The sequence below is a fragment of the Passer montanus genome, unplaced genomic scaffold, assembly GCF_014805655.1.
Source record: "Passer montanus isolate IOZ18808 unplaced genomic scaffold, ASM1480565v1 scaffold7, whole genome shotgun sequence".
Lineage (NCBI taxonomy): Eukaryota > Metazoa > Chordata > Aves > Passeriformes > Passeridae > Passer > Passer montanus.
In genome coordinates, this window is record NW_024372147.1 from 12,501,081 (window position 1) to 12,629,205 (window position 128,125).

General features: G+C 41.5%; 7 protein-coding genes across 33 annotated transcripts; 3 read left to right on the forward strand and 4 right to left on the reverse strand.

Annotated features, from left to right (window-relative positions):
* Nucleotides 1-478: 478 nt before the first annotated feature.
* Nucleotides 479-11,550, forward strand: AK3 (adenylate kinase 3). Of its 4 annotated transcripts, XM_039729688.1 has the most exons (7): nt 479-495; nt 929-1,035; nt 1,099-1,292; nt 5,476-5,595; nt 8,354-8,526; nt 10,191-10,309; nt 11,222-11,550. In XM_039729688.1, the coding sequence occupies exons 3-7, from the start codon at nt 1,145-1,147 to the stop codon at nt 11,343-11,345; spliced, it is 684 nt and encodes a 227-aa protein (XP_039585622.1). In that variant the 5' UTR covers nt 479-495; nt 929-1,035; nt 1,099-1,144; the 3' UTR covers nt 11,346-11,550. The 4 variants fall into 4 exon arrangements, with proteins under 4 accessions (XP_039585622.1, XP_039585618.1, XP_039585619.1 ...); XM_039729684.1 differs by lacking the exon at nt 479-495 and having other exon boundaries at nt 970-987; nt 1,051-1,292; XM_039729685.1 differs by lacking the exons at nt 479-495; nt 929-1,035 and adding an exon at nt 2,728-2,870 and having other exon boundaries at nt 1,192-1,292.
* A 2,745-nt stretch (nt 11,551-14,295) lies between these two features.
* On the reverse strand, nt 14,296-21,724 carry CDC37L1 (cell division cycle 37 like 1). The gene is made up of 6 exons (XM_039730012.1): nt 21,456-21,724; nt 20,229-20,510; nt 17,743-17,886; nt 17,335-17,457; nt 16,295-16,450; nt 14,296-15,345 (listed from the first exon to the last, which is right to left on the reverse strand). The coding sequence occupies exons 1-6, from the start codon at nt 21,570-21,572 to the stop codon at nt 15,244-15,246; spliced, it is 924 nt and encodes a 307-aa protein (XP_039585946.1). The 5' UTR covers nt 21,573-21,724; the 3' UTR covers nt 14,296-15,243.
* Nucleotides 21,725-31,920: 10,196 nt separating this feature from the next.
* Nucleotides 31,921-44,499, reverse strand: LOC120512011 (vespryn-like). 4 transcript variants are annotated; one of them, XM_039729828.1, is made up of 6 exons: nt 34,925-35,056; nt 34,164-34,262; nt 33,707-33,847; nt 33,115-33,269; nt 32,780-32,889; nt 31,921-32,323 (listed from the first exon to the last, which is right to left on the reverse strand). In XM_039729828.1, the coding sequence occupies exons 1-6, from the start codon at nt 34,992-34,994 to the stop codon at nt 32,155-32,157; spliced, it is 744 nt and encodes a 247-aa protein (XP_039585762.1). In that variant the 5' UTR covers nt 34,995-35,056; the 3' UTR covers nt 31,921-32,154. The 4 variants fall into 4 exon arrangements, with proteins under 4 accessions (XP_039585762.1, XP_039585765.1, XP_039585764.1 ...); XM_039729831.1 differs by lacking the exons at nt 31,921-32,323; nt 32,780-32,889; nt 33,115-33,269; nt 33,707-33,847; nt 34,925-35,056 and adding exons at nt 41,420-41,793; nt 42,118-42,220; nt 43,216-43,514; nt 44,362-44,499 and having other exon boundaries at nt 33,862-34,262; XM_039729830.1 differs by lacking the exons at nt 31,921-32,323; nt 32,780-32,889; nt 33,115-33,269; ... (1 more) ...; nt 34,164-34,262; nt 34,925-35,056 and adding exons at nt 38,543-38,740; nt 41,420-41,793; nt 42,118-42,220; nt 43,216-43,514; nt 44,362-44,499.
* LOC120512012 (C-type lectin domain family 2 member B-like) lies at nt 34,963-41,211 on the forward strand. Of its 4 annotated transcripts, XM_039729832.1 has the most exons (7): nt 36,397-36,522; nt 36,697-36,739; nt 37,395-37,489; nt 38,438-38,563; nt 39,223-39,395; nt 39,743-39,849; nt 40,296-41,211. In XM_039729832.1, exons 3-7 carry the CDS (start codon nt 37,432-37,434, stop codon nt 40,507-40,509), a joined length of 678 nt encoding a protein of 225 aa, XP_039585766.1. In that variant the 5' UTR covers nt 36,397-36,522; nt 36,697-36,739; nt 37,395-37,431; the 3' UTR covers nt 40,510-41,211. The 4 variants fall into 4 exon arrangements, with proteins under 4 accessions (XP_039585769.1, XP_039585766.1, XP_039585767.1 ...); XM_039729835.1 differs by lacking the exons at nt 36,397-36,522; nt 36,697-36,739; nt 37,395-37,489 and adding exons at nt 34,963-35,095; nt 35,530-35,574; XM_039729833.1 differs by lacking the exons at nt 36,397-36,522; nt 36,697-36,739 and having other exon boundaries at nt 37,354-37,489; nt 38,438-38,536.
* On the forward strand, nt 43,523-74,777 carry LOC120512010. Of its 15 annotated transcripts, XR_005629907.1 has the most exons (9): nt 44,448-44,821; nt 45,390-45,505; nt 47,444-47,681; nt 48,086-48,140; nt 48,411-48,506; nt 48,590-48,926; nt 66,365-66,449; nt 72,449-72,613; nt 72,754-74,777. XR_005629907.1 is itself a non-coding variant. In XM_039729820.1 (8 exons), exons 1-7 carry the CDS (start codon nt 44,475-44,477, stop codon nt 48,910-48,912), a joined length of 1,080 nt encoding a protein of 359 aa, XP_039585754.1. In that variant the 5' UTR covers nt 44,448-44,474; the 3' UTR covers nt 48,913-48,926; nt 66,365-66,386. The 15 variants fall into 15 exon arrangements, 11 of the variants coding, with proteins under 11 accessions (XP_039585755.1, XP_039585760.1, XP_039585754.1 ...); XR_005629906.1 differs by having other exon boundaries at nt 72,449-74,777; XM_039729820.1 differs by lacking the exons at nt 72,449-72,613; nt 72,754-74,777 and having other exon boundaries at nt 48,590-48,808; nt 48,904-48,926; nt 66,365-66,386.
* Nucleotides 53,382-63,492, reverse strand: LOC120512008 (glutamine-rich protein 2-like). Of its 4 annotated transcripts, XM_039729815.1 has the most exons (16): nt 60,294-63,492; nt 59,884-59,988; nt 59,557-59,661; nt 58,863-59,156; nt 58,654-58,745; nt 58,384-58,492; nt 58,060-58,227; nt 57,677-57,799; nt 57,415-57,477; nt 56,910-57,074; nt 56,632-56,750; nt 55,922-55,987; nt 55,517-55,618; nt 54,984-55,080; nt 54,718-54,811; nt 53,399-54,373 (listed from the first exon to the last, which is right to left on the reverse strand). In XM_039729815.1, exons 1-16 carry the CDS (start codon nt 60,636-60,638, stop codon nt 54,324-54,326), a joined length of 2,097 nt encoding a protein of 698 aa, XP_039585749.1. In that variant the 5' UTR covers nt 60,639-63,492; the 3' UTR covers nt 53,399-54,323. The 4 variants fall into 4 exon arrangements, 3 of the variants coding, with proteins under 3 accessions (XP_039585749.1, XP_039585748.1, XP_039585747.1); XR_005629904.1 differs by having other exon boundaries at nt 53,382-54,373; nt 54,718-55,080; XM_039729814.1 differs by having other exon boundaries at nt 53,402-54,811.
* On the reverse strand, nt 63,638-111,484 carry SLC1A1 (solute carrier family 1 member 1). Its single transcript, XM_039729816.1, has 12 exons — nt 111,310-111,484; nt 97,687-97,827; nt 83,682-83,774; nt 81,978-82,092; nt 80,138-80,180; nt 78,366-78,473; nt 76,844-77,028; nt 74,785-74,892; nt 69,938-70,060; nt 69,217-69,411; nt 68,584-68,718; nt 63,638-65,778 (listed from the first exon to the last, which is right to left on the reverse strand). Exons 1-12 carry the CDS (start codon nt 111,398-111,400, stop codon nt 65,532-65,534), a joined length of 1,584 nt encoding a protein of 527 aa, XP_039585750.1. The 5' UTR covers nt 111,401-111,484; the 3' UTR covers nt 63,638-65,531.
* Nucleotides 111,485-128,125: the final 16,641 nt, after the last annotated feature.

Genomic DNA, 128,125 nt, shown 5'->3' on the forward strand with positions numbered 1-128,125 from the left:
TTGAAGTTTTGACTCTAGCTCTGCTTTCTGCTCACTTTTTCACTGTGACCTTTCTGGTACAGTGATTGAGATCTATCAGCATCTCCAGAACCTTTATCAGGAAGGCTCACTTGTCCTCTGTGGACATGACTGTGAACAATCAGAAAATGGGACAATCTAATGTTTTGGCCACAATATTGTGTTCTGATGTAGCTGAGGAGGACCAAAGCATATATGTGGGAAAGGACATCTTGGTGTTTGGAGGAACATTTCTCAGAACAAGGACAACCTGCAGTTGTTCACAGTCAAGTACCATAAACAAAACTCAGGCACAGTTCATTAAAAACGCAACTTCCTGCTGTTAGACAGTGGGAGCTTATTTGTGAGAGACCAGCAAGGGCAAGGCATGGGGGTGAAGGAGCACAGCAAGGTCAGCCACAGCCTCAGGGCATCTGGGCAGGGCAGTGACAGCAATGGGACGTGTCAGCAGCCAAGCAGTCATCAGGTGACAGCCAGGTAAGGAGCCACGTCCCAGCTCAGTGTGGGAAACCCTCATGATAATTCAGGGAAGTGGTGGAGTCACCATTTCTGGGGATATTTAAAAGGTGGGCTTGTGTTAATTTGGGGCATGGTTTAGGGACGGACTGGCACAGCTGGATTACTTGTTGGGCTCGGTGACTCTTGAGGTCTCTTCCAGACCAAACGACTCTTTGATTCTGTGTCTGAGAGGGGCAGGGGCTGACGGCTTAGGGAGCAGCCAAAATGCGCCTCCTGGGGTGCGGGGAAGCTGGTCATGGCCGGTTTGAACAGTGATGCCTAAATGCGGTCTGATGCGACGTTCTAAGATGCAATTTGCTTCATTTATATTTTTATTATCGTTATTAATTTTTCCCTCCCTCCCCCCGCGCACTTACGTAAAGGATCTTTCCTTCCTGCCCCTGATTGACAGCCGGAGAAGCCGCCGCTGCTGCTCCCGGGAGGACCGGCCCGGGCTCGCGGCGGTGCGAGGCGGCGCTCCCGGGAAGGAAGGCGGCGCTCCCGGGAAGCAAGGCGGCGCTCCCGGGAAGCAAGGCGGCGCTCCCGGGAAGCAAGGCGGCGCTCCCGGGAAGCAAGGCGGCGCTCCCGGCGCTCCCGGCGCGCCCGCGGCCGGAGCAGCGCGGGCAGCATGGGGGTGCCGCCGCTGCTGCGCGCCGTCATCATGGGCCCGCCGGGCTCCGGGAAAGGCACCGTCTCCGCTCGGATCATCAAGCACTTCGGCGTGAAGCACCTCTCCAGCGGCGACCTGCTGAGGGACAACATGCAGAGGAAGACAGGTGGGCATGGGGGACGCGTGCGCGGCTGCGACGACCCCTCCTGCTGCCCCTGTGCCGCGGGATCGGTCCCCACGCAGCCCTGCGGGAGCTCCCGCGTGACACAGCTCCGCTCCGGGAAGGGACACGCGCTCACAGCCCACATTCCTGCCCCCAGCCCCGCTCCTTCCCTGCCAGAAGCGGGGGCGCTCCGTTAATGGGGTCTCTGCTCCCCAGCCCTACTCCGTGTGCCCCCCCGCGCAGGCAGAGGCTGGGTGACTTCACACAGCGCTTCTGGAGGCCAGAGGCCACCGAAGTGGGCCTCGTCATCTGCAGCCGTGGGTCCTCCATACGCTGTCACTTGCCAGCCTCTTCATGAAGGTTATCCTGTTTTCGTTGTGTTGTTACAGCTCACTGCTTCCTTGTCTTGGGTGGTTTTTGTAAGCACCCGGTAGTTTTTGTACGTGTTTCTAATCGTTCTGATAGTTTCTCATGGTTTCTCCAGCTGGAAGCATCTTAAAAGAGAAAAATATTCACGTCTTTTAACAGGCAGGGCAAGAGGAGGGGTTTTGGGCAATCAGACTTTTTTGGATATTCATTTGATGGCTAGGAGTACCTAGAATTGTTAACAGCTATTCCAAAATTACACCTAGTCCTGAGCTAGCAGGCATAACATAGCGGTGCTTTAAAAAAAAGCAATGTGCAAAATTTTCAAAATGCATAGATTTTAAAATTATTATTGTCTTATGAGTTCATATCATGCTTAGGTTTCAGCATGGTCTGTGTTTACATACAGTGATGCTTATACTAGGTAAATATACAAATTATTCTTGCTGAACAGTTCTAGCTTGGCCTCTGGCCTCAGTTGAGATACCACAGTCCCTCTCTCTGGTGGATTTCTGCAATGATGGAAGGTTCCCTCCTGACTTACACATCTGCTTTTCTATATGGTGGGGTGAAAAACCATGTAAGAACCATCTCAGGCTGCACGGGATGAAGTGAGAGTATTATTATTTCCAACAACATCAAGCTGTAGAATATTCCATTCACTTGTAAGTATCACTGTAGTATTATGCCTAGGTAACCGAGCATAATAGTTTTGGAATACTCATAAGCATGTTTGAAGGTGAAGCAGTTGCGATGTGATTCCCACATCTTCACACAGATTTTGTTTACTTGGTGAGGATAATGACTTCGGTACAGTGACTGACTTTACTATAGTTGATATTGTAGATACTGTAAGTTAAGAATTTGCTACGCTGCCTGCGTAGACAGACCTGATCATATTCATGCTATTTCTATTTAGTTGCACAATCATGCTTTCATTTACAGAGGGTCACAAAACTGTTCTGTTATGAACTTTCAGTGTAAGATGTGGTGGGTAGCCATTCCAAGAAAATGGAGGAAATGTTATTTTACCAAGTGTTTTGAGGTTTACAATGTTTACTAAATACTTTAGGTTTTGTGCAAGACCATAGAGCACCAGAATCGTGCAAAAGGTTGTGTGAGAAGAGGAAATTCCAAGTGGAAATGTCATATTGCTTGAATTGAGGTGGGAACCTGAAGTGATGGAGAGAGAAGTGATTATGCAAAGAATTCTAGGTAGGTTGGACTGAAGAATGACTGTGAAGGACAGCAAACATTAAATGGAAGTTTAGCAGGCACATAAAAATCCAGAATATAAGGAAAGAAGTCAGTGGACAGCTTAAGAGGTTAAGTTTGCTCTAAATTAGCTACAGCGGAATTTACCAGAATCTGCTACAGAGTTTCTCATTCACTAGTAAACCCAGATGGAACTCTACTGCAATTTCATTGAAAGTCAGTCACTAGTTTCAGAAATGGTTCCCATAGGGCTGAGATGAAGTGTGAGGTAGGAGGACTAGGTAGTACACTGAAAATAGGAGAAGAACTGAGAGGCAACTCAGACAGCCTAGACAAATTCAGTCAAGGCAAAGATCTATGAGTTTTGATGACAATTGAAGAATCATGCAATTTCCAGTTCCTTGGGAAATGAGTAACGCTAAGATGGGCAGTTAAAGCCCTTAGAAAATTAGATATAGCTAACAGTAGTTATATGGTGCAAATTTTCTATTTGCTGTCTTGTGAAAATGGACATGGTTGAAAAGTCCTGTTGAAGATGAGTGTCATCATTCTGCAGTTATTATCATGTTCTTCTGGACAGTGGAGAGTCTGTGACCACCTCTCTAATGCTAAGGTAATTACTGTCTGGTTATGGCTAGAGCTTGATTGCTGTAATGTGGTTGGAATGTGCTGACGATCCTTTGTAAAACCATGGAGCATGGATACCTGTCATCACCTACAAAGGAAAGAAACCTTTGTTACCTGTAATTCTGAAATCCAGGTGGTCTCAGACCCAACCTGAAAAAACCCAGAACTAAATAAAACCTACAAAACCCCACGAAATCCCACTCCCAACAGCAGGAGTGGGAAAAAAAAAACAAACCTCTGAGCTAGTGTATCAACTTTCTGTCCTAATATATGACTATTTGGGTATGGTTCTGCCTATTTTTTCCCCTCTGTAACAGTGACTTTCTAAATTACCTGAGTTCTGTAGAGGGGGGCATAAGGCAGCATTTTTCAAGTTCTGTTGGTCTAATTATAGCTTGCCATATTATAAACCTTTCTGGGCCCAAAAACTCATGAATCTTTCCAAAGTAAGTTAGAATTGTTCCCTGTGAACCTTGTCTTGCAAATATTTTTAGATCATTGTAGCCAGAGCAATGCTGCAACATAAATCAGTAGCAGAGCCAAGCATCAAATACACGTTGAACTACGTAGACATGATTTATTCCTTCTCCCAACCTACTTTTTCAGGGTGCATAGTTCAAAGCACACTAGAATAATAAAAAAAGATCTGAAGGAGGGAGGTAGGGAAAAAAACAGTCTCTTGTACCCAGAGAGACAGTCACCTTCTTTCTAGTTTGTGATGTGCTGGAGGACTCAGGCACCACAGTCTGACTCTTTTCCATACAGTGAGCATGTTTTGAAGTCTGGCCAAGGTGCACAGTGCCTATTTCTAAATGGTCTTTGTACTTTTCAAAGCCTGACTACAGATGTGAACAGGCAGGAAGGGGAAATTGTTCTTTTATTACAATGGTTTTTTCTCATCACCAAAGCTACTATTTGCATTATTTGAGGGCATGTACTGCTTTTCAGTTGCCTCATCTGAAGGGCCTCTGTCCTGTTGCACATTATCATGCACTGAGTGAAGGGACTGGCATTTGTCACTGCTTTCTGCTGAAAGTGGTCATATCTGTGTGGGTATGTCAGTCCATCCCATTCTCTCTTTAGTTTTCTGTACTAGATCTTAACTGGTTGCAAGTAAAGGCTTCTGCAGACTCACAGTAAAACCAGTCTAGCTGCAATTCTGGGTTACTTAACATAACTGGGTAATTGTTTTATAAATGAAAGATATGGAAACTTTGTTCCCAGGATGGAACCCAGGCAACTGAATTTCTTCGTGGCTATACCTATGATTTGGGTGAACTACAGCATGCTACTGCCTGCTATGTAGGAGCATAGTGTCATAGCTGCAACAACAATGCATGGATGGAATTTTAGTGAGCCAGTGGAATACATGACTGGTACTAGTGGTTAGTCAGTTCCATGGGAAAATACTAGTGTCTGTGTACTCCCATAAATAGTGTACAATATCTATAAACCCTCTTGCAACTCTAGTAATCATAAAAATACATACCTGGCAAGCGTGTCCCACTGTAGACTGCCACAGGCATTTATGTTTGTAATGAAGCCTAAGTGTAGTTAATAACTAGCCACTAAGCTAAGAAAATAAACTTTTTTTTTTTTTCAGGAAATCTGAGTGCTGATATCTTAATAAATTTGCATCCTTTCTATTTCTTATTTTGAAGACTCTTATCTAATGGCCTGTCCTCATTTTAGTTTTTGGAACTTCATATTTCAAATACGTACTAGTAACTTTATTCAAAGGGTGTGAGGATAGAAGTGTGTTTTGCCCTACACGTGGATCTAATTAATCTGATACATATTTGTATGGTCAGATCCTAGTTGATCATGTGGATATTTTTTAATTTTGGCAAGCACGGTGTCTGTCTTGTTTACAACTTTTCTTCATCATCCCAATCAAAACTATTTTTTTGCAGGCTTGTGGGCTTTTTCTCATTTGCTGGAGGTCAGAGATAGTGTAATGCAACTTTCACTTTTGCAGAAGTGGGAATCCTTGCCAAGTCCTACATTGACCAAGGGCAGCTTATTCCAGATCACATCATGACACAACTAATGCTGAATGAGATAAAAGGTCTAGACCAGTACAACTGGCTATTGGATGGTAAGTTATCATGTTGGATATAACTACATATGGAGAGAAAATCTGCTCTGGAAAACTTGGGACTGCCGTGGTTGCTGGTAGGCAGCTTGTTGTGAAACTTTCAGCAGATAGTCTGCCCCAGTTTCTTTGGCTGACAAATGCTTTGGGTGTACCCTGCCTTTAGAACATTACAGGGATACTTAATTCATGTTAAAAAGGGAGTTCAACACTCCAGAAAAATTCAAAAACTGGCAATTCTGATATTTTTAATGATAATTCATATGGTATATCCCCATTAAAACAGGCAGTGAGAAGTTTACTTTTTAAAGTATTTTCTTATTAAAGTTATTGGGGTATGGAAAACTTTTGAAGGATGAGGCTGTGGAATTATTTAAATAGCAAGGTAGAAATGTGATACAGTAACAAGGTAAGTGTGGAAAAGTACTGCAGCAGTGTGGAGTGTAATCAAAAGTATTGCTCAATTGCCCTAAGAGGTCTCCTTCATTTGCTGTTTGGTTCTGTTCTCCAGAGTGAACTGTTTTGCAGTTCTGCTGGGTAAGCGTATTGCTTCAGCATTCTTGCTAGAGAGAAAATGCATTTCCTGCTGTCTTCATGAACTGGATGACTCTTGTTATTCCTGCCCATGGGAGTACAGTTGGATGCCCAGCACAGAAATAGTATCTAGGCTAGATGCATGTTTTTTCAGACTCTAGTCACAACCTGTCTCAATAGATAAAACAAAAAAAGTTATTGGTGTGGCTATTTGGAGGGAGTGAAAAATCCACAGTGGCCTCTGTCCCTGAGCACTTTATTATATTTATATAGTTGTTCCTATGTACAGTGATATGTTCTGATGGCTTTAGTCACAGTTGGGTTCCTTCCTGAGAGAGAGGCTTTATTCCCACAGTGAACAGTACAATGAAACCTAAACCATAAAGCAAATAATGGCAGATATTGTTGGTTTTTTTTTTTTTTTTTTTCCTTTAGTTTCAGGTCCCAGTCTTGTAGGTCTGGATGTGTAGCAGTACAGCTGTGCCCACTGGCAGCTCTCAGCAGAATTATGTCAAGACCATAAGAGAATAAATCAATTTCTGCTGCATGTTAATGGGCTGCTGCCTTTAAACTTTTGCAGCAGAAATTTTGTCTGTATCAGCATTTGTAATGAGACCCACTGAATTACACTAGGGATAGGTCTGGCATAATGGGCTTCACAAGAACAACACTGTTCTGTTGAAGTATATTAACCCAAAATCTTAAGTTTGGTAACTGCAATGCAGAACAAATAGATGGGGTCAGTTAGCTCAAACCAGAGTTGCTGAACCACTTGTACGTTCACTTAGCCAAACACCCATCTACTGCTTTACAATAGGTTGGTGGCTTCTAGTCATAGCAGATGTAGCAGTCTGAGTTATATCTCTCTGTGGGTATAATCCAGAGCATTTTCTCTGTGTTCCTGGACTCTTTCTAATTCATCACCTCTTGCAGATCCTTTTCTGTATAGAGAGAACACTATGTAGAAAATGTGAGTTCAAATTCAATGAAATGCTTTTCTAAAGGCAGCTCGATTTGTTGAGGAATTTTCTCATTACTCAGTCCCAAGCAAACTCACTTTTCAGCTCCATAATGTAGAAACATGGTGGCTGCTAATAGTAAGAAAGAACAGCAATTCCTGAACAGTATTCAACAGCAGTGTTGAACACCTAGCTCTTACTCTGCTCTTAACATTAAAAAGCACTTTCATGAGATAATGTGAATGTGTGAGAAATAGGATGAGGGCAGCTCATGACTGTGATGCAAGCCGGGTGCAGGAGACTTAATGCACAAGCAAAGACTTGGTCTGAGTTAATCAACTCTGTCTTTTTGTAATGTTTTTCCTTACTCACGCAAAGGACAGATCAACATTATGCAAGAATTTCTTAAGTTTGTGCCTATTGGCACTTGCCTTTATGAAGAAGTTTACTTGTACAGTATGATGCAAGCTACTGAAGAAAATGAGACTATTCTAGAGCTTTCTGAGGAAAGGAACTGTTCCAGTGAATATAGGCAGCAATTTGACCACTGAAGGTCTTGTGCTTAATTTTTTATTTCAAATTCTTTGTGGAGACGTTTGCTTTCTTGTTCTTTGTTCCCAGTGCACCCATTCTAAGTTCCACTAAACATCTAATAGTTTAAGGCATAGAATAGGGAGCCACAGAGTTCACGGGGCAAAATGCAGCATCTTTGAAGAGACAGGTTCCTGATGAGCCTGAGTGTTCTCACAGTTAACACATCTGAGGGCAGTTTGATACACTAAAACTTATAGAAACTGTCTAAATCCTGTAATGCCTCTGGTAAACAGATTTGGCTTACTGCAACTGAATAAAACAGGTTTTTAATGGCCATCACCTTAAGCCAGATTTACACAGCAGTGAAAGTAAGATATATCACAAATGTTTCTAGGTTGTTCTGAGGGAAACTTTTCATTGGAGCTTTTATTATTCCAAATGCATATACAGTGCTTTTATTCAGTGTAGTGATATGTGGTGTACAAATGAATATAGGGTATTTTTGCAATTAGTTGAAATGAAGAAATAAAAGCTGGAAGGCTTTAAAGTTAAAATGCCATGACACACTGAAAAATATTGGACAATCTGATGTCTCTTCCATCTTTATAGAACATGACAATGCTTTTTGTGGTATTTTTTGCTGTGTAACAATTATTTTCTTTAATGACTCAATCCAGGTAATCTTCGCTACAACTCTGCTTTCAGAATTTTATCAAGTTGTTTCCTTTAAAAAGGTTTTCCCAGAACAGTTGCTCAGGCAGAAGCCCTCGATAAAGAATGTCACATAGACACTGTAATCAACCTAGACGTGCCATTTGAGACCATAAAGTGTCGGCTTACAGCACGCTGGATCCACCCTGCCAGTGGCAGAGTCTACAATCTTGAATTCAGTCCTCCCAAAGTGCAGGTAAGCAATCAGCATTGGTGTTGGCACTAAATAAGTACTGCACTGCATTTACTAGCTGCAGTAAAATATTGTTTGCATAATGTGTTTCAAAACACAGCAGCTCAGAACAAAAATGCTCATCTCATTTCTTGGGAGCACAGAATCTTTCTGGTAACACCATGCTGGTATGAGGGTATGTTAGTGACCTGGTAGAACCTCAAGCTGTCGGACAATGTATTTGTCTCTGCAGAGCAGAACATCATGGTGTTTTGTAAGTGCTTGTTAAAGCTGTTCACTGATCTGGAATACTGTCTGCCTTGTGCACTGGCACACAATCTAGGCATGGTCTTAGCCTGTTTACAGCCTGTGCAGTCCAAAATGTAGATTTCTTTTCCTTCCTCCAGAGGAGTCATGCCTTATATAGAGGAAAGACCAAGCCACTAGTCAGAGGAATCCACTTAATGCTTTCCCGGTGTTTATATTTAACCATGTAGGGTGTTTTCAAGGGAAGAGCTGCTGTACTGCAAAACTGGATGTAGAAACCTTCAAGTCAGGGAAGCTTTTCAACAGACTAATTTTCAACAGATTTTTATGACTTGAGATATCCTAGATATAGAGCTTGAAAGAGTGTATGTTGTTACCTTAAAATTTTTTCAAGAACAATTTGCTTTAGTGCAACTCAGATAAAACTATTTCATCCTTAACTCTAAATAGCTTAGCTGTTGTGGCATCACAACAGCCTTGAAGCTCTATTAATTTACATCAGAAGCACAGCAGGCCCTGTAGTTTTTGTATTTCAGTGTTGCAGGAAAAGAGGCCAGCTTGAAATACCAGGTAAGCAATGGAAGTGAGCAACTGAAAATATTGCCTTTGTTTTGTTTAAAACAAGGTGTTTAAAATCATGGTTATTTTCAGTTGCTGGAGAGCACAGGCAAGATGGAACAGAGAATTCTCAGACTTACCAGAGTAGGCTTTAGCTGCCAGAGCTTTGCTATTTAGGATCTGTCTTACCTTTCACTAATTAACAGACTTACCACAACACAGTGGACTGCAATACTTAAATTGAAAACATTGAGTAGAGGTAAACAGGGGAAATACAGTTGTCTCTATTATCTTAATAGACCTGCAAAATGCTTACTTACTTGGTAGAAACAAAAGTTCACACATTAGGTCCCTACCTCTGTAGGGAAAGCTTCAGCTGACTCTTCTGCCATTTTTTTGTACTGCTGTTGTTAAATGATAACTCTTCCATTTTGCAATTTAAAATCAAAGGGCCATTAACTCCGTTGCTCATTTTATTACTGTCAAATGAAGGTCCACTTGGTCTCTTATTTCCTGTTATGCAGGAATCTATTACCAACAGTATTGTTTGCCTTCGCAGGTGAAGGTTTTGTCTTCATATTCACCATATTCTATGAATGTTCCAGAAGACAAATTAGTCAAGTTACTATGATCTAATATTCATTGGCAATACTGAGAAAATATTTTTAACTGACAGACTCTTTTACTGGAAAGTCAACAACTTACATTCCAGACAAGAACACAGGCAGCATCCTCTCTTTAAAAGCAGAAATCTACACCCTGATTAAGGGGAAATTGATCATAATTTAAATAGAAAATTATATAAAGCATGCTTAAAGAGAAGTCAGAAGTATACTCTGGTATTTGCTTTTAACCATGATTAGGGCATTGATGACATCACTGGTGAGCCGCTTGTTCAGCGTGATGATGACAAGCCAGAGACTGTGAGCAAGAGGCTTCAGGCTTATGATGCACAAACAAAACCTGTTCTAGAATATTATCGGTAAGTAGTAAAATCTGTTCTTCGACATTCCAAAATCTGAGTGTGCATCAGCATAGTGAGGAACAGATCTCTCCGCTACAGAATACCACAACAGTGAGTTGGTGGGAGTAGCTGTGTAGCTTTCAGCAGAATGGGTATGACTTTCCAGGGTTGCATGGGACCTTCTGGAACCTGTGTAGTAAAATAACCTGTCACTGCAGCCGGCCACATTTAGCTTCATAAAGAATACTGTGCATTATTCAATACATCATAGTACTGTTATGAGCAACAACAGCTCTGCTGGGTGGAGGTAACAGTTCCTTTTTTTGCAAGAATTTACAATATTTTTTTTCTGGATGTATAAGCAGAAACTCTTCTAATAAGTGCAAGGGGTCAAGAAGCGATACACAAATACAGAAACTGTTAATGAGGATTTAAAGGTGGCTGTTCTAAGAACAGGACTGTGACTGGACCCATCTAGCAAGACTCTTTAGGAAAAAGTAGTTAATTCAGAATTGTCATTTGCATTGTGGAGTGGAAATAAATTACTAGTTCTTTTAAGAGTCAAAATTATACACAATGATTCTTTTCATGTAAAGCTGCAAGTATCATAGTGCCAATATATAGATATGTAGTAGGTCACCATGTAGAGCTCTAGTTTTACCTTGTTAGATTCTGAAAGAAATCAGATTCTGAGAACATCAATGATTGTCCTTTCTGTATGTCCATATTCACCAACATTCATTGTACTTTTCCAGGACTGTTGAGCAGAAATCAATGTCAAGCCTGCATTTCCAATGCTACAGCTTTCTTGGTGTTACATCACATGTGTATTTTCACACTCCTGCCGGGGTAACCTTCAAGTGAGGTGGAGATTTTGGAACAGTTAAACAATTTGACATTCTGTAATGCTTTCTTCTTTTTCTCCCTTAGGAAAAAAGGGTTATTGAAATCCTTTTCTGGAACAGAAACGAATAAGATCTGGCCACATATCTATGCTTTCCTTCAAACCAAGTTGCCAGATGTGAGCCAGAAAGATGCTGCCAACCCCAGGTGAATATAGATCAAACTTCTGCTCATCTGTCATAGCTCACTCCTGATTACATAAGATTCTGCAATCAAGGATTTGTCCAAGTAGTCTACCAGACTTATCAAATTAAGTCTAATGCTTAATTTTGTTGCCTGTGGTTACCACTTCAATGCTGTATTTTTTATATTAAATATACCTAATTTTAAAAATACAGTAACTGTCTTTAACAAAAGCCAGTACTCTTGTGTCTCTTATTTGGAACACATTTGCAATATTGACTGATGAAGGAAATACATTTCAGAGTACAGCTTAATTAGAAAGCACATTGACTGATTTACTCAGTAAATGAAGCAATGACAAGAACATGCAACCACACTCCCTGAACGTGTGCCTAGCTGGAGCTAGCCAGAAGCTGTGAACAATGACTGCTGGTCTGCAAATAGCCATTTCAGACCAGAGCTCTTGTGTATGGAAACTGATCTTATGGAAAGGTTAGCTTCTTGTTTGCTTACACAGATGTGACTTGATTTCGCTCACCATAAATTACACTTAGTACCGGGCAAATTATCTAAGCAAGTATTATATTTCTGCCCTCAGAGCAACTATTTTGCAGGCATGGGAGTTTCAATGATGTGTAACACATTTGGTAAAGCCTCTGTCTTTGTGGGACCCTGCAAGACTTTATCAGTAAAAAGATAGTAGGTACTGAACAGATTGTGTAATCTGGTAAACCTGTAACTAGATGATCTTGACCAGTGAATGTCTTTTCTACTATCTTTGAAAACAAGTGCTCACTGATGCCAGTGGTCAAAATATTAACCGTGGCATATTACTGTAGCAATTTTTATTGTAGCAACTGGTTTTCATGAGGTTTTTGTCTCTGACCAGCTCTTGTGTTAATTCACTAGATGACTGGAAATACAAACTTCCACAGTCCACACTTTTTAACAGTCCAGGGATGGCAGACACTGCTATTTCTCAGTGACTCCTCCCAGCCCTTTTTTAATGTTCAGAGTGGAAGTTTCAAGAGTCAGCAAAATCTGAGGAACAAACTTTGTATAGGTAATGTCTGAAGTAGCTGTGTCCTAGTAATGCAGGTTCCAATCTCGTTTAGCAGTGACTGTAAACAGCTACAGAGCTGGGGTGTTGACACATCTTGGACTGCATCTGCATATCCAATTTTAGCTTTATGAGTCTTGAGAGTCTAAATTTGAGCCTAAAAAGAGATAGTCGTTGTAGAATTTGTGAAGTTTCTGCCTTACTATAAATGAACAATATAAGCAGCATCTCCCACTACAATCAGTTTTCCTTTCATTTAAAGAAAGCTTGTTAAGAAGGATGACCATTTATACTGTCTTCTTGAGGAAATGTCTACATATTACAGCAAGAAACTCTGATTAGCTGCTTGTATTCTTACATTTTGATTTCAATAAAAAACAGCCAATTTTTTTTTTCACCAGGATACATAAATTTCAGTGAACCAGGAGGAGGGGGAAGGAATCTCCTCATTACTTGACACTTATTTCTGCACCATCCAGTTTTACCCCCTTAGAAACTTAAAAAATAACTTCCGCTGTGTAATAGGTTGTTAGATCAATGGCTCCACTGCTAAGGGTAGCAAGTCACTGTGCTACATTGCCCTTACTACCCTTGCATATAACATTCAGTTAAAAAACAACCTGAAGTTACTTGTTTTCCTTTAAGTTTCCCTTAATATTTAACTAATTATTAAGGAGGAGGCAGTGTTTACTTACCGTTTCCTGGAGTATCTGTCAAATTGCAGTAGATGCAGTAGAAATTTGTATTTTTATCTCAAATTTGCATGTGGGACAGAACTGCTCCTTGGTCTTTTACCTTCAGTCTGTTTGCAAAAGACTAGAGAGCAGAAGTCATATGGAAAGCTATCTCTATGAGTGTATCTGCTATTACATTGCAGATTATGCTGTTGCATAACACTCTGCAGGATACTCTATACAGAATATACTCAGTATATTCTTCAGACTTAGACTTTTGCATATCTTGGCTGTAGGCAAAACTGAAAATTACTGGATTCTATTTCACAGAATCACAGAATCATTAAAGTTGGAAAAGATTTCCAAGATCATTGAGTGTAACCTCCAACTGTCACTACCCTGCCAAATAACTCATAGCACTAGGTGTCATTTCTTAAATACTTCCACAGATGGTGACTCCAGCACTTCCATGGGCAGTCCATTCCAATGCTTGACAATCCTTTCAGTGAAGGAAGTCCTCCTGATGTTCAACCCAAACCGCCCTGGGCACAGCTTGAGGCCATTTCATCTTGTCCTGTTTCTTCTTAGCTGGGAGAAGAGGCCAAACCCCACTTCCTCTTCTCCAGCCTGAACAGGGCCAACTCAATCAGCTGCTCCTCACAGGACTTGTGCTCCAGACTCTTCACCAACTCCACTGCCCCTCTCTGGACATGCTCCATGTCCTTCTGGAGTAAAGGGCCCAAAACTGAACACAGGATCTGAAGTGCAGCCTCACCCATGCTGAGTATACTGGGACAATCCCTGCCCTGCTCACCACACTGTCGCTGGTACAGGCCAGGCTGCCACTGGCCTTCTTGTCCACCTGGGCTCACAGTCAGTCACTGTCAGCAGCAGCCCCAGGTCCTTTTCCTGTGGGTAAAAGTGGCTTTGCAGCCACTCTGCCTCAGCCCGTGGCATTGCCAGTGGCTATTCTGCATGAACTAAAAACTGGAGGTAGGCTATGACCACTGAACTTCTGAAATCAATATGCCTTCCAAACCTACATAAAAACAGAACAATTCAGTAATGGATGAAGAATATGTATGGATACCATTACCTGAGGCATATGCTGTCTTTGCTAGTCTTCCAATTACAGTACACATTTTTATAGACAGACCTGCTGTAATAGCAGCAAGTTAGAAAAGCACAGTAGAGTTTTGGAGTGCAAGGTTCTTTTTAGAAAATGTCTTTGGATTTCCAGCTTCTTAAACAAGAGGTTTTTAATGCTTTTCCACTTAATGTTTGAGTTGACAATGTCAGAAACCCGCTTTGGTTGAGTAGCATATAAAGTAACTTTCAAACAATGTATGACACCTCATCCTAGATGACTTATAACAAAGCTTTTTGTTTAAACTGAGGTCTTAGCCTAAGCCTTGTATAAATTCCCTTCCTCAATTACTTTAACCATAACAAGACTTGGTTTTAAAAAAATAATCTGAAGTTAGCCTGATGAACAAGAAGAGAATCAGACTCCCAGAAATCATACAAACCAGCACTCATTTGTAGACAAGTGTTGCTTATGTTTTAGGATTAAACCAAGTTATGTTTAATGAAAGTACAATATAACATTTAGATCCCCTTAGTAGAGGTAGAAAGCCAGTGTTTTAATCTAATCCATTCAGATCAGAAATACTGATACCAGATACTGATTTATTGCTATTAGTGATAACCAAATTTGAGAGCTTATACTGTCAGCAAAGTAGCATGAATACAGTTGCAATCTCCAATATTCAGAGTAAAACATATCCACATCTGTAGTAAGACAATAGCAGATTCTACCATGAATCTGCTGCTTCTTGTAAACATTGTATTTGTGCAGATGTTTAATTTCTAAAGTCATGAAAGGCAAGGTTAGTAGCAGAAAACACATCCAGTTTCACATTCGGCAATATAAGAACCCTGCTCTTCAAGGACAACTAAAAACCTAGCAGCACATTTCAAACAATATTACTTTTTTTTTCTTAATTACCCACCCTTCAAAGTCCCTCCCCCCCAAATCAAACAAAACCAACAAAAATCCAACACGAAAAATAAAGTGCAGTACCCAGAAAAATAAGTGTCAAGAAAATAGCCATGTTTGCTTCTTTGGGAAAAAAAAAAAAAAAAAAAAAAAAAAAGAAAAAAAAGAGTACTTTGCCTCAGTCTTAGAAGCACTATAATGTGTCCATCATTTTGGATTCTTCTTCATCTCTTTGTATCACAGAGTTGAAACTGCAGTCATCTGTGTTTATGGAACCTTGTAGATCTCCTGTGTTCTGCAACAGATGAAAAATTAACAGTTTAATGCTCTGTAATTGTATAGATGGAAGGAGAAACAGAGAGAGAGAAACAAAGACTGTTTGCATTGGCCATCTCATGATGAGACAAATTTACAATAGAAAGGAAGTAAGGTCTGAAAACATCATCAACCAGTATTATGTCACTGTGTCAAGAATTTTTAAAATTTGCTAGCTTGTATTTGGTATTAATATTTCTAGCACCTAACTGCACATTTATATAAAATTCAGCTGTTTGATCTACCTCTGAGAGGTACTTTAATCAATTTTTTTTCAAACAAGTACTTTCAATTGTGACTCCTTTCCTAATACATAATTTTTGACAATCTTTTAAGTTATTTCTTCATTCTAAAATGTGGCCATAACTGGAACTGCAAAAAACACCTAATTATACCCTTTTATCACTAAGGGAGACTTTCCTTAGACTTGACTTCTCTTGCCCAGAGAAGCTGCAGGGTCCCTGGCAGTGTTCAAGGCCAGACTGGATGGGGCTGTCTGGCCTATGTGAGGTGTCCCTGCCATGGCAGGGAGTTTGGAACTAGATGATCTTTAGGCTCTGCTCCAACTCAAACCATTCTATGATTCTTGTAACTTACTTGACTGATCCCACGATTTTACACTGCTTGTGGTGATGACTGGGAATACAGCTCTACGATCTGATCAGTTTTATCATGCAGTGTTTATTTTAGGCATGAAAATGTAAAGGCAATGAACAAATGTATACTTTTGACCTTATGCTGATACTGTGAATTCCAGCAAGTAAAAATAAAGCCCATAAATGCCTTGTGTATTAATAACACTACATGATATATCCCAAGCATTAGCAATTCAAGAAATAATCCTCTTTATATCTCAGAAAGGTACAACTTCTCTAGGTAGGATCTAGTCCTGCTTCAGTTAAATTAAATTTTGGAAATAATAAACCTACCTGTAAAAAAGATGTCCACTCTCCCACACAACCAGGATTGACATTGAGATCATGGAGTAACATAGTTTGGAAGCCATGTGACTGTGACCAGATTCTCACTCTTGTCTTGAATGCCTCAAGTTCATTTTTAAAGGCCTCAAAGTAGCCTTCTCCTGTCTGCAAAGAGAAAAATTAAGTATTTGTTCTGTAGCCACATATACTTTTGAATTGTAAGCTTACACAGTGCTGAAAGAAATCCATGCAGTAATGACCTTTTGGGGAATAACAACTATGAACAACTCAGGAATAATGTTAGTCAATTTAAAATTACGTTTCACGCAGATTTCTTTTTAAGACAATCTGTAGCATTTATATGCCTAAGTAGCTGATTTATCTGAGAACATGTAAACTAAATCCAGTTTTAGCCTGCAAGTTATTCCAACTCAGAAGGTATCCTTACAACAGGTGCTTGTTGTAGCCCTTTGGTCAAAAGTAAAGCACAAACTAACTCACATTTTAACTACTCTTGTTTAGGCAATATTAAGATCTATTAAGAGTTTTGAACAACTGAACACAGTCTACAGCAAATCACAGTTTCAGTTTTCCCACCTTTTTCCTGCAAAGCTCTGCATTGTCCTATTTCAATCATGAGAAAGGGACACTATTTATATAGCTGCCTCACTATAAGCGGCAGATGAAATGGAAAAGTTTTGACAATATATAACTACACTTTGAAAACATTTATTAGCCAATAGTCAGACCAGTTTAAAACTGGTGTTTGCTGTTGTTATTTAGTTATTACTTTTCTGTAACACACCTGCTCTGCCCCTGCTGCATCTTGCTTTCCAACTACAACAAGCAAAATCCACTAAGCTTTCATTTGCAGAACCAGAATTATAATAAAGTGTTCTGTCTAGAAAATAATTGCTATCAAAACACTTTCCCATAAGCCTACATCAATCAAAAAACTATGTTTAGCCTCACATGGTTGGGAAGAAATCCTCTTTAAAACACTTCCATCGTATCAAGAGTTTCTCACATTATTACCCAAGCTGACTTACTTTGGCTTTTTGGAAAAAGAGACGAAAACATCCTCTTGGATCCACATTGCAGCTTCTGGCAATTTCTATAATAAACTGCATTACAACTGCTTGATGTGCTACTTGCTCCATCAGAGCTCTTTTCTGAAAAAAAAAGAAAAAAGAAGTTGAAGTTTTGATTTAAAGAAATTTCCTGAGATTTCTAAAATTCAGCAGAATTTCCTCTTGTTCCAATTCCTAAGCAGATGTGAAGTGATGCTTACAGAAGCAAGAGGACTCACAATTAGCTATATCTAGACATAAATGTGACAATGCACTATCAATAAAGTAGAAAGGGCTGGAAGAACAGTTAAACAGCTAATGAAGTTGGTCACCTTTCTACTGCAAATCGGACAATGTGTGCTTCCAAAGATTTAAACATCTTCATACCTGTTCAGCTTCTAGATGAAAACACCACAACATGAGATACCTAGATGTTTCTTCACATACAAGGTATGGGTGATCAGACAAAAACCTTTGACTATCATCCCATCTGCTCAGCATGCCTAATAAGAGAAACACAGTTAAGATATTCTAAACAGATAAATGCTTTAATGCAACAAGGAAGTTACCTGCATTGACAGCAAGTATACATAACTTGGCAATTGACTAGCCTCAGAATAATAGCATGCAGCTAAATTTGGGGGTTTTATTTATACATCTAACCAATGCTGAAAGAGCATTACTAGAAGACATAATTAGTCTTTGAAGATAGTAAAAGTAGATTATAACAGTCATGCACTTCTAGTAATGCTGATAATTTATTTTTAATAATTAGCTAACAAAGTGATGTATGTATCTGTTAGTTACAACACCAAATAGTTTAGAAGGTTTATGGACAGAGATTTATATTAAGTGATTCTAACACAAATCCTCTAAATGTTTGCATAAAAAATGCAAAGAACAGAACCTGTAATCTGTCAAAAATTAAAGTGCTTCTAATATATAGTTTGCTAGATTTTTAGATAATTCAAATTACTTATACAAACAGCTTGACGTCAAAACACAAACCCACACCAGTAATGGAAAGTTAATCAGAACTTTGAATGGTGGTATCATGGCAGTACCTTCAGGTAACAAGCTGAATGTAAAAATCAGAACTCAATACTCATAGCACTTCTAAAGTCATCCTTCAAGTATCTCTGACAGTCATTATTGGCAACGGGTACCAGATGTACAGCTTCACCCGTCCATCAGCACATATTATAACTGGGCTAAAGACAATTCAATGATAATGACCTGAGCTAATCTTAATTGTAGCAAACAAATGCTGAAAGAGAGAAAGCAACTGGTTGTATTTCTTTTTACTGTTTTCAAGTTATTCTGTGTAAGTTCTTCATTGCTTTGAAGCCAGAGGAGGATCCATGCAATATAGCAAAGTCCACACTGCCCCTTGGCAGCAGCTAGCATGGAACAAGTGACTTCAGAAGGCATTAATGTACTGTGGCTTTCTACAGTGGACTTATGTCCACTTATCAAAAATTAAAATACTAACATGGCTTTGAACTTAGGAAATATAAAAAAAATTACCTTCTGTAATAAGGTTGCTTCTTTAACAGTCTAATTTGAATTTAGACAAAGAGTAATTTTGCCCAACTCTCAGCTAGGAAGCCTACAACATAGCCTCTTCTTTTTTTACCTGCTGAAATGCACAGCAGAAGAGATGTTTTCTAATTCCAATATCATTACACTGAACAGTTAAGATACTTAAGAGAACCTGTGCCTATTACAGCTATTTGCATACTCTTGACAGTGTTGTGCCATAACTCGATACTTGAAACATTTGCTAAGGCTAACAGGGCTCAAGGCCCTTTCTTTCAAACAGCTTTAAACCCCTCAGAAGCCAAAAAAATTAGTAAAAACAACTTTGTAAGAACAACTGAATTCTGCCAATCTAGTCTTATTCTTGATTGTTCCAGAATTCCAAATATGGCTATACTATACTACAGCATGAAACCAGCCTGAATGGCAATTCAGAGAACCATAAAAATTTTAGATTACGGTACAAATCAGCTTTGTGCTCAATCAGGTTTAACAATTTTGACAGGGCTATAGCGACACCTAGAGGATAACTAAGTGTAGTTTTAAACACACAATTCTGAGCATACATACTCTTGGTGTAGGTGTTAAAAAACATGTCAATTTAAGCAGCCATAACGCTTATACATTAACAGGTGACAGAAAATCATTTAATAAAACATTTAACTTAAGCTCCTTTAAAAAAAGGAGATAGCCATGGATTACCCATGCATTTTTATATACATGACTTATGTGTCCAGGAATGTCCCTGCCTTTTCCCACTGGTGTGGAATACCCCTGGAGTCCTGATAAAATAGAACTGAACAGTCTGTCATTTAGGTCTTTTTTTAGGTAATTTATTAGCATTCATTATGTACAAGAAGGAGCAAACCAACACAAATTCTGCAGGAACCACAAGATGTTGGAAAAAACTGGACTAGGCTGCTCCAAGACCAGTCCAATCTGACTGACCTCTGCTGCTTCTAGGGATTGGGTATCTACAGCTTCCCTAGGCAACCTGTTCCAGTGTCTTGATACCCTAATAATAAAAACATCTTCCTTACATCCAGTCTAAACCTACGCTGTCACCTCGTCATAAGTCACTGATAAGGCCACAGAATTGGTCTGGCTGGACCTGCCCTTGGTGCAGCTGTGCTGAATGTCCCAAATCACCTCCCTGTCCTACCTGAGCACAGCTCCTAGAAAGGTCTATTCCATGACCTTCCCAGGCACAGAGGTGAGTGACATATTGTGGTTTTGTGCTGTACAAGACACAGAAGACACTCAGAGACTGGTAACAACCGGAATGAACAAAAGAGGCTAGCACTTGCTTCCATGCACAATGATGTAGGTCATACCTTATTAAAAACTTCTTTACTAACAGGATCTGTGTTCCATAGATTCTGTCGTTCCCTCTGGTTTAGTGCTTCTTCTTTTCTTCTCCACTCTTCCTCTCTCCATCTCAACTCAGCAGCTTCAGTCCTTGCTTGAGCAGACTCCTGATCACAGGATTCTGAATTATGCAGTGCTAAACTACCAAATTTTTGCTGGGCTTCTGCTAGGTTCCATGTGCATTCTACAGAGTGCTTCACAAACTCTCTTTCTTTTTGGCAGGCTAATTCAATCCCTTGGCTGTATGTCTGTGAAGAAAATCAGACATGCTATTTATGGAGAGAAAATTGTTGATTTACAGTTTCTATAGAAGCAGACTAGCCTAAATCCCACAGCTAATAATAATGTACCTGGAAGGCACCTTAGATATGCAGCATTACAATAGCAGAAGTGATGAAGCATGGCAATGTACAGCTATGTCTTCTACAAAGAGATTTCCAATTCAAGTCACTTTATTAAGTGTATTTGCAAAATCATGGATCACTTGCTATTAGTAATAGTCTCTAGATTGTAAAAATACTTTTGAGACAGCTGAAATCCCTCTGGCTATCTTAATCCCTCTGGAACATTAGCAGCAGTCAAGTGTGAGAATACTCTGAATATACACTTCTGATAAGAAAGTATTTGGCTTATGTTGTCAGATCACAACAGTAAAGTAACTGCTGCTGCCTGCATTTCAGTATTAGTACCTAAACAAATGGCCAACATCTTCTCTTGAACTGACACAGGAAGTGGTATTTAAGTTATAAAGCGGCCAAGGCCCAGCACAAACACATGGTCCTTTAGAACAAATCTGTTGAGGATGTCACCACTCACAGCTGGGAGAGAAAAGGGACATCTTAAGCAACGCTATTTATATTATTTCCAGGTGTGTGCTCAGAATTCACACTCAGTAATATGACAAGCCTTTCCCACCAGGAGGGAAGAAAAATGCATCCATTTGCATTAGTTCCTCAGCCTTCCACTGCCACGTTATGAAATCTGCAGTGCTGATAGCCTCTGGCAGGGGCACACGAAGGACAATTTGCGAAAGACTATCTCAAAGAAACTTTAACGCAAGTAAACCAAACTTATTGTCCCAACTTTGTTTGAGAATTACAGCATTTTTATTTCCGCAGTAACAAGAAGAAAATTCCACCGTTGGAAAAGTAATGTAATGGCAGCTGCTTTCGGGACCACACCGAATTCCTTACAACGCGTTTATAAATCGCCTCCTCGCCCTGGCAAACAGAGAGAGAAGCACACCGCCTCCCCGTCTGCTCCTTGGGCACGGGGACGCTGGGATAACTCCAAGCCAGCTCCTTCCGCATCGCCTGCCCGCGCTGGCGCTCTCACCCGGGGCGGCCCGCCAGACCCCACCGGTGCCCGCGGGCCCCCAGAGCCCCGCCGGGCGCTCCCGTCCCGACACGGTGACGCCGCTCCCGCCGCCCCTCCGCGGGCCGCGCCCCCCGGCGCCGACCCACACCGCGCCACAAAGAAAGCCTGTTTTGGGTGTCCGCCCCGGCTCCTCCCCTGAGCCGGCCCTGCCGGGGCCCGGGCCTGCGTCCGGCCTCCTGCCTGCCCTCGGCGCTGTCTCTGGGCCTGCCTCTGCCCCTGTCCTGTGCCTTTCCCTGACCCTGCCTTTTCCGTGCCGCTGGAAGGCCGCTCACGTTCCTGCAGGCTGCCGCACGGCGCCGGCGAACTACCACGTGTCTGTGTCTGTGTGTCTGTGTCTGTGTGTCTGTGTCTGTGTGTCTGTGTGTTTGTGTGTCTATACGGTCCTTCAGGCCCTAGAGCTCCTGCGGTGCTGCCTAGGGTGTTTTAATAGCTTGGCTCTCGTCTGGGAATAATGAGGCTATACCTTTGAGATAGCACCCGTGTAAAGACTGAAATGTGCCCTCGTTGTAGCCCTGCTTTCTTAGCCACGGATTGGCTATTTAGCTCCAAACAGGAGGTGCTGGCTGATTCTTTGCAGGTTGCAGATGTAAAGTCTGCAAGAAAAGTACGCCAGGAAAACTTTAGGTTACATGGAAAGGTAGGTGACCTGTTGCTGTGTGTTGTTTATATAAGAAAGGGATTACTGCTGTGGCCAAAGGGATAATACTAGTATGTTGGTCCCAACAGTTCTCATCAGATAGAAGAGAAAAAAAAAAGTTTTTTAAGTAAATAATTTTCTTGTAATCAAATGTTTATGTGTAATGCTAAGGCCTATGAAATTTAGTCCCTGTTACGCGGGATGATAAAAGTCAAAAATACAGAATGAGAGAACTCCCAATGATAGCTCTTAACCTGGCATTTTGATTGCCAGTAATAAAGGGCAGTGAGTCCATTCTGAGATAGGGTCCTGCAGACTTGGACAGGTGCATGTGGCCTAAGACTAGACCAAGGAGTTTCATGTGGAAGTACCCTTTTCTTAAGGTTATGTTTCCTGGTGTGTTTCTCGCCGAGAAACCAAATTATATCTCAGTTTGTGCATCTTGGATCAACACAAAAAGGCAAAATGAATGCCTTCCTCCTGTTACTTCTCTCTTGTCTCATAAAGTGTGCTTTGAAAAGGTGTCTTTGGTTTGTTGTATGTCTTGGGATAGAAACTGATGTCTCAAGTCTGGTATAAGATGTAATTCAGGTGTAATCTTATTTCTCTTTACAAGTGATAAGTTATTCTTGTTTCACATGTATCTCAGCATGATAAGATGCATTATTAGGCCCATTACTCAAACAGAACTTCACATTTCTTTAAGATTTTATGATCTGGAACTTTGACGTAAGTGGTAATGAGAGGTCATCTCCCACATGGACAGTTCTTACCTAGTATCAGTAATAGTCTATATGAGGGTAATTGAAGTTATTTTGATTCAGATATGATTAATCTGGGATGAATATGACGCCCTAATTATAATATGACTATCATCTGTTAAGATTTCTGTCTGTATAGAAGACATGTGATGTAAATGAAGATCTAAATGAATGATGGACAAGTTACATTTCACTCAAACACCTGGAGCTGATGATAAGAGGAGTATCAGTGTTTTTCCTGTACCTTACTGTATGTTAATGTATGTTGTATTTGAAAACTGCTTTTTTAAAAATGGTGTAAGACAGCATGCCTGTCGACTGACAAGCAAGCCCATGCTGAAGCCATTTGCAAAACAGGTATGCAAGAAGTTTAGAACAGTATATTTCTTATCTATTTGATCCAAAGTCTTCTTGCTTGTTTTTCAAATTACTCTTACTACCTGTGTGTTTCTCTAAAATTGTTTACATCTGGCTTGCAAGAGGCTTTTCTTTGAGTAGCATGATGGCTCTTTCCGCTCTGGTTGTCCTTGACACAAGGAAAACTACACTTGGAAACTAAAGTATTATTCTCATTAAGGCTTTTTCCCTGTCCCAAGGCAAATCCTTTCCGCTCTGGTTGTCCTTGACACAAGTGGAAAACTACACATGGAAACTAAAGTATTATTCTCATTAAGGCTTTTTCCCTGTCCCGAGGCAAATGCAACTCTGAACATGACTCTTTGATCTCTATGTAATAAAACCCCACAAATATGTTATGACCAGAAGTGGAAAATATAACCCACTTCCAAAGAGTAATTTCTTATATGTTTACTTAATGCTAAGTAATTCACATGAAGTAGGTCTTGTTAGTAGGTCTTGTTAAAGTTCATCTTTTGTCTTACTACACATTAGGGATTTTTTGTGCCTGTGACCTTCATTAGTAGGTGTTGACAAACAGTGAAGTAGCACATTTTCCTGGAGAAAACATGGTTTAGGTCAGCCCTCTTTAAAAAAGACTATTGCTAAAATATTGTCTGAAAACACTGCTGTCTTTTGAAGGATGTTGATGCCTTCAAAAAAAAAAAAAGAGTAGTAAATATTAATAAAACAAGAGGAATGCAGCTGAATGCATCCTCTCTAAAATTTGAAGGATGCTGATGCCTTCAAAAAAAAAAGAGTAGCAAATATTAATAAAACAAGAGGAATGCAGCTGAATGCATCCTCTCTAAATAGGTAGAATGTCTGACATTTATGCCCAAATAAAATCAGTGGTGAAATTCTAATTTACTTCAAAGGGGTCAGAATTTTACTCCAAGGTGTGCAAAGAGTATTTGAATAAGATGTGATTCTTTGTAGCAAAATAGACCAGAGCTAAAGGCAGACAAATGCATTTGAATTTGTTTCTTAAAAGGTATTTCACAGGTGATATCTTAACTGATTTTGTTTCTATAAGATATTCAATCATGCTTTACATAGTACGCAGAAACGTAAAGGAAAGCTTCCTTATATTTTCTCATTTGCCCCTAATCTCTGTGGAAAATTACTGTCCTTTAAGGTGTTTAGGGTTACAGCTTTTAATCTTTTAATTTGGGATGTGTCCTATAGGATTGGCCAAGAATTCAAGTGTTTTTCAAACATATATTTCCTAATTGTACTTGTGGGTCTTCTGGTTTACAGTTCAAAGAATTGCACTCAGTGTACTGTAAACCAGACTGTTCTGAAGTTGATGCCTATATGAATGAATATGAAATTTCAGCTTTGTTTTTTCCAAAACATTGCATAACTTTAAAAATGTAAATCACATCCCAAAGTACATAGTAATATATAATAATAGCTAAGTTATTTGCTCATGGTGGCTTGGCAAAAAAATACAAGAATTATTTTGAATAGGTATTAAATTGTTCCTGTGAATGCTGGTTTGTTTAATGAGTGTTATAATTAATTTATTTGCTTCTTACTGTTTTCCTAAAGATGTTTGAAGGTGCTTTAGATCCTGCTGCAGAAAGCAAAATACAGAAAGTATGATATTTGAATAGGTGATAATTAAAATTGAAAAAGTAGATCCATGTATTCACATAATGAGTCTGTTTCTCTGACTGTCTTACCAAAGTACATGACCTGGTACATGCTGGTCCCCCTTTATGTTGCACTTATTTGAATGTCAGCCTTTATAAGCAAGCTCCCCTCAAATCAATTACAGGATTTTTCCATTCTTATGACAGGCTGTGTTCTGACACCTAGTGTGACACATGAGGCTAACCTGACACTGCTTTTTATTTTTCTATCAGAAATTTTGCATTTTGAAGTCTGTGACAAATCATGCCACATTTAATGGTTCAGGAGTCTTTTAAAAGCCAAAATCTATTGCTTGTAGGGGGTGTGGGAGAGAAAAAAAAATTATTTATAACAATGGCCAGTCTACATTCCATCTACATTGTGTTTTGCCATTGCTAGTAAACTTTCAACAGTCAGTCATACCTACAGAAGCACATGTTTTGTTAAAATATTTTCATCCCTTAGCTTTAAATCACTTGGAATTCCTTAATCTTATTTATAACAATGGCCAGTCTACATTCCGTCTACATTCTGTTTTGCCATTGCTAATAAACTTTCAACAGTCAGTCATACCTACAAAAGCACGTTTTGTTAAAATATTTTCATCCCTTAGCTTTAAATCACTTGGAATTCCTTAATCTTAAAAGGGTTTCAGGTTTTTGTCCTTCTGGAGCAAGCCATTCCTGTAAAATCAACTGAAGCTCAAGCAGAAGCCACTGACTGTCCCATTGCCCTGATGGATTGCAAATCCATCAGGTGTCAATCACAGAGACTGACTGTCCTGATATTACTTTTATGTGTGTATCTATTCTAGTAATAATGATAATAATATTAGAACAAATACTTAAGGAACCAAAGTAGAAAGTAGCTCTAGCATCTATCTCCTTGATCATCTATAATTTATCCACTCTTCTCATTCCTTTGCTGTTCTTCCTCCATTCCTTTCTGTATGGGCAGCTTTTGATTACAGTCTCCATCTCTATTTGTAAACAATAGGTCTAACATAGCCCCTCCCCTGGTGGGTTTGCCCACCAGTTGTGACAAAAAGTTATCCTCCACACATTCTAAAAACCTTCTAGGTTTTAGAATTATAGAAAAATACTTAAGGAACCAAAGTAGAAAGTAGCTCTAGCATCTATCTCCTTGATCATCTATAATTTATCCACTCTTCTCATTCCTTTGCTGTTCTTCCTCCATTCCTTTCTGTATGGGCAGCTTTTGATTACAGTCCCAGCTGTATCGAGTGTTTCAGCCACCCTGCTATAGTTTATTTTTCATCTCTCACTTAATGTAATAAAATTTGAATTAACTCATCTTGTAATTGAATTAACTCATCAGGTAATAAGCAAGTAAATATTTTTCCATAGGCAAGTAAATATTTTTCCATGTGCTAATTGATTTGATACTGTAAAGGATATTAGTATCAGGATACTGAGGATACTAGTGTTATGTCATGCCCCCTAGCTTTCTCTCCCTTATAAATTTAAGGACCTCGTCCACTGGTATTTCTTTCTACTCCATAATTTCTTGTATATTGTGGGTACGCACTTGAGTAGAAAAACAATTATTTTCTGATTTGAATAATTTGAATAATTTTAATTATTTGTTAGGATCAGTCAGGATGCTTTAGTTTCTTCATCCTATTTTGTTTCTGATAGCAGTCTAGTTTTCTGGTTACATTCAACCAGAACACAAAAATGTAAAGTTCATCTTGTTAGATAGTCATCTTCAGGCTTCATATTGTGTGTTCTTGTAAGATGGGAAAAAGGCAAATGGACACAGGGTGGCAGATGAGTGCTGTTGTTGAGGTCAGTGATTGTAGAGCATTCATGTATGTTCTAAAACTGCAGTTCTAAAACTGCAAATTTACTTGCAATTTTAGTAAATTGGTTATTTTTCTGTTACAGCAAATTAAAAATATACTCTATGTTCCCCATGTAACAAATATTTCTTGTACAGTTGATATTTATTTTTCAAGATATTTTGCTTCAGATAGTCATCTTTTCCTTTCCTTTTTGCTTTATGCTTTGAAGAGTTGCTGATATATTAAAGGGTAATTTGTGATATTATTTCTTGTTCAAAAACTCAGTGATACTGGAGAAGGATGCAAAAACTAAATTGAGATAATCTATGTTATCTCTATATAAAAGCCTAAACAAGGGAGAAAAAAGTGGGTGATCTGGCTTAGTACAGAGAGTGCTCATTTTCTTGTATGATTACTTTCATGCAAACTTTGTGGGTATCATGCTGTCAGGTAACTAGGTGTAGTGTATAAAGCTTGTTTGTCCCCTGGGCATAGTATATTTTTTCTATGTGTCAGGACAGAAAAGACTGATCAGTAATATCTCTAAAAGGGATGAGACTCTTTTAAGTAATGCCAAAGGTTTAATAATATCATCAGCATATTCTGGCCCTTTAGAATATCAGTTCTTTATTCTGCATAGTACTGACATATCCTTAATCTATCAAATGTCAGCTGTTTTCATTCTTGTTGTTTGGCTCTGCAAAAATAGGCAGCTTTGAGATTTGGCTTACTTATTGTACTGTGGGGTATACTATCTTCTTTCAACTTTTTAAATTTAAAAGATATTGACAAAAGCAAAGTGTATTCCTCACAAGAGGAACCAGTGCCTACCTATGTCCTTGGTACAGCAGAAATCAGACCTCATATGGCAAATTTAGTATTGCCTTCTTTTCGGAGTATCAAAAGGTCACAAAAGTTTTTCTTGGTTGTTGTAAAGCTGGGATCCATTAGAAAGGCATAAAAGCAGTGTGACTGAAAAAGATGAAACTTTAAATACGATCAAACATGGTAGTCTCATTATTGACTTCTACTGAAAATTGTCAGCCTTGTAGCATGGTTTGCAGGGCTTGTTTTTCCTCTGATTAGAAGTGAACATGTCCCCACTTCTCTAAAGATACGGAACCTGTCCAAGTGAAGGCAGCAGCAGCTTTTATAACAGAATATCCCTTGTGGCCATCTTAGTGTCACACCTCAGGAAGGCAAAATCCCTGCTATAGTTTCTAAGCCAGGTACTTGACAGTGTGTCATATAGCTTGCCTCCTGTGCTGGGAACTTAGAAAGTATATTCTTTCTCAAGAGGGCTGTATGGAGCAGCACTGATCTCCTTCATGGTAGAAGATCTAATAACAAAACATGTTTATCTATATACCTTCATCCAATAATGGTGTGAAAGGTCCAGTCACATAAAAGATTTTCGAGATTTTTTGTACCAGTGGCCTTTGGGGATGTCAGATTTCTGTCCATTTTCTTTGTCTCATGTACATGCCTTGTTTTTTTCACTTTGCCTGTTCTCACTCTTTTCTTGAGGGTCTTTTATTTTTGTATTTTTGTAAGGCTTCCCACGGCCTATTCTTTCTAGGGTTCGTTGTTTCCAGAAGGAGCAACAGCAGCCTAGAATAATTATATTTTCATACTTCTGGTACATTATGGATTAGATTATGCAAAAGAAGCAATGAAACTGATTTGTTTTATAAATATATCGAGTGTTACATTATTTAATAAAATAATATTTTATTAATATTATATTTATTATTATTAACATTATGTATTTCAGCATACAGTGGCTTTGAACAGGGAGGATCATCTTTCCTGTGGACTCAGTTTTGCACTAATTCATTCAGAAGGTTCTTGTGCTTACTCTACAAACTAGTAATGGCATTATTTCACATCACAAAATCAGATATTATGTATAAATTGCAAGTATATAAATACTAGACTTAAAAAAAATCTAACTGTTAATGAAGTTCTGTCTAATATAGGAACACTTTCCATACGTTTGGAATAGAAATTTAGAAATACATGCTCAGGTTAACTAAACGTTACATTGTACAATTCTTTAACTTGGTCCTTAAGAACCTGATGAAGACAAAGAAGGTGGTGACATTTTCGCAAAGGAGCAGGTGATTTGGGGGTACCCTCAAACTAGCTTAGATCCAGAGGGAGAAATGGTAGCATCACCTCATTTCTGTGGCTGGGTCTGGGCCAGCCAGGTGCTGCACTAAGATTACTGATATGTCATCGTATTTCCTTCCAGATGTGCCTTATTTCTTTCCTTCTTTATCACTACTGGTTATTATCAAGGGAATAGCACCAAAAATAGAGTACTGCATGCAGACAACTATTGGAGAGCTTCCACTTCAGTACAGTAGGAGAAATTACGTAAGCATTTACGGTAAGGATAAAGCTCTGGTTACGATTTTTACAACCTATTACAGAGTCTATATGAGTCTACTTTTACTATTGCATTTGTATCATAGACAAATTTCTGGTGAAAATCAGGTTAATGAGTTAGGAGTATATAGGAAAGGAAAAGATATTCCTGAATATCAAATTCAGAAGATACATTTAGATACATTAAAAATATTTTTTCTTTTTAAACTTCTCATTTTATTTTAGACATAAACTAGTCTGTACGTTGCCTAAGTCCTGGTCTTGTATTCCTCAGTATGCATATTTTACCAACCCTATATTTAAGAGTCATGTGTATTTTAAGTGCTCCACAATATGTTGAGTTACATTCTTTAAATCCAGCCATGGAGAATAATGAAATCCTTCAGCTTGAGATGGATTGCTGGAAACCACTTAGTTGAAGCCCCCCTTAAAGCAGGTGCAGTTAGAGTAAACTGCTTGAGGCCTTGTGTGATTGAGTTTTGAATATTTCCAAGGACAGAGAATTCATAGGCACTCTGGGCTGACCACCGCGGTAAAAAAAAATTTTCCCTCCATCTAATTAAAAGTTACACCATTTATTCTTGCCCTTTCACAAAGTATCTCTGGAAAAAAAAGCCTGTCTTAATCTTCCCTTTATCCTCACATTAGATAGTCATAGACAACCACCCAATCTCAGAATGACAGAATTGTTTCTATTGGAAAACATTTCATGAAACCAACCCCCCTGCTCACACAGGGTTAGCTAGAACTTGTTTCTCAAGATCATGCCCATTTGCTCATTGAATGTCTTATAACCTCTCTGGGCAACTTTGACCAGCCTCACAGTAGAACAGTGGTTTTTTGCGTTCAGATGGAATTCCATGGTTTTCAATTTGTGCCCATTGCCTCTTGTCTCTGAGCACAACTGAAAAGAGCCTGGCATTGTACGTTTTGTTCCAACCCCTCAGGTATTTAAGCATGTGGGTAAGACACCCCCAAGCCTCTCTTCTCCAGGCTGAGTAGTCTTAGCTTTTTCAGGCTTTCCTCATATGGAAGATGTTCCAGTCCCCTAGTCATCTTTGTAGTCCTTCACTGTCCAGTAAGTCCATCTAGTTCTTGGGGAGCTCATAGCTGGACACAGTGCTGCATGTGTGGCTTTAGTGATGAGTAGAGACAAAAGACCACCTTCCCTCCACACTGGTTTCAATTTCCTCCCTAATATGACTAGAAGGCTGTTGCCTGCCTTCGCCATCAGCTTGCATCACTGTCTCATGGTCAGCTTGTTGTTCACCAAAACCCTCAAATCCTTTTCCGCAGGGCTGTTCTTTAGTCAGCCAGGCCACAACATGTAACAGTGCTATCTGTTTTTTCTCCCCAGCTGTTCTGTGAGTCTGTTAGGGGAGCCAGAGTCACAAGTCTTACTGAAGTTGAGGTAAACAACTTCTACTGTTCTCCCATCATCCATCAAAACAGTTACATCATCCACCTTGTGGAAAGTTATCGGGTTGGTCAAGCATGGCTTCCTCTTCCTAAATCCATATTGACTGTTCCTGATTACCATGTTGTGCTTCGCCTGTTTGGAAAAATGGCTTCTAGGATTAGTTGTTCCTTTAACTTCCCAGAGATTGTGGTGAAGCTGCTCTGCCTGTAGTGCCCTTGATGTTTCATGTTGCCATTCTTGAAGAAAGAGGTAATACTTTCTTTCCTCCACTCTTCAGGAATCTTTCCCAGTTATCACGACATTTCAGAGGTAATAAAGAGTGGACTTGCAGTGGCATCATGCAGCTCCCACAGCACTTGTGGGTCCAACCTCTTATGCTCCATGAGCTTATATATGTACAGTTTGTTTAAGCTCTCTTTCTTTTGTGGAAGGCTACGCATGTTCCAAGCTTTCCTCTGTTTTCTGGGGCTTGGGATTCCTCAAGGTCAGTTTTACTAGAAAGCATGGAGGCAAAGAAGGTATTGAATATCTCAGACTTTACCATATTCTTTCTTATTGGCACCTCTACCCCATCCAGGAAGAGTTTACATTTTCCCTAGCTGTCCTTTTATTCCTTTTGCTATTTGCTACAACTACACATAGAATTCTCTTTTGTTCCCCTTCATGTGCAGAAATGTTGCTGGATTCATCTCCAGGCTGGCCCTGGGTTCCTGGTGCTATCACAACAGCTCTGTACTCCTTCTTCATAATCTGTCCCAGCTTTCACTCCTGTGTGTTAGGAGCAGCATACTTGTTCCAGTCTCCAGCTGCCTTTCATTTCCTACTTGATGTGATGGAGCTTTTTGATCTTGTAGGAGGTGATTCTTGAATATCAACCAAATATCACAGAATCCCACTTCCTCTTCCCCTCCCTCCAAATTGGGAGTTGAAGAAAACGTCTCCAAAACAACAGCAACAGCTAAGCCCAAAACAACGACAAAAACAACAATAGCAACAGAAAAAACAACTCAGAAGAAAAATAAACCCCTCCAGATCCTCAAAACTTGAGCAAAACCCAGTTGCCTGCATCAGTGTGGTGACACTCAGCTGTGCCTGGAGAGATGCATACAGGTAATATCTGTCACTCACAAAAGCTTTTTTGAGTTGAAATTTGCAATGTTTATATATGAATTTTGCATGATGATCAGCATCACCTGTGCTCTTGCCTGTGTTATTTCAATAAATTGAAGCAAACCAGTTTGATAAGCTTTTATTGATGCCACAGCTCTTTCAACACTGTGCCTGAGGCACAAGCCTTTCTGATCCTCGAGCTCAGGGGTTCATCTGTGCCCCAAAATTGGTCTTAATCCTCATGGTAAGAGGATTTGCAAACCCTGAAATCTCCTGCACAGCTGTAACTGTGGGCTATTTCACCCCAGATATTGGCAGCAAGTGTCTTGTGGGATGAGCATTTTAGGATGTGTGTTTATCAGATGGAGGCATCCCTTTTCTCTCCATCTTCTGCTGTCACAGAGCAGAGCAGGAAAGGCTTTTTTTTGCACACCCACTTGTGTTCAGCATCACATCTATTAACTTCAAATTCCTTGGCTCTCAGTGTCCCACACCCTTCATCCATCTCGTGCAGAGAGGTGCCAAGCCTGTAAAACAAAAGTTGTTTTGCTGAAGAGGAGGAAACTCTCCAAATCTTGCAGATAGCACAGGTGTGGCGGGGTTGTTCTGCCCTTTTCCTGCACCCTTTCGCCATGCACACATCATTTCTTGCTGGAGGGTGACCAAATTTGAGGAGAGTTGCTGTACCTGCAGTAAGATCTGCATGTGTGGAGCATGCTCCACACATGCTCTTACTGCTGTACCTGCAGTAGGAGCATGTGTGGAGCATGAAAAGCCATGTTATTGCATGGGTCTGGTGGGAGCTGAGGGGTTACTGTGCTCTGGTGCACTTCCCCAACCTTTGTTCTATGGAACTTTGCAGTGGGGGGAATATGAGACTCTTGCTTAAACTCCAACATCTTGGAGAGATAGGTCAGGGCATGAACTGGGTCTGAAATGGAACAAAGCTGCTGTTTACACCAACTGACTGTGAATACACTCACATTTTGGGGTTGAAAGGTGTGTTGTCTACCCATCTCCACACCTTCTGATGTGACCTTAATCCAATCCACACTGGTGGTGGGCTCTTGCCTGTAACAGTCTTGATGTGCTCCTGGAAAATCAGAAGTGATCAGTTGCTCCCAAAATCTCTCTCTGGAAGGTTTCATGGTAATCAAATTCACAGAGTAAACCTGGCTCCCAAATTCATGAGACATTAATTTCCCCCATACTTTGAATTCTTCCCCAAACCCTCCTGTTGATAGGAATTTTTTTCTTCCCTTCCCACCTAAAAATCAGGACTTCTTTGTCCTTTTTAAGCCGCCTTCTCCCTATTTACCTTTTCTTTCTTGTCCTGGAGCACCACCAGCTGGGAGTCCTGGTTCTCACAGCTTTTCATGCCTTGAGTCCAGTTTCCCAATTCCTCAGAAAGCCAGTAGCATCTTTCCCCATGGAGCTGCCAGTCCTGGGGACATAGCTTGCAGCCAGCATAGGCTGACGAGGAGAAAAAGCCATGAGACACTCTGAAGGGTTGTGAGGTTATTCCCCAGCCACCAGCTGAAGGTACTGAGGGATTCCCCATCCCACACCCCAGCTCATTCCCCATTGCTGAGTTTTTTACATCAATGTGGTTTTATCAGCCACTGGAGAGAAGGAAGGTTACTGAGGCTGGATGACCAAAAGGACATTATTGGCCGGTGGAGGTGGAGGAAGAGGGGCAAGGAACTTGCTCCCTAGCGCTGATGCTGCTCCTCCATGGAGGAGGGATCAGCAAAAATTGGATTCCTCCTTGCAAGACTCCTCTTTGCCAAATAACTGTTGTGATTGCACAATTCTAAGGGTCTAAGGGTCTCTCTCCTTCTAGTAGAAGACCCCCCGCAAAGGTCTCACCTAAACATCTCCCAACAGAGTCAGATAGGAAGGGGGATTACCTGTGGGGCTGTCCCCTCGGGGCTTGCAGAAATACCGCACCAGGGATGAAAACATGCACTGCTCCATCTGGTTCCTTCCCTGGATCCCACTGTCCAGCTGCAGTACGCTTGTCACCACTGGTTGTGGGGAGCCCTGAAAGACTTGGAGCAGTAATCTGGGGTGAGAAGCTGCAGCCATTTGGGGATAAAAACCACAAACCCCACAAAACTGGGTTTAATTTTCTTATACAGTTGCTTAAGCCAGCCTGAAAAACATGGCATGTATTCTTCACCCTTGTTTGATAGCTATGGGTATAATCCATGTTTACTCAGAATGGGCTTATTCTTGATGGGTGATGTTTTATCTCTACAGGACCACCTTTCCCCCTCCAAAGACTGAAATGCTGAAATAAACCCCAGTTTCCCCTCCCTGGCTGCTCACTGGAGTGTGAGATGCAGATAAGAGCTGGTTACTCACCCCGCACACTCAGCACCACCACCAGGACCAGCAGGATGAGTTGCCCCAGCCCCCCTGCTATGAGAAGGAGCCTGTGCCACCATGGACAGAAGGCAGGTGCTGAAAGAGGACACATTTGCTTTAAAAATGAAAGATGAAAAAACTGAGGGTTTGGAGGAAAAAAAAAAGCCCCTCTGTCAAGCTGGTGAGTTTGAGCAGAAGTTGAGCAGAAGTTTGCAGCTTCTTTGCTTCCTCCAAAGAAGTAAATCACCACTAATGTGGTCTAGGGTGAGGGTGGTTTCTCAGGTGGAGGAGGGGCTGCAGAAACCTCAGGAGCATCCTTGGGCACCCAATTATGGATCTTGGGGGATGGGAAACCATCTGAAATTGGCTTAATTTAGAGCTCCTGGTACAGCTGGGAGTTGGTGAGACAAAGGTCATTCCACTCTAATCTCCACCAGGATTCCAGACAGGATATCAGCAGCTTTCCTTCACATCCAGGTGTGTTGGCTCATGTTGGGTGTCTTGGCACCCATTTTGCCTCCAGGTGAAAGTCTCGGAAGCAAAATGGCTTCCAGATATCTGTCACCCTCTCCCATCCCTTCCTTTCTCTTATTCCTGCTATTTTCAAGCCAGGATCCTACCTTAGAAGACATTTAACCCACAACAATGTTCTCCATGATCTTGGAAATCTCAACATGGAGATGAAGAAGCAAGCAAACCTAAAAGTAAACAACCCAAAAATCTTGAAACAAGCATTTTCTCCCCCAAATAGGACTTACCACGATGCTTCTCAGCAGAAGAACCATCCCCAAGATGCCTTAAATCTGCATAAACTATTTCCCCAGCCATGGTTGCTGAGAAGGTCCCAGGAACAGCCCAAAAGTGACACCGTCCTTGGACAACCCCTTGCCTTGTGAACTACTCACATCTGCATCTGGCTCCAGGAAATGGTATTGGCTGGGGCTTTAATCTGCTTTTTAGTTTGTACATATGTACATACATACACATGTATGTATGTATTCTACACCCTACCCTTGTAAATGGAAGGTGGTGAGGGAATGGGTGTCCTGCATCCAGGAAGAGGTGGCACACCTGGAGGTGTAGAAACATCTGTGAGTTTGGTGGTTGTGCTAAACATCTGTGAAAGCAGAATTAATAAATAATAATTTCAAAAAGCCTTTAAATAAGGTTTTTGACTGTGAGGTTGAAACATGTTGGGAGGTGGATCAGTGTGACCACAGGCAGGTGGGGAGGAGACAGATGACATTTGGTGTTTCTTCCCCAAAATATGGGCTGGGAATGACTTGAAATGCCTTTTGCTCCATGTGACTTATTCTGCTGGTTTTGACACAATATTTGGTCTCTGTTTTTTCCTGGGGCAAAGAGATCCAATGTGGTCAAGGGTTGTCCACCACCTGCCAAGGAAGAGGTAAGAATCTGCATTTCCTGCTGGCTGCTAATGAAATTTATTTTATTACTTTATTTTATTTTGACTTTTTCACCTGCAAACCCATCCTCCCACTCCCGATGTACATCTAGACCTATGTTTCCTCCAGGTTTGAGACTCTTTGACTACTGCATGGAACAACCACCAATTTCCAGCTTACAGTAATCTTTTTCCCTCCCTTTTCTTAGGGTTTTTTGGTGTTAATCCCAGGTTTTAGTCAGTGCTACAATATGCCAATGCAACACCTTTTTACAGAGGCAAAAACTGTTTTTTTTCCTCAGACACAAAAAAACCCCCAAGTAAAATGCAGAAATTTGCCCCAATACCTATCAGCAGCCAGAAATAGGGTAAATAAGAGGATAAATCCAAAGGCCCCAGTAGGAAAAGCACTGTGTTATTTTATTTTGAAGTTATTTTAAAATTTTTAGTTAAAGTAAAAAATACTTTTATTTCAAATTTGTGCTTATGTACTTTTAATTTTTATATTTTTATTGTCTCATGTTTATTTTTAGTTTCTTTCCCCCCCACAGCCTTTTCTTTGTCACAGAAAGTTTCTGTGGTGAGCTGCTATCAGCCAGCCTTCCTGCCCTCTGCAAAGGCAGCTGCTGCAGTGGCGTGTGACCAGTGATTACAAAAAACCCCTAAAAAATACAAAAGAAATTACGTCTTAGGGTAAAACGTGCAGCTGGGTAGCTTAATTGCAAGAACACTTACTTTTTTATATTTTTATAGTAAAAACCCTTATAAAATGGGCTGAAGGGAACTGTACTTCTCCCTTGTAGAATCCCTGAAGGCTGTTCTGGGGTGCCCTGACGTCATGGAACAGAGTGATCTCCAGCAGTGTTTCCTCCAACTGCACACTAAAAAAAGCATTTTTAGACAATCCATCTCCCTAGCTGAGAAAAAATTCCGGAAATGCTGGAAAAGAAGGTGAAGTGTAGAGATGGAGGGGAGCCCCTGGTTCTGTGGGTGGGCAGGTGGCCCTGGGCAGGCAGCCCCTTCCTCATTGCCCTTGAGTAGGCACAGGAAAATCCCTAAGTATACAATAAAATAAACCAAAACAACATTATTTTAAAAATACTTTGTTTTTCTTCACAAGAGCAGGTTGTGCCTCAGCATTGGGCTTGTTCTCACAGAGCAGACACAGGTGACAGGGTTTGGGATGGGCCTGGGGGCTGAGGGGGGTGGTCTTCAATTTTGACTGGAAAAGAGAATTTCAATTGCAGGGAGAAGTTTTTAATTGCAGGAGAAAATTTTAATTGAGGAGATTTTAATAGGGGAAGATTATTTTAAATGGGGGGAGAAAGCTTTAATTTAGGGGAGAAAACCCTTAATTTTGGAGAGAAAATATTAACTGAAAAGAAAATATTAATTGAGGGGAGAAGGTGTTAATTGGGGGAAAAACTTTAATGGGGAGAAAAGTTTACAGGGAGGAAAATTTAATTACAGCAGAAAATTTTAACTGCAGGGAGAATATGTTACCTGAGGAGACTTTAATTTTTAAGATTTTAATTAGCAGAGAAAACTAATTTGGGATGAAAATGTGATTGTGGGGAGAAAACTTGACTTACAGGCAGAAAATCTCAACTGAGGGGAGAAGAGTATAATAAGGCAGATAAAACTAACTGGGGGGAGAGGAAATTTTAATTGCAGGGACCGGATTTTAATTGTGTGGGAAAACATCAGGTGGGGAGAAAAGTTTAAATACGGTGCTGGGAGAAAATTCTAAATTGTGAGAAAATTTTAATTGAGCATTAGAGAGCCTTTGTGACACCTCTGATAGATGAAACTTTGCTTGACAGGTGAAGCAAGAGCACATATAGAGGTGGAACCCCAAAAATGGAGGAAATGAGAGTTTATTCTGGATTTTTGGGCATGGAAAGGAACAAGCGGGCAGGTAACTGTAAGGCAATGGACTGTAGAATCATTGGGTTTGGGTTTTATTCTGAGACTTCTGTAATTTGAAAACTAAACCCAGCCGCAGTAAGGTTGTAGGGGGAAAAAAGCTTTTTCTGGCACTTCCCTTGAGGGAAATTTTTTGTCACTCAGCAGGTAGAATTTTTGCTCTAAACAGACGAATTTCAGACATGATGCTGAATTATAAATTATTCTAATTTAGCATTAGCCTTTCCTGAGGCTCTTGAGGAACTGATTATTTTAGACATATTTTTGCCCCGACAAATATTCAATTTTTTTGTTGATTTTTCATTTGTTGATTTATTTTTTTAATATAACACTTAAAAAAAAATTATTTTTATATTTGGCATATTTGGCTTTTGACTTACTTTATAATATTTTTTCCAGGAAGAAGAGGGGAGAGGAGGGTTTTTCACATTTGGTTCATATGATGGGAATAAAGAAGGAAAATCTTAAACAAAAAATGGGGGAAGTCCTACTGAATGAAAACACGAATATTTTTGTATAAAAGCCCTGGAAAGAGAATTTTCTTTGGACATGGTGAAGGGAAATTGTATATTCTGGATCACAAGATACAGAAATGGAGGCACCAGGACCCAAGGTGTCTTAGTTTAGGTGCAGAAAAAAACTCCATTGAACTTTAAGAATGAGGTAAATCCTAGAAATTAAAGCAAATTTTTAATTATGGTACATTTAATGAGTTTGTGTCTGGAGCTGGGAAGGAAACTGTTCCCCAAAGAGCTCCCATAAATACAAAACAGCTAATTTTGTTCCACGTGAAGAAGAATATTCGGTATTTCTCACCCAAAGTGATACCTAGTCCACTGGCATTGGCACGAGACCAACCCTTGATGATCTTGGCATGGCCTGTAGCGTGTTGCTGCCCTGGGAGCCCTCTCAGAGGCACTGAAGGTCTGTTCTCCTGCAGGTCACAGCATGGAGATGAAGCCTGAGGCACGTGTCACCTGCCAGGTGATGCTGGCAGTGCTTTTCACAGCTCTGTTCATCACAGCCATCGCTTTTGCAGGTGAATGTCGAAGTTTTAGTCTCACAGGTAACGTCTCTGAGATATTTTGGGTTGTTGTGTTTGTGACAGATTTATTTCCATGTTCCTTTGGAAGACAAAGCCCACCCAAGCTGCTGTTCTTTCTGGGAGAAGAACATTTCAGAGCAGTCTTTGTACAGAACAAATCCATCCCCATGGTGTGGGAGCTGATGTCATTGAGAAACCCTTAGAAAATCAACAGGAAGAGTAATTTCAGGAGTACAGTCACACAGAAATACTGTTTTCAGAGAAGAAGAGGCCTGGAGATGTTGGCATGAGTCCCACCTAGTCAAGAAGTCTGCAGGAATAAGAGGACTTTTTCCTTGTAATTTTCACTACTTTTGCATTAATGACAGAGAGCAACACCCAAGGGCATGTTTAGGGCTACTCTGAAACTCCTCTTTAAAATGTGGGGGTTTTTAAGTCTACCACCCTGTTTCCATCTTTGAAGGTGCAGCACCTGTATTTCTTGTCTAACATCACCAGCTGGGCCATGATTTGAGCTTATTTTCTTACAGGATCTCTCCTAGTATCTTAATTTTTCTCTTTGCCTACAGTTGAAGCAGGTGCGAGACTTTTGGAAGCCCTGGGGTGGAGGATGATCTTCCCACCCCAGAGAGGCAAGGGGAAAGTGCTGCTCATTAATGTTGTTCTATTTTTAATGACAGTGCAAGCTTTTCAGCCTCATGCCCAGCCCTGCTTTCAGTGCCCCTTTGACTGGATCAGGTACAGAGGAAAATGCTACTATTTTTCTGAGGTTGAGGGGAACTGGACATCCAGCCAGGACAACTGCTCAGCACTTGGTGCTTCCTTGGCCATACTGGACAGCGTGGAGGACTTGGTAAGGAGACATGAGGACCTGCTCGGCATGGGGGAAAAACCCAAAAGAACTGCATTTGAAACCTTTTGGTTTCTCTGACTGATCTTCCAGGATCTTTTTTGAAGATCTGGGGTGAGAAGTTGGGGATAAAGCCTTGAGGATATGTCATCACAGGTGTCTTCAAATTCCTCACCAAAGCAAAGCGCTGCAAAGACTGTAGGAACAAACCCCTGTTTCTAGATGACACTTTTTGGTAGCAGATTGAAATGTTCAAGCCCCAAAGAAGCCCTAAATCAGCATAAGCAACTGGTAAAATTGACAGTTTTGGTTGGAAGAAGGTAAAAATCTTTCCTTTTCCCCTCTTTCAGAGTTTTGTGATGAGATACAAAGGCATCTCAGAGCATTGGATTGGCCTTTTCCGGGAGCATGAGCAGCAGCCATGGCAATGGGTGAACCACTCAGCTCTATCTCACCTGTGAGTCCATGTTTTTCATTATTATGTTGTTGGTTGGTGTTTCCTCAGCCACAAAATGTGCTTTTCTTCTTATATTTGAGGTACATCCAGAGGTAGCAATGGGACAATGTTTGGGAAGGGCAACATTGCATCTCAAACTGGTATTTGTTTTCCCCTTTGATGGGAGTGGTGCATTTGGTGAGAAAATCCTAAGTTTTCAGTTTTTATTTTAAGTTTGTTTCTCTCTTGCAAAGCTTTGGGTTTCATATTAGAAATAGATCAGCATCAGTGTTGGCATATTGATACTGAATTACTTCTATTCCTGTAAAAGGAATATGTATAGATATTTTGGCATGTTGGTGCCCATGAGAATGCCTGAGAACTGAAGCTGAGAGGAGTGTATGTGTGGCTTTTCTCCTTTTTCCTGCCACTCCATCTGAAATGGGTTATGTCCTCTGTACTTCCAGGTTTTGGATCCGTGGTGGTGGGCTCTGTGCATACCTGGATGACAGTGGGCTCAGCTCCTCCCACTGCAGCACTGAGAGGAGCTGGATTTGTAATAAACATGAGCTGCAGAGCTCAGGCAGAGGCAACAGGATGAGACGGCCTCCAAACCTCTGTGTCAGCTCCTTGAGTGCTGCAGGGAGGCCTTCTCACTCCCAGATATCTGGTGCACCATAGAGACATGAAAGAAAATCTCAAAAAGATTTTAAAATCCCTGGGTAAGGGGTTATTGGGGTTTCCAGGGGCCAACAAGATGTTTCTGGGACAAGGCAGCCTTTAGGGATCCACATGAGATAGTTCTTGAGAATCCAGGGGGGTGGGGGGTGGAGGGGCAGGGCAGCTCTGGGGCTCTTTTTGGGGTTGGGGCAACTTGGTGATGGCCCAAATGCAGATGCCTTCTACTTAAATAAAATAAAAGAAATTTATTCTATCCTGAACATATTTACATGATAAGTACTTGGAAATGCATCTCAAGCATGGGGAACAGCAGAGGAAAAGAGTGGGGGCAGTGGATGTAAGCACATCCTTGTGATAACTAAATCAGTTTTAATATGAGGAATAGCTGCTGGTATTAATACAAAGTCTGGAAAAATCAAGATTTTTAATTTGTGCTGGAAGTCCAGCCAGTCATAAGCACTGAGGTCAGCAAAAGGAACCTCCAGAGGAAGCTGTATTTGGGAGAAAAAAAAAGTTTTTAGCTCAAAACAAGCTCAGGGAAGTCAAGCTCCTAACAAGCTTTGCATAATTTAACAACTTGAGATGAGCCATGCTGAGCATAGACCCAAAATCCCCTGGGCATAACCCAAAACAGAGACATCTAAGATGAAGGAAGGACCATGAACTGAGTTAGAAATTACTCCAAGACTTGGAAAATAAGAGTTGAGGAGCATCAACCAGCATTTCCAACCACTGTGATGCAACCAGCTTTCAGGAGGATCCTTTCAGGGCATCAGCCCTTGGGGGACAGTTTAATGGTTGAGAGGAGCACGCAAAAATAGGGGAAGACCCTCTCCCCACTGAAGGAGGCCACAGGAAAAGTGAAGATGCGTTGGCGCCTGCTGACAGCGTAGAAAGAGACCTGTCCCACCTCGTAGTCCAGGTAGACCCCAATCTCCCCATTGAGGATTGGGACAGAGGTGTTGGATGGAGCTGTGAGGGCAACGCAGAGGTCATCATACTTCTGCAAGCCCCAAATTTCAGTGTTGGGCTTGAAGAGGACCCGGCCTTTCCTCTGAACTGACTCACGGGCCACCCCCACAGCCCAGAAGCGCCCATTGGCCTCCACCTCCCAGTAGTGACGGCCCGAGGTGAAGCCCTCGCTGCCCAGCATGCACGGGTCTGTGTCGAACCGGCCTGGGCCCGCAGGCCACTGGCAGCGAGGTCTACCCCAGGTGGCTTCTTTGAGGTCCTCGGAGAGGATCACCTCTGGACCCACTGTGGCTGGATCCAGGGTTACATCCACTGAAAAGCAAAACAGAGAATGGATCAGAAGCCAAATTTAAGCCTAGAGAATACACACCCCCAAAATGCCTTCACTGGTGACTTTTCAAAGGCAAAGAGAGAGGAAAGGTGAGTTGGAGATGTAAGTGTGAAGAGGTGGAAGTTGGAGATGGAGATATATATCCAGTTGAGGCTGGAGATGGAAGAACGAAGAGATGGAAGTGGAAGACAGAGGCCCTAGGGAGACAGAAGGTGGAGCTGGAGAATCTCCAACCCCATTGAACATCTCAGCCCAGAAAACACAAGAAACGGGTACTTTGCTCCTTTCTAGCCACCTCTGATTACCTTCAAACTGTTTGGCGGTGTGGTAGTCCAGGGCAAGGTCCCACGTGCATGGCCGTGGTTTGAGGAAGAAAGCCATTGCACCCTCAGAGTCCTCTCTTCCTGACTGGAGGCACAGAACAAGGAAAGAAAGGATAAAATCCAATTATTATCCTCCAAACAGTCATATCTCAGCTTCTGCCCCTTTCTGTGTAAAAAATATGTTTAACCATCACATTTAATCAAAGTACTTCAAGCAAATAGCATTCTTCAACATTGCTTGGTTCATTCAGGAGGTGGGTTAAATCAATTAATTCCCTAATTACTATGAAGGGAACATGAGTAGCACATTGGCTGAACCCATCTCCATTGTAGATATACCCCCAAACCTCCATTCCTCGTGCTGGCTGAAGGCTGAATCTATCCATCTTAAATCCATCTCTGCCTCCACCATTCTTCAATAAAATCTGACAAAGTTTATTTGAGTGAGGAAAGTCCCTAAAACTGAGATAAGCCACATTCACCTCTGACATCCAGAGAAATCTTGTGAGGGGGGAAGAAGTTTGCTATTGACCTTGGAGAAAATGTGTATGGGAGAGATAAGAGTTGGCACCAAATGGCTTCAAATTCAGCCTCTGGAAGTCAGTGTGGGGTTTTGCATGCAAACAAGGGATTGCCCATGGGCATGAGTAATAAAGCCCCAAAATTACTGAATAAACCATGCTGTGACAGTTGAAAGCAAACAGGTTGCTTCTTTTCCATGTGTTTTCCTCAGCAAACCTGCATATACGGGGATTAAAGCAGCAGGGTGATGAGTAAAAGTGAGAAAAAGGTGAGAAAATCACCCAAATAGAGATAAAATCAAGAGCCATGCTGTTTCTCACCCAAATTCCCTGTCTAGATTGTTACAGGTAGAACAGAAGTAAATAATCATCATGACCCTCCATAGCAAAATACCTTTGAATCCAAAACAGAGATCCTGAGACCAAAGCAAGGGTAAATCACTTCCCTTCTTGAGTTCATGGGATGGGGCTCAAAATCCCCTTCCCCCCACCCCCCTCCCAAGACATCAGGGTGATGTAACCCCCATATCAGCACTGGGATTTTCCCCCTTACTCAGACCTTCTTGGTGTTTTCCTTGCTGTCGCTGGTACTGTTTTGGGGTTCCTCCAGATGGTTTTCTTCCACTGGCTGCTTCTCCACTGCGTTTTTTTCCTCTTGGGATTTTTTTCTTCCTCTCTGGCACAGGCTCAGCCAAAGCTCAGTCTTGTCTCAGCCTCTGCCAGCTTTTATCAGACAAGAAGGGAGGAGCCCTCCAATCTCTCGCCTGCAGATGGGACCATGACGTGCTTGGATACCTGCACTATCTGATTGCCCTTTTTTCCCCCATTTCAGGGCCATTTGTTTTCTCAGCACAGGCACTGGGGAGGGAAGGGAGGAAAATTAAAGCACTGCAAAAAGAAACCCTGTTATTGCATAGCACCACAAGGTAGAAAGCAGTTAAATTTTGCCCCCCTAGCTCCCCAAATCTGACTCCAGCTCCTTACACATGATGGAGGTGAACAACACAAAGCTGGGAGCAGCTTCCAGGTGAGGAATGTGACAGCAGTGCCTGGAAATAAGACAACCTTGTGGATATAAAATTTGTTTAAAGACTACTTGTGGGTGATGGCATTTTCTTTTCCAACTGGGGCAGCCTGTGCCGGGAACTGAGCACAGGAACACCCAGGGGTGGTTGAAAGCCAGGCAGCTTCACCCTGTGCCACAGCCAACCTGTAGCACTCTCTTCTCCTTGCAAGGAGGGCAGCAGGGCCACAGCAACCACAAAAAACCTCTGTGCTGACACTGGCCAGGGCTTCTTCTCTTGGTGTTCAAGAGACAAAATCCCCTCAGGAGGCAATGGGTGAGCTGCCATAGGCTGTGGTCATAAAGACTTCTGGAGGACTGGATAAGACCTGTGAGGTGAGATCATCTTCCTACGACCTATCAGGTCTTCCCCCTCTCCCTCCCTGTGAGAAAAAGGTGCAAAGTAAAAATATTTTAATTTCTTATGGGAAAGCAGAGCTCCAGTGCCTGCTTCTAGTAGTGGGAAAAACATAAAGTGAGTTGATCCCTGCTTTCCAGGGAAGGCAGTGAGAGGGCTTTTTTAGGGGAATTATTTGCTTTCCTTCCCCCAATAATGTAAAGCTGATTGCCTCACTTGTGCGTTGTTTTGTTGTTGTTGGGCTTTTTGTGTGTGTGTGTATTTAGAAGAAAATCCAGTCTCACCTGCAATCCCTAAGGGAGGTGTTGGCAGAGTTTCTGGACTGGAGACTGAGTGAAGAGAAGAGACACCACAACTACGTGGCACAGGGTGTCCCCTCTGTTCTTCAGCAGTCTGAATGAATCTTTGGGTATTAATTGTTCCCCAAGCCCCTCTTGAAGAAACACGTGGGATCGTATCCAAGAGGCATCCTGGCACCCTGCCAAGCCCTGCATCCAGATGGAGTGGTTGGTGCAGATCCTGGGCAGGTTTGGCAAGCACCACCTCCATGTGCAATTGCTTATTATCCACACTTTTAAATCAATGTCATGGTGCAGCTCATTTTCATCCTGGACTGAGTCATAAAGGGACATTTATTAACATGGAATTAGCACTCCCCTCTGCTTCTCAGGGCCGGGATTGGTTTTGGACAGAATATAAAGGGGAATGGCAACACGGCAAAGAAAAGGAGAACCATTTGGTGAAGTACGTAATTACCCTGCAGTTGCTAATTAGCTGCATCCCCAGCCCTCCCAGTGTTACAGCCACCCTGGCTACAGCAGAAGCACTTTTCCCCTTTAACTCAAAAGGGGAAAATTCAGGTCTGGGGGTTGCATATGTATTTCTTGTCTCCTGCAGGAGATGAGTGAAGCTGAGTGGCGCCGCATCGAGGCTGAGTTCGAGCGGCTGCTGGCTGCTGGCAGAGCAGGGGCGCACCGTGCTGCGGCGGCTGCTGCGCTGGGTGACACCTTCGCAGCTACCGCGCTGAAAACTCATTGCGGGTGGCCCAGGGGGTTGCACAGCTCCACAGACTTATTGGGCAGCTGGAGGCCAGGTGCTTGCCCCAGATGAGTGCCATTCTTACCCAAAAGCTGTCCCCAAAGCACAGCCTGTGCTCCCTTTTTTTCTCCCTTTTTCCTTTTAGGATGTTGGGAGCATCAAAAGCAAGTATGTAGCAACTGGTTGCTTCACATCCTTACCACTCCAGCTGCGGAGAGGTTCTTGGCTGCTACATCCATCACATAACACCTGTCCCTGTAATTTCTTTTCCCAGCTTGAGTGAAATGGGGCTCCACCTCCCCTCGGGGCTCCCCAAGGAGCTGAAGAAGAGCCTGAGCTCCTGCTGCCACCAAAGCGATGTTCTATGGGAGGCCCTGGAGAAGTTAAGAGGTATTTGGGTAAAAATCGGATATTTTAGTAGAATTCAGAGGTATTTCAGGAGAATTTGGAGGCTTTGGGGAGGAATCCAGAGGTATTTGGGATAATTCAGATATTCAGATATTCATATGTATTCAGATAATTCAGATATTCGCCTATATTGGGGGGAGGAATTCAGAGTTATTTTGGGAGGAATTAATTTTGGGATAATTTAGTTATCTGGGGAAAAGTCAGAGGCATTTCAGGAGGAAGAGGAGCTTGTCCAGAGGAAGAACAGCAGCAGGCTCTGCAACTACTCACTCCCCACCTTCTTCCCTTCTCCCAGATGTGGATCCCCCCATGGGTCTCCCCACAGCAATGATGACGTTGGAGACTGTCACAACTCCTCTCCCACAGCTTTTGGCAGAGAGAAAAAGTGTGCTGTGGGATGAGGAGGAGGAGAAGGATGAGGCCAGAGAGCCCTGCTGAGGCCAGGAGCTGGCTAGTAGCTGTCAGGGGGTCATTGCCAGGAGATGCAGGGTGTGGACACAGTAGATGGACTCTGCAAGATGCCACCTGTGCATCCTCATCCTAGGTGCTGCCCATACTCCTAGGGAGACAAACGGTTTTATGATAAGCTCCTCTCCCAGCTGTTTTAATAAGTAACCAGTCTTGTGTTGCTGCTCACCATGTAGGTCATGAAGCTGCTCAGTTTTGGGGCAGAGCGGATTTTACAACTGTCTGGGAACATCGAACTTCTTTTATTGTTTTAACTACCTTATTCATAGCTATAATTCCTGATTAGTATTTTAAACATTATATGTTTTTTTATTATTTTTATAGCTCTATGATAAAATTCGCAACTATATTTAAACGTATATATGTCTTCTATTAAAATGAGATATAGATTATTGAAACTCCGTTAACGTTATTATAGTTAAAATACACACAACGGTGGGTTTTTATTTCACTTTAACCCTCCCTCTCCAAGCTGGTATGCACATGAGCTCCAGGGAACTCTGCTCTCGTACCAGATTCCTGCTTTAATCCTTGTCTCCTGGAGCCCCCTTCTGGCCTCGCTCTGCTTCCCCGGTGCAGCCGGAGGGGTGAGGATTCGCCTAGTAAATAATTTGTCCCTCCTCCTGCCGGCATTCCCTTCTGTCCGTGAGTCCCCGCTGGCGCTGGCCCGAGGGGCTGTTCCCTGACTGAGGCGGTGGGAATGTCGGACCCGCCCGGGATGCCTTTGCTTCCAAGCGTCCCGGCCCGCTGCCGCCTCCAGGAACAGCCCGGCCGCGCCTCCTCCGGTGCGCGCCTCCCCGTGTGCAGCCGCGGCTGCGGGAGACGCCATCAGACACCTCCCGGAGGAAACCACCTGCGCTGCCTGCTTGGGTTTCTTCCAAGACCCTGTCACGATCCTGAGCTGCGGACACAATTTCTGCCGGCGCTGCCTGTCGCGGTGCGCGGCGGGCGGCGCTCCGTGCCCGCAGGGCCGGGTGCCGTTCCCGCACGGTGGCGGTGCCTCAGGTTTTAGCTTTTATATTTTTTTAATTTTTTTTTTCGGTTCTGTACTGCTTTAGTGTGTAGTTCTGAGCTTCATATTAAGGGACAGTAAACTCTCTTCACAGAGTAGGTGGACAAAACTATTCCTTCTCTAGCTGGGGAGCAAGGACAGCCAATCCAAATCTCAGACCCAAGAGCATGAACAAGGGTGGACCAAAGCAAGGAAAACAAGAAGGGTTGGACTTCCAAACCTAAAGCTATAATTGGACAATTAACTCAAATATACTAATGAACCAGAACTTTAAAGAGTGAGACATCTCATGATTGGTTGTCCATTTTGTGACTATTTTGGGTTCATCTTGGATGTAGCCTTGGCTGGGCTCTTGTGCTGCCCAAGGTGTATCCATTGAGTGCTTTTAATACCTACTTTGATACTTTTTAATACCTACTTTATTCTTTAACTCCATCTAGCCTCTGTTCTAGGTCAGCCTTCACCAGGCATCAGTGGCTTCCGTCCCAACCAGCAGCTGTCCAGTGTGGTGGCAGCTGTGCAGGAGCTGGCCCCGCTGCCAGTGCAGGATCTGTGCCACAGGCACCATCGTCTCCTCACTGTCTTTGTCACCACGATGGAGTTCTTGTCTGCGCTGCTTGCAGCAAGCATCGAGCCCACCCCACTGTGCTGCTCCAAGAGTCCGCTCGCTGCTACAGGGTGAGCGGATCCCAGTCTCCGACACACCCTGCCTGAATGATGCTAATTTCCCTTAAAACTCAGCCCCCAGAATATTTATTTTGAGCAGAGGCAAGGCTTTTCCCTGTCTTTCTAGGGCGAAAAAAGCAATGCAAGCATTTAGAAGCCAAAAGTGAGCTGAAATGCTGCAATTTGGTGAGGGTTAAGTATGAAACAGTGTAACAGGCGGTAGTTTTGGGACCAAAACTAAATATTGGAGATTTCAAGCTCTTGCTGTCACCTGGCACCTGTGCTGTGGAGGGTTCTTATTCTGCTTCTGGGCATGGAGGGGAAATGGGGATCCCCAAAGGAGGTTTGGACCTGGCTGTGGGTGCAAGGGAAGGGTGATCAGAATTTTTAAAGATCTGATAGCACCTTTTTTACAGGAGACCTTGGAGAGATGGGATATCCCAGCCTGTCTGCGAGACCTGTAGTGCCCAGGTATGACTGTGTATTTACATAACTGTATGGATAAGGTGAGGGTGTGCATGCAGCATAACTATGAAGTTAATTATAACATGGATATGCATGTACATATCTGCTTCAGTGCAGCTACAGAGGAGGGTGAGGATGGGGCCATCTGCGCTGGCCATATCCCTGGTACTTCAGGGGTTCCAGCCCCATCTCCTTCTTTTCTTCCCTTCTCTAGGAGTAGAAGGGAAGAAAAGAAGGAGATGGGGCTGGAACCCTTCCCTTCCTTTTTCCCTGTAGAAGCTGTTTGAAGCTTCCCTAAAAACCCTGCAAGAGGAGGACAAGCCACATGCTGGGCTGACTGAGGCAGCAAAGGAGACAAGACAGGAGATGCTGGTGGGTGGTGCTGCCATCTGGGTGCACCATGGGGGCCACACTACTTCATTCCCCCTCTGGCATCCTCCTCCTTCATCCCCCAGACTCGAGTCAGTGCTGACAAGCAGAAGCTGCGGGTGATGCTGAAGGGGCTCCACTGGGTGCTGAGTGACCAGGAATCACAGTTTCTTTCCCAGTTCCATTGCCCGTGCTGGAGGTTGCAGGAACAGCAACATGGTCAAGGTGCTGAGATGTCATGGATCCAGCAAGGCCATGCAGGGCTCCAGGCCAAGTGCCAGCAACCAGATGGCAACGTGCTATGGGTGAGACAAAACTTGGCCCCAGAATCTGCTCCTCGCCTTTTTGGCTTTTATTCACATGAAAGCATCCCTAAGCATCTTTCTTCCTTCCTCTCCAGGATGTCTGAACCACCTTGAACAGGTATTGGAGCCAAAAAACATCGTCAGGAGCACCAGTTTTGGCCCCAAGCCCTCCATTTTTCAGATCTTCTTCTCCCCCTGTGTTCTTTTCCTCTGGGATTTTTGCTTTGGAGCTGGAAGAGGTTGATGGTTAATCCAAAACTTGGTGATGATAGGGGAATCTTCCATTGTATCTTGGTGGAGTGAGAGCCTTGCCCATGGAAGTAAAGATGTCCCAGTGGTTTTCTAGCAATGGGGAAAGGAAATTTGGTATTAAACACCCAATTTACTCCCCTCGAGGTGCACATTCCTCGAGAGAGGAATGTACAGCCATCACTGCTGTTGATGTCAGAGCTGGAAACAGCTTGAGGATTTCACTGGAAAAACCAACATGCTGGCAGAGGCAGTGACACAATTTAAAGGCGCCTGGAGGGTAAAAATTGGCAAAAAAGGTTATTTATTAAGCAAAAATGGGAAGGCAGATTTGGCTGGAAAGTGAAAGCATCACAGATGCTCATTTATTTCAGAGAAAATCGGGGATTTATTTGTGACTAGCCTTAAGTGATAGAAGACTGAAGGTGGGAGGTGCAGAATGCTATTGATGCTTAATTAGCACCCAAATTAGGATGCTAATTATTGTGGAGAGAGGTGATGCCCCAGGTGAATGAGGTTGTGTCTCCCACCTCAGGTCATCTTGCCTTCTCTGTGCAGCAGAGTTTGTATGGGGAAGGCCCAGGGCCAGATCTAGAGGTAAAAATCTTTGGAGTCATCTTCTATTTCCAGACATCTTGGAGTGCTCTCTGGGGGAAGAGAGAGGTAAGGTATCTTGCTTCAGGAACTTACTGAGCCCCCATTTGGGTTCAGTGCCTGGAACTGATGCTCTGGTGCAATTTTGGAGGTGATATTCCAATGCATAGAGGCTCATGAACATCCCTCTCCCTGCCAGCAGCCGTAACCCTGGATCCAGCCACAGCTCACCCCCAAATCCTGGTGTCATTAGATGGCTGGACTGCAGGCCACTGGGAATCACCCCCAGCTCCTCTGCCCTCAGAAAGGGAGTCTCTCTGCGGTGTTTTGGGTCAGCAGGACTTTGTGGGGGACTGTCCTTGCTGGGCCATGAAGGTTTGTCCCGGTCCTGACTGGGCACTGGGAATGGCTTGGGAATTGGTGTCCCATAAGGGCTGCTTCGGTCTCAGCCTGGAAGGGGCTTGGGTTTGGGCTGTGAGGCAGTGCTGGGGCAGCTGCAGGCTCTCACCTGGCCCAGCCCCATGTCTCTGCCCCACAACCACACGGTGCCTTGCATCGAGATGGCTGTGGATTACGCTGGCAGGTGGGTGGCTTTCCGTGATGGTGATAGATTGAAGTCTTTGCCTTTCCTCCACCCACTTTTGCAGGTGAATGACTCTGGCCACTGCTCCTACTGGACGAGGAGCCAGCTTTGCCCTCTGTCCCTGAGTTCCCCAAAAATCTACTATGAACCTCCCAAATGCAAACACTTCCACCACCCCAGCAAACACTCCACTCAACAACAAACAGCCCCACACCCCCCAGCCCCATTTAATTTTCCTTATAACATCTAATTTAACAATCATATTTCACTCTTTTGCTTCTCAGTAAGAGAACACAGGTATTTTTGGTTCCTCAGCTGTTTTCCAGTGGAAGCATGGACCACAAAAACAGGGAGAATGTCCCTAAAAAATTTTTGAAAACTCACCTTGAGGAAGAAAATGGGCTTTGCTGGTGCTGCTAGATGTCTCATAATAAGGTTTTGCAAGTGGAAACTTTTCTACTTTGTAGAGAATTTAGGAGAAGTGGGTTAAAACCATGTTTCACGGCTCCCAGGATCACTCAGGATTGGGCCTTTTCAGGGCTTTGTATTCATTGCCAGGATGTGAGCAGGGAGAGAAGCCACAGAGAGAATTTCATCCCCCATTTCACAAGTGAATAGAAAAGGAACAAAACTGAATGAACCGGTATCTTGAAGCAGCAGAAGGTTGTTGTTAGGGTTCAACCATGTGATAAAGTGCTGTTATCAGCAAGCCCAGACATGACTGGGCAGGTCTCTGCCTCTTGCAGTCCCAGTCCTCTGCTGCCAGAATTGCCTCCCCATCCACATGCACTCTTCACCTTGGTCTGAGGAAGAGGAGGAGTTACCAGGAAAGGCAGCAACTTCTATCTTCGGGACCCTAATTTTAGACAAGGGCCCTGACAAAACACAGGTCACAGCTGAACCCACATTACAGCCCTGCTCAGCTGTATAATTAGTTTTTTCCCTGTTTGACTCGTGGTGAGGTTGGTCTTTCCTTGAAAGACAAGGTCCAGTGGTGTGTAAAGCAAAGCACTTCTTTGCAGCATCCTGCTCCAACAGATGAGCTTCCAACACTCCATCCACTTTTCATCTAAAAAGCTTTATGGATATTTAATTTGCAACTCCATGCAAAAAACAAACAACAAAAACCCCTACCTTTTTGTGTAACTCATCAGCCCCACAGCTGGCTCTCCAGCATTGGGGTGGCAAGGAAATCAGCCTCTTCTTCCTCAAGGACAGTTCAACAGTGTCCTGTCAGTGGCTGGGAGGGCAGACGGTTGGGTGTGGAGGGTGCACAGCCCCTAGTCCTTGAGCAGTGCCAGCAGATGCACCTTGCAGCCCTCCCACATGGACCCTTGGACCCCAAAACCCCCCTGAGTGACAGGCACACCTCATAACAGCGCATGAAAGAGGCTGTGGGGAGTAGCTGAAGGGATTTTTTTCCACCCAAGGGTGGAAGTTTTTTCTACCCAGGGGCTGAAGTTTTTTCCCACAAAGCTGGGGCTCAGGGTACATTTGTGGGGGTTTGGGGCTTGAGGATGAGCATTCCCAGAGGGGAGTTTTAGCCATTGCCTCCTGCTTCTCCCCATGCTGTCCCTTTTCCACTGACACCTCAGGATCAGACCGAGTGGGAACTGTGCATCCAAGGGAAGTGCAGCAGGCATGGAGGGGCAAACCTGAGTGAGGACTGCAGCCCTCCAGGGTGCTAATCTTCTCCTACTCCTCACTGAGGTCCATTGTAAGTGGAAAGAGGTGGATTTTGGGGATGGGTTTACAACTGTTCAACTTTTTATCAACTGTTAATAATTTGTTGGTGTTGGTAGGTGCTTTAAAAAACGGAGATCAAAAGGCACTTTTTAAAATCAGCAGCTTGTTACATCCAGAAGGCAGAAAATACAGCTCCAGTGCAAACTAGGGCTGTGTCTGTGTTTTTAATCATCTGGTTTTGGGTACGTTTGCTCCCCAAGGGAGCAGTGGGAGATGGGGATTTTCCACCTTGAAACAATGCCCACAGGGAAGAAATCCCCAAATTAGGGAGGAACTTGTTAAAGAAATGGTGACCTCTGCACTGCTGCCTTGAGGAGAATGTGCTCCCCAACCCCTTTGTTTTTCTTGGGGGTTGATAGACCCTCCAATCCCTTTGTTTTTGAGAAGACTGCCCCCTTTTAAGAGAAAATAAGACTTGTTTTCAGCACTAGCAGTGGACATGGGGAAGAAACAGCTCCAAAAATATCCCTAAACCCTTCCAGAATTAACCTATATGCTGCTTGGAGGGAGCGGAGGCTTAAGTTTTTCATGTGTCACCACTTTGCCCAGTTCCCCGCTCCAGGGGCCTTTTCCCCTCTTCCTACCCAGTTTGTTGGGATAAAATGTCATAATTTCATTTAATTTTTTTCCATTTTGTAATTTCTCCTGCTCTGAGAAGAGGCTTTTTCTCCCCAGAATGAAGCAAAGCAGGATGTTTCTTCCTCCAAGTCCCGTCATTGCTCAAAATCCCCTCCAAAAAGCCACATCTGAAGGTTTATTTAAGCTAAAAGGAGCCTTTTAAAACAGAGGATGAAACACTATAGTGCATTATAGGGCCTCAGCAGCACAAATAGAGCTGATAGCTGGGTTAAGCAAAAGAGATCTGAATTTTGGGTTAGTTTTTAGTTTTTGCCTTCTATTCTGTAAAATAGTCACTCTGTATGGACCCATGCTTTAGACCCGAATTTCCCACATGGAGGAATTTCCCCCTGGAGCTATGGTCCCCCTGGAGCTATGGTGAATTTCCCACATGGAGGAATTTCCCCCATGGAGGAATTTCCCCCTGGAGCTATGGTGAGCCAGCTGTGCTTTGCTGCTCACCCAAATCCTCCACACAAAAACTCACCAAACTCCAAAAAAAAAGTATGAGCTCAGTGATTTACTGTGTCACTCATAACCTGGGACGGGTGTCTTAAACAAGGTGGTTTTGAGCCACACTGCAGTGCTGCCCCAGGTGGGACCCTCCAGGGAATGGGGACAGCCAGAGGTGAGGATATTCAGGGAGAAATTGATCTGTGAGAACAAAGACATCTAGGATGGGTGGTTGAGGACTTGGGGGGAAAGGGACCTCTGGGGCTGGCTGGGGATCCAGGGAGGTCGGGGGGCTCTGAGGCACGCAGATGACATACAGTATTGCAGGTCAGGGGTGGGTGATGTACCCATGTTGAGGTGGGCCCGTAGCCAGCTCCATGACCCTCTGCTCCCCCTGCACACTTTTGCTGCACACTCTGGGGCCACAGTTCACCACTCTCATGTCTGTACTCAACAGTCAGCCCAGGGGAAGAATGAACCTTCTTTATACTGGCACTTTTGTTTGACCAGCAGGTGACTGGCCATAAAATAATGGTGCCAAGAAGCAGGAGGACACTGATAGCTCAAAGCAGGTCCAAGCCCATTGTGATAATAGGATAATGCTGTGAATGCAGTGTCCTGGGAGGAGAGTCAGGAAGGCGCACTCTGGTTTCCAGGCCCCGAGGAGGTGCTCCAGCTCACTCCTCACCCAGAGTGTAAATCATGGATGATGGTGATGATGATATTAAACCCTGCCCTGAGCCTGATGCGGGAGAGGGAGCAGTGCTGCTCGGGCTCATCTCAAGCTCCCCCTAGATGTGTGGTGCTGCTGCAGCCTCGCCAAAGCTCAGTTCAGGGGCACCAGCAGCATGGGTGGGGGGACAACCCAGGGACTACACCTTTTGCACCTCCACAGCCCATGGGTTGGGGCAACCCCAGCCCCTCTGCCTGGCTCAGGGACACCTCCCATATACCCACATGACCCAGTCTAGGGCCTCACCCCAAGCTCTGCTGCTCCTGTCCCCACCAAAACTTCGCCCTTCCCTGTGGCACCTGTCCAGCTTTAGGGCGGCAGCTCTGAAGCGAGGGGATAGTTTTGAAATCAGTCTTGCTTAGAATACCTCAAACACAGCAGGTTAAAATTTTTTTATTAACTTGAAAAGAAATCCCTTTGGGCAGCTGTCCCGGTCTTTTCTTCATGCAGGACTCCAAACATCCAGTCAAAGCTAGCTGCCTGGCTGCTGGTTCCATCCAGGGGGACTGGATTTGCAGCAAATGCTGCAGTGCCCGGGATCAGTGTTTGAGGTCTGAAGCTGGCTGGTGCTCTACTAAGGTGGTGGGGCCTGGGCATGAAGGACAGAGCTAAGCTCCCTGAAGCCCAAGGGCATCTGCATGGCCAAAGACCCTCAGGGACAGGGTATTGGCCCCTGCCTTCCAACACATGGGCTGTTTTCCCACACTGGCCAGGGCCATCCCCATGCTGCACTCTGTCTTGAACACACCCGAGGACCAGTTGTCCCATCTGCCAGTCACCCCCCTCCATCCTGCTTCCACCCCTCCTCAGCCTGCCCCAGACCCCAGACCCTCCCTGCACCTGCCCAGGTGTGCAGACAGAGCTCTGCTCACCCATCACCAGCAAAGAGCTGGTGCTCTCTCCCCCTAGCACTGGTGTCCTGACAGGCCATACCCAGCTTATCCTGTGCCCTCTTTGCCACTTCAGGCCCGTGCTCCTGACCTTGATCCACGCAGTCATCTGTGCCCAGCAGCTCAGTCACGCCAGGCTGGAAAGGAGAGAATGCCTGGCTGCAATGTGGGGCTCAATTCAGCACTCCCAAGCAACACTCCCCACCCATCTCTCCTTGAGAAAACTGAGGTAGGGTGGCTTTCAGAGATGCTCTGCATCTCTATCCCAGCCTTGTTCCTCCCTGACGTTCTTCCCTTCACAATGCTTACCTTTTTGGAGAGGTGTAGTTCACCCTTGAGCAGTGCATTAGATGTGTCCCGACCCTTGCAGCTCTGTGACTTGAGGAACTTGCTATTGACCAGCTTCCTGAGGGATGGGGCATGGAGATGCTCATTGTCCAGCACTGTGGTACCCTGGGCTTCATCCCACTGTGCCAGAGACGGGGGCAGAGTGTGCTCCCTACTGACACATGTCCCTGCTGACTCCTCTACAACTGCTGCAGGAAACCCATGCCTGTCCCACTCTGCTGAGTCCCCGCCAGGCCTGAGGTCAGGCTGTGACCAGATACAACCGACAATATGTGGCTTCAGTGCCACTGAGACCAGGGCTTGAGCGGGGCAGGAGGGGCTTTAAAAGCCCAGACACCTGGGACAAGTACAGCTCACCCTCTGTGGGCCCCTCTGCTCCCCTACCCTACCCTGCCCAGGCCCCCTGGCCCCCTCTGCCCCCCATTCAGGACAGAGATCTTCCTTGCCAAGTCAGGACTATCCCGGCATGCCAGATGGGTCCCCATGTCCCCTACCTGTGACCATGCTGTTGTGCTTGCTCCTCGGTGGTGATGGTAGGGGGGTGTGCAGCGTGGCTGCCGGGCAGCGGTGGAAAGAGCGGCAGTGCGTCAATGTGCCTGGGGAGGGCAGGGGCCGTGGGTGGGTGACAAGGGACAAGTGAGCCACCCCAGCTTGGGGCAGCGCACCAAAACCTATAGGCTTGTACCCCACAGCACCCCTCTGCCTGCTGCCCTCAGGGAGGTGTTTGTGGAGGGAACACTCCACATCTGAAAGACTTCAGAGGGAGCTCAGCAGAGTCAGACCCTCCAGACCCCTCAGGAGAGTCTAACCCCTGTGCCTGAGACAGCAGGGCACCACCAGCAGCCATCCCCTGTCCCACCCAGGCAGCCCCCAATATACCGGGGCAGGGTGCTACTCACGCGCCAGGCACCTGCACGTTGAGCTGCCGGTCGCAGGACAGGCACTTGAATGGGACCAGCAGCTGCCTAAGGGAGAAAGGGCTGGGTGAGCTTCTGACAGGGCTGCAGTGCACACAGCCAGCAGCTCACAGGCAGCAACAGGTGCCAGGCGCATTGCTGCAGGGAGCCTCCATGTTCGCAGGGGGAGTTGTGGCTGGTTTTCTTCCCACCCAAGGGGACAAGGAGATAAGCTTGCCTTGGCAGCACTGGAACTGCTGAACTGTGGCTGTGGCCCATAGCTGCCCAGAGCAGGCAGGGATATGAGGGGAAGGGTTCAGGCACCCACAGCGCTATCCAAACAAGCCCTTGCCCCAGTGTCATCGCCTTGTCAGTGCTCACAACTCCCCTGCATCTTGCCAAGGTGGGCAGATCATGACTGAGGCTTGTGGCACCATGTGTTGCACCCTTGCCCAGGCAAACAACCTTCTGTTCTCCATCCTTGAACCTCTGCACCCACACCCAGTTCTGGTTTGGAAAACTCCATTTTGCAGATTCCCATTCTTGTGCCTCCTTTGATGTAGGGAACCTGATACTGATGGGTGAAGAAGGTGTAGCTGCTTTGTCAGCATTCCTGGAGTTTGTTTGCTACATTTTTCTGATGCCAGGGTACCACACAGGAAAGAATGAGGCCAGTGCTGTTGCCAAAGCCAGTACCATCCCACTGCACTCACTGCTTAATTCCAGCAGCGTCATCAATCTCTACTGTCAACTCATCCTTGAGATCCTTAATGATCTTTGCCCACGTATCCTCTAGCTGCTTCTGGAAAGGCCCAAGCTCCAGGCGATCCAGCTGTGGACAGATGCACACCCTTAACCAGGTGCTCCAGGCTGGAACATGGTAGTCCACAGGGAAAAGCCAGCAGAGTGGGGAGCCTCAGAGGGAGGCTGCCTTGGGCTGCAAAGCCCCCAGGGAGCCAGTTTTGTACCGTGAGCATAAGGCACCCCTCACCTTGGAGTCCAGGGCATCACTGAACTGCTGCTGGGCCTCCTGCCAGCGCTGCTCCTGACCCATCACCCGTCTCAGCAACTCCCGCATCCTCTCCTCCACACGCTCCATGCTTTCATCAAAATGGGCACAACTGACTTTGCTGCCCAGGGCAGCTTTGTCCACTTTCTAGCAGGGAGGAAAGACAGGAGAGCGGTGGAGACAGGGCAGAGGTACAAGAGGCAGGGCCAGCATGTGTTGGGGATAGAGGCAGAAATGTTCCTGGGGGGCCATCCTGCCCTTTTCAGGGCTGTGTGGCCTGCTTACCCCATCACCCCCATGGGGTCAAAGGGACTTAAAGAGGGAGACAGAGGGACCTGGCAAGGGTTCTGCAGCCAGTCTGGAAGTACTCACACCCTCCCCCTTCCCCATCCAGGCCAGTTTTGCCACTGCACGCCCAGAGGGCAGAGGGCATTTGCCACCCTGCCCCAGATCCCTTGGGCTGAAGATGGACCTCTCAAGACCATACCAGCAGCAGCAGGTCCTCCTTGTCTGCTTTCTTCTCGAGACCCTCCAGGGACCGGAACAGAGCCTACAAATACAGAAAGCATCTCATGACACCACAGCAGGGTCAGAGCTGTGTTCTGGCCAGCCAATGCTCTTTGGGAAAGGCCATTTGAACCAACAAAGGGCTTGCAAGCAGGTGGGCAGGGGATCAGACCTCTGTGTGATCAGACCATCCTTGGTGTGCCTGGGGGATACTTTGACCCTGTGGGGGTCCAGCCACCAACCTCGATATCTTTCTGATGCTGGCGATGGTCATCCCGGAGGCTCCCCGTGACATAGCCCAGCTGCTCGCAGTCCCCTTCCACCCGCACAACGGTGGCCTGGATGCTCTTTAGCAGCTCCTCATCCTGCTCCAGGGAGAAAGATGACAAGATGATGTCATGCAAGGAGTATCTGCCTGCCCTCAAGGACAGATCTGGGTTACTTGGCCATGAGCACTCAGTGCCAGCTGGACATTTGTATCAAGGCTTTAATTTCCTGCCATACTGCCAACCCGTCCAAGCCAACCTGGGGGGTTAGCAAGGGGCTGCTCTACATTACAGTGAGCACAGACAGAGGCTCCTGATACAGCCTCCCAAGCCCCAGCTCCTTGTTGCCAGTTTCCCACCTGGGTCTTCTCTGGCAGTGACCTCTGCAGCTGCTGTGGCACCAGGGAGTCCACCTGATGCTGGAGCCTTTCACAGCGGTGTAGGAGCTTCCTCACAAGCTTGTTGTCCAAGCGTGACTCTCCCTGCTGCTGCCTTGCAGTTCCCATCACTGCCCTCAACTCATTCAGCTGCAGAAAGGGGAGAAGGAATAGATCTTGAGACAGAATGGATGCAGCCATCTGGTGCCCAGATGGCCCTGACCAGGCAGGGAATGTGGCCAGGAACCCCACAAGGAGCAGCCTGCCATGCAAGACAACAGTTGGAGTGCTGCCTCCAAACCTCACCTGCTCCTGAAGCTGGTCAGCTGTGACCAGCTGCTTCAGTGTGGCCTTGGTAATATTCTGCTCCTCTCTCAGCTCCTTCTGCTCCTGCTTAATCTCCAGCAGCGCAGGCCTAGCCAACAAGATGAGGAAACAGGCAGGCTGAGCCTCCACAAGGCCACCTGGAAGGTGAGCTTTGCTCCCCAAACCCGATGCTCCTGGATTGCCACCCCCCATACCTCCCAGCTCCCCTGCAGCCCCATAGGATACAAAATCCTCTTCCCATCCTCTTACTCCAGCTGCAGGGGGATCTCGTTGGTGCCATCCACTTTGCGCTCGGCTACCGTCACACCCAGCTTTCCAAGGGTATCCTGCAGCTGTCTGATCTGGGAAGGGTGGTAGTGGCAGAGTCAGGGCATGGACCCCATGATCTTTGCTTGCCTCCTCTCTACCAACTCTCCCTGGCATCCTTGCAGCCCCCTTAGGGACTGCTATTGGCTTACCTTCTCCTTCTCACCCTGCAGGTCTTGGACCAGGTTCTGCAGGGAGGACATCTGGCCCTGGAGCTCAGACAGGTCTCTGAGGATGCTCTCCATAGCTGGAAGGCCTGCTTGGAAACCAGGCTGTGTCCCAGTGGTGCCACTTTGGGCACTGGGGGTCCCTGTCTGCATCCCAGGGGTGGTGCTCTGGGTACCAGGGCTCTGCCCTAGCTTGTCCATGTCCGAGGTGTGGGGCTTGGCAGGGGCAGGCTGGTCGTGGAGGACCAGTGGCTGGCCAGCAGCATCCTGGAGGCTCCTCTGGAGTGGAGTGAGAAGATGGATTGCAGTCAGAACCCAGGAGCATCCACAAGTGATCTTGCATCCAAGCCAGAGAGACTCTTGGTGGGATGTGGCTGCCAAGCACTGGTAGATCTTTACCTTCTTTCCTTCCCCATTTTCCCTTTTTTCAGGGCTGCTTAGTTCAAAGGGCCTCAGCAACCCTGTGGCTGAGGCAGGCAGTGACATCTACTACCACACTGATCTGCAGGCAGAGGTGGGGGCCTCCTAGTGGGCAAGGCTGAGTTTCTATGCTTCCCTCACAGGACATCCTTCCCACTCTTCCATCCCAGTGACCTTCACAGTGAGTGACACCCACGGACACAGGGCAAGGTCTTGAGAGGCAGGGAGGCCCAATTCCATCCCAAAGGCAACAGCTCACCTGGCCAAGTGCTTCCTGGATCATCCGGATGCCTTTTCCCATGCGGGACTGTGTGGCTTTCATCTCATTGATCTCCTTACAGAGATCCTTGCAGAGATCCGTGGTCTAGAAGAGGAGGATAGGGGGGATGAACCTCAGGGGAGGGTCCCTGGGGACCTGCAGGACCTTTGCCTGCACCATGGTCTGTGGAGCACAGCCAGATAGCTGGGCACTGTGGGCTGCACTCTCCATTCCTCTGGCATGGCTGGATGCAGCTGAACCTCCGGTGCACAGGGAGGTCACTGGCTGCTGTCTCACACCTGCAACATGCTGATGGTGGCAGCTCACCTGGCCAAGTGACTCCTTAATCCTCTGGATTTCCTTTCCCATGCTGAGCTGTATGGTCTTAATCCCAGCCATCTCCCGGTGGGACTCCTGGGAGAGAGCAGTGGCCTAGGAGAGACAGGTGGTGGAGGTGAGCCCCAGGCCAGCAGCTCCCCAGAGACTCCCACTCCTGTCCTGGGAGCCTGTGGCACACCCTGGGTCAGCAGGAAGAGACCCAACATGGGAAGGACCTAAAGCGCCCAGAGCAGTGTTTCAGCCCCAGATTTTCTCTCCAAATCTCCCCCCTTTCCCACAAAGAAAGTCAACATGCTGCTCGGAGCTTGGGCTTCAAGCAAACCTTCGTATAAGGGCACAGACCCCAGAGGAGGGGGCGTCCTGGGGGGGGCACCGAGGGGGGTGGGAAAAGCCACTACCTTGGAGATGCCACTCTCTTTGGCTTCAATCTTCTCCATCTGTCCCTCGTCGGCAGCCACCGAGGTGACAGGAGAGCGGCTCCTGGTCTCCTGCAGCTCATCCTGGCCGGGCGGCGGCTCCCCCGGCGGCCCGGAGCGCTGCCCCGCGCCCCGCGCCCCCTCCTCCTCCTGCGGGCCGGGCGCGGCCTCCTGGGCCCCCGCCTCGGGAACCGCGTCCTGCAGACCCAGCAGGCTCAGGTGTTCCACAATGACCTCCAGCAGTCTGCGGAGCGCCTCCAAGTTGATATTGACTTCGGGCTTCCCGATGGCGTCATCCAGCAGCTGTAACAGGCTGACTGAGACCATGGCTGCTGCCCTGCCCGGAAACTCGGCACCTGTCCGTCCTCCGCGCTCGGAAGGAAGCCGCAGCTGGGAATGTGGGCAGCCGGCAGCCTCCTTCCTGCTCTTCCTCTGCCTTCCCGAGCCCCGCGGCACGTGCCTGTGTTTGTGGTGTCGCTTGTTGCCGGGTAACGCCTGGCCCTGGCGGTGCCGGAGTCATGGAGAGGCCGGCTTGGGAGGGACTTCTTACTCTCATCGAGTCCCATGTTTGCAGCTGTGCCGGGCCAGGGACGCCTGGCTGAAGGGGTCCTCCCTGATGGCCCCCTTTTCCCTCAGCCACTTGGATTGGGGGAACATGTGGTTAGGAACCCCAAAAATTCCCTTGTTCTCCTTGATCTCCACCTGCGTTCTGCCTCGGGCTGGGAGGACAGCTCTGGGGGTACCCCAAGGCCCTCCGTGCCCTCAGGTGTCGTCCCCGCTTGGGCTGCCGCGGTACAGCGCAGCTGAGGGCAGAGATTCAGCTGCCACGGTGCTTCCAGCCGTGGGGCCGAGCAAGGGCCAAGTGCTGCAGTGGAAGGCCTGGACACACACACACACACGGACACATGGCCTGAGTTAGGGACCTGGTCAGTCTCAAAATCCTGGAAAGACCCAGGAGGCTGGATGTGGGGGCAGCAAAGAGAGGTGGTTTTGTCCACACTCACTCCCTCTTTGGGCTCTCCGAGACAGACCACAGGTGGCACCCCAAAACACAAAACTCCCAGGTGTTTGGGGTGCCCACCACAACCAGGAGGGGACATGCATTTGGGCATCTCCTCAAAGAGATTTTGGTGTGCTTTCCCTGAGATGGCCTCTGGATAGGACCCAGATGCCCAGATGGCCCCCCGGACCAGGATGGGATACAGATGTCTGGGTAGCCCCCAGCAGCCAGGAGGAGACCCACGTGTCTGGGGTTCCCCCAAGGCCAGAAGTGGAACACTGGCATCCAGGCTGTCCCCGCACAGCCAGAAGAGGACCCAAGCATCATTTGGGGGTTCTGAGGGGAGGCAGCTGGGGGGCAGTGGGTGGGGGTTTCCCCATCACCTTCTGCACAGTGCAGTGGGTGCCCTTGGAGTTGCTGTTATCCTGAGGGGACTCCCACTCCAGCATCACATTGAACTCCAAAACCTGCTTCACCTCCACTGCTCAGACATGGAGGGGGAAGGCCACTCTGTGGGGCAGCCTTTGCCCCATGATCCTTAGACCCCAAAATAGTTCCCAAAACCAGTTCATGACCCTCAAATATCCACCATGGACCACAAATACTCCCCCAGAATGCCTGCCCTAGCAGATCCAGCCTCCAAACCACACCCCAAAGCACACTGCTCCTATTGCCCCCAGTGCCTCCCATTCCAGTATGGCCCAGTGGTCCCGGTACCCTCAGCCCAGTGCTGCCAGTACTCCTACACTAGGACTCCCAGTATAGCTCATCTCAGTGCTACCAGTGCCCACTGAGAACATGCAATGAGAATGCCCTCTCAGGCTGCCAGCAAGCATGTCCTTCCTAGCACGGCCAGCCCAGCTCCTCCATCCTAGTGCTTCCAATACATTCAGTCCCAGAGCTCCCACTAGTCCATCTGCCACTGGTGACATGCAGTGGGAAGGCAGCTGGGCCTAAGATCTGCTTTGACATAACCAGGTTTTCCAGCTCAAATTTTAAATAAGTCTCCTCTCCTCTGGTGAGAAACTTGTAAGTGATTCTAACACCCTGGCCCTGACCCTGATACAGCAGGTTCATTTGGGGGAAGCAGAGGGCCATGGAGCTGGGAACAGGGCCACCTCAGTGTGAGGATGTTGCCTGCCCATGACCCTCAAATCACATGTCCCCTGAGAGTCTGAAGGTCCCTGACCTCAGAGGATCCTATACCAGCGCCAAGAGGTCCTTGTCCCCAGAAAGTCCCCATCTCCACTGGAGGTCTCTCCTCCTACAGCTAGGAGCAGTACCCTGAGATGGGGTAAGGGTCCCCATGGCTCTGGGGCAGGTCACCGAGCACCTTGAAGACCTTGACCCTGTGAGAGACAAGTGATGCAGAAGGGGTTTGTGTGGTGATGGCAGGATGAGGGCAGAGATCCCAGGGTGTCCCAGCATGGGAGTCCACTGGCTGCCTCCTGCCTGCCCATGCAACACTGGTCAGTTTCTGTTCGTATCAGAGAATATGAAAGAACAAGTGAATTGCATATGTCACGATGGTTTTTATGCAATTTTAGGTCTTGTGGATCTGATATAGCTGGCCTGTGTGTGTTGACAGACCTGTGTATGTTTATGTGCAAGTGCTTTCTTTGTTCAGAGTTAAGAGTCAACTAAAAGTCCCTGAGTATTTCAGCAAGGATGGGTGTGTGGGTAACCTGGTCCTCCAGGTCAAATTAAATTAAAGTCACAAACACTATTCAAAATGCAGAGTCCAATCCTGTGATAAACTTCTGCAGCCCCAAAACCCCTACAAGAACATAACAACATGGTGTAAAGAGCCAAAATCTGCAGATGCCTTTCTAACAGTGATTCTTCACCACTCTCCAAATCTTCCAGACCAGGAGACTATGGAAAAGAGGAGATGTTGCTCAAGCAGGGTGTTTCCACATATATAGATGGTACACCCTTGCAATACTGTGTCAAGAAAAGCATCCTTGGACTTAAGAGGATCTTCAGCATATGCTTTGGTGTCTTGGTTGTAGATGTAGTACTATCAACACCTGCTCAGTTGAATCTGAGCAGTTAAATAAGTTATAGGTAAACAATCACCTGCTTAGTGTGTGTTTAATAATAGCATAGTCCAAATCCAGGTCATCATCTGTAGTTAGAGGGGTTTCTTGCAATCTCAGCACTCTCCTCTTAAGCATCTGCTTTATTGGAGGAAGAGAGTAATTCTTGCCAAAACTACAGCTAAATCACTAGAGACAATAACATAAATCCTGAATTTTATGGGCTTTGATTTTCTTGTTATAGATGAAAGAACTCTTAAGGAGATGGTAGTAGGCTAAAACAAGAGTAAAGAGAGAAATTATTTATTTGTAACACATTAGGAACACTTTTCACAGTACATCATTAACAGGGTGACTACATAATAAGGTGATCATAAAAGGGTGACTTAAAAAGCTGGTTAAAGACAAGGCATAGATTATAGGCTAGTCATGGAAACTAGACTTTTTCCTCCCATAAGCAAAGCTGCACAAATAAAGACTGTCTCATACTATTTCTGCAAAGGTAAAAGACTGATTTACTCAATCTGTATATTTTCTTTATATTGTATAAATTTACCAATACTTAGATTAATGTTTTCATATAGTTTATGATGTTAAATTTAAATACAGTATTATGTCTCATTAATTTAAGGTGCAATTTATCAAAATCTACAGTAAATATTTTCTTCTTAATCAGTTCTCTTTGGCACACTTCTGGTCTGTCTAAATACAAAAGTGTAGGATTGAATCGAGTATATAACACTGCAGGTACTTGGAGGGATTTTATTAGCAAATGAATGTGATTTTATGCTTACCACAAGCTTATTCACAAAGAAATAATTGTATATTGATTTCATTTTAATTTATATATAAAATGGCTAACTACTTCAATGTGCAAGGCAGAAAAAAAAATTGTTACAGCAACTCCTCCCTTGAAAGAGTGATTTTTGCACCATGGAAATCTTGTATAAAATGTTATAGAAAATGGAGATTTTTAATGAGGAAGTTCTCGGTACTTCTTATCTTACAGCAAGCCACCTGAGGACATGATTTTCTAGGTCCAGAAATGGTTCATAAGATACAGTTTAGCTGACAGGTTGGCACTGTAGTGGTGTTGCAGCTATAAACTTGCATGTTCAATTGACAAACTAAACCAAAGAGCCAAAAAAACCCAACCAGTCTGTGTAAGAAGTTTAGTGAAAGTGGCTTCTTTCTATGAGAAAGGTCTTGTTCCTATATTCTTGATATATGTATTTATATATATGTCTATCTGTTTTTATTGCAAGGAAGAAACATTTAGAATTTGCACTCTGCACTTTTGTCTCCATGACCTCTTCTTACTCTTGGGCTGACTAATATTTTGTTAAAATCATAAATGGACAACAGAAAATGTACTTCTGTTTCTGAAGGAAATATACGAGGAGGCCATCAAAGTTGACCTAAATAGGAAAGTATCATTTTACAAAAACTCTTCAAATGCCAGAAGAGCAAGTCAGAGCAATTTATTTCACACCTGGAGGCCAATACCAGTGGCCTGCATTCACAGGTATGAAGAAACCTGTGAAAGGTATGAGGAAACTTAGCTACATAAATACTGGACCTCTTTCAGTGACTAATTATTTCACAATTGAATAAAAACTAAACCCTATTCACAGTACAATGTACTTATCTCAAGGCCCTTCTGGTCTGTTTATTCCTGAATCACGCAAGTAGTATCCCCTCAGCTGCAGAAATTAGTATTTTGGCAAATGATCAAGTTACAGGAGTTGTCAAGTACTGTGCAACCTGTTTAGAAGGCAAGGATGTAAAAAGGGATTTCATACAGGTACTTTGTGATATGGTGATGTGTAAAATGCTATGCTAATCCTGAGTAAAACACATTTGGCTGTCCCAGCTAATGACCGATTTATGAGCATGCTGATTTCAGAGAGGCATTTCACAGCCTTAGGAATAGTATATATTCTTAAAAAAAAAAGTATTTTACAACTGTCTTTTCTTCAGCCTATCAGTAAGGACTAACAATAGTGAGTTCATACTGTTGAGAGAGATGATGAGAAGGGGCATGGTAAGGAGAATCAGAGTCTGTGTGGTAAATCAGATGTAAGTGAGATGTAATTAATTCTCAGTTTCCTTTAAGCTTTTTGAGATATTGCATATGGCCATGTCCCTTAGTGCTCCTGTTTTATCTGAAAGCTACTGGCTTTAGAACTGGGATGTTTGTGTGAAGGATATGGTATCAGATTTATCTATAGCAAAGCCTCCATTGATGTAAGATTTCTTGGCCTGTGTTTCATCATTATCAAGTATTCCTGTTTCCAAGGCAAAAGGATTGACTATGTTGACTTCAGAGGTGACATCCATCTGCTCCAGCTCCTTTTTTGAGAGCTTCTCCACTATTCCCGTACCAAAGGCGTCTCCCAAGACATTCACCATTGTTCTGAATCGATCCCTATGGAACAAAAAAGTTGACAGACAAATCATTAGTTGTTTAGAAAATTGTTTTAGTAAAAGTAAGGTACTCTAGCTCATGCAGCACTGTTTTCTTCCCAGTGCAGATTTAGGTAATTATTCAATTAAAAGAAAATAGTCTTTTAAAACAAGAATCAGAATTTTACCCACAGGTATTTGAAGAAGACTGGAGTAATTTTAATGAGAAATTATTATAGGACATGCAAAACTGCATGTCACTTGTCTGTTAGAGCAGCAATTCCACTGCTATGGCATAGCCTTACAAAAGGTTGGAAGGATCACCTCTCAGGCTGCTGAAGTATACTACAAAGCTGGTTCCCTTTTGTAATGATAGACTGTAGAATGCAGCAGCAGTGTCTGCATTGTGCCTTTTGTCATTCTAACAGTCATGTCCTCACCAGAAGAGCACCTAGCCCAGTATGTCCAGTATTCTGGCCCAAACCTGGAAAAGGGAAAGGCCTGTCTTCTGCTATCTTCTCCTTATTAAAAAGGGCTGAAGGACAAACCTTTACTAAAAAAGTCACTTAAAGGAATATGATACTCCTGCACTGTGGATTTTTCTCCAGACAGAAATGTGACATGAAAAACCTGCTGCTACTTGACAGAGGAACAACAAACCCTTGCAACATAACAAAGTTTGAAAATCAACATGTAAGTATGGTATGGAGAGTGGAAGGCTATGCTTTCCTGTTTTTCTTTTCAGCTACATAGCACTACAAAGGCTCTGTGGCAGAACAAGTTTTTCTTGCTGTGCAGAGACATTGAGGTGCATATATTTACAGTATTTTGCAATACTTCTACAACTGCTAATTCTAGTGCTAAAAAAGTTTTCTATGCACAACAAAAATATATTGTAGGGAAAGGAAGAGAGAATAGTAAAGATTCTAATAGGATCAGTGTGACAAGTGAGGAAATAAACAGCACTGGAAACTCATCTGTTATAAAGCACTACTCAATTTAATTTACACAGCAAAACACATCTTAGTCTGAAAAATGCCTTGTTTAGAACCAGAAACATCTTTATTTGCATGTTTCATGGTGGAAAAAGTACCTTCCAGGTACTCATCTTGTGCCTAAAACCCACAAAAGCCATGGACTTCTAAAGTGGAGTAAAATTCAGATCCATAAAGTCATGATCGCTCTGAGAAATAGGGTATTGTTCTCTTTCTCTCTCACTCCCATAAGGTAAGTAGAGGACATCAAATGAAATTATTAGTGTGTAGATGAAAACAAAGAAAATTCAATTATATCTCTGCATCATTAGAATGTGGAATTCATCTCCCTAGGACTTGTGGAAATTTGGGTCCCAAAGCAATGAGGCATTCACAGAAGAAGACAAAAATCACTTCTAACTCAGGAACTCTCTGCTCTGCAATTTGCAGGAGGCTGGGCAAATACTTTGGAAAAAAGGAACCATTATTTGTTTTTGCTGTTCTTAGACTTTTTAGATACCTGCTCTGAGCCAGTGGTTTGTACTAATCTGCACTATCCTTAAAAACATTAAACGCCCACTAGGAATAGAACAGAGCTGGAGAAAACAAAATTACTGTGGAGCACAGCAAACAAACTATTAGACCCTGTTGCAGACAGCTGACTGGGAGAATGTACTTGTGGATGGAACTGGTTCCTTTGGAGAAATTATGCTTGTACATAAATTGAATTGATTCTTGCATCCATACAACAGCTCTGATTTCCTGGAGACTGGTATTACATAGGTTGCTGCCAGAAATCCTTCAATAAAATTATTTGAAAGGCCAGAGGAGGAACAGCAGGGCATTTATTTTGAGTGTAAGTAAACCTAAAGAAAACACGCAAATATTATGAAATTATTAAAATCACTGGACTGATACCAGTGAAATGTCATCCCTGCAAACTACAGGTGAAAAAGACCTTGGGCTGACCACTAAAGCTCACATAGTTTAGGAGGCAAAAGAACTGAAGTGATATTTGTTAACTTGTGAATCCTGTTACTGTATATATCATGGGACAAAACTGAGTACTGATAGTCTTCTGACCTTCAGAATACACTCTGTGATTCTTTGGGCCTTTGCAAAAGTGGCACAGAAACACACTGTTGTAACTTGAACAGAAAAGATTTCTGGTGAAAAGGCTTCTCTCCAGAAAGAGCAGATGAATGTGACCAAGAGGTTTTGAAGTGCTCTGATATGGTTTGGATTGGGCATAAGAATCACTTTCCAAATTTAGATGTGTGCTTGTTGATCAAGGGCTGGGCCAGTGTTCTCAGTGAAGAACAGCCTAGCAAAGTAGGGCTGGCAGCACAGATGTGTGTACAATCTGCTATATGTGTGTATGTGGAATCCAAGGTCAGTTTTGCTTTGTTCATTTGTGCTCCACTGCCAGTTTATGGATATTATGTGCTTTGCAGCTTGTGGCTACATTTGATTTTTATGAATGATGTATGTGTTTAGCATAATGTGGTGGCATCTCTGACACTCTAGAGACATTTCTTGTCTGTCTTGAAGATGATGCTCATCATTTGTTAGTGCTGTGACCACTATTTTAAGGCAGAAAGCATCTCTGAATGTGAGGTTATTCACTGCCATCCCCTGAAGGACTTCTCTCACAATCAAAGCCATTACTGCACTCAACTCTGAACAAGCCTGGCCATAAGAATAATCTGTGTCCATTTTCTGCAACAAAATTATTTTATTGCTTTCTTTCTCAGATTCACACATTTCTAGGCAACTTATGCAAACATTAAAAAAAAAGATAATACATAAATGAAAAAGGAAAAATAATTAAATATGAGGTGCCTTAAACTTACAGAAGCCAGTCAACTGCAATGATCAGAGTAACATCCTCAGCAGGCAGGCCAATGGCACTCAGCACAATCACCATGGTAACAAGTCCGGCTTGGGGCACTCCTGCAGCCCCGATGCTGGCTGCTGTAGCTGTGACGCTAAATCCCAAATAAAACACAGAAAAGGCATTCAGAATACATGTTACCCATAGAAACTCTGTTTTCTGGCACAAATAGTTTAATTTCACTGCAAGAAGGAAGTCTAAATGTTTCAGTTTTCCTCTTGAATAGTATTTACTCAAAATCTGGTATCAAGAGTATAGTTGTACTCTTATGGTTACACTGCAGAATAACAGGCAACACATGTCTAGCAAGCAAACTGGATGGATCAAAAGTAGAAGCTGAGAAAGGGTTGTGTTTGCAGGGAAGAATAATGGCAATTTTCATAACACTGATGTATACCAGCTGCATATCCTGATTCATACTACCTCCCCATCAGGTTGCACTGGCTAGGCCTTCGGTCAAGAAGTGAGAATGTTTGTTATTTCTTGTGCTGTGAATGATAGTTTAAACTTTCCCATGGAGTATCCAAAGTTAATGTAACATTCACAAAAAAGCTCACATCCCACAAAACGCATATGATGGCTTTAGACTTACCTAATGGTAACTATTTGGCCAATATCCAGTTCTAAGTCATTCAGCTGTGCAATAAATATGGCTGCTACTGCTTCATAAAGAGCAGTGCCATCCATGTTGATGGTAGCTCCAACTGGAAGAACAAACCTTGTGATTCTTTTGTCAATCAAGTTTTTTTCTTCTGCACAGCGGAAGGTGACAGGCAAAGTTGCTGAACTGGCACATAATGAAACACATAAAATAAGTGAAGGCAACAACACACCATTTCTATTACGTTTCCTTTTGCTCAGAGCATGATCTGCTTTATGACTCAAAAGGAGATCTAAGGCAGGAAGGAAGGCTACACCATGAAAAAGCAAAGCAACTTTTGTTATACCTTCTAATAACGGGAAGAAATAGCTAAGTATTAGTTGTTCTTAAAATTACATGGTAAATTGCCATGGTATATGTAGTCACAAAAAATGTTCAATAGCTTAAATGCCGTCAAGTCTGCAGCTAATGAACTGAATGGCAAAGAACTGCCTCCTCCAGGGAGAGGCAGACCCTTGTTTGGTGTAAGGCTAAGGCACTCTAGAGCCCTTTGGGTGTGACATAAATAATGATGAAAACAGTGTTTCAGCCTTCAGGGACTGAGAACTGTCCAGTTGATACCATGGCTTTTAAAAGAGTAGCAATAAAATCAGAGCACAGATCATGCAATTACTACTAGGTACATTACAGAAAAGATGTTTCTTTTGTTTACCTGGAAGAGATCATGAGGGCTGTCAAAAGTGCCTGAGCCATCCCCATGGCAAACCGAAAAGGATTTTTCCTTACTATTATTAAGTAGATAAGCGGCAGAACTATACTGGAATGGATTGCAAGTCTGCAGAAAAAAAAAAAAAGAAAAAAAAAGAAAAAAAAAGAAAAACAAATCAACTAGTTAAACAAATAGATCCATCTCATTGTCTTTCTTTACTAAGATGGTGATAATAGGTACCCAGCTCTGTCCTCAAGTATACTTATGAAACACTAAAGGTGGCTTTAGTGACACCTAGGTGCAAAACTTAGAGAGAATGCCACACTAATAAAAAGCAGAATAATGCTGTTCTACACTTCCTTTTGGAAAGGAGAGAGAGACCATATATGATTTGTCTCTCCTAAGCTGAGCAAGAATTGACTTGGAAAAAATTTCAAACTGATAAAAATGAGAAGCCAAAACTAATACATAATATTTACAGTGATGTGCAGAGGGTGATTTGAAATAATACTAAAACACTTCACTTTTCTCCCCAATCCTTACAATGCAAACCACAGACAAATCAGAAAACCAAATCAAATTATTATTCTCAGTTTGTCTGCTCTTATTACAGAACATGCTTTAGAAATAAAGGAAAATATGCTTTCCAGTCAGAGACAGCTGAAATGCACATCTTTCTGCAGAAACTTCAAATATGGACCTTTAGAAAAATCCACATCTGCTCTATGGAAAACTGGTTTTCCAGTTCAGGTCTGCAATTAAAATTTGGTGAAGTATTTGAGACTGTTTAAATGAGATATATGTAGTCTAAGCATTTTTAATATTGCAAGATGCTGAGATATTGTATTTTGAAACTATTAATTTTTAAAATTAAGTGAGTCAATTCATAGAAGATCCACTTGCTCTCTGGACTTTAGCAGCTCCGATATATTTGCCTGGGTATTTGTATAGGTCTTAGGGACAAAATCATCCTTCAACTTATGCATTAATTTTGAATACTTGTGCAGTAATCCTGAATGCACATGCATGCAGAGCTTGTGGGCATTAAGATAAAAGGTAAACTGACTGCTGTAAGTACGTTGGAAATAAAATGTATTTGAAGGGTCTATGAATATTCCCTATGTTCAAAGGTTGCAACCATAGCAACATCCGCTTTTCATGAAAAGAAATTATCACATAGCCTGGAAACGTAAACCCAAAAACTGTTGTCACCTGTGACCTTGAATTTTTATTCTGTCCTCACAAAATGTTCATGTGCACATTCCTGTGTTGTAATAATGCTTTATGATTTCAGAGCAGTTGATAAAGATAGCAATAAATCATGGTACTCTTTGTTCTGCCAAAATCAGACAATTAAAAGACCAGTAGTCGCAGTACAGAAATCCACCATGGCATCAAAAATCATCCACAAGACCTACATATTTGTTTCCTTGAAAGATTATCTTTTTAAAAGGAACAGGCATTGAAGTTTTCATTCTGTATGGAAACATATAATAGAATTGTAGAATCACATTACATATTTAGTGGAATGTCAATAATCACATGCAACATGTCTTGACAAAATTTTATAAATAACTCTAGAAAGAAACCTAGCAATTTATACATGCACCACCACAAGACATCATTGTATAAATTGCTAGGTTTGTAACATGCCTGAGAACAAACTGAATATAGGAAAAAATAAAGTGGTATGGGTGCCATTTGTTGTCTTAATAAAATATTAATGAGAGTAAGCATTTCAAGTATGTCTAAGTCTAAAAGCATACTGACTTAGCTATTTGAAAAATTTAGATCTGCACCTTTTTAGTAGCAGCATGAACATGACATTATTCAAAATAAAGTATTTTTGTGTATCTGCTTAGCTACTACTGGTTTTCCTGAAACAAATTTTAAGTAATACTTATTTTGGTCCATAAAATGCAATTATCAGGAAGGAGCAGAATTTTTTATACCAAAACCAAAATCAGTAATTGAAAATAGAAAGTCTAATAGCATTCATTTTTAAGTTAGGAAGAATCATGTCCCTCAGAGTTCCAAGCTGCCATTCCATATCTATTACAGGGATGTAGCTGCCTTGCTGCTTTCAGAAGAGACAAAGGCACAGGCAAGGAGAGTCTACTTGCTGCAGCTTTTTTTTTTTCCCATTTCAGCCTGAGTTCCCTCTAGCACTTAAATTATGTCTCCACTTTGACTTTCCTGTCCTGTAACTTCTAATATGTCCTCATTCTGACTCCGCAACCATTAATTGTGAGAGACTTGAGATACTTAGTGGCAAATTGCACCAAAGACACTGGGGGAAGTCTGTTCCCTCATGGTGACCTGAATGAGACATAGAGACTGAGATGAGCTGCAGACAATGGTGGATGAGTCCTGGTAGGGCTGAGGCTATGAAAGACCATAAATAATTTAGTTGGGAAGAAGGTGAGCTGGTTAGGGAGGCTAAAGGAAATAAAGCTGCGACAATTATCTTCATAAGGAACACAAGAAATGTTTAAGATAACCTGTTATTTTCAGGTTCAAGCTTAAAGAGAGGATGATAAGCAGTTACAGAAGACACCAGTGAACAGAATACACTGCAGACAGGGTCAGACACGTAAGAATGAAAACCAAAATGATGGTGGGAACAGCAGTTTTTAAGAAACCCAAACAAAGAGCAACATATCTCCTTTTTCCTGAGAGGTAAGAAAAAAGGCTGAAAAATGCAGAACAGGCTGAAAAATGTAGAACAAGCACCTTTTCCCTGCAGCCTGTAGCTTTGTGTGTGTGTGTCCATATCTACTCCTGTGATCTGATTATAACACGCCCTCCCTGATGGTCAGTTTTGCAGAGAATACGCTGCTGTTATCCTTATCCACAACACCTTGAGCAGCACTCATGGGAGGCTGCTCTGCAGGAGGCAGAAATGCTGCAGAGATCTACCTGAGCACCCATCAGGGAAAATGGTCAAATTTGGAGGAACAGACTTTTTCTCTCCAAGGAGGCAAATGTGCTCACTAATGTTTTTGATGGCACCTGGGGATCTGCTTAAAATTGTTATGCCTGTCAAACTAATGTTTACCAGTTAAACAGGAGGCTATGCAGTGGCAGTTTACTTTGCATTCAAAGTGCTTTGGAGAAGGCACTGTGTCTTCACACACATCATAAGGAAGATTTGCCTTGTCAAAGTACAAATAGTAACCTGTAACCAGTAACCGATAGGTAAATAGTTATAAAAGTTGCTATCTATCACATCTAAAACTAAAACTTGCTATCTGATGTAAAACTGAAGTCAAAAGGCAGTAGTAAGCCATTCAACATATTCCTCCTCTGAATTAACTGGAGTTAATGACATAGAAAACCTGCAGAAGTAATACACTTCATTCTGTCAATGATTCTGTCTAGCTTGTGGTTGGGGTGTCATTTATAATTCATATAGAAACTATTAGTCTTGATTTACCATCTCTTGGTAAATATCAGCTTTTGAAACCTGTAAAAATCTGACCTGTGTAAACAAATACTCAAAACAACCTGCACAATGCATTAGATAAACATAACTTGCACTCATCTCAGTAACATTTTGAAAAAGTCATGAATCAGTGCTATTTCTGGAGCAGTAATTCTTATTTAGTAAGAAATCTTATCTCTGATTTTCAAACAGCTAGTCCAAACGTACTGGCTTATGAATAAAACAAAACAACAACCTTGAAATAAATGTGCTTATCTAGCAGAGATTAATGCAAAAACCCCAGAGATCCTTCTTGACTATTTATAAAGCAGTTTGCATTTAAGACTAAGATATTGCCATTCTCTTTGCTTGGCTGTCAGAAAATGCGTGAATGACATTTAAAGAATAGCATGCAAATGCATAAAGTGTGGGGAAAGAAACTCTTGAACAACTTTGGACCTAGCCTCTAGACAAAACACATATAAATCCTTAGTATACTGAAGGAATTATAGGAGTGGATGCTAAGGTAATGGACCAAGACTGCCCAGAAGGCTATGCTTCACTGAATTGGAAATTGAAATTTAAGCACATTTATCTTATTGGGACTGTAATATCCATTTATCTGACAAAAGAGTCATTTGTAGGATAGTCTTCAGAGATATATAATAACCTGGTATTATAAAACATTTGGAGCAGTTAAGTTATTCTAAAGTTCCACTGCTGAAAGGCTCCACATTGTGCAGGTGTAACCTCCTCCACCCAGACTGTTCTACATAGACAACTGCTAAGGAAAAAGAATAGGAAAAAAGTTCTGATGCTTGGCTGTATTATTCAGATTGCAACTTCTCTTTTTGCAGCCTCACCATCTACCCTAATCTTGAAGGAGGAACTAGCAAACAGTGCAGCCCCCAGGGCTTCTCTTAATGTCAGCTGTCTGCTCAGTACTGGGGAGGGAACTGATCAGTCTCTTTGGCATCCTTTATTCTGCACTGCTCTGCATCTGTATTCAGCAGGGAGCCTGGTCTGTGCTGCAACACCTTGGGCCCAAAAAATTCCATAGAGGTTCCCAACATAATCCACATATTTGTATATATTTGATAGGCTGGCAAGCCCCAATAAGCCATAATTCATAACCTCACCTTTAATACAACAATATTTTCTTCAGCACAAGCTGTGGAGATAAAACAGTGAATACAAGAAAGGAATTTGCTTTTGGGATTTGGGTTTTTTTAGAATGCAAGGCAGTGACTTTTTAAAACAGAACATGCATCCAGCAAAACATGGATTCAAACCATTCTCACATATTGTCACATAATTTTCACTGATGAGAATTTTTGTCTCTGATCTAGAAGACTGGATGTGGTGGATAATTGAGTGATAATCAACTGAGCTCCAAAACTACATACATCTTTAAGAAATGACATACCCACTTATTACTGTAGCCATATAAAGACCCAATTTACGAAAGATTTCCCAGTCCTCAACTTCTATTATCTTCCCAGCAATTAAAAACACGATACCAATAGGCATATACCTAGAAAGCAAAAATAAAACTATCAAAAATGAATTCTCAGAAATACTGCATGCTCACTATTAAATAATTTCTCTCCCAGAGTAATTTTTCTAAATAGATAAAAAATATGTTTTGATATCCTATTTCACAACAACAGATTTTTTTTCTTAAATTATATTATACATTGGACTTTATTCATTTGCAGCAAGGTTACAACAGAGGTGATGAAAAAAGACTGGAAAATAAAAGTAAATGTAACTCTACATGTAGTCTAGCTAGTATTGTATAACTTGGTGTCACAGAATACACAGAATTGGGAAGGGGTATGGGCATATACCCTATTACAGGAAATGTTCATCTACAGCCACAGGCTCCCTGGGGATGGAAGTTTGCAGGGTTGAGACCAGTGTCTGTCTAGTCTGTAATCACACTGATGGGAAACGTCTCCTGCAGTTACAGGAGCTGCCGTGCAGCACTGGGGGCTATATCTGTGTCACCTGCACAGAATAAAGTAAACCTGCACTAAGCCATGCCTAATGGATCTAAACAGCTGCATAGGCTACTGCCTGCAGAAAATTCAAGGGAAATATCAGGAATTATGTTAGCACTAGCTCCACTGCATTTTTTTTAGGTTTCAGAGCAGGCTGTCACAGAAACAAGTTATTACTTCAGAGCTTTGAGCAGTACAAACTAATCTAGAAATGTGTGAATATATAAAATGTATCCATTTAAAATTAGAAATTATACATTTATAAAATATGTGTGTGCTATCTCATAAACAAAATTGTATCTTACCCCTGTAGAAAGCGGGGATACCTAGTTCCTCTAAGCACTAAAGAACTTGAAAACAGTACTAATTCCTCACACTTTCAGCAGAAAGCTCTACCTTGTTTCAAAAAACAGCTCCCACATCTGTAGAAACTCAGGAAGCCTGTAGCCACAGCTTCTGGCACATGCAAGAAAATGGATAATCAATTTATAAGTAAATTCCTGTATAGCATGTGCCGAGTCTTGTTGTTGGTAATTTTCTGCAGAGTGAGGCAGCCTATCTCACAGGGCTTTAACTTAGCCTGGGACTAAACTAGCTGCTTGGCACTGGAGCAGTTGCAGAAATTAATTTACCTCTCTTTAAGGAAGCAAGAACTGTGCAAACCTTGGACAGATTTGCTGTTTTACAGACATCTCAGTGTGCTAGGATGTAAGAAAAACCCATGGAAGAGTCAGATCTGATGTGGTACTGGTATGAAACATGCACATAAGCAGAGTGTTGTAATAAGTGGTACAAAGCACTCTGCATATAGGATCAAACTCTAGAAGGAATTGTGTGTATTTGTAATTAATCCTGTAATTGTGATTTGCACAGACAAAATTCTAACAATAGCTGTGAAGTCCAACCAAACACTATTAGATAAGTTTCTGTATTTTAAATTTGTTTTTCTTGTCTGAGAATATTATGAGAATGTAGTCTCACAAAACCTATTACCAGGAGGTAAATGATACAAAGTTGTGTTTTGTATACCATTTTGAATTTTTCTTTGTGCTGTGGCTTGCATATTAATTTGGACTTCTAAAGGAGCTTAGATCCAATACAGCCATCCTGTGAAGATAATGTCTGTCAGGGAATAACGTTCAAGACCCAGAAGGGCATATGAGTAGTAATGCTTATCCTTAAAAGAGTCCTCAAATGACTAGTGCACTAATAAACATCTAGCAAGAATGTCTAAAAAACTCTGGTTTCTTGTGAATGAATAGGACTGCTCCTTTAGTATATATTAAGAAGCCCTGTCTCCAGTTTCCTCAAAAGGATCAAAATCTGTAGAAAGGAAATTTTTTACCAATCTTTCTTTGAAAGCTGCTTTCTGTAAAGCACTATGCAAAAGGAAACATTAGGTCTGAATCTGCTCTTACATCTTCAGTGACAAAATCCACTTAAAGAAGTTGTTGAGAAATGCCAGTATATCCTTGAACTTACCACATAATTATCTGAACTATTCTCATTGTAGCTTCATTCAGTGCATTGAAGAAATCCATCAGCACTTGTCCTTTCTCTCCCATTTTCCCAATAACCACTCCAAAAACAAGGCAAAAGACAATCAACCCCAGCGCATTGATGCCATTGGAATACATCCCCACAATTTTATATTCTTGGGTTTTGTTCTATAAATTGGAATGAAGAGAAAAAAATACTATCAGAAAATAATGAATTTACTTTAAAGAGTTCTAAAACAAAAACACATTTAGATTTTTTTGAAAGACATGAAGTTCTTTCCCAGCCACTCTATTGGCTTTCTGAAATTGCCAAGTGGGCAAGTTCAGGAATACACTAAACTGAACTTGAACACTTTGTATTTTAAAGCCACGCATGGATCTAACCAAACCTTAGCAGGGAGTAAAGCACCCCTTAATTTGTGTTGTCCTTTCTGCAGACTTCTGACATGAGGTATGGCAATGTCTAAGTATCCACAGTCACGCTTCCAAGATTTACTCCTCTACACTCAAGATTTACTCCCCACGGAAAGTGAAACACAGATGTAGAATCCTTGTATTTGTTTCTGAGCAACTCAACTTTGTATCTGGATCTAAGATAAATTCACCACTGCCTAACTACTGGGACATCAGTGTAATTGCATAATTTATAGGAGAATTGTGTGCACATAACATAAAAATCCTACTGAAGAGGTATTCATACATTCTTCTATGCAGCATGAACATATGAATGAAAGGGTGCAATTCTTCACTACTTTCTGTTTCAGGATTTAATTAAAGTCTCTTCATATAGCTCATCCTCCCATGCTATTATTACTTTGAGATGAAATTTGGAAGGAGTATAATAAAATATATATTGATTTGGTATTGTTTACACTTTTGTGTTCACATTCTATTGAATTCCTTTCTCCCTCTCCTCCAGGGTAAGTCTAGACTTTATATACCATTAACACCCATAACACCCATAAGCTTTCCACACCTCTAATGAAAGGCTTCTTGAATCTCTTTTTCACTTTTGTTTCTATATTCTTTTTTCAGAGTAAAAACCATTAATTAACAAATGCTTTATGTTGTTTTATTTTCCATTAAAAATATTTATTATTATTTTCAACTTTTAAAATTTTTTAATAACTTTATAACTTTCTTTTTTAGTGCTTACAATTACAGTCATTGCTACTCAAACCTCTCATGGTGATATACATCTAGTCTTTCCACGTGAGTGTTGAATTTCTCAAAAATTGATAATTCATAAGAAGATAAATGTAATCAATCTTCATCTATTTTCTTTGGACTGGTCAATTACTCATGGGATCCTCTGATGTTCTTAAACCTGCTGGAAGAACCTCTAAGCATTTACTAATTAACATCTATGCTCTTGCTGAAATCCATCTGTGTGCTATTTCCAATCATTTCTTCATCACTAACCACATGAACTAAACCAAATTTAGTCTATGTTCTTTCTTCCCACTTCATATATTATGAAGGAATAAAAAGATAAAAGGTCATACCTCTGAAGCCTTTGCTGTCATAGCCATTGTAGTGGGTTCCTCTCGAAACACGGAGCTATTTTTATCCACAGTAGTTGTAGTTTTAACTTTTTCACGTTTGGTTTTATACTGGAAAAAATATTTTTAAAAAATCCAGAAGAACTTATTTAGAAAAATGAGAAAACTGGAGAACAGACAAAGACCGAGTCAAAATAAGAGAAAAATTAACCAGCATAGACAAAGACTTTATTTCCCAATGCATGTGAGTTGTCAGGGCTCTGTACCTCAGAAGCTGTAGATCAAACAAGAGGTTCACAAGTAATATGCTATGAATTCTGCTCCCCAGGATCTTGGATACCCCATGGATGTGCTGCAGTCTTGCGGAGCATGAGCTAGAGCTCCTGAAAATGGCAAGAATTTTTGCTGGAACAAACAGTTTGCAGAGAATTGCTGACAGCCATGCCAAGAGAGGTCCTTGGTGGTGTGGTCAGCATAACTAATGCCACTATGCTAGGCAAACAGCTACTCTTAGTGGTCAAATGGGTTACATATTTCCCTTTCTCCTTGTTGCCAGGTCTTCAAGGTCCTGTGCACCAGGCAGACAAACTGAACAGACTTACTCTTCTGCTCCCTTCTAGCCTCCAGATTCCTGGCACTAGGCTGACTACTCCTCTCCTTATTTGTCTTTAATGTTCCAGGCACCCAGCCAGATGAGTAGTGTTGATGATGCAGTCACAAAATAGGCAAGTGTAACAGCAGCAAGTATACTGTCCATAAAACCAAGCAGGTCCAAGTCCTAGTGAGTAAGTTGGACCAAAACTGCTGCAGGACAGTGAGAGCTGATGGTCAGGGATGCCTCCATCATGGTCTGCTTCCTCTGAGGAACGAGTGACCAACCTGCATTCTTTTATATGTTTTTCAAGCCTAGATTATGGTTGTTATATTGATACAGCAAATGAAGTATTCAGATGTGACCAAATATGCAGTGGATCCAGGTGATTAGAAAACAAGTTAAATGGTGCTATATAAAACTGTTCTACACTGATTCTGCTCATAGAAATCCTGTGCTATTCTGATTGTAAGTTCTGTGCTATACAATTATAATCCATTAAGAAAACAAGACTTTAATAGTAACTACAGTTTAGTGCCGTCATCATTCTGTCAAGGATTTCTGAAAGAGCCTGCCTGTACGCTTAGTGTGGGGTGGCCAGTAATGATGACAAAAACTGCATGGAGAAGTTTTATAAAGCGAGTTGTACACAGCAGCATATCTGATATAAATTTCTGGGGAGGGTTAAGTTAACCCTCTTTTTTCTTGCAACACTCACTTGTCCTGAAAGATATCTCAAATAGACAACTAGTTATCATCCTTTTTCTTCAAAGGATTTGGTCTGGCAGTGGATATTAGATGTGAGACACTTCAGAGTGAGGGCTAACTTACACAAACTTTATCAGGCATAGAGGGATCTTAAGAACAAGGAAACTAATCCTCATAAGATGGTTCTTCTAACTCTTGTTGTCCCAAAAGGAAACATCTTATCTTACATGCTGCTTGGTTTCTGCATCCAGCTCTTAAACAGTGTCTTTTTGGGACTTAATAGCTGATAGCAGAATGTTTATCATAAAGGAAATGGAAACAAGATGTCTTAAATCCCCACCTTTTTAAAGGAGGTGGAAGATATTCCTGGACTTCTCAGAAATAAGTCTTGCCTGACAACTTTTTTGTGACATAAGAAAACAATTTGTGGTTAACAGTGAAAACTACAGAAATAAAGAGGGATGTTCAAACTTACCTGTTGGAAACAGGCCTGAACAAGGTTCTCTGGGAACATATTCCTGTTAACAAGCATAGAAGCATTTCAATACTACAGCATACTAAGGAAAAGTTGTTTGTATAAACAAAATGATAAAATTTGATGCTTAAAAACAGATCATGTTTTGTTTCTTTTAGCAGAAAGGAATATATTTAGCATCACCAGATATAGATAGATAGATAGATAGATAGATAGATAGATAGATAGATAGATATTTTTTTTTTCCAAAAGAAATTAAGGGTTTAAAAGTCCCATTTTAAAATTACTGTTTTCCTGCTTGCACTTGTTGAACTTTTGGGCTTATTTTTTAGTGTTTGGCATTTCTATTGGTAAACTACTAAACCCAGTGTATTTTATCCCTGCTACATTATCTCCTTGACTTGCATAAGGAATACAGGACACACCATCTTTATTGGATATATCAAATATAGGCAGAAAACAAAAAAAAAACTCACACAAAGTTATAGCCTGTACTATAAGAATAAGATATTTGGTGTGCTCTATTGTAGTTTTGAATTCAGAAGTTAATCTTGGTTAATGGTAAATTCTCCTGTGTTATTCAAGTGTCAAGGTCAATTTTTACATACTGAAAAATAAGGAGATTTAGTGCAATGCAGTTGTGTGACTCCTTTCCAATGGCAATTTCAGATTCAACTAATTGCAAAAACAAAACACTAATTTGGTATTTGGTAAATATTCAATCCAGTGCAGAAAAAGAATTTTATATACTGAAGCAGAAGTTTTTAAATTTCCCCTAAAGATCTTTCACAAACTCGTCCCCTTGGTTTCCAGTTTTAAAAACAAAATCTATCCAAAAGCAAAATCACTTGGTGTAAGTGTGGGTTTTTCCTTCATCTTTATGAGACTGTCTGGTTTTGAATCCTAAATCTATTCTTTTGAATATATTTTTGAATATAAATATCTAGGCAATTCTAATTCCTTTAAAAGAGAAGTTCAGATCTTTTAACTGCTAATTTACAGTCTTCAACTTCTTTGCAAGAAGTTGAGTTATAATCTATAGCAAACCCCCAAACTACTAGATATGTGGCAGTTGATTCTTACATGACAGATTAAGTAAAAATTCTACAAAGACACAATGGTGGGCTGGAGTAGTGACCCAGAATAGAGACTAAATATACCAGAAGAAAAAGATAATCAACAGAAATATTTTTGAAGGTACCACCTAGCCTCTAGCCTCTATTGGAAATGCAGCCTTTATTGGTGTTATTTTTCTTCAAATCCCTTATACACAGTGGCTCTGAAAACCTGCAGACTTTGTCTAGGGGTTTTCTTCTTCTAACCACTTTAAAGTATCTATTACTGTCCATGATGCTAATGGGGAAAGACATATTATACGGTTGCCTTAGATACTGGTGATGCAGCAAACGTCTTGACTGTGGAACCCCTGCAAATATTTGCATACTGCATCTGCTACTCTGCATGCTGCCTTAAGGAGGGGAACCACAGCTTTGCAATTTCAGTTGGTTGTCTATGCTGGATGACACAGAAGCTCCCAACCAGTAATCCACCAGTAGTCCACCAATCCTTTATGGATCTTTTCCTCATAATAGATAAATCTTGCATGTCGATTTCTGTGAAGGAGGGATTTTTCATCACTGTATTATTAGCCAAAGTCTATGGTGTAAAGAGATTTTTTTAAACAAGCTGCTCTGAGTAAATTTTAAAATGTCTAATTTGTTGAAATACTACCCTTATTCATCCAAACAGTATCAGAAGGCATTTTATTGTATTACATATCACAACTTTATTTGTGTTTGTTTCTGCAAAGGGGATATGGAAACTAAAAATAAAATCTCACCTGATCAGATCCAGCAAGGCATCAACAGTATTGACTTCTGGGGTACTGCCCATTCTGTCAATATCACTTGCTCTTTGAGTCACTCCAGGTTTAATGGTCACAACAAGGATAATCCCTGCAGAAGGAGAAGCAGAGAGCTCACAGTGCAAGCAGAGGCATTGGTGCATTCTTCCTCAGTATATCTGGTGTAGCCAAACTCTTTGTGAACTCAACTCAATAAACATTTTCCCTGGGTGCTTCTGCTGGTATGTGCAGAAAAGTCTGCAGGGAGTGTCCTTAAATATGTGGGTTCCTCTAGCAGGAACCAACAGGAGCTACTTGCAGGCTTGCCCCTAGACTTCATCACTTTAACTTTGTTATTGTATGTATCATACTACATCACTACTGCTCACCAAGAAGGTAAATTACTATAGCTGGGCTTCAGATGAGTGTGCTGCAACTTTTGCAGAGTGAATATATTTCATTGCTATTTCCCTTTTCCTTTATGTAGCTCTTCTTGTTACTAGCTTTCAGATATGAATACAAGTGTGTGCACCCCAGAGTCACAGGGTGTTTCATTAAAGTCAGGTAGCAATATAGTTATGTAAGACAAGGGTTCAGAAAAAGAAATAAAGAATTGTAGATTAAGAAATACTAGATTTGACCTTGTAAACACTGAAATCAATGACAAATTTTTCATTTACTTTAGTGGCTCCATTTTAAGCATTTTTACTATTGTTATCCTCCAAATTCTCCAATTTTTTTTTTCTCTTTTTGTTTTTTTCCTTATACAAGTCCAAAGAAAGCCAAAGCAAATGAAACTAGTAAATTTCAGTGAACGGAGAAAGAAGGGAGAAAGCTGTTTGGATGACCCTTCAACAGGCAGGAACAAGTCTTTCTAATGAATAAAAGCAGTACTGTATTTGCATAGCTCTGCATTATGAAAAAAGTAATGTCATAGCGCCATGGAACAACTTAGAATAGCAAGGACTCTGGGAGATTGTCTGGTTTAACACCTCACCCAAAGCTGAGACAATTTCAAAGTTAGATACATACTAATGTTAGTCTTTATATAATATTTCTTCTTAGGTATTCACAGAAATTACCCAGACATATGAGACAGATTGTTTTATTTTGTTTTGAGGATGTTTCTTTAGAGCAAGTATAGAACATGTCAATGTTGCTTGTCAGGAATGAACTTCCTGTAAGAGGAGATGAGAATTTCAGAGATGTAGGATTGGAGCCTGGCAGTGACAGAGGAGGGAAAAAAAGCTTTAAGGAAACAAACAAGATGACAAAGGAAGCAGTATTTTCTGTCATTCTTTCAGGTGTGACACACTACATATTTTCCAATCTGAGAATCAGGAACAGGCTATCAGTTTTGCTATCGAGGAAATTCACTTTGTATTTAAGGTTGGCCTTTGACATTCATTCAGCTTTCTCACTGCTGGTCATTTTTTACCTCAGCAGACAGCTCCCAATCTTCCCTGAGCTGAAATATATGGTGAAATTGCCTGTAGCTTCACACTGGATGTGAACACAGCCCAACCATGGACAGCAGGACTAGCTCTTTTCTGTATCTGACTACAGGTAATGTGAGGTTGTCTGCTATGATTCCCCATCTCATCTCCACATCCTGTCTTGGGAAATTAGTAATGTCACAGTGCAGTACATTTGTAATTAGGCAATGCTGATGATTTGAAAAGTTAAAGAATCACAGAGTACCTAATATTACAGCAATGACAGTTGTGCAGAAATAATATACAACTGCTCGCAAACCAATCTTCCCAGAAATATTGGAATCCAAAGCAGCAACACCTGCAAAAAACAGCCACAGAAACAAAACAATAAAAACCAGTCATATAAGAATGTTGTCATTTTTGTAGAGAGAAGTAATTATTGTCTCCTATGCAGAAAACTTTTCCTTATTCAAGATGTTTCTAAATATTTAATTGACATTTGCACTTCTGGAAAATATCTGTGGCTGACCAACATCTTTGCTTCTGATTCTTTGCAAAAATCTGTTTTCCTTTCTCTGCCCCACCCCCCCACCTCCCACTGCTTTTTTCTAGGACAAAGACAATTGAGTTTTCTTGATTCTGATGTTTGTGATTAATTAGACTTTGGTTTATAAGAGTATGTCACAATTTATTTCCTTATTCACTTAATTCATCGCTTCACTTGTTCCACATCTGTAACATTTTGGCTTTAAAGCTAAAAGCTGTGTGAAGGGAGTTTCTCAGGCCTGTTATCCCAGATGGCTCAAAGGCTCATTTCTGGTCAGTTTGTCCTCATTAACAGGTTTATTGGTTTTAAATTTTTGAAGCTTTTTCTGAAGTTTGGGTGGTCCACATTTTTCCACCTGTGTATGTCATTGTCAAGAAGAGACGGCAGATTTACTAATGGAGGAAAGGGCTGAGACAGGTATTATACTCACATCAATTTAGCTTCTGGCAACAATACTTGATGAAACCTCTTGTGAAGTATTTATTCATTGTTTAAAAGATTTATAAAAGTTGTATGTGTAAAATCAGTAACTAGGGCAAAATGAGCATTTTGACTGCAAAACATTTCTGTTTATAACAATATTAGTTAATAATTCACTGCTATCTCTTTATTATATATTTGTGATCCATTAATATTTGTATGTTTATTGAGTCAGTTTATCAAAGACTGGATGGATTCCTTTGTATACAAAAGCTAAACCAGAAGGAGGATATTTAGCCTCAGAGAAGTGTGATTTTTAAGGAAAAATCACTTCCTTCAAAAGTGAAGGAAGAAACATCAAGAGATCTGACGTACATGTAACTTACTGATCTTTGAGCTCAAAAAGGATCTTAGCAAGCACAGTTTAACCATGTGTTGATGCCTCATTCAGAAGGTATATTAACAGACAACTTGTGCCTAGAGTACTCAGATAATGTCTTACTAGTTCTGTTAATTGTTATTCAAAATGCAAACAATACTCAGAGGGAAGAATGAAGGTTATTTTATTTAATAACCTGATTATCTTGGGGTCATCCATGGCCTAGTGTATCATAGGACTGAGTACAGAAGAACCACACATATATACAGAAATCGTAATGCAAAGATTCTCTCACTTGTAGAGCAAATAAGGATAATCAATGAACTGTTCATATTGCAAAGGAAAATAGATTAATGCAGAGAAGATCAATGCCACAGCCATTACAGGAAACTGCCAGCAGTAAGGATATTGTTTGAGGCATGAATAACAGAATGAACAGAGAATCTGGGCCTTGATTTCTATTTCTCAGCTTGGGAACTGGGGGGGAAAAAGGCAGAAAGGAGGACTTTTCCATTGCTGTGGGCTCAGCTGTGGAAATCATGACAGCAAGAACTCCTGAGAATGGATAGTTTTGGGAGGACACGGGTAAAACTGGAAAATTTGGGGAGGAGGAGGGATAGTGTAGACCAAAGTGACCTTGCAGCTAGGAATGCTAAAAATGTCATTGCAGGAAAACTCCATTTATTATGCCTTGTGTTGTTCAGCCAGTGCCTGTTTTGAGAAGTGGAATTCCTAGGGAGAGATAACACTCCCAGAGACATGCAGTAAGCCTTCTGTTACAGCGAGCCAGGCCACAAGCACTTCCCCCGCACCGGCCGCTGGGATGAGCCAAGCCTAAGGAGCTCTGTCTCCCCGGGGCTCGGCCACCCGGCTCTGCTGTGAGGTAATGAAATAAATCTACTCTTTGCATTTCGGCTGTCACTTGGTGGTTCCCTTGGCTATCTGATCGTGTCAATTCACAACAATAATAACAAATAATGCTTTCTATGAACAAGCCTATTTTCAAAGGCTGTCAATGTTGAAACTTCTGTACCTGAGAAATTAACTTGGAACAATTCACGTGTTTTTGAAAGAGAGCAAACAGGTATTGCCACCATTCTGTATCTTTTAATGGAAAGTAAAAAAAAAAACACAAACAAACTTGGAAATAGTAGAATTTTATTATAAACTTGTGCCTTTTTTTTTTTTTTTTTTTTTTTTTTTTTTTTTTTTTTTTTTTTTTTCCATCCTTCTTTTTTTTTTTTTTTTTTTTTTTTGGGGGGAAAAAAAAAAATTTCCCTAAGCTTACCTATGATAGGTCTCTAACTCACAGAATTTGCTTCCATCATCCTCTTTTTTTTAAAATTTTTTTTTTTTTTTTTTTTTTTTTTTTTTTTTTTTTTTTTTTTTTTTTTTTGCCTGACACACTTGTTGACTTAGTCAAGAGCCTAGTAATCATGCAAGGTTACTTCCCTGCAGTAGTCAGTTATAAAGATCCTGCAGTAAATATGAAAGGAGATTCCTGTGACAGGAATTCTTCTGGCTCCAAATGAAATCCCTCTGCAAACTGTTAGGCTCAGTAAAGTTACAGAGGTATAATAAAGGGTAAACTTTACCCCTGCCTTTTTAAACTGGGTAATGATCCTGTTAGTGAGCAAGCTGTGCTAGAATCCATAGAATCCAGCCCGTCCTTCCATTGTCATGTTGATGCTGCTTTGCTGGTAACCATAAAACCACACAAACTATTCAGACAGACATGATGAATAAACACAACTATAGTCTGGGGATGATAGGTGTGGGGTTTGCATTTTTTGAAAGCTGCTGTACTCTGAAACTGGCATTCAGAATGATGTTTCCATTTAGGGACTGAAATAGCATTCACTAAAGGAGCCACAGACACAGGTCTGCACTGGGTCATATATACTGCTAAGTTCCTGGCATTTCAAAACTGTAATTATTTCTGATTAGTCCCTTAAATTTTCCTATAAAATATTTCCTAATTCAGCTGTAGCCACTGAAGCAAAAAATGCAATTCTGTGGCTATAAGCAAAAAAATTTAAGTAAGATCATCATGAGAGACACCAACTGATGTTAAAATCTGTTAATCTATCTACCTCTCTGCCTGTATCATTTTAGCAGAACAGAGTAAAGGTTTTAATTACTGAAGTAAAATTTTGGAATCAATTGTCTAGTCTTCTGCAATTCACCTTCCACGTTTCTATGTTACAGTCTCCAGCTTGAAGCTCTTAGTACTCTTCTCTTTTTTTTGCCCAGTTTTCTCTATTTTGTATCACATACACTTGCAAAAGAATACAACCCAAAAAAATCAGTGAAGTCATGTCTCTCCCTTCTACTCTTTCTTGTACAAGGACCTCAAAACCCTTCCAAGGTGAAATGCTGCACTGCAGCAATTTTTAAAAAAATGTTCTTGTTTAAAACTACTTCCTGAAATACTACTGGATAAAACTACCTAAGGGACTAGTCTCATTTAAACAAAACTAAGCTTGAATATTAAACATGGTGTTCCAGAATTTTTTACCAGTAGCCACTGAACATAAAATGTATTCACTTTAGAGGCCTGTAAAAATGCATATGTACAAATGGCTAAATGGCTTTGGTTTGAGGCCTAGCACTGTAATTCTGGAGTTATTCACTATGCTCTTGTGAGACCAGTGCCATGGTCCTGTGAGATCTGGGAGTAAAAACGGTTCTGTGAAGTACTGGAAACAATCACAAGGATCTTCTGACTTCCAGTACTTACGATCTTCATAGTTCCCTAGGGGATAACACCTACATCCTTAGAATTTGTCATACTGTTCTACAGATTGGAATACATGCAATTGTACACAGATTTATGCTTCCAGGTGCTCTTTTTCAGTACATTATGAGAGATTTAATCATCAGTTTGGTGCAGTGGTTGACTCTGTTCAACAGAAACAATCATACCTAGCCCCCCTGGCATTTTTTATTGGTGCTCTACAAATTTCAGTGTCATCATCAAGTCCATCTCTTAGTACTTCTTAACTGTTCTCAAACTTCCAAAGATTGGTGGAAGCTGAGAGGATCATCACTTTATGTGCACAACACATTGATCTTTATGTATAATCCATAAAAGGCTAGGCTGTTTAACTCCTTTTCCAGCACAGCTACACTTGAGGATCGAGATATGAATTTTCTTGATGCCACTTTGTCAACTTCTAGCACTGACACTTCTCCTTAAGTGATGCAGGGCCTGAAGGAAGAGTCTGGCTCAAGGTCCTTCCAAGATCACACTGCTGACAGCCACATGGTATATTTCTCTATTAGTTTTAGAAGCTAATTAAATTCTGATGCAACCCAACTCAAGTATGGTGCATATCAACTGTACACAATTCTCTCAGGGTTCTGATATCTAATTCCCTATCTAATTCCTAATTGTAACAAAAATATAACAACAGAAGTTCCCAAAGAATAGAAATGTATGGCTTTTGGACCTTCTCAGCTATGACCATGATGATGATTCAAAGGCAAAATACAGTTCTGAAACTGCTCCAAACTGACAGCAGCCTTACTGACTAAATGAGGAGTTTCTGTGGTCACTAGATAAATCACAAAATAATTCTCAACTTCTCCCAGGGGTTCACACTTTATTTCTTCATGTCCATTTTTGGCTCTTCTGGCTGCAATATGCAGTCACTACATCATAGAAATTATATGATTGGTGAACATCCAGGAGAGCAAAAAGTTTTTACAGAATGTTACATAAGACATAAAAAACCATAGGCAACTCTTAAAATGCATACAGAGCATTTCAATAGGCAATCCTTCTAAGGGGACCACAATGTCTTATATAAAAGAAGTAATGTTATTTTATTGCTGGGGTGAACTATGTTGTGTGTTGTTGCAAATGGTAATATTTGTTCTTTAAAAGTACTAAGGAAAAAAAACTCTCTGGGAAATGCAATACCATGTTACTTGTGTTTGAACAAGACTATCAGGACCGAGGAAGTAGTTCACAACTGTCTACTGAATGCCACCCACATGCAGGACTTCAGACAGCACGAAGTCTGTCTAACTGTCAGTTAGACAGTTAGTGAGCAAGCTGTGCTAGAATCCATAGAATCCAGCCCGTCCTTCCATTGTCATGTTGATGCTGCTTTGCTGGTAACCATAAAACCACGCAAACTATTCAGACAGACATGATGAATAAACACAACTATAGTCTGGGGATGATAGGTGTGGGGTTTGCATTTTTTGAAAGCTGCTGTACTCTGAAACTGGCATTCAGAATGTCAGTTAACTAACCACTAACATTCTGTCAGTTAACTAACCACTGCTCATCTGAGACAAAGGACTCAGATTACTATTGCTGGCAGATAATTCTCAAACATCTTTCACTTGATATAAATCTCATAATTTTATTTTTTACTCATGTTTACTGTGTCATGGGGCTTGGAAGGATCTTTTGCAACTAGTCTTTCTCCAGCTAACTTAATGACCACTTTAGCTAAGTCTCATTAGGAACTCATTAGTTCCAAGTCAGATGTTGTCTGAGAAGATCAGGTAATGAAAAGCTATGGAAAATGGAAACCCCAAACACACAGTGATTTATGGTCTCTCAAATGAGATTTTTCATGACCTACTGTCTTTAGTGTTTTTATGAGAAGTCTTCCATTCCTATTCTGTCAATTCTTCTGTAACAGCAGTTATCCTGTCTATTCAAATGTCATTGTTACTTAAAGGAAAAGGATTTCTATGGCAGCTTGTAGCAATTACCTTTTCAATTGACTTGATAGAAATTTCATTAATTGCTCTTCGTTAGAACAAGTGATTGTTATTCCACTAGTATGTTGTGTCAGTGCAACAAAAGAATGTCTTACAAATGAAATGAAAAAAACTAGCACATGACAGGGGGGCAGTGTGAGGGAGAGAGTAGTAAAAAGAGATAGATGCATGCAGGTAATGCCTAAGCATCTGTTTCTGCTATTTAAATATCACCAAAAAATTCAAGTCAGAAAATTATCAATTTCTAATGACATGATCTAATGAAACTTGGACTAACATGTCAAATATTGGTCTCTTAACTTTGGAGAGGCATTTAAAAAAGATTATTTGAAAAAACCCCAACAAAGAGACTAAAATGTGGAATATAACAATAGTTACACAGTCCAAATACTGAGAGATGTCTTGGATCATTTAGGATAGGGTTGAAAAAGTAATTGTAATGAACCTTTCTAAATGCCAGATAGGGTGGAATGGGAGATGAACAATTTATAGCAATGAAAGGGTTAAAATAATTATAAAACAGAGGGAATTTCTGACCCTGGTTATCAGTTTGCTAAGGGACTGTTGTGCTGTCTTGGCAGTTGGCATAATCACTGTATTATGATTTTCCCCTACAAAGCTTATTGTAGACATGCAGAGAAAGAGTAGTATTGCCTTCTATCCATCACTTCTAGGAACATTTAATTTTTTTCTCTAGAAAGCTCTTAGAGGCTATATAATCTGAAATTAATGCCTTTTCAGGAGAGATGATGTTCCTTGGTTGGAATATAAGAATTTGAAAGGAAGGAAGATGACACGTCTATCTGCCAAGATGAACAAGTTAACAAGATTCATTACAGAAATCAGATTCAGTTCAAGCATGCAGCAAAAATATAGCCCCTGCACTGTTGCTGCTGATGTATGGAGTGTATAGAGAAAACTGTAGTATTGAAAGTACTTGAATTCCCTCAAAATTATTGGTGCCAAAATGTTAGGTGGGCAAGTTTAACTTCCAAGCTATTAAAAAAACCGTTTAACATGACACTGCATTTTTAATCGATTGTGATATCTGCTTACAGGGAAATGGAGTGAAAAAGGTGAATGAAATCTGGTTTATCTAGTGGCACAGTTGTGTATGTGCTGAGCTCCACAAGAGGACAACCAACTGACTTTAGACCCATCCACAGTGGTGCCACCAGCAGTGCCCATAGTGATACGGCTAGGGCAGGAGGCAGTGACAGCTAGTGTCACAAAATGGCTGTTCTATTGGAGATGTTTGCCCTTGAGAGCTGGTGGAAATCATGCCCCATGAACCAGAAGCGCACTTCAAAGTTTTATTACTTTAATTTAAAACTTTAAATAATGTAGGGGCTGTCTCAGTTGTATGAGGTCAACTGATATTGATGGGAAAGGAATAAATGTCTACGATAGAAGTAATCCGAAGAAAAGGGGCACAAAGTCTTGTCCATTAATAACCCATGACGTTGCCATCCTGCCTGCTTCAATGACTGCACATAGACAGCAGGGACAGAACTTTCAACATCCCTCAATACAGCTGAAGGCAGAACTCATTAACAGCACTGTAATGTTTTCTGACCTTCACACAATTAATGATACAGAGGGAAGAGGTGAGTCTCCTGTCTGAGCCCAGTTAACTAATTTACTAACACTATATAATGGATCTGATTTTCTTGGCTCTCTAATTTTCTTAAGCTCTTTAAGCTTAAGAAATAGCAAAGCATACAAAGAACATGTAGGTACTTTGGAAGACAGTCCCTGAGTATGTTAAGCTAGACCAGTAATTTCCCAAGGACTGTGCTGGTGATGCAAAGGGCCTGTTAAGGACGCCTAAGGATGTAAGTAATGGAGCATCTCCCAATGGCTGCACTTCTTGGACTTGTAGAAATAGAAACTGCTGAGGCAGATTTGTGGTGAAATCATTGCCTTTGTACTATTAGTAGCAAGTGAAGTAAGAGTGTATATTTGGCATTGGAAAAAATGGAACTGGCATGATGCTTCAGACTGCAGTGGACCAGTAGTCCAAGCAGGCCCTGGAGTAAAGCAAGAGTTTATTTCTATAGCCATGGAAGCTTTATAGTTTTGCCAGACCCACAGCTCAGGAGACATTGTATTCATAGTTCACATACAGCTGCCCTGAGAGAGGTAATTAATACTGTCTTTTTTATCACTGCTCCTGAAGTATGTCATGTGTACCTGCAAATGCCTCATCAATGACTTAAAGAAATGTTGGTGTTCCCCAAATCTGAACCTGCAAAAATTCACAATGCAGGAAACTCCCATGCATCTGTTCTAATCTCTTTGAAGCTGTCTGTGAAAGCTGAAAGTGCAGGGGAGGTCAGAAACATAAGAAAGAGCTTTATTAACATTTTTCAGGGAGGAAAGATAGGAAATGAGGCACAGATTATTGTAGAACTTGAAACAGATGTTGAACAGCTGATACAATCATGTCCTTAATATTGAGATCTGAGACATGGACCTGCTGTGCTATGTGTCACACCTTTTAATACAAAGCTGAAATTTCTGGCATTTATGGGTAACTCTGGAAACATCATCAAAGAAAAGGTCATTTATCACATATGCGATGTGAATTTTTTTGACAGAACACATTCTAGCCCTGAAGAAAGACCTCCACATCAAGATCCATCCTGAACCAGGACAGCACCCTTGATGAAACACATTGCACAACTCCAGGGAATTTTTGTTCTGAGAATGAAATTAGAGTTGTGAATTTCTAAGACTTTCAAAGATACTTTATATGTCATAAGTACTCCCAAAATGATTAGTTTTAAGTCTCAAAACTCCCATGAAGCACACAAGAGATTTCTCTCACCTCTTTCTCCCTACAGGGCACCTAAAAATAACATATTTTTGTATTTGTCTAATATTTCTTCTTTTAGAGAATTACTTCCAAAAAAGTGGATTTGGGATGTGGAATACTTAGTACAGCCATAGTTCTGATGTCATAGCAATCATCTTGTGTAACAGTCTAGGCTTTTGATTTTCATTTTAAATTTTCCCATGTCGCTACGGCAGGAAAAAAAAATACAAATAATTTTTTGACATGAATGATGCATTAGTGTGCTATTAACTAATTTGAGATAAGAAATCTCACGGGTAGATAAAAGAGCTCTATATTTTGAACCAAATTATCAGAGGTAGACTTTTGGGTGAGAGTAAATAAGTTTACATTTGAATCCATTAAAATGATTATAAGAAGAAGAGAAAAATTAAAATTTGGCTCTGAGTTGAAGTACTACTCAGACTATTCCACCCCTAAAGCAAGGTCCTACTAACTAAGATTTTCAAAACAAATACACAAGCTTAGTACTTATGTCAGTTTTCTACTAGGCTAGTTATGCTTCTAGGCAGGTTAGTGGAAAAATTCCACAAATTGCAACTTGTAGTGTAAGTAAGTACGTAAACAATGCTTTTCATCTCCTACAGTCAGAGGAGCTGAGTTTGTGAATGAAAGCCACATTTCACAAAGCCCTCCATCTCTCCAGAGGGAGAACTTTACTTTTTGAATCTGAAAATAGAGGTAAGAGTTTTTCTGCTCTAATTAAAACTCCAAGGAGAAGGAAGAAGCATGTTCCTGATTTAACTGAGGAAATCAGTGAGGGGTTTTTTTTACTAAAATAGAATTTATTCCAACAAATTGAAATTACTAACACTTCAAATTTTACAGAAAAGCCTGAACTCTCAAGGAGTGATTGCAACTTCCACTCTCTTTGCTGTGGCTTGATCTACATCATTATGCACAAATGGATTGGGATCTGGTATGGGACATGCATTTGTGCACAGCTCTCCATCTGTAAAGCATAAGCTGATTCTTTTCAGGATGTGACATTACCTTTTAAGACATTATAATCCTAAAAAAGAAAACCACAGACTGCATTTTCAAAAATGTCTTGGTGACATATTTTGTATCATAGAATCATAGAACAGTTTGGGTTGGAAGGGACCTTAAAGACCCTCTAGTTCCAACACATCTGCCAAGGGCAGGGACACATTTCACTGGACGGGTTGCTCAGAGCTCCATCCAACATGACTTTGGACAATTCCGGGGATGGGACAAACACAACTTCATGGGTTAAGCTGTTCCTGAAAAGTGCCTCACAAACCTCAGAGTAAAGAATTTCTTTTCTCAATCTAATCTAAACCTACTTGTTTTCAGTTTAAAGCCATAGCTCCTTGTCTCAGCACTAGATGCCCATGTAAAAATATCCCCTCCAGCTCTCCTGCAGGCTACATCAAGTGTTGGAAAGTTGGCACAAGGTCTCCCTGTAACCTTCTCTTCTCCATACTGAACAAGCCTGTGAATTTGCTGAAGAAGCACTCAGCTCCATCATCAGTCATTGATAAAATGTTAAACAGGATTGGCCCCAGTATTGAATCCTTGGGTACATCATACTTACTTGTCTCCAACCAGACTTGTGCTGGTGATTACAGCCTTCTGGGTCTGCCCATTCAGACAGGTTTCAATTTGCCTCACTGTACAATTCTTTAACCTGTATTTTTTTCAGTTGTTCTGTCGGGATGTTACAGGAGAGTGTCAAAAACCTTACTACTAAAGTCAAGTTATACCACATGACCTCCTTGAAATTCTGAATTTTCAGATCAAAAGCAAAATTCACACTTTCAAAAATTACTGTAAAGAAGCAAACAGAGAGTGGAATGAAAAATTTACGGGAGATGCATGATTTGTCTTTAGCTATGATTGTAAACAAGACAGCTCAGGACTGTTTGTCTTCCTGTTAGTGGCAAGGCCACATATTTCTGCATTTGGCAGTGCCTTTTCTAGAATGAGACCCAAAAGCATTTTTCTCCAAAGAAACCTCATCATTCTTGATTAAATGTAGGATATACAAGGAAAGCACCACAATCTGCATGTGGCTGGTTGTCTTTGGTGGGACCAGACGTGTTCTGACGATGTCCACCTCCTTGGAATGCATGCATTACGCAGATACCTATAGGACCTGTATCTGGTAATAAAGCTGTTGGACCTGTGTATGTGTTCACACCCTCAGTGGTAGACACTTGGGGCCAGAATATTTTCAAAGTTACTGCAGTTAGCGTAGCAACAACATTTCAGCTGGTCCAGAATGAATTTCTTCTTAGTATACAAGTTAAGGGAATGCAATTAGCTCACCATGACAGAAGAAGACTGTCATGTTATTGTGCCTTTGCTGAAGGTTAAGTGTGTGCACCAGAGATAATTACAATGGCTCATTTGGTACATAACTCTAACTAGACTGTGATGGGCAGAAGGACAGAGGTGGTGGTGGCTTTTTCCTTCCCAGACCCCACAGGAAGAGAGAAGTTAAGTAGCACCAGCGCCACGGCAGCCATCACCGCCTGCGATGGTGGCGGGGGTGCCTGGCTGGCAGCAGAACACCACGAGTGACTCCCAACATGGAACCTGGACGAGATCAACCTCTCAGCACTGTGGGATCCTGCAGGAATCTTTGGATTGGTAGAACTTGCTGACAATGGTACCTACACAGAGCAGTTTTTCTTCTAATCAGAGAAGAGGAGGAAGTGGGGACGTGTGAGAGGAAACAACCTGGTGGCATCAACGTCAGTGATGCCTGGAGGGGAAGGAGGTGCTCCAAGTGTCAGACCCAAGATGAGGACTGGTGAAACAAACTGTCCCCCTGTAATGCAGGAAGTCCATGGGGATGCAGAGATCCACTCGCAGCCCATGGGAAAAGTGCTCATGCTGGAGTGGGTGGATGCTGGAGGGGGCTGTGATCCATGGGAGAACCAAATAGAGAGGGAGGGCCCCTGCTTCCAGAGATAGAGAGAGAGAGCCCTTGCTTCCAAACTAGAGCAGCCTGTCCTTAGAGGACTGCACCCTGTGGACGAGTGATCCATGCCACAGCAGTTTTGGGAAGACTGTTTGCCCATGGGAGGGACCCCACGGCAAGGCAGAGAAAGGGCTCCTCTCCCTGAGTGAACAGAGCACCTCAGGCAAAGAACTACCAAAACCCCCATGCCCTGTCTTCCTGCACTGTCAGTGGGAAGGAGGGAGGGCCTGGCAGGGGAAAAGTTTTAAAGGTTTATTTTACTTTTCATTCTCCTCCTCTGACTCTGTTAGTAATAAATTTATCTTATACCTTTACATTTGAACATCGTTTGCCCTTAGAGTATTTTTCTCCCAGTCCTCATCTCAACTCATGAGCCTTTTGCTAATTTTTTTTCCCCCCTCGCCTCTGCCCAACTACAACAGAAGAGGGTGGGTGAATGATTTTTGGGGCTGTCTGGTGCTAGTTAGTATTAAACCATTACATCCTGCATGAGCATTGGATTAGATAGCTTCAAGAGATCCGTTCCAACCTCAATCATTCTATATGACTCTGCGTAAAAGAAGAAAAATTACTAGTATGCTTCATAATCATTCACAGGTTTACTTGTTCAATTCAAATGTGCATTTCTGATGGTTGGAAGATTAACATACCCATTTTAAAAAAGACAATATATCATCAACATTCTGAGGACAGATACGGGTGAATAGTGAAAACCATCATGCACAGATATTTGTGGTTCATTTGCAAAGCTCTACATACTCTATCGAAGTAGCTTCTGTTTTTATTTATCCTGTTGCATTTCCCTTGCCTAAAATTCCAATATAGAAGTGTAGAAAAAATGTGCCCTTACTTGCTAAGGAAATTGGATATGCCAAGGTCAGAATCAGAGCATCTCATTCTCACCCCATGAGATGCTCTGATTCTGACCTTGGCATATCCAATTATACAGTCATTTCTGTATTTGACTGTAATCTGCAATCTGTAAAATCCAAGCTTGCGTTAGTAGTTACAAATGCAGTTTACTCATACTGGAACATTATACATTAAGTAAGCACAATATTTTTTAACAGGATGATTCTTGTTTCCCCTGTAAGTGCTGGACAAATATATTTAAAAAGAATTAATTTCATAATTATTCTAATGATCCAATTTCTTTCTGAAGACATGAGCCCAACTTCACTCACAAATAAAAGCTTGTTCAAAAAAAGAAATGTCTTAGTCTTATCTTGGCAGTTTTTCCTGGATGGACTGACACAGACTAAGGTTCTCCTCACATTTACACACTAACAATTGTTTAACTTCCCTTCATTCCTTTGGACAAAACCCTTGACTATTTTGTGACATTATTTCTCACTCTGCCTTTGGCAGCTTTTCATTCTGGATCTTGCAGCTCTTGACATTCTCCATTTCAATCCTAACACTGGGTTCCTCTCACCCTACATTACAGATACGAATATCTGGACATGAATATGTTGTCAAACTTCTGTTTTTGAGGAGATGAAACAGGACCAATGTGTCTTGATTCACTGCAAGAAGCTGAAAGAAAATAGTCACAATCCTTGCACCCTCAGTAAAGACTTAAAGAATAAAGAGAAGGCTTTCCATTTTTTGAAAAAAAAGTTATTTCTAAGGAAAGGCTATTTGACGTTCAGTTCTGTCTCCTTGCTTTGGGCTTTCTCCACCAAATCTTTCCAAAGTTTTCTCTGTGGGTAAACTGTTAGAAAATTCTAGCATTCAGGGCAGGGTTCCAGCCAACAGCTTGCTTGCTTTTCCCTGAAGATGGAAGCTTTTCTTCCCTCTTCCCTTCCTGGCCACACAGTCTCCCAAGGACTCGTTTGGTTCAAAGGAGTTTTCATCTTGGGGAAGTACAAGTGGACTCATAGAAGGATTCAGTGAATGCTAGAGCTCATGCAAGGTACCTTGAGGAAGTTTGCTGATATCAAGGAAGTATAGGTCATGAATGTCCTCTTTTTATGACAGAAGGCTATGAGATCAGCTCTCCCTTACTTGTGAAATGGCATAATGAGACTGCTTATAACATTTAACTTTACCTCAGAATATTCAGTTGCAACCAATTGGTCTTGCAATGTGCTTAACCCACTTCTGAAAATAGGGAGAGATACAAGAATCCACAGATTTGCAAAGTTATTAGCTCACAGCTCTATATAATGTCATAGATAATAATGCTAATCTTTCCAACCTTTTTCTCATTCTCATTATATAAAGAAATAATTTAATCTAAAGATATGAAATCTCTATTTCTCAGTATAGAGTTCTATCAAGTTGTTTTTAGTTGTTATCAAATTGTTTCCTTTGGAAAGAAAGCTAACCACAATGACAGTCCCATAAGCTAACAGTACATTTTCAGTCATACCTGTGATCATACTTGATATGATTAATGGCAGAATGATGAGTTTGAGCATTCTCATCAGCAATTCCCCAGGAAATGCAAAGTAGACCTTATCCAAGTTAGACAGATTGCCATATTCCCGTACCAGCACGCCAATCCCAATACCTAAAAGGGACATAAAAATGTTACACGAATTAGATGTAGTTTATAATAGAAACACGTGAGACAAGGAGAAAAAATAGCAGAACAAAAAGAGCAAGAAATAAACATGTTTTTACAACTATGGCACAACTCCTAAATCAGATAAGATCGCATATTTCCTTTTCTAATGATAAGCAAAGTAATAACACATAATTCTGAAGCAGGATGTCTTTAGGTATGTCTTTGGAAAAATCTGATTAGGTGCTCCGATTATCAGTCCAGTCCCGACTTTTTTTACCCACCTTCTAATGGGTAACTAGTACCCACTAGTTCTAGAAGACCCATAACTGGCATTAAAAAAATCAATAGACTATATAAATACTACCAAACACTAAAGAGACATAGTGACATAAATACTTCAGATGATTTCTATTGGTGAAAATAAGCCTAGCCAGCAGCAACACTTTCCGTAACTGCTGCTCTACATAATTAGGAAAGAGAGTGACTGTAATCACTAAATTAATTTAATAACTTCCAGGAAACAGAACAACAAAAATACACTCTGCTCATTTCACAACACAACCGGCTTACAAATATCAGACTATAAATTCAATCAGTAATTGAGCCGTGGCACAAGGAACCTTTATACATCCTCTTATCTTTGGATTATATGAATTATCAGACAGTTCCCACTTCTGAGATAAATCTCAGGTAAGAGTTCTACCAAAAGAAAAAAAAAATCATGGGCTAAAAGAAAAAATTCATCAGTTTGACAGGCAATACCTTTATTTTCCATTCCAACATGATTTTCAAATTAAAATGACTGTTACAGGAAATATGTTGATCAGTGTCTAAAAAGCACTGGAACTGTTGTTTCACACAGAAGCTTGGTAATGCTTCAGTCTTGAATGAAAAGAGATCAAGAGATCCGGTTTCTAACTGGATCCAATGAAAGAACAAGTCAGAACTCCTCATCATCAAAATCAAGCTAAATGAAAATTAAAACAGATTAAAAACCCCAAGATTTTCCTGTTAATACAGATGGAAAACGAACCAGGTAACCTTCCAAGAAAATGAGCTGCTCTAGTCAACTGATCAAGGTGTAATCTCTGCCAATGAATACAGAGAGTTTGAATTCCTTGGAGCAATCTTGAATCTTAACAACCTTGAAGATATTTGCAATATTATGCAAATAACCTTGATTAAAGAATGATAAGATACAATGATATCTATTTCTCATCTACGGACTGAATTAGATGGGTTGAAAATATTTACTCTGCACTTTTAGATAAGCCCAAGCAAGATAAAATTCCATCTGAGATATCTATTTTTCATCTACTGAATTAGATGGGTTGAAAATATTTACTCTGCACTTTTAGATAAGCCCAAGCAAGATAAAATTCCATCTGCAAAATGGTTACATGAATTGAAGTTAGTTGCTAAGGCTTCAATCCTGAAAGCACTAGAATAAATAGCTGAATCTAACCATACAGATAATTTCTGTCTTCAGACAATTCATGCAACTTAGGGTAGACATTTGCTTAAGTTGCAGCAAGACTGAACTGCATGTTTATGGCAAGTTGTGTAATGCCACTTTACTTTCAGCAGGTATGACTAAGACATGTTCTAACCATCTGCCTTTCATTCTACATGACTGTCATATTTGACCGGATGGAAATCTGATCATTGTATATTCAGCAGGATTGCTTGCAGGTAGAAAGATTCACCCTTGTTTTAATTCTTGAGGGTTCTGTTTTCCACTTCTTTAGATTTCACTACAAAAATTTCCCCATGCTCTCAAAATTATAGCAGGGTTTCCTTAAGATTTTCCATCTACATACTTACACCTGTTCTGATTTTTTTTTGAGGATATTATTTACCTAATGACAATAGCTGAGAATAGAACTTCAACAATCTCTTGAAATTACATTATTGCTCTCAATTCCTTATTCATGCAATTTCTTTACAGACAAAGCACTTATATCCATATTAACTTGTGTAGTATGCCAAACTACAGTAAAATGCAGCTACTTTTTAACTGTGGTTAGCATTTAGCATATGCTGCTTGAATATATAATGGGGATATAAGAAATTTTATTTTGTAACAGTAACAAGAGAAGATTAGAAATTCAGCAGAATAAACTTGCTATTGTACAGGAAATGGACATATGTAGAACTTTTTCATCCTCATTTCAATAACCAAGTTCCAAAGTTGTAAATTTCTTCTGGGAATTATAACACAGAAAAGTGTGGTTCAGCATAAACACATTTCACATGGTAACCACTGCTTTTAATATCATATTGATAATAGCAGCCCTAAGCAGAGATGAAGTGTCATAAAAATCTCAATTTCTCTAGATGAATGCTACTGATAACTCCATTATTTCTGAAATTAAAACTAACAATTACTTTTAACAACCTTAAAATACACTACAGTCTTCAAAGCTGTTTCTATATATTAGGATTCCTTTCTTTTAGTTTTTTTATTCTTATTTTAATTTTAGTTTTTTATTATTTTTTTAATTTATGGAATAATTTCTTTCTACTTTCTGAAGAGCAAAATGTGCTCTCTTCATCTTTTCTGGAGGAGTTTCAACCACTCCACCTTTCTTCTTGTCCATGATAAATTGATTTTATTTCTTTTCCATCTCTTCTCTTTGTTTTTCCTTCTTGTACACTTAGCTAAGTTAGGTTATGATTTTTACCACAAGAGCAATCCTTTACTTGTAGGTAAATGACACATTCTGCTTAAGCTCCAGATTTCTGCAGTATTGGGCAGATGTGAAGAGTGACGGTGGAATAAATGGTACAATCCCATCTTTAAATCTTTAATTGACATCTTTAATTTAAATTTTTAAGGAAAATATATCCTTGTAACTGTGCATAGTACAGGATATATAGCATGGTGTCTACATTTCCCCTTCCAGCGCCACCAAGACAGCAAGTGAAAGGTGCACTTTGGGTCCCTCAGATTGTGATGCACAATGAAGGCCACAGAACAATTCTCCTGCCTGAAACCAAATGAAACATCATGTGTCCTAACTCCTTGCTACTATTCTCTCAGGTAGCACATAAGGCTTTTTATAAGCTTGGTAACAGACAGAAAATCCTTCAAAGAAAGGGAGCGAATACAGACGAAGCAAGTGAGGGGTGAGGATGAGAAGAACAAAAGAAGAAAAACAGAGCAGAAGAAAACCACTGAATATAAGCACACCAAGTGAAACCCACTGGCACCCAACTTTAAAGGAGCCCCAGCTTAAAAAGCTGGAGGGCATGCAAGTTTCCTCTCTATAGGATGAGCCATTTTTCACTGTATTACTCAGAAAAAGGGCAGCAGAAAATGCTGCAAGGGGTTACCCAGCACCTGTAACTGGCTCCACTCTATGTAGCACTAGATCAATTACATCTGCCAAGCCTGAGGCTCTACGGGACCTAGGAGACGATGGCTGTGTGTAATAAGGTGGCAGAACAAGTCTTGCCTGTGTATGCGCGGTGAGTCCACCACAGAAATTAGGTAAAACATGTCTTGGGACACCATGGTGTTGAGGTTTCTGTCTATCTGGAAAACCACTTCTGTGACATCTAGGTATCTGGTGAACAGTAATTTATTGCAATCTAATCTCCATCTTGAGTGTTTCTTTGCATATTGCTTTTCTTTCTGAAATGTTATCTAAGGAAAAAGTAAATTCTTTGTATGGGAATGATTATGGGGTACTACGTTTTTCTTCAAGTACCTTGCTGCAGTTCATGACACAGATTTGAAAATGAGCAAAAAACCTACACACAGTCTGTTCAAAACATTCGCATAATCTCTGTGCTCAGTTATACAAGCACACATGGGATGTCATAGATTGTCCTGCAGCTATTATAAACTTATAAAAATGTGCTGGCCATTCAGAAGCCCGCCAAGCAACCCATCATGGACACCATTTATAATTTTTCAGGAAGTGATAGCTAAACCCTGAACTCTTTTTTGTGAGGTCAACAACACAGATTTTGAATTTGAAAACTCAGAAACCCTGAGTATCTGAATCTGCTCAGGACATGCAGTATGACATTACTGTACTTATTTGCTTTACATTGTTACTATTGTGCATTAGTTGCTCTTCAGAACCTGATTGCATCCCTGATAAGAATATGGTATGATAGCATGCCCCTTTACTTCCTTTACCTTCACAGGTAGAATAACTCACAATTTAGAAACAGATAACCTAAATCCACACATAGACATGCCTACTTCTGTTTCTCACTGAAAGAGAATATAAAACAGAAAGAAAAAAGTTATCTAACAGGTGGGACTCCCTCATGTTATTTACATTCACAGATGAGAATACTGGTTTGGGATGCATAGTTTAAATTGACAGGGAGCTCTCCATCAGTGTGCATGACACTGAAGAAACAGCCTATCACCTTCACCTACCACTGACTTTATTATGTGAATGACCCTTAGGAATGAACCATAAAGCAAATAAGAAAAAAATCCAGCATATATTTTTGTAAAACTTCTAATCTGGTTTGTAAAATTATCTGTTCTGTACATGTAGTGCTCTGAAAATAAGCTGTGGTACTTATTTTTCCTGTTTTCTTAAAATTTAACAATATAGAAACTCCTTCTCACTGAAGCAGACTTAGTGACCCTGGCTGATACTGATAGACAGTGTGGGAGTTATAGGAATTTTGCTTTGACACAGCACTGAAAGAAGAAAAAGAAATCAGATTGTTCAAACCTGCTATTATTTAATTGTACTGTAGCAATATCTATTGTGCTATTAACTAAGTGATTAAGCTCTTCATAATTTCACATTATATGCTGCACAGACATGACAGACTAACACAATTACTTCTATCATTTTGGTGAGTCTTAACTGGATTAACCTCGCAGCAGATGATTCATGGAACTGAAAAGGCTATCAAACAAACTTCACTGACTTGATTTCAAACACAATACAAAATATTCAATATAAACATGTCAAACTGCAGCACAGGCAGGAGGGAGTTTTGCAGTGTGATACATTCTCAGTCCTTCAGTAAAACCAATTTTTTTCTGCTCTCTCCACAGAGTTTCTCTTGAGGCTGTCTCTCAGTGCAAAGAAATACAGTGCCTACCACAGGACACTAAAAGAGAGAGTGTGGAAGAATATATTACAAAGGCTTATAAACACATGATTTCCGCTCTTTTTGCATTATTTTTAATACTTTCTAATATTACACATTTTATTGTTTTACATTCTACCTTCCAATAAACATACTGATGTTGATTGAAAAAAGAGGATTCTTGGAAAAACTGCAGGCTGAAGTTTCTGATTTGTCTCAGAAATCTTCCAGAAGAAAGTTTCCATATCACCTCTTGGTGTACTGAAGAATATTTAGTAGCAATGTATAAGAGGATGGCTTGTCCTCTGCCATGGTGAGACCCCCTGATGCTCTCCAATTATTCTGTTGAGGGTGCAGTGGTTGTAAACTCCTCCACACAAGTAACACATTGTCATCTGACTGCAGTGTGAGAAAAGTTCAGGTAGAGAGTGACTCCCTGTGATGGACCTTCAGGAATGAAGGCAAGGTGGAGTGCTGGCCAAGGGGGAAAAATCAGCTTCTCCAGTGGGGGTGAAGGCTACCGCAAACAGCAAACCCACATAACTCCTACTACTTTCTGTGCTGCAGGAGCCTGGAACAGGGCTGACAACATAGGGCAGTCAGCCTGTAGCAGTCACCACTAACACAGAGCAGCCTCTCTGCTATGCAGCCCTGCACAAGGCACACCTCATCCTTAGTCAAACCAAGAGCAGTTAGTTCACTCAGCCAGGAAAACGGAAACAGTGCCTATTTTCCTGTGCCTATGTGACCACAGTTCTGCTGAATCTGAACCAGTACACCCTCCAAACATGCAGAGGGCTAACCAGTTTGATTATTTAACAATGTCTTCTATTGGACTCTGGATTTCCTCTCCTTTATCCAAACAAAGTGTAGATGAATTCCTCCTGCACATATCTTCCAAATATTTTCCATGTGCAGATGCAACTTCTTTCAGAGAAAGCCAAGAAAAAAAGAATATACAGGTGAAGGAAGAAGAAAAACCTTTCTACTGTGCTTCATTTAGCTAGAACTCTTATACAGAATCTACCACTAAAAAATAAACTAAGTTGTATCAGAGATAAGATTTTTTCTTTCAGTTTTCAGCAACTTGTTGAATTATTGTGTTTGTGAAGTACTGTGCCTACAAACATAACAAATTTATTTATTTTATAAGCAAGGTCATGTCATAAACTAAACAATCTGGGGAAAATGACAAGCCTATCCCAGCAGCTATGCAACCTACATTTCTTCATGAATTTGGATGTGTCCTGGTGAAAGCACTTTTTCTGTTGGGAAATACTGTGTGAAACTCATTAAGGTTTTGGGAAAAGCAAATTCAGTGTTGAACACACATGAAGGAGGACTATAGCGTAATTTAAAAAATTAAGAGCTTACTTTTTGAGAGGAGATGAAAGAATTTAGGTTGTCCACCACAGATGAGTGAGGTAGAAATATAGAAAATGGTTGAATACTAGTGATAGTGATGGAGCAATATTTTAATTATTGGATGCATACAACATTTATAGTGGAAATTGTAAGGCTTTTGACCATTAGATTGAAGAATACTGCTTCCTAGGAGGATGTACAGCATCAAATAGCCTATATAGCTTTGAGATGGAACATGACATGTAACAGGATTTTATCTACAATGGTGTAACCCAAAGCAGCAGAGGCTGGATATGATAACCCAGGGGGTATCCTTCTATCTCTCTATTCCTGTGCTTTACAGTAAAATTGAAAGGTAACCTGACAACAGTAACTTGTCTTTCTTCTTTTGCAGACCTTCCTTATGACCCCTTTCAGATATCACTTCTAAAACCATTACCCTTCTCCTTTATCTCATCCATCTATAATGTGTTAGCCTTCTTTAACTATGCAGTCATCCAGACATATATAGGTCTTAGTGCTTTCACAATGTCTCCAAATGCACTACAATTTATAAAGCAGTGTTTTTGTTTAGACCCCTTTTCTCAGTCATTTCAGAAATTCATGTCTCCCAGTTGTAGCATCTAATGATTTGCTTATATGGCCTGACATACTACAGTACCATGGGCACCATTACAATGCCACACACAAAAAACCCAGTAATTTCTCACCCTTCCTTGTAAAAGCCCACTGATTTTCTGTTCTCTTTCCACAATGTTTTGCTTGCTATCCCAAAGCTGTATAAGCACCTTTGTACATGGATAGCCCAAGAGATATTAGCTCAGTAGAGCACATCAGGAGAAATGCATCTTTACTTAAGATCCCTAAAACACGCAAGAACCTAAATGGTTGGAAGCAGTATAAGACAGGTGAAGGCTAGTAACTGGAAATACATGCCAGATTCTAACCCTTGTTGTTGCTTCTTTGATGAGAGAAAAGGACAGTAAACAGGACATTCTGTTCTAGTTCTCCCTTCCTGCAAGAGCAATGGAATGATTGTGACTGAGATAAACAGATGGAAAGGGAATTTAGTGGACACTAAAGATAGACAGATAGTAACATGCAGAAACATTGTTATTCTGAAACTAATGAAGACATCAAAGCATTGAGAAATCAGATACATGACCCAGAAAATTAGCTGAGATGAAGCAAGGCCAAGTTGTTTGCCATTCCAAAAGCATGAAAAGACCATGAAATTTGAAACGCTAACTCCAATACAGCCCTGATCTTCAGATGTGATACAGATGTGCTCTCACTGCACAAGATAATATTGTGGGACTATAAGTACAAATGCCTTGCACAAATCCTATGGGGTGTTTGTAGGAAAAAAAAAAAAAAAGACTTCCAAACACTGCAACTCTAAACTTGAACATTATCTTTTTTGATAGGGTGTATAAGATGAAAGTGTCTTTATGCTTTCTTTCTAAAATGTTAATATAAAATGAAAAAATATTTTGCAATTACATTGCCGTATCTTCCCTTAAATAATATTGGGAAATTTGACACAGTAAATATTTTGCTGATACTAATATTGGTGTTCTTGCTTCAAATGTAAAAATAATACTGGTAGACTTCAGTCATTTGGGGACTTTGCAGAGTGTAAATTGACACTAGGCTCATCCTTTCCTAAGATTTAAAAATTCAGCTCTACTGATAGTTTCACTTCACTCACATTAAGTGAAACCCAGAGACTGTGTTAAAACAAACAATAAAATTGGAAAACTTTACATGCCAGAAGAAAAAACAAAAGATGGGTTTTCTTTGCTTCAAAACAGTTCAAAAGAGGAATCATGCTTAACTTCAATTTCCTTTGAATTCTTTCATTGCCTGACTTCCTGACTTAGAGCATTTTGATCCTCAGTGGCACGTGAAACTCTCAGATGAAATTATTTATCATTCTGCATTTTACTTTCCACTGTTAAAATTAAATTCAGACATTTTCTCAGAATTGCTGTGTTTCATACATTTCTGAAGAGATCCCATCCTATATCAAACTGTTGGCAAGTGTTACAGAGACACACAGACATAAGAATCATCACTGTCTAAAGAGGCATAAAAAGTCACAAGTATCATCTATGCTGTTCTGAAGCACAGCAAGAAGAAAGTCTTCTTTTCAATTTCCATACTACCACAGTTTATTCAAGATATTTGGTCTTCATTTTTTATAATTCCAAATTAATAAAATGGTACACTTCAGAATTCAAGGAAGGAAAAGAATGCTATACAGCTATACTTGTCAGAAACAAAGAAATAATTATTTTGTATTATTATATTCCCCTTATTCCCCAAGAACATCCTTCTTGCTGGTTTTGCTAGTGTATTTCAAGAGACTATAAATCTACTTCATTGTTTGGAACCTTACCACTGTATTGTGCAAGCAAGAAATGGTACTGAAGACAGCCTAAGAGGCTAAGAGCCTAAGCTAAGAGGCCACTTTTTGATAAGGGTACAAGGAGGGAGAAATGGAAAATGGTGAAACCTTACTTCATATCAAAAAAGGGCTTTTGCTATTCAAATTCGATTTGCTAGAGACAGAAGCAACTTATTGTCAGAAAGAGCTAATAGGTTTTGGGGGTTTAGAGGCTGCAGTCAACATTTGCAAAAAAACCTCAGGAATATGGTGAGCTCCCTGGATTCAGGTGGCCTTCTGCATTGGGAAAGGCCATCAACAGAGTGATAGGTTACTAATTGTTCTGTTGTTTTCTTCACCCTATGAGACATTCATTATTGTAAGAATGCACTGGTGGGCTTCCAGTAATGCAGAACTACTGCTATTAAAACCAGCTGTCAAATCCCCTTGTGCCTGATTACAAAGGGAGCACAGCTCTTCATTTAGCAGGTGTGAATGGACCTGACTTGTCTAGAAAAAAATAAATATTCTTAAAGTGAGATATTGCTACTTAATATTATAATATAAAATAATAACTTCCATTAACATTATAGAGAATAAAGGCATATAAACTGTTAGGAGGTATCATAAAACACAAACCAGAAGATTCAGTGGCTAGCGCACTTACCAAATCCTGGTAAATCATTATAGTCACAACCCTCAAAGTTTCTGCAATGCTGGCGTTACAACAGAAACTATGCATATTTTAATCTCCCTCTCAAATGCAGGGGGAAAAGGAGGTCTGATGCCAGCCCAAATCTTTCAACAATGGAACTGCACAAACAAAGCATTTGATCCTGCAGAGACTGAATAAATTCACTTCAGAGGTGTAAAAGTCAGGTGTTTAGGCATGCTCCAGCCTCAATACCTTCCCCCTGCCCTCTCTTTTACTCCATTCCTGCCTTACATCACCGCTGGCTCGCGTTTTTGCGCCTTCTCTGGCTGCCCGGTCCCGGCTCTCCCCGAGCCACCTCGGACAGCTCCCGCCGCCCCTGTGCCGCCCACCCGGCTCCCGGCACGGCACGAAGGTTCCTTTTTGGTTCCTTTTTCGTGGTGTCTGAGGCGCACAGCGTAAGGACCATATACATATGTGAAGAGGAGAACGATGGAGGAAGGTAATGGCAGAGCACAAAAGTGTTTATTGCTGCCTCTTACTGAGACTGCACTGGCACACCCTTGATGAACAAAGGGCTGAAGAAAGGACACCTGACATTCACAGTCTCCAGTGCCATTAGCTTCCTCCTTCTTTATCAATCTCAATATTGCATTTCTCATATTTCCACATGAATACCTGAACAATTTCAGTGTCCCACACATGTGCTGTTGAGAAAAGCCCAATCCCAAGTCACAGAGAGACTCAGAGGTATCTTAAGTTCTGAATATGTTTAGGAAGTGACAGAACATTCTATTCAGTGATTTAAAAAAGTATTTGCAAATTTAGGTTAATATAATCCCTCAGAATAATCTTTCCCAGACACAAAGCTGCTATTGGGGGAAAAAAAGAAAAAAAAAAGCTAATAGATTTCAAAATTACCAGTTTATTAAAAATAATGCAACTTGTGTATAATTATCACTTCCACTTAAATTTCCATGGTAAGAAAAAAAGCTGTTCTGCTGAAGAACTGCACAGTATCAGTATTACAGGCTATCAGACTAATGACACACAGACTAATGAGTAAGTTTTTACACATAATCAGCCTTTTACTTTCATGACTGGTTTGTCTGCGTTGCAGCAGTGACCTTTTGGAGACAATGTGATGACAAATAAGAAATACTCCATGAGAAACCTGTGAAGTGTGACTTAAACTCTCTGTATGCAATTGCCCTTTGGACACCTGTTTCAGGGTGAGTAATTTTCAGGAATATTTCTGGTTTATTTTGCCTTGATTGTATAATCTGGAAACAATGTAACTTTCTATATAAAGGGCTGAAGAAGCACTTGAAGCAAATTGACTTGTAAACTACTTTTGTTAGCTCAGTTGCTTTGGCTCAGTAAGGCCAGTAGAACAAAAATATGCAAAACACACCTCCTTTTGCAGGTATTTGTGTGAGGCTGCTGCTCTCCTGGTTACACATCTCTTCACATTAAGTTGGTGGCCTAAAGCTGACTCTCTTCTAAGGCAAGGAAAATAACCATCTGAGCCTCAAATTTTGTTTTCTTTGAATATGCATTCAGGTGTTTTCACCCAAAAGACATGACACTCCAGATATGTCGTGTACACACTTTAAATTACACCCTCCCCCCACATACTGTGCTATGAAAGAAATTCTGGTACTTTTGAAAAGGGAAAGGACAGGCAAAAGGTTGAATGCTTAAGATAATAATACTCTTGAATGAAGAAGTGTTTGGAATTCTGAGAGGGTTCTGTTTTTGTCTCTTTTCTGAGCCACACACAAGTAATCAGGAAAACTTTTCAACTTAGTAAGGGTACTAGCACAGATAAGCATATTTCAGTTGGATGCTGAACATGGCTCTGAGGATGATGAGCAAAAATCACGATTCCAAATTACAGTGTAGGAATATCAGGTACTTTGCAAAGCTGGACAGCTTTCACAGCATATTTTCACAGCTTGATGCATTTATTACTTCCATACACTTCTGAAAAGCCATTTTCTTCTTTGAAAATGATGTGCCACTCTTCTACTCATAAATGTAAATTGTTCTTCCAAACTAACTACATTAACAAACCTCAGACCAATTTCCCAGGGCATATTAAAAAAAGAATGAATATGCAAATTTAATTATGAAGGGTTTGTGGACTCTAGGTATATTACAAACTTTCCTTATGCTGTAGTAAAACAATAATATATCATTTAACTCCATCTTCACAAGGGTTTCACTGTTCTTCTTATGCACTGTATTTCACCTTTGAGAAATACTGGAAATGCCGCAGATACACAGTTCTTTGCAAAAGGTAATTTGGTCCAAGACTCACAGAATTACTATGAAGATTCTCTTTGACAGTATTACAGAGCTCCCCTGGGTTATGGACTGTTAATTACAGTGCAGCAGGCAGAGAAGTTGAAGGACACAGCAGGTGTTGAGAGCCTGTCCTCTTACTGGGAATTTCTATTGGGTATTAGGGGAATTGGGGTCAATTGCCCCCACAGCCCCTGCATTGTCATACTTTGTGGCTCTCAGAGAAATTTACTTTCAGAATGTTGCACCCGTAGAATCACATCACACTCTTCAATTCTAACTACAAACACTGAAGATAATAAGAGGGGAATATTTCTTAACCACTTCTGTAAATCGGAAGTAAGTACGCCAACTCCTGGAAGACTACCTGACAGGAGTGTGCGAAAAAGCAATTGTACACATGCAAACACAGACACATAAACACACTCCTCCAGTTGTACAGTTAGATTTTCAAAGCAAGGCCGTTAGCACTTGGTATGCAAAACTCATGAAAATATTTTTTGAATGAGGTAAGAAAAATCCAGAGATCTTTCAAACACTGAACGTATTGAGGAAAACACACATGTTAATGTAAGCACGGTTCTGATTACAGCTTATAAATAACTGGGAGGAATTCCAAAATAACAATTCTCTTCAGAACAAATTTCCACCAAAGTAGGCATGGTCCAGCCAAAATTCAAATTAGCAGAAAAGTCATCGGAAAGAGACCCAGACAGCAAGTTACAAAAGTATTTATAGCACCACTTCTCCACAGGAGAAAAAAGTGAACGAGGCTTTTCAAATAATAACCAGGAGATAATGAAATAAATAGGGCCAAAATTATGCCCTATGGAAAAACCTCTTCATCTAAGTAACTTGACGCACTTTCTTTGCCGTCTTTGCCCACTTATCCTTAGTAAGATGGCGTTCAACTCGTTTTTCCTTCAGAAACTTGTTGACCTACAGGGGATATATCTTGCTATCTTTACAATGATGGCCCTGAAAGCCTCTCTGAAAGCCGGATGGCACTGCCAGACGTTTCACCCCCAAAAAGCTCTCAGAAAGCTGGGCGGCACTGCCAAACTCTTCCAGCTGCACCGCTCGTTTGGGCCACCAGAAGCTCCACAAAGCCACCTCCAGCGCTCTCCGGCCCTGCAGCCTCCCTCGGCGGAGGTGCCAGCTGCAGACCAGCAGAAGGCAGGGGCTGCGTCCCCCTCAGGAGCTGCAGAGGCCCGGGGCACGGCCCGCCGTGGGGACCCGCAGTACGGAGCGCCCACAGCCCCCGGCGCCTTCTCCACACGGCCGTCTCCCCCCGCCGATCACCGACCTTTGCCACACGGGCCGGCGGGACGCAGGCAGGAGCCAGCCCGGCCAGAAGGGCCCCGGGTCCCCGCTGCCGACCCGGCCGCCCGGGGCTGCGAACGCCGCGTCCCCCCGCGCCCAGCCCCGCTCTAGCCCGACCGCCGCGGCACCGCGACACTGCGGGGCTGTTCTCCGCGGCCGCGGCGATGCCGGGGCACAGCAGCCGGCCGCCCTCGCCTGCCTTTCGGGCGGGTCGTTAGCACCGCGCCGAGCCGCCCAGCCCTGCCCTTCGGCCGCGCTGCACCCCTCGCCCCTCCGCGGGCCCCGGGCCACCCCTGCGCCCGGCAAGGCCGTACGGTGCCGGCAAGGCCGGGCGGGGGGCGGCGGCGCCGCGCTCCCTGCCTGCCCCCGCGCTCACCCGCCAGCACGGCGGCCACCGTGCTCAGCAGCAGCCAATTCTTCCTCACGAAGCTCGGGCAGATGAATCCCTTCTTGATCGCCCTCGCCATGGCGGGGGTCGGCGGGGCTGGTGCGATGCGCGTCGCCCGTCGCCGAGCCGGGCCGGGCCGGGCCGGGCCGAGCCGGGCCGAGCCGGGCCGGGTTACTGCGGGGAGGCGGAGTAATCACCTGGCAACCGGAGAGGCCGGCCCCCCGCCCGCCCCTCGCCCGTCCGGCCCACCTGCGGCCAGCACACCCAGCTCCTGCTGACAGTACCGGGGGCAGCAGGTACACACACATTTTGTCAGATTTCCCCATGGAATTTGACCCTGGTAGGCTTGAATACCAAAATAGCCAAGAAGCGTTTATTTCGTGTTCAGCTTGCTGGCAATGGTCTCCTTCTCCCTCCCCACCATAAGGTTGATTAAAGCATATATAATATTTGGACCCAATTCCCTGTGGGTGTATGGTTTTCAGTATATCTATAAACGTGCTGATTTTGATTGCCAAACCGTTGGCTCAATGGTAAAAGCAAAAAACAAACAGCCAAGCCCAACCAAAATCTGCCATTGTCTTGATGAATGACATGGAGGAGAGAGCAGAATTAATGTTTAATTTATGTTATTTAATTGCACTTGATGTCTTCCGTTTCTAACCATACACTACTGAGGTTTACCTATTTCTGTCTAAAACAACTGGGTAACTAAGGCCTGAAGGAGACCAGCAAAAACTGCAATTTGAAACCTTGTCACTTCTGCACTTCACATGAATCTGCATGTGCTGTGTGACAGCCTGGAGAAAGAGACAAGTATGTACCTTGTTGAGTCAGGTGAGAGCACTGAAATCCACCTGGATGAGAAGCAAGAGCTGTCATCAATCTCAAGTGTTCAATCCTGGACCTAGATGCATAAATTCATATAGAGACACCTAAAATTGTCCATATTTTTCAGATGAGTAAAACAACTGCAGTAATTTGTTGGCATCTGTCATCAGGAGAATTTAATTTAAAAAATAAGAGGAAGCCTAGTGGTGGAAAGGAAACATATGAGTAAATATATTCGTTTAATTAAGTCATAAAAGGTGCCAGACCTCTTAAAAGGAAGGTTGGCATACTACCACGTTACAAGCTACAGTAAAGCAAACCAAAAATAATTAATGCAAAGAAATGGTAAGAAACAACAGGACTATGACTTTGGTATGGAAATGTCACAAAGTATGAGTGGCACTAAAGAGATACATGAAGAAAAAGGCACACTGGGTTTCAGGGTGGGCAAGATCAGACATAGCTTGTGGAGAAGAGCTCTGACTTCGGATCTCGTTGCCACAGTGTATAATTTTTTTTAATTATTATTTCATCTCATATATACTTGGAGACTCAGATGTTGCTTTTAATAAATCAAATGTCTGATCTGCCCTAGGAGGTGGTGAATTGGTGCCTCTCTAGATAGTAAGAACAAAATGATTTGCAAGATATCTTCAGAATTTAGGCCTTCCTTTAATTTTCTTTCTATTCACTTTCTCACATACCACGTACAACTTACTCTGCTTCTCTTTTCAGCTCTTTTGGTGAAGGGGAAATTATTCCATTTCAGTTCCTGACGACTAGCTAAAATAAGGTTATAATTTACTTATTTCTCTGTTAAGGTTTTGTATTTCTCTTAATACTAGAGCATTAAGTATCCTTTTTTTTTTTGCATTAAGGATTTCATAGTACCTTCTTGGTAGATCTAGAATAAAGGTTACAATTTACTTATTTCTCTATTAAGGTTTTGTATTTCTTTTAATACTAAAGCATTAAGTATCCTTTTTTTTTGCATTAAGGATTTCATAGTACCTTCTTGGTAGATCTAGAATTATCTGCAGCATTCTTAGGACGGAACAATGCCCTTCTGCAGGTACAAAACAATGTGACTGTAGCTGATATATTTCTTCCTGAAGCTTGCAATACCTTAAAGGAGTTGCACAATCTTAGAGAAAACATAATACAATTATGCTTTACGACTTGTGAAGGCTAGAGACAGATCTTATTTTTGTGTTCTGCAACAGCAAGACAATATATATTGAATAATATTGAAGACCTCTATATACCTTTGTTTTCTGTTATGGTACAATGTTCTATTATTTTCAGCTAGTGTTTTGTCCCTAAAAATATTTAAGGGAAAAAGCATGCCAAAGTTCTAGGCTTTTTTCCTTAATAATTGTCTTTATTTTTTTAAATTTCGTCAAAAGTAATTCCACAGCCTTGACCTCAAAAAAACCCCAAAAAAACAAACCCCACAATTTTTTAAAAATTTCGTCAAAAGTAATCCCACAGCCTTGACCTCAAAAAAAACCCAAAAAACCAAACCCCACAAAGTTGATAACACAACACCCATAGAAAATTAAAGAATGATTAAAAAAAAAATTAAGCCTGTGAAATAAGGATGTTTTAAACATCCTGATGAGCAAGCTGTTTTAATTTTCCTATTATAGAATGATTCAAAAAAACCCCAAAAAAACAAACCCCACAAAGTTGATAACACAATACCCATAGAAAATGAAAGAATGATTTTAAAAAAATTAAGCCTGTGAAATAGGGATGTTTTAAACATCCTGATGAGCAAGCTGTTTTAATTTTCCTATTATAGAATGATGGACATTGGCTTTGATCCTGGATGTAGAGTCAAGCTGGCAGTTTCTGTAAAGGGAGCTATAAATTAAAAAAACCCAACATCACAAAAAAAGTATCCTAATAAAATGGAAAAGAAATGTAGCCCAAGCCCATGGATCACTCTTGAAATGTTGAAATTATTAAAAAAATTAATTAATCTATACAAAAAACCATAATACTTTGCGAGACTACCTGCTTGTATACCTCGTAAGTGCAGCAACTGAGTAAACATAAATCTATATTCTATTTAAAACATTTTTTTTCTTTTTGTCTGATTTTGAGACATCCTGAAATCATTATGAAATACATAGAATGCATGTGTGAAAAAATGTTGATACACTCTGTCTGTAAAGATGATAAGAATATATTCTGTAGCTATATTGACTACTGTTACAAAGTTGTCGGAGTAGATCTTGGTTCAGATTGTATGCATGAAAAAATTCTTTAATTTTTTGTGTTTCGTTTTTTTAAATGTTAATGAAACATACAGAGGAATCAGTCTTGAAAATGTGAACACTGTCCTGGGAAACAATGACATACGTTGATTGCCATGGTTCATTTTTTTTTTTTCCTGAAGGCTAAAATAATTCAGATTATTTTGTTGTAGAATTAGGAGCACACATGAATATATAAATAACCATTCTATTGACAAATTATTACCACATGGTGACCTAATATTTACACAGCCATGTCACAAAAATAACTTCCAACGTGTAGAACTCAACTACATTTTAAGTGACTTGGTTAAGGCCAGGGTAGGAGTATTTTCAACATTTTGAGGCATATGAGTGTTTCAGCACTGGGAGATGCAGAGCAGTCCTACTAGAGCATGTACAGTACAGTGCAGTGCAGAGCAGAATGTAGCAAGTGGAAGCTTGCCCTTTCATACATCTTAGAAAAAGGTCTTGTGATTCTAGTTAAGACAGGAAAAAAAATCACTTCCATCTTACTTATTTAGACATTCAACTTTTTCTGCATTGGTTAGCTTATTAATATCATTTGTATTAATTTTGGTGGCAGTTGATTTGTTGCATAGAAAACTAATGAAGTGTCTTTTTCTTTATGGTTTATTGTGAGCATATAAAAGAAACTGCATCAACAGGGAATTAGGGAAATTTTGAGTGTTTTGTTTTTTAAAATGCTTTGATAAAACAACAGTATTTAAAAAATATTTCAAAAAATGTGTGCTAATAATCTATATAAAATATGAGTAGAATAACTGAGGGTTTTAAATTTGCTTTTTTAATTTGAGGCCAGTCTACCAGACAGGACCTTTGCAATAGTTTTATAATAACATAAAGCCATTAGTATATACAAAGTTTGAAAACACAAACTGATCAGTTCCTATCTAATATCTCTTGTCTTAATGAGAAAATGCTACAATAAAAATTGTAGCATTTCTAAGTTCAGTGAAGTGCCAAAGCATATCGAACAAAATGCACAAAGATGTGTCTTATATCTGTAAATACTTAAGTGTTACCAAGCACCCAAAACCACAGAATTTTTCCTTATAGCCTGGAACGTGTGCCTCCTGACATCTGACCTCAAAGTTTAACTTCCATATATGCTATAGTGATAAGAAAAAATATATGATAAGAAAAAAATTCCTCCATTGGGCTTTATTTGACAGATGCACTGATCATCTCAAGGGCAGAGCTGATGTGGTGCTGATTTTATATCTGGAGCCATGATACTGGCTCAATAGCAGTAATGCCTTTTCTTTCACAGATGCTGTTTAATCCACCGTAGTTTTAAACTACCAGAACCTTTATTGGTATATTTAATTAATCCAACCCTCTCTTAAAATTTTAAAGTCATATATATTTCTATTTCAGTAGCTGATTCTGAAGGCACAGAGGGATCCATCTAACTACTTATAACTTACAGAATATTACCAGTACATGCTTTATCTTCTGCTCGCACCAGTTTTTCTACTCTTACCAAAGACACCCTAAACCTTATCAAATTAGTAATTCTTCATGTTTTCTTCAACTGAGCTTTTTTAGAATTGTTGAATTATGGATTAAAATACATTAACAATGGATAAAAATGTCTGGATTTGAGTTAAAATTAACAAAGAGAGGACATTGGGAGGGGTTTTTGTTTGTTTGGGTTCTGGTTTTTTTGTTTGCTTGTTTTGAGAGGGTGTCAGTGGGTGTTGGGGTTCTAAAATTAACAAAGAGAGGACACTGGCAGGGGTTTTTGTTTGTTTGGGTTCTGTTTTTTTGTTTGCTTGTTTTGAGAGGGTGTCAGTGGGTGTTGGGGTTTTGTTTTGTTTTGTTTTCCTTAAATAAATTAAATGCTGTGCAGATCAATGGGATTTTTATTGTTGTTGGAGTCAATGGGACCGCAACTGGGAGAAAGACAACAGCTGCAGATGGGATTTTTGTTTGCTAACTTATAGCCCTCTAATACTGAATATCTTTTTTTGCTACCAAAACCCAGTTTTGGTAACTAAATGTTGTTTTAGCTATTTTTCACTGTTGGCATCAAAACTCATCTGTGTCAAAGTAACATAAAAGAATAATGATGAAAAATTATTAGAATTCCTTGATAATGGTTTACCTGTTAAGCTTTTAAAACCTTGGATGTGGAACTCTACATTTTAGATCACTTCTGGGTTTTTTAGTAAATTGTGTTCCTGGCCTCAGTAAAAATACTGTGTATATTGTCACTTATTCTAATGAAATTTAGAAGATGTTGTGTCCATGTCTTACTTGGAGGAATTTCTATCAGTGAGAAAGTGTGATTATTTTTTCTTGTTTCAAGTAGTGTAAATATTTAATTCTGTGCTCATACATTTTCCTGGCTGCAGACATTTTATGTTGTAAGAAAGTATGCAAGCAGAGTGGGAAGGTGGCATCAAATGTGTTTCACAGATCGAGATTTAACTGGTAGTTATGTACTATTCACAGAAAGCTGAAGGAAAGCCAAGCTCTGAAAATCATTACAGGCAGACACGTTTTACAAAGCCCCAAATTTCTCATTTGCCTAGAAAGAATGATGGCATATCTGTGAAGTGATCATGAACCAGCAGCTATGTAAATCCAGGTGCATACTGTAGTAATGATTTTAAAAATGGTTCTTCCTTTTCTTAAAGGTTCAGCCACTTAAGAGTCCATGAAAAAAGCTAGACCATTATCACTGCAAATAGTTTTCCTTCCTAATTACACAAAATGGCTAAGTACAAGCAAGGATAAGTATGAAGAATACATATTTCTCACAACACCCTTCTTTAGCCTCATGTGTGAAGGAGTTCTGATAGTAATAAAAAATTAATTAAATTTGCACAACAACTAAAAATGTCTGAGTTTTTGAAAAGCATTGAAAAATGTCTGTCTGAGAATATCAGCATGGCAGGGATGAGGTTTGTGTTGAAGGATGATGTCTTCATGAGCAAAATTATTCACTAACCAACTTTTGAATCTTTGTAGAGAAGACAAATAGATCTACTATCTGGAGTGGAGGCTTACCTTTTCACTTCTGGCTTCTGTAATACCTTCTCACCTGCTGACTCAGAAATGAACTCTACTCAAGGCAAATGACTAAATGGAATTTGAACTAGACATGATATATATTTCCAAAATTTTTGAGCTGTGGATCAGGCATTATTGTCTTAAGATGTGACTTGATATTGGGTGTTGCACAGGATATACTGCTCTTTGGCACACCAATATGTACAAGGCAATTCCATCTCAGAAGAAGAGTTGCTTCACAGCAGCACCAGCAGCTGACCTCTAGGCCCATGTGAAAAGGCTGGATCTTTACTGTAGTGGCAATCATGTCTCTTCATCTTGAAAAATTAAGAGGTAAAACTATGTTGAACAAATACCACTTTATTAGCATAATAATAATTTGTTCCTCAAATGAAGATAATGACATTTTCTTGCCATATTGGAGTAACATCATTTAACATTCATACTACAAAAGTACGTATGTATTAATACCAGGTGATGGTGAACAATGCAAAAATTATAGGATAATATTCTACTGTTGCTCCAGCAACTCTGGAGAATGCCTCATTATATATGTTACAAGTAGCCACACTAATACATAGGTAATTATAAAATTATTGACTTCAGCAGACAACTGCTTTTTACCAGTCTTCACAAATGATATAAATGAAATTGAAGGACACTGTTCACCCACACTCCATTTGGAGATTTATTTTAATGAAGACGTACTGAAGCAGAACATGTTTTAGATAAAAGATAATGATAGCAAATCACAAAATTATTTTGGAACTCAAATCTCTTAGTAGTACATTGAAATGGATGAGTGCATGAACACTAATTTAGAAAATGTTCAGCAAGTTTGAGATAATTTGTTAACTTAGATAGCCAAAGATCTGAAGAGCGAAGTTGAGAAAGGCATTCAGAATTATTGGCTATGCAACTCAAAAATGAATTATAGGCATACGATCTGACCTTCTGGGACATATGAAGAGCTTGAAAATGCTCAGTGTCCTTGGCAGCCTTTCTAGCAGAACTAAACAACCATTGTATTCACAATTTGTTCTGAGGAGTTTTATCACCAGATTTGGAGCTTTAGCATGTCTGTGTCTAAGCCTCAGCTTTTTTAGTTGCCTGCACACATTAGAATAAAAACATCTAATTGTGAACGGGGATTCTACTCCGAAAGAATGGGGAAAAAAGGTGGAAAAATACAATGGTAATGGACTGTAAATGGTTCAAGTAAGGAACTTATCTTTTAAAAGATTTTAAAATCTCTTTTTATCTGATACCTAACCTTCTTTCCAGTACTTGAAGGGAGCCTACCAGAAAGATGGAGACAGACATTTTACAAGAGCATGTAGTGACAGGACAAGGCAGAATGCTTCAAACCTCAAGAGAGCAGGTTTATATTAGACATTAGTGTTCTTTACTGTGAGGGTAGGAAGACACTGGAACAGGTCATCTGGAGGAACAGTTGATGACCCATCCCTTGAGGTCAAGTCCAGGCTGGATAAAGTTCAGAGTGACCTGGTCCACTGGAAGGTTTCCCTGTCCACCCTGTTCCCCTGGCAAGGGAATTTGAATTAGATTATCTTTAAGTTTCCTGCCAAGCAAAACTGTTCTATGATTCTAGATCTAGTCCCTTCAACCATTCCCCTTGTCCTTTCACCACATGCCCCTGTAAAAAGTCCTTCTCTTGCTTTTTTGTAGATCCTTTACAGATGCTGTAAGGCTGCTAGAAGGTTTTTCTTGAGCCTTTTCCAGGCTGGAAAACTGAAACTGTCTCAGCATATCTTCATAGAAGAGGTGCTCCAGCCCCCTGGTCACCATTGTGGCCACTCACTTCAACAGGTCCATGTCCTTCTCTTGTTGGGGACCCCAGAGCTGGATCCAGTACTATAGGCTGGGTCTCGCAAGAGTGGAGTAGAGGGGCAGAATTACCCCCCTCAACCTGCTTGTCACACTTCTTGTGCTGCAGCCCAGGACATGGTTGGCTTTCTGGGCTGCAATCTCAATTTGCTAGGTCACGTCAAGCTTCTTATCAAACAACAGCCCTTGTCTTCAGGGCACCTCTCCATCCATTCATTACTCAGCCCGTATCCATGTTTCGGATGACCCAACACAGAGACAGGCACTTGTATCTGACCTTGTTGAAGTTCCAGAGTTTTGCACAGGCCCACCTCTCTAGCCTGTCCAGGTCTCTCTGGATGGTATCCCTGCCCTCCAATGCATTGGCTGCCCACAGACTGGTGTCATCAGCAAACTTGCTGAGAGTGCTTTCATTATCCATGCCACTGCCATGGATATGTAACACTGGTCCCCTGAGGGGACCCCTGGGGATCCCCCAGGGGATCCCCCAGATCATCACTGGTCTCCCCCTGGACATCAAGCTGTTCCCACAACACTCTGAGGGCTACCATCCAGCCAATTCCTTATCCACATGAAGTTCCACCCACCAAATTTGTGTCTCTCCAGTTTAGAGACAAGCATGCCATGTGTGACAGTGTCAAATGCTTTGCACAAGTCCAGATAAATGATATCAGTTGTTCCTCCCTCATCCACCAATGCTGTAATCCTTCATAGAAGGCCTCCAAACTTGTCAGGCAAAATTTGCCCTTAGTGATGCCATGCTGGCTGTCACCAATAACCTCCCTGTACCTCCATTCCAGAAGGACATGCTACATGACCTTGCCAGGCACTAGATGAGACTGATAGACCTATAGTTCCCTGGGTGTACCTTATTTCCCTTTTAAAAAATGGGTATAATATTTCTGCTTTACCAGTCGGTGGATTGCCACAACTTCTCAAACATGATAGACAGCTTAGCCACTTCCTCCATCAATTTCCTCAGGATCCTCAGCAGCTGTATCTCATCAGGTTTATCCCAAAATCCACCTGACCCTTGGAGCTTTCATTCTGTGTATCCTTTCTCCATGCTTTGAAACTTCTGAGAGAGACAGAATTTCTGCAAGAGCTGGGGAATGAAAGCTGTCAAAGGGCACATTAACCCGGGAAGAACACCATGGGTTACCCTATCTCCACAAACATAGATGAAGTGCTGGCTGACAAATTACAGCCCTCCCTGAACTGCAATGAAATGTATGCCAAAATGTTTAGCTGCAAGAAAAAAAGCTGGTGTTATAAAAATGCCCATGATTTGGAGGCAATCTTATTTTGAGACTTGAAGCTTGGCCTTTGAGCTTTGGTTCAAACTGCATGGGAAGTCATAGGCCAAATTTTCATGGTTGTAGGAAAGCCTTAGACAGCCAAGCATCTGTCTCAGTGCATTAACTGCAGAAAACCCCTGCTAGGAACAAGGAGGGGAAATGAAAGCCGTGTAGTGCAGAGGAACCAGGTGAATGCTCAGCCAGTGTGGTAAGTAAATCTCATACACAGCTGTTAGTATACAAGAGACAATATTTTAGTGCAAATTATGCAAGCAGTTTGAACAGTAATATGGTCATTATTTCAATATATCATGTGAAGGATGTTGTTGGTAGTAGTTCATAGGAGACACAGCACTTACTGTCATCTTTTCTAACTTTTGACTAATTTAGTCCTATGTATGCCTTTCAGTGCTTCAGTTTGTGGTGGTTTAAAACCCAGGTGAAAAATTAAACCCATTGCAGCTGCCTCCTTTTTCTCCTGCCCCTTCTGATAATGGGGAAAACTAGGAAGAGATTATAAATTGGAATCACAGCTGAAACAATCACAATAATCACAACAATATTAGTAATGAAGAGTGTCGAAGAGGGAGAGAGAGGAGAGTTTTACCCACAAAAGGGTATTCCCTGAATGTCTGCCTGGGCACCAATCAGTGCAATCTCTAAACACAGGCAAAATAGACACCATCACCTCATGGCACCCAGCAAAGCAGACGCAGCACGCCAGAGAGGCTCCTGCGGCCCAACCTCCTCCTCCCCAGGCAAGAAACAATGGAAAACAAGGACAAAACTACTTTTTCCGAGTAAGGAGCTGTGGTGCAGGGACGCTCGCTCTGGTGGCGGCAGCAGTACCGGTGCAGGCTCTTTCCGCCGCCACAGCGGCAGCAGTGCTGTGGCTGAGGGGCTCTCTCTCCCCAAGTGGGGACAGCGGCTGAGTGGCAGCCAGCAGCTCCAGCGTGCTGGCTCCGATGGCTACAACACTTGTGCTGCCAGCTCTATCCAGTGGCAGCGCAGTCTGGACTCCGTCTGGCACACACCCTTCTATGTGTCCTGGCTAAAGATGGTGCCACTTCTGTTTCTGCCCGTAGCATTTTTCCCGTCGAGGCCGCACCCCTCTAGCGGTGATGTGGGTGGTATGTAATACACTGCCCCGAAAGCTCCATCCTCCTGTCCCTGTACCCAGGACAGAGTTCTTAGGCCTTAGGATTCTTACTTACCGCCAGGGGTGTAACTATCACCGGTAAGGGAACAGTTAGAGGAGGTAAGCATTTCTAGTTAGTTAATTGCAGTAGCCAAAGGAGAAGACTTGAGGCTTTGCTTCAGTCTTCCTGGTAATTAGCTTCCTAGAAATGGTTTACCTGGAGATCAGTAAACTGCATAGCAGTAAATAGAATTAAAACATAAGAAATCACCTTTTAAAAAAAAAAGTTTTAAAATTAATTTTTTGACACAGTATTGTCATGGAAATGCTGCTGGTCTTGAAGCAGCTGACTTTTCCAGCCTGACAGAAACTTGTGATCACCAGCAGTATGCAGGACTTCAAGCTAGGCTTCTAGCACGTTTTATAATTAAGTTTCTGCAGGGCAGTTTAAGCATAATTTCACTGTTCTGATAGAAATGTCCAGTAAGAACAAACAAATCTTTCTGAAAATAGCCTTAGGAGAGGCAAAATCCCCTGAGAAATAGCCGAGGAAACTCTTTGTCATCCAAAAGGACATAAAGTCCCTCTATGCATCAGGACATCACCGCAGTACAGCAGATTTGCCTGGTAAGGTTTTTGACTGATGAAATATGAAAGTATTTTTACAAGTGAGCAGGTTACTTTGTGCTGTGCAAGCAAAAGGACTTCATGGAAATGACCCCACATTGCTGGTCAGTATCAGAAGCTTGCAGAAGGCAGCTCTTTCCCATGGCAGCAGCAGAAAGTATTTAGAAGCAATCTGTACATAAATTCAGATAGATCACTGTCTCTGTGTATATTAATCCCCTTGCTTGTGTCCTCTTTTTGCCTGGTAAAGAACAGAGAGGACCTGGGGTCAAACGTGTAGCAGAATATTGTATTTCAAGTTAGTAGATTCACTTGTAGGTGCATTTTAGATCCCCAGGTTATCTCTAGCTCCCCAGGTTATCTCTACCTAGTGACCATACAAAGAGATGAATATGGTTGTTCTCAGGCAATCAACCAGTAGGAAAAAGTCAGACATGTTCTTTGTCAAAGCAGGAGTCACAACACAGAAATAATGTTGTATAATCTTCACAGTGTCAACTGACAGTGGATTACTTCCTTTCATCTAATGTGTCTTTGGGGTATCCCTTTTGTGTCATCAGTAGTCTAAGAAATTCTGATTGCATTTAAATTCTGTTACTTTCATATTGCAACCATGTGCTTTCTTGAAAATGAAAATACATTCTACATTGAAAACAAAAATTTAGTAGCAGGGATAGAGTCTGTTGTAGTGCTGATTTTCCTAGTCTCAAATTTTGTGAATGTAGAAGTCAGACGTATTTAACTTTACTCTGACACCACTCCAAGCCAGTGAATAATGTAAAATTTTTTTTTTTTTGGTAGAGTTTGTGTGTTGAAAATAACCATGCAAAATTTCTTCCTTTGAGGTGAAAGAGAATGTGGATAATTTGGGGCTGATAATCCTTTCTACCAGCTTATTATGTTGCCTTTACAGGACGGTAAGAAGATACATACAAGGAGATATTTGCCCAGTAAAATGGTGTGTTGGTCACTCAGTTTTCAGATCTAATGGCATGATACATCTTCATGAGTTGCAGAAAACAGCAAAGAATTCAACATGGACGGATCAAGGCACAAAGTCTCACATGTGATTTCTGAGTGTATGTGCTAAGAAATACAGAATCACAGAATCAGCTCATTTGTAAAAAAATATTTGAAGTCATCCAGTCCACTCTATGACTAAACACTACCTTGTCAACCAGACCATGTGACTGAGTGCCACATTTCTTTCCTTAACCATCTCCAGGAACAGGACAGTGAAACCTCCCCTGGGTAGCCCATTTCAATCTCTATCACCCTTTGTGTGAAGAAATGCCTCCTAATGTCCAACCTAAACCTCCCTTCCAGAAGCTTAAGACTATGTCCTCTTCTAATATTCACAGCGGCCTAGGAGGAAAGGCTGCGTCCCACCTGGCTACAATCTCCTTTCACAAAGTTGTAGAGAGTAATAAAGTCACCCCTGATACTCCTCCTCTCCAGGCTAAATGATCTCATCTCCCTCAGGCACCCCTTACATAACAAGCATTTCAGACTCCTCACCAATTTCACTGCCCTTCTATGGACCTGCTCCAGCACCTCAATGTCCTCCCTGAATTGAGGGACCCAGAACTGAACACAGGATTTGAGGTGTGGCCTCACCAGTGCTGAGTACAGGGGACAATCCCTGCCCTGCTCCTGCTGGCCACACCATTGCTGGTCCAGGCCAGGATGCCATTGGCCTTCTTGGCCACCTGGGCCCTGCTGGCTCATGTTCAGCTGCTGTCAGCAGCACCCCCAGCTCCTTTTCCTGTGGCAGCTTTGCAGCCACTCTGCCCCAGCCTGTGGCACTGCCTGGGGTTGCTGTGACCCCAGGACAGGAGCCAGCACTGGGCCTTGTTGAACCTCACACCACTGGCCTTGGCCCATGGATCCAGCCTGTCCCGATCCCTCTGCAGAGCCTTCCTGCCCTCCAGCAGATCAGCACTCCCACCTAGCTTGTGACATTCATGAATTTGCTAATGGTAGAGTCAAGCATCTCATCCAGATCACCGGTAAAGGTAGTGAACAGGACCAGGCCCAACACTGCTTCCTAGGGAACACCACTAGTGATGAGACTGAATATGCTTGACTGAAGGGATCAGTTAAATTCTGAATATCTCTATAGTGAAATTACCCTAACTGGGCAGTTTTCAAGAACTTTTTCTAATTTAACATTTACTGATTTACTGAATGGAGTAAGCAGTCACACTTTTCTTCTTTCTTATTTTTTCTTTTAATTTATTTTTTCTTTTTTTTTCATATATTTTTATCAGTTTGAAAAAAAACAACAAACAAACAACCAAACCAATAAGTAAATTATCCTGTAGAAGCCATTTTTTGGCAATGTGGTTTGCAATTCATAGTTTGAAGAGTTTTTCCAATTACCATTATATGTCACTTTAGCTGTAAGTTGATGCTGAAAGTCTGTTGTTTGAAGTTTTCCTGAATCCTACAAAATACAATATAATATGATATGATGCTATATAATTAATAGAATAGAATTATATATGTGTATATTAGGCCACTTTTTTTGGTTCAAATTTAAGTCTGGACAAAAAAGTCACTATAATAACAGCAAGAATAGTCCTTAAATAGTTAGGTTTTTCTATGCTAATTTATTTCTTGCTCTCTCCCTAAAATCACTTTGCTTGTATAATTTATTTTGCTGAATAAAAATAATGCAATAACTAGTAAAATAATTCCAATGTTTTTGTGCAAGCATGAGATTTGTATAATTTTTTTTAGGAGCTGTCATGTTAAAATAAGGTGATTTCTGATTGCTTACGTTGCTCCATATCATTTAACAGACTCCTTATTGCTGAACAGGACTCTGATAATTCAGTTTCTTGGAATCGTAAGTAGTTGGAAAATAGGCACCCAACTGGAAATAGATCAAAACTGCTTTGGTTTTGTGCTCTCAGCAGTAAGTAAATGGATTTGGTTTTTGTCAAGCTATGTTTGCCTTTGACTTCCTCAGCTCCAGCACTTTGAAAACTCAGCTTCAGTATCAGATGGATGCTCCACATCAAACTTTGGGAATGTTAGCCTGATAATTATGTCTTGATCCATTCCTGAAAGCAGTGAGGATCATCTTTAATGCTGTATTTTTCTCATGTCATCCACCCATGTCTATCTGTTGTGCTTTCATTTGTTGCTTTTATTTGCATGTGTAGTAGTTTTCCAGCATGCTTTGCTTTGTGCACTTGAATCTGCAGGCTAACATGATGTATTTGTCTGTCATACTCTCTCTTTGTGCCCAGTGGAAGTGTCCTTTTATCATCGAGCACTCATTTCACCTCACTGCATTGCAACAAAGCTTACACAAGCAGTTGTAATACTAATGGTGTTCTAAGAATTAATTGCTGAAGCATTCATCTTTAAAAGAGATATTTTCATCCAAATGTTTTAGAGACAAGGTAGTCCTACTTGTAATTATGTCGAGGACCTTTGAAGTCTCTGACTTCAGCAAGCTGGATATTACTATTATTCTGCTCTCCTTTTGTGCCTGAGTGAGACACTTTTCAAAGGTCTAGTGTAAATGACACAGTGTAAAATTCTTTATTCAGGGAGACACGAGAAAGATCTTGAATATTCATCTATATTATAAGCCATGTCTACATTTATTTAAGGTGATATTAGATATCTTGCATTTGGCAAGGTAGGAACATTACAGAAAAATTGAATTAAGGAGGAGTTTATTTTCGCAGAACGGTGCTTTCTTGCCCCTTTTTATTCATTTTTGATCAATGTTGTTTTGGAAAGAGAGAGAACTTGACCTTGAATTACCTGTGGGTTCAGTTACAAATACTTGAAAATGGCATCTCATTTTGGTAGATCTGATGTCATTTGTATGTGCTCCAGACTTGAAAAAGGAGGACAAGTGAGAGGAAATTATGTTGTGACTAATGAGTCACTCATCTTACTCTTGTCAGATATATGAACTGTCAACCTTCTTACAAGACCTTAGCAATCAGGCTGACATTAACTGTGAAGTCATGACTGTGTCTGTAACCTGTAGGTATTTCAAAAGAATTCATTACACAATCCATACACCATCAGTAAGAAACATTCTTCCATATTTTCCATGTATGGGTATGTTCCTAGATTTCAGAAATAGATCTCTTTGTACACAATGAAATATACAATGCAACACCTAAAAGAAAAAAACCCTCTGATTCACTCAGATTTTCCTTCCCACATTCCTCCACACAGTGAGTAAACATCAGGTTCAGTCTAAGCTGGCCATTTTTCAGGTTAGTGCAAGTTATCATATGCTCCCCTGATTTTTTTCCTTGAAACTCTGTTAGGGAAGGATGGTACTGAAGATGTGCCCAGAGGCCATGATCAATATGCACGGGTTAAGTTGTATGTTTTGAGCAGGTGTCCATTTTTCAGGTTAGTGCAAGTTATATTCTCCCCTGATTTTTTTCCTTGAAACTCTGTTAGGGAAGGATGGTACTGAAGATGTGCCCAGAGGCCATGATCAATATGCACGGGTTAAGTTGTATGTTGTGAGCAGGTGGGAAGCTATTGTGCTTCAAAATTCCATGGAATTCTAGATGTTGTCCCTAAAAAAAGGGCAAATTTTATGTGCTTGCTATCAGCATAAGTAAGCACAACCTTAGAAAAGCAGTGAAAAGGACTTTGTTGGTTTTTTTCTGGTTTACTCACCAATTCCCTCTTGTGGTTTAGTCAAAAGACCATAAGAACTATAAAGACTGGATGTGGCACCCAGTGCTGTGGTTTAGTCGATGAGGAGGTATTACATTACAGGCAGGACTTGATGATCTCAAAATGTCTTTTCCAACCTAGTTCATTGGGTGGTTCTGTGATTCTGTGAAAAGACTCCACATCTACATTTTTATATTACTGTGTCTCTTTTTTGAGATGTAAGTAGACAAGAAGAAAAGGTATTATGAGCTCCTGAGTATACTTTTACTGAATGGTTTTATTTATTTGAAAAAAAAATCAAAGACTTGATATTCATTACTTAGAGAAGTCAACAACACTCCAAACAAGGGTGAAAGAGGTGTAATGAAAGGTAGGTTATGATTACCAGAGTTGTCTTTAATCAAAGCATATTATGTTTTCTCTTGGACATAGAACAGAGAACAACGCTGACAGATTTTATAGCAACTGGACGACATTATTTGGTGGAGATGGTGGGAAAGGAAAGGGAAAGGAGCAATCACTAAAGAAGCTTCTGAGAGTTTTCCTCATGCAGCTCTTAATATAAATGACCTGTAATATATATAGTTTTCTGACTACATCAAATACTTGCTGTGGAGAAAAGGAACTGTTTATTGAAAAGGCAGATTGCTATTGGCCTTCTTGGCCACCTGGGCCCTGCTTGCCGAGCCTTCCTGCCCTCCAGCAGATCAACAGCCAGGCCCAACTTGCCTGTCAATTGCCTGAGGTAGCTCTCAATCTCCTTGTCCAGGTTGTCAACAAAGATATTAAACAGAATTGCCCCCAGTACTGAGCCATGGAGAATCCTACCAGACATCAACAGAATTTAACTTCATTCACTCTCTGATAGTTTTTTCTCAGTGAAGAGTGACAGCAAAGTGTAACTGCATGAAGCAAAAGAATGAGAAATAAACTCTTAATTAACTATAAGTTAATTACAATTAACGTCCTTTCTTTCTTTTCTTTTTTTTTTTTCCTGAATGGTGTGATCTAGTGAGGAATTCTTGTGCTATGGAAGGAAGAAATGTTGTAAGCAGTGTAAGCAGTGTTTAATAAGTAACTAGGATGCAGAT

Bases quoted from the DNA above. Each gene is read 5' to 3' on its own strand.
- LOC120512011 (XM_039729828.1), bottom strand. From the start codon at position 34,994: ATGGCTGGGGAAATAGTTTATGCAGATTTAAGGCATCTTGGGGATGGT. The intron at 33,270-33,706 runs GTAATCCCCCTT...TCTCCTCGTCAG, and splicing joins CCGAGGGGACAGCCCCACAG to CCTATGCTGGCTGCAAGCTA. The intron at 32,324-32,779 runs GTGAGTGTATTC...TTTGTTTTACAG, and splicing joins ACACCTTTCAACCCCAAAAT to GCTTGGCACCTCTCTGCACG.
- AK3 (XM_039729688.1), top strand. From the start codon at position 1,145: ATGGGGGTGCCGCCGCTGCTGCGCGCCGTCATCATGGGCCCGCCGGGC. The intron at 8,527-10,190 runs GTAAGCAATCAG...AACCATGATTAG, and splicing joins TCAGTCCTCCCAAAGTGCAG to GGCATTGATGACATCACTGG. The intron at 10,310-11,221 runs GTAAGTAGTAAA...TTTCTCCCTTAG, and splicing joins CCTGTTCTAGAATATTATCG to GAAAAAAGGGTTATTGAAAT.
- CDC37L1 (XM_039730012.1), bottom strand. From the start codon at position 21,572: ATGCGGAAGGAGCTGGCTTGGAGTTATCCCAGCGTCCCCGTGCCCAAG. The intron at 20,511-21,455 runs GTAAGGAATTCG...TTTTCTTCACAG, and splicing joins AGGCGATTTATAAACGCGTT to ACATACAGCCAAGGGATTGA. The intron at 17,887-20,228 runs GTATGACCTACA...TTATCTGTTTAG, and splicing joins GTAAAGAAGTTTTTAATAAG to AATATCTTAACTGTGTTTCT.
- LOC120512012 (XM_039729832.1), top strand. From the start codon at position 37,432: ATGGAGGAAATGAGAGTTTATTCTGGATTTTTGGGCATGGAAAGGAAC. The intron at 38,564-39,222 runs GTAACGTCTCTG...TTTTAATGACAG, and splicing joins TCGAAGTTTTAGTCTCACAG to TGCAAGCTTTTCAGCCTCAT. The intron at 39,396-39,742 runs GTAAGGAGACAT...CCCCTCTTTCAG, and splicing joins TGGACAGCGTGGAGGACTTG to AGTTTTGTGATGAGATACAA.
- SLC1A1 (XM_039729816.1), bottom strand. From the start codon at position 111,400: ATGGCGAGGGCGATCAAGAAGGGATTCATCTGCCCGAGCTTCGTGAGG. The intron at 77,029-78,365 runs GTATGACCTTTT...TCCAATTTATAG, and splicing joins TGACAGCAAAGGCTTCAGAG to AACAAAACCCAAGAATATAA. The intron at 65,779-68,583 runs GTAAGTTTAAGG...TTTGTTCCATAG, and splicing joins ATTGCAGTTGACTGGCTTCT to GGATCGATTCAGAACAATGG.
- LOC120512008 (XM_039729813.1), bottom strand. From the start codon at position 60,638: ATGGTCTCAGTCAGCCTGTTACAGCTGCTGGATGACGCCATCGGGAAG. The intron at 57,800-58,059 runs GTGGGAAACTGG...TCCCTGGAGCAG, and splicing joins CACTGCCAGAGAAGACCCAG to GATGAGGAGCTGCTAAAGAG. The intron at 57,075-57,414 runs GTATGGTCTTGA...CCTCCCTGCTAG, and splicing joins AGGAGGACCTGCTGCTGCTG to AAAGTGGACAAAGCTGCCCT.
- LOC120512010 (XM_039729817.1), top strand. From the start codon at position 44,475: ATGAATCTTTGGGTATTAATTGTTCCCCAAGCCCCTCTTGAAGAAACA. The intron at 45,506-47,443 runs GTATTTGGGTAA...AACTCCATCTAG, and splicing joins GGCCCTGGAGAAGTTAAGAG to CCTCTGTTCTAGGTCAGCCT. The intron at 48,507-48,589 runs GTGGGTGGTGCT...TTCATCCCCCAG, and splicing joins AGACAAGACAGGAGATGCTG to ACTCGAGTCAGTGCTGACAA.